Source organism: Carcharhinus amblyrhynchos, chromosome 10 (genome assembly GCF_965287045.1).
Source record: "Carcharhinus amblyrhynchos chromosome 10, sCarAmb.v2.hapA, whole genome shotgun sequence".
Lineage (NCBI taxonomy): Eukaryota > Metazoa > Chordata > Chondrichthyes > Carcharhiniformes > Carcharhinidae > Carcharhinus > Carcharhinus amblyrhynchos.
The window spans coordinates 103,881,283-104,025,461 of record NC_137333.1 but is presented as its reverse complement, the minus strand read 5'-3'; the positions used below and the strand labels follow the sequence as shown (position 1 = coordinate 104,025,461).

The 144,179-nt window shown below is 45.7% G+C and overlaps 2 protein-coding genes across 2 annotated transcripts; one reads left to right on the top strand and one right to left on the bottom strand.

Moving 5' to 3' along the window:
* Nucleotides 1–8,455: 8,455 nt before the first annotated feature.
* Nucleotides 8,456–48,805, bottom strand: mogat2 (monoacylglycerol O-acyltransferase 2). The gene is made up of 6 exons (XM_080197987.1): nucleotides 48,712–48,805; nucleotides 44,936–45,114; nucleotides 19,194–19,398; nucleotides 16,696–16,870; nucleotides 13,735–13,934; nucleotides 8,456–8,610 (listed from the first exon to the last, which is right to left on the bottom strand). The coding sequence occupies exons 1-6, from the start codon at nucleotides 48,803–48,805 to the stop codon at nucleotides 8,456–8,458; spliced, it is 1,008 nt and encodes a 335-aa protein (XP_080054113.1).
* Nucleotides 48,806–79,898: 31,093 nt separating this feature from the next.
* On the top strand, nucleotides 79,899–126,998 carry map6a (microtubule-associated protein 6a). Its single transcript, XM_080197986.1, has 4 exons — nucleotides 79,899–80,515; nucleotides 100,691–101,097; nucleotides 117,210–117,444; nucleotides 124,978–126,998. The coding sequence occupies exons 1-4, from the start codon at nucleotides 80,312–80,314 to the stop codon at nucleotides 125,176–125,178; spliced, it is 1,047 nt and encodes a 348-aa protein (XP_080054112.1). The 5' UTR covers nucleotides 79,899–80,311; the 3' UTR covers nucleotides 125,179–126,998.
* Nucleotides 126,999–144,179: the final 17,181 nt, after the last annotated feature.

Genomic DNA, 144,179 nt, shown 5'->3' with positions numbered 1-144,179 from the left:
GATCTTGGGCTGAGTGCGGCCAGAAAATCCCACCCTAAAGGGCAACTTTTTTTATTCATTTGTGGGACATGGGCGTCACTGGGGCCACAGTTAATTTTGCAAGAACTCACAAAGTGTTTAAATGAGAGTGGGATTCATCACATCAATTCACTCCTTATCAAACTGCCACTAATGGGCTAGCGGAATGCTTCATGCAGACAATGCAACATGTGTTGAAGGTAAGTAGGGAGCAATGTTCATTGTCTAAATGATTGAGTCAATTCCTGCTGACGTACAGAATTGCTGCACACTCAACAACCCAACTTTCTCCAGCATTGTTCTTGGTTGAACGTCAACTATGCACAGCGTTTGATTTGCTTAAATCACCCAGGCCAAGACAGATTATCGAGAAAAAAGCAGCAATTTCAGGTTATATGTTAAGAGAACGAGGTGAAAAGTTATGTCTTTCATCAGAGTCAAGAAGGTCTGGCAAGGAGTTATCCCACAAGTGAAAAGTGGATACTTGCCATCATCTTAGCTCAGACGTAGAATCCCCACAGTATAGAAGGAGGCCATTCAGCCCATCGAGTCTGTACCGACCACAATCCCACTCAGGCCCTTCTCCTCATAACCTTCATTTACCCTGCTAATCCCCCTGACACTAAGGGTCAATTATAGCATGGCCAATCAACCTAACCCACTCATCTTTGGACTATGGGAAGAAACCGGAGCACCCGGAGGAAACCCACGCAGATACAGGGACAAAGTGCAAATTTTACGCAGACAGAGTAAAGGCCAGAATTGAACCCAGGTCCTTGGCGCTGTGAGGCTAACCACAGTGCTAACCGCTGTGCTATCATGCCCCTCAGGACCAGTTTCCTATAACAGGACTGGTCTCCGATACCATACAAACATGAGACAGTGTAATATAAAGACAAATGGATCAACTTTTGCCAATAAGAACCAATCTGCCAGGGACTTGAGCAGGCTGGGAATGGAGGGATACAAACGAATGGTCTAGTTGGACCAATGAGTGGCACAGGCTTGGAGGGCCGAAGGGCCTGTTTCCTGTGCTGTACTGTTCTTTGTTCTTTGACCTTTGACTGAACCAATTGAGTTCACATCAAGCATGCGAAGGGAAGACCTGGACCTTCCTGAGAGCCTAACGCTACCCAAACCAATTGGGGAGGACACTGCCTCAGTTGAGAACGCTTCAACACAGCGTCTATCTCAGAACAGTACGCCAACTCCAGTAAGGACAATCACAGGTGACAACCAATCCAAGCCAAAGACATAAGGGGTTGCAGTAAACACCAAAAAGAAGATTCAAGTTCGCTGGCAACCTACAGAGAGTGACAACCTCAGAAATGTCCCATCTCTTACTGCTGTTTATTAAGTGTTAATTTTAATTGTTAATGTTATACTGTTATCGTTGTCAGGAACTTTTGATTTAAAGGTGGGAAGGCAAAGTCTTGGGTATTCATGTTGTTTCTAGTGTTTCCTCGCCTGCAGCTTTGCAGTGGAACAGGGGCATTTAAACGATGGAATGTGTGATGTCCCCGTTGACATCATTGGCCTTTTACATGTGTTAACGTCCTTCCAATAAAACTCTTTGTGTGTTTGAACCTTTGAGACCCAAAGCCTACTGTTTAACACCACCACAGTCCCAAGTTCAGACCTGGTTGCTGTCCAGTGACCCCTGCTGGTGACTGGGTGAGAGTCAGATTGTACTTGTTTGCACTCCAAGAGGGGAAAAAAGACTGAGTGGCTGTCGGTCCAACTGGGTAATGAGTCTTTTTGTGTTCCAATTGGCGTAGGAAGGCAGTGCGTCACAAGCATGGATGTGTTGGCTGACTAATGGCTGGAGTGTAGGGGACAAGTCATATGATGAAACGTCAAGGAACACACATCACTGCAGTTGGCGACCTTACTTAATAAGAACATAAGAAATAGGAGCAGGAGTAGGCCATCTACCCCTTCGAGCCTGCCCCGCCATTCAATAAGATCATGGCTTATCTGAAGTGGCTCAGTTCCACTTTCCCGCTTTCTCCCCATAACCCTTCATTCCCTTGTCTATCAAAAACCTATCTACCCGTGACTTAAATATATTTAGCGAGGTAGCCTCCACCACTTCAACAGGCAGAGAATTCCAGAGATTCACCACCCTTTGAGTGAAGAAGTTCCTCCTCAACTCCGATCTAAACTGCCCCCCTCCCCCCCCTTATCTTGAGGCTGTGCCCTCTAGTTCTGCTAAGCGGAAAGAATCTCTCTACCTCTACCCTATCTATCCCATTCATTATCTTGTAAGTCTCTATAAGATCCCCCCTCAGCCTTCTAAACTCTAACGAGTACAGGCCCAGTCTATTCAATCTCTCCTCATAAGCTTGTAACTTGTTAACTCTGTTCTCTCTTCACAGAGGCTGCCAGGCCAGCTGAGGTTTTCCAGCACTTTCTGTCTTGATCTCAAGCCTCCAGCACCTGCGGTATTTTGCTTTTATTATCTTGCTGTTTGTGGGAGGTTTATCTGTGCACACTGGCTGCTCTGTTTCTTCAGCTGTAGAAGGGTAGAATCACAGAATATAGAAGGATAGAATCACAGAATGAGTGCACCACAGAAGGAGGCTGTTCAGCCCATCGTGTCTGTGCCAGCTCTCAGCAAAAGCAACTCAATTGCTTGCACTCTCTGCCCTTTCCCGCAGCCCTATTAATCTTTTAGGTATACCTTCCTCTAGTGCACAGTGGCACAGTGGTTAGCACTGCTGCCTCACAGTACCAGGGACCCGGGTTCAATTCCAGCCTTGGGTCACTGCCTATGTAGAGTTGGAGAAACTTGGTTTGTTCTCACAAACAAGTTGGAAAAACTTGGTTTGTTCTCACTGGAATGACGGAGGTTGAGGGGCGATCTGATAGAAATCTACAAGAGTATGAGGGGTATGGATAGTCAGAAACCTTTTTCCCAGGGTGGAAGAGTCAATTACTAAGAGACATAGGTACAAGGTACAAAGGCAAGGTTTAAAGGAGATGTACGAGGCAAGTTTCTTCACAGAGGGTGGTGACTCTCGCTGGAACTGCTGGAACTCGCTGCTGGGGGAAGTAGTGGAAGCAGATACGATAGTGACTTTAAGGGGCAAGTTGACAAATACATGAATAGGATGGGAATAGAGGGATATGGTCCTCAGAAGGGTAGGGGGTTTTAGTTCAGTTGGGCTGCATGGTCGACGCAGGCTTGGAGGGCTGAAGGACCTGTTCCTGTGCTGTAATTTTCTTTGTTCTTTGGCGGCATGGTGGCTACAATGGTTAGCACTGCTGCCTCACAGCGTCAGGCTGGGTTTGCAAAATCTCGCTAACTGTCCTGGCTGGAGACAATATACACTTTTTTAACCTGTCTCCGCTCACATTGTCTGTACCTTTAAGGCTTGATTACCTGTAAAGACTCACATTCCAACATTATCTTGTAAATTGAGTTTGTGTCGTTATATGCCTTGTTTGTGAACCCAAATCCTCACCCACTTGATGAAGGAGCTTGAGACTCCGAAAGCTAGTGCTAGACTTTAACCTGGTGTTGTGAGACTTCTTACTGTGTTTACCCAGTCCAATGCCGGCATCTCCACATCATGGCTACTCAGCAATGCCCACATCTTGATTTGATTTGATATGGTGAAAAGTATTGTTTCTTGCACACTGAAAAGACAAAGCATACTGTTTATAGAACATAGAACATTACAGCGCAGTACAGGCCCTTCAGCCCTCGATGTTGCGCCGACCAGTGGAACCAATCTAATGACCCTCTAACCTAAACTATTCCAATGTTATCCATATGCCTATCCACTGAACATTTGAACGCCCTTAAAGTTGGCGAGTCCACAACTGCTGCAAGCAGGGCATTCCACGCCCTTACTACCCTCTGAGTAAAGAACCTACCTCTGACATCCGTCCTATAATTACCACCCCTTAATTTAAAGCTATGTCCCCTCGTGTTAGCCATCACCATCCGAGGAAAAAGGCCCTCACTATCCACCCTACCTAACCCTCTGATCATCTTGTATGCCTCAATTAGGTCACCCCTCAACCTTCTTCTTTCTAACGAAAATAACCTCAAGTCCCTCAGCCTTTCCTGATAAGACCTTCCCACCATACCAGGCAACATCCTGGTAAACCTCCCCTGCACCCTTTCCAATGCCTCCACATCCTTCTTATAATGCAGCGACCAGAACTGTACACAATACTCCAAGTGTGGCCACACCAGAGTTCTGTACAGTTGCAACATGATCTCACGGCTCCGAAATTCAATCCCTCTACCAATAAAAGCTAACACACCGTACGCCTCCTTAACAACCTTATCAACCTGGGTGCCAACTTTCAGGGATCTATGCACATGTACACCGAGATCGCTCTGCTCGTCGACACTACCAAGAGTCCTTCCATTAGCCCTATATTCTGTACTCCTGTTACTCTTACCAAAGTGAATCACCTCACACTTTTCCACATTAAACTTCATTTTCCACCTCTCAGCCTAGCTCTGCAGCTTATCTATGTCCTTATCTTATGCTATATCTATAGAGAAGGAAAGGAGAGTGTGCAGAATGTAATGTTACAGTCATAGCTAGTGTGTAGAGAAAGATCAACTTAATGCAAGGTAGGTCCATTCAAAAGTCTTACAGCAGCAGGGAAGAAGCTGTTCTTGAGTCGGTTGGTACGTGACCTCAGACTTTTGTATCTTTTTCCCAGTGGAAGAAGGTGGGAGAGAGAATGACTGGGGTGCAAGGGGTCCTTAATTATACTGGCTGCTTTTCTGAGGCAGCGGGAAGTGTAGACAGTGTCTACGGATGGGAGACTGGTTTGCGTGGTGGACTGGGCTTCATTCATGACCCTTTGTAATTTTTTGTGGTGGTGGACATGATCCCATGACCCTATTTTAATAAAAAAAAGGTTAATTACTGTAAATCACACCATACAAGATGACCCAAGTATCCCAGGGTAGAGAATGCTCAGAAGAGGTGAGATGGTGGGCTAGGAGGAAGTACACATGGAGCATAATGGGCTGAATGGCCAGTGTCTCTCATTTTAAATTCAATGTAACGTACCGTGTGGTGTAAATAGGAGGATTTTGACCCCCTCAGGCCTGATTAGACCCAATCATGCTCCGTGCCCAGACCTAGTTTGCCTGTACAGGTAAACAAAAAAGCACTAAAGCCTCTTATCCTTCCAGGGACCATATCCCTCTATTCCCATCCTATTCATGTATTTGTCAAGACAGGCAAACAACTCAGTTGCTAACCAGAAAATAATCATTTCCATCCCTTTTCCCTCCTGACCCCAGATTGGCAAAAAGAGATATTATTGTTAGGAAGCTGAATAGTTAGATAACTGTTTCAAATGAAGGTCATATCTCACACAGACATGCAAAAAAAAAGTCACAACAAATTACATGTGAAGAAACCAATTTTCTGAACAGTTCCAGTTGCATCATGAGCGAGTAACATTCTCCCCGCGGTCATTGAGAAGAAAGTTGTTTGGTACCCATAATCTCCTGATCCGTATTCATCCTCAACACAATGTCACTAGAACTACAGAATCATAGAACCCTACAGTGCAGAAAAAGGCCCTTTGGCCCATCAAGTCTGCACTAACCACATACCCATCCAGGCCCTACCCCCATACCCCTACACATTTACCCGCTAATCCCTCTAACCTATACATTTCAGGACACTGGGGCAATTTTTAGCACGGCCATACAACCTAACCTGCACATCTTTGGACTGTGGGAGGAAACCGGAGCAAACCCACACAGACATGAGGAGAATGTGCAAACTCCACACAGACAGTGACCTGAGCCGGGAATCGAACCCAGGACCCTGGAGCTGTGAAGCAGCAGTGCTAACCACTGTGCGACCGTGCCACCCTTTTTTTCACTAGGAGCAGGAGTAGGCCATTCAACCTTTCCTCCCTCTGATAAGTTCGTGGCTGAACTGACTATGCCCTCAACTCTGGTTTCCTACCTAGCCCCTATAACCTTTGACTCCTGTGTCAATTCCTTGGTGGTCTTTGCAGAAGCAGTTGTTGAACTGCAGCCATCCTATCCATCCCATGGTTCAATGGTTCACGCTAAAATAGGCAACAAAAATACAAAACTGTGGGTGCAGGAGATTGGAAATAAAAACAGAAGATGTTACCTATACCCAGCTAGAGAAACAAAGTTAACAGGCTTGGAGGATTGCATATGAAATGCTGTTGTTTAAGGAAGGGGCAACAGACAACCTAGGAAACTACAGACCTGTCAGCTTGACATTAATACTCAGAAAACTGATACAAAAACAGAAAATGCTGGGGAAACTCAACAGATCTGACAGCATCTGTGGAGGGAGAATAGAGCCAATGTTTCGGATCTGGGTGACCCTTCGCCGTGATGTGGAGATGCCGGCGTTGGACTGGGGTAAACACAGTAAGAGGTCTGACAACACCAGGTTTAAGTCCAACCGATTTATTTCTTCATCACCCAGCTCTGACAAAAGGTCACCCACACTGAAAATGCTGGCTCTATTCTCTCTCCACAGATGCTATGAGATGGAGATGCTGGTTTTGGACTGGGGTGGGGACAGTAAGAAGTCTCACAACACCAGGTTAAAGTCCAACAGGTTTATTTAGAATCAGTAACTCACCGGATGAAGGAGCAGCGCTCCGAAAGCTCGTGATTCCAAATAAACATGTTGGACTTTAACCTGGTGTTGTGAGACTTCTTACTAAACCCACAGATGCTGAGTTTTCCCAGCATTTCCTATTTTTGTTTAAATTCCAGCATCCGCAGTATCTTAAAGTTTTATTTATTCGTTACATTCACACTGCAATGAAGTTACATTGAAAATCCCCTAGCCACCACACTCTGGTGCTTGTTCGGGTACACCGAGGGAGAATTTAGCATGGCCAATGCACATCTTTCCGACTCTGGGAGCAAACCAGAATACCCGGAGGAAACCCATGTAGACTTGGGGAGAATGTGCAAACTCTACACAGACAGTGAACCAAGCCGGGAATTGAACCCAGATCCCTGGTACTGTGAGGCAGCAGTGCTAACCACTGGGCCACTATGCCTTTATCTCAGTGGGACTTTCAGAACAGGATACTGGATAGTAACCAAGAACAGGAACATTTTTCAAATGTTTGATCAATTATTTGCTGGCTGGAAGCTGGGTAACTGTGCTGTCAGACAAAATAGCAATCCTCAGAATTCAATATTTATTTACATGACTCCGCCAGTGTAATATCTTTGTAAGAACGCATTCTTGTGAGGAAAATGGAAAAGAACATACACTCCTTCAAAATTAAAATAACCTGTGTTTTGTTAGCATCTCTCAGAAGAAACACGTTTGCAGGGATGTACAGATCATTAGGTCAGGAAAGGCCTTGACTAGAACAGCATCGGACCCCACTTTGATTGACTCTTGTTGAAAGGACATGTAAGCCTTGGGAGAAGATGGACTGAAAGAGGATAGATTAGTTGGGGGGGAAAGGTTCCTATCTACACCATTGCACCCTGGAGGTAAAGGCAACCTCATTATGGGGACACCTCGCTTGTAAGATTTGCCTTGTGGATTTTTATTGTTCATGGAATGTGAGCATTGCTGGTCAGCACTTCTTGCCCATCCCTCGTTGCTTTGGAGAGGATGGTGATTGAGTAACCATGCTTGGCCATTTTAGAGGGGCCATTAAGAGTTGGTTTGGTTCTGGAGTCACGTACATACCAAGCATGGTAAGGATAGCAAAATCCCAGATGTGGACAAGGTCAGAGAATCCTGGCCTTGTTCTGTGTTCCCCAGAATGATTGGGATGTGATCTGGTCCGAGTGGTATTGTAGATCAGGAGAAGCTATTTTCTCTGGTGAAGGAATTCTGAAGAAATGGCACAACCTTAAAGATGTAAGAGCAGACGTAGGACATTCGGCCCATCAAGGCTGCTCCGCTATTCAATGAGATCATGACTGATCTGAAATGATAATCTTCAACTCCACTTTCCCACCTTAACCATTGACTCCTTTTCTGAAGTGGAGGGGTGTGCTCATTAACCCGGGGCTTAGATCTAAGCTCTACGAATCCAGGTATGAATGCAATGACTCAACAGAAAACAAAATGTCAGCAATGATGTCCCAGCTATGGGTAAAAAACCAAAATGGATGGCTTAAGTGTTTTTACAGCTACTGTGGTCAGCTGGTGCTGTGTGAACAAATCTCCCGCCATAATGGTGCTAAATAGGGTGACGCCATGTAGCGGAAGGTTCCCCCAGTCTCGCACAGAACTTTACTTTTATTCTGCTCGCTCGCTATCCAACTTGGACATCTTTGATCCTTTCCCTGGAATGTCGACAAGCGCACTGAGCAACTGGCTCAATCCAACACCGATTCAAAGTCAATCACTTCAAACAGATGGAATGGCGGAGAGAAAGAGAAAGAGAAAGAGTGCGGCAAGCAATCAAAAAGAAGGACTCAGATAAAAGTTAAGTGTTTGTCCTCGGGAATGTTGTATTTTCTCTTGTGCTCTTCAAAGAGTTTGGTGAGTTCCTCAATGTACTTCTGGTGAAATTCATTAATTTCCTCTAGTGACGGATTCTCTCTCTTCTCCAGGTCAATTGGTTTGCCAACTAGAATAGAAAGGGAAAGGGGTCTTTTACTTGTTATTTGTCTAACAAAGTAACACAGATATCTTTGTCTAATGCAGGCCTAAGAGTTATTGAATAATACAGTAAAGAAGGAGACCATTCGGCCCAACGTGCCTGCTCTGATTCCTTCGCAGAGATATTCGATTCCGACCATCTCTCACATCCCGTAATCTTTTCCCATAAACCTCGTAATTATTGCCTTCAAATCTGATTCATCTTTTGAAAGTTCCTATTGAATCTGTTTTAGATCTATTGCTCCTTCAGGCAGTAAATGCCAAATTACGAAATCTCATTACCCCTAAACAAACATTGCCTCACATGTCATTTGGTTCATTTGCTGGTTCTTCGATTCATTTTTTTAAATCAGTTTTACCATGGAATAGAATCCTGACAGTACAGAAGGAGGCCATTCAGCTCATTGAGTCTGTACCGGCCACAATCCCATCTAAGGCCTATTCCTGTAACCACACATTTTACTCTGCTAATCCCCATGGCACTAGGGTCAATTTTAGCACGGCCAATCCATCTAACCTGAACATCTTTGGACTGTGGGAGGAAACTGGAGCACTCAGAGGAAACCCACGCAGACACAAGGAGAATGTGCAGACTCCACACAGACAGTGACACGAGCCAGAATCGAACGTGGGTCCCTGGTGCTGTGAGGTAGCAATGCTAACACTGTGTCACCATACCAATCCTCCTTCCAGTGAAAACAATTTGTCCTCATTTACTCTATCAAATCAGTTCATTTATTTGGATACATCTAAGAAATATTCTCTTAATCTTCTGTGCTCGGAGGAGAATCATCACATCTTCTCTAACCACTCCACATCATTGAAGTCCTTCATTACTGGTATAATGCTGACACGGTGGCACAGTGGTTAGCATTGCTGCCTCATAGTGCCACGGACCCAGGTTCGATTCCGGGCTCAGGTGACATGGAGTCTGTGTGGAGTTTGCACATTCTTCCCATATCTGCATGGGTTTCCTCCCTGTGCTCCGGTTTCCCCCCACAGCCCAAAGATGTACGGATTAGATTGATTGGCCATGCTAAATTGCCACTTAGTATCAGGGGGACTAGCAGGATAAGTGGGGTTACGGGAACAGGACCTGGGTGGGACTGTGGTCAGTGCAGACTCAATGGGCCAAATGGCCTCCCTATGCATAGCAGGGATTTTATTCAGTCAGTTTAGCTCAGTTGGCTGGACAGCTGGTTTATAATGCAGAGCGATGCCAACAACTTGGGTTCAATTCCTGTTATTCATGAAGGGCCCACTTTTTCAACCTTGCCCCTCATCTGAGGTGTGGTGATCCTCAGGTTAACTCATCACCAGTCAGCAGCTACCCCCACCAAAAGGGGGGAGCAGCCTACGATCGTCTGGGACAATGGTGACTTTACCTTACCTAATTCTAGTAATAATGTTCTGCTGGAGCAATGAGGTCACCTGCCAGGCCAGGGCATCAAAATATAACATCTCATGACATTGAACTGTGGATTCAATGAATCTTTCCTAGTGTTGAGTTTCCAACTTTCAATGATGCTAGTTTGGAAGGAGTGGGACACAAGCCCTCCTCCCATGAGTAAGCAAAAACTTGGTGGGACAGCCCATTACATTGCTCTTGTGTGCCTCCTGTTGGCTGTTGTAGAAACAGCTTGTGTGATTAATCATTTCACACAACTCCCAGCACAGGACTTGCAGGTTGTAGAATATCAGTCAGACTCTGAGACCAACAAGTTGGGGTTCATGTTGAAACAGCAAGAAACTACAAAGGGTCGTGAATGTAGCCCAGTCCATCACACAAACCATCCTCCCATTCATTGACTCTGTCTACACTTCCCCTGCTTTGGAAAAGCAGCCAGCATAATCAAGCACCCTGCGCATCCTGGACATTCTCTCTTCCACCTTCTTCTGTCGAGAAAAAGATACAAAACTCTGAGGTCATGTACCAAATGACTCAAGAACAGCTTCTTCCCTGCTGCCACCATACTTTTGAATGGGCCTACTGTGCACTAAGTTGATCTTTCTCTACACCCTAGCTATGACTGTAGCTACATTCTGCACTCCCTCTGTTCCTTCCCTGGGTACGGTATGCTTTGTCTGTACAGTGCGCAAGAAACAATACTTTTCACTGTATACTAAAGACAATAATAAATCAAATCAAATCAAAACCTCAGTTGAAACAAACAGGCCATATTGCTGGTATAAGAACATAAGAACATAAGAACATAAGAAATAGGAGCAGGAGTAGGCCATCCAGCCCTTCGAGCCTGCCCCGCCATTCAATAAGATCATGGCTGATCTGTCGCGGCTCAGTTCCACCTTCCCACCCTCTCCCCATAACCCTTAATCCCCTCTCTCATCAAAAACCCATCAACCCGCATCTTAAAAATATTTAGCGAGGCAGCCTCCACCACTTCAACGGGCAGAGAATTCCAGAGATTCACCACCCTTTGAGTGAAGAAGTTCCTCCTCAACTCCGTTCTAAACTGCCCCCCCTTTATCTTGAGGCTGTGCCCCCTAGTCCTACTGTCTTTTTTGAGCGGGAAGAGCCTCTCCACCTCTATCCTATCCATCCCATTCATCATCTTATACGTCTCAATGAGATCTCCCCTCATTGTTCTAAACTCTAACGAGTACAAGCCTAGTTTATTCAGCCTCTCCTCATAGCTCAACCCCCTCAACTCCGGTATCAGCCTAGTAAACCTCCTCTGCACTCCCTCCAAGGCCAAAATATCTTTGCGCAGGTAGGGCGCCCAAAACTGCACACAGTACTCCAGCTGTGGCCTCACCAATGCCCTATACAGCTGCAGCAAGACCTCCCTACTTTTATATTCAATCCCCCTTGCTATGAAGGCCAGCATCCCATTCGCCTTCCTGACCACCTGCTGCACCTGCAAGCTGGGTTTTTGCGACTCATGCACAAGGACCCCGAGGTCCCTCTGCAACGTCGCCTGCTGCAGTTTTTCGCCCCGTAAGTAATAATCCTTCCTACCATTATTCCTACCAAAGTGGACCACCTCACACTTGCCAACATTAAATTCCATTTGCCATTTCCTGGCCCATTCGCCCAGCCTATCTAGATCCTTCTGCGGACTCTCCACACCCTCCGCACAATTTGCCTTTCCTCCAATCTTGGTGTCATCAGCAAATTTTGACACCATACACTCGGTTCCCTCCGCCAGATCATCTATATAAATGGTAAAAAGCTGAGGCCCCAGCACCGACCCCTGGGGCACTCCACTAGTCACCATCCGCCAATCCGAATAGCACCCGTTGACCCCCACTCTCTGCCTCCTATTTGACAACCAATCCTCTATCCACGCTAACACCCTACCCCCAACTCCATGTCCCTCGACCTTCTGCAATAACCTCTTGTGAGGTACTTTGTCAAACGCCTTCTGAAAATCTAGAAAGACCACATCCACCGGCTCTCCTCTATCCACTGCCCTGGACACATCCTCATAGAACTCCAGTAAATTTGTCAGACACGACTTCCCTTTAATGAAACCGTGCTGCGTCTGCTCTATCAAGCAATTCCCTTCAAGATGCCTTGCAATTTCCTCCTTAATGACAGATTCTAACATTTTACCTACAACAGACGTTAAACTAACCGGCCTATAATTCCCCGCCTTTTGCCTGGCACCCTTCTTAAACAACAGCGTAACATTAGCCGTTTTCCAATCATCCGGCACTTCCCCGGAATCCAGCGACGTCTGGAAAATAACCACCAAGGCATCCACTATCACCTCCGCCATTTCTTTCAGAACCCTCGGATGCATTCCATCCGGTCCTGGGGACTTGTCCACAATCAGCCCCTCCAGTCTGTCGAGCACCGCCTCTCTAGTAACAGTAATGTCATTAAGACCCTCCAGTCCTACCACCTTTCCATCGCGAACACCCGGCAAATTATTAAACCTTAAAGTATTTCAGTGGAGAGAGTTCTGGATTTCTACCTGGTTTTTTAGTACAGAAGTGCTTCTTGACATCACCCCGAAATGGTTCTAATTGGCCCTAATTTAACGATTATTACACCCTGGTTTGATCATCTCCACGGGAGGAAATAGGCTCTCTCTATCTAAATACTTTCTCAAATCCTTTAATCATTTTAAACACCTCAATTAGATCACCTCTCAATCTTCTTCATGTAAATGTGTACAAGCGTAGTCTGTACAAGCTGATCTCATAATTTCACCTACTTCTGGTAAAATTGCACTGCACCTATTTCAAAGATTATATGTTTCCTCAGAAGGAACACTTCATAAATGCAAAGTACACCAGAAATTACTCCGTCAAAGAAAGGATTTAAATAAAGAAACATCATTACTCCAAACTTGGGGCCTCGTTCTGGGCCATTCCAAGCTTCACTCAATTCTACACAGGTTCTAGTTTGTAGTGAATCAGCTGGTCAGCTGACTATTCCATCACTCTGTAATTGGTTCCATGGTTTACTGAGTCAGCTGACCCTCACATCCTGTTCCCATTGGTTACATTACATCCAATGCAAAGTTGTCACCGGTTACATCCTATATACCCTTCCGGAGGTGAGCTGAACACAGTTACTCCAGGTGAGTAACTGACCAGAACTATACACAACTGGAGCATAACTTCTACTGAGGAGGTATTGTGGCTTAGTGTGTAACATCCCTGAACCAGAAGCTCGGGTTTGAGTCCTACCACAGGATTTGATGACCAAGGAAGGTGCATCCATAACGCGGCTAAGGAGGCTGAGTGTCAACTTGCAAAATCCTTCCGAGTAGGGCTAACAGTAAGAGCAGGAGAGACTGCTGGTCAACTACGCTTGAGGTGGAGTGGGACCTCCTCAAACTGTAAACCCCTGGCGACAGACTGGTGATCTGTTCTGTGAATTAATAGCTATTGAAACAGTTTGTTTTAGTGGGATGACAATACCTGCTACTCTTTGTGTTTCGGCCTCTTGAGACATCTCATTAGCCTTTTTGCACCCATCACTAGTTATCAGTGATTCTCCATTCGTCTCCATTCTCCCATTTCTGCCCATTGATATGAATCTACTCCTTGAGAAACCTCTGCTTGAAGTTGCTGTGCACAATACAAGCGGAAGGTCAGGTACTGGCGTGCTACTTACCCACAGTGTGAATGGGCTTCCTGTAGGGGATGAGACCAAAGCTGTACTGGAAAACGCCACGGGCATGGAAAAGGGGGAGTGATATTCCCATCACCTTCTGCAAACGTTCCTGGACCGTCCTTAACAACGAACCCTGGGGATTCTTCACCTGATCAAACACTTCATTCTCACCAAAGGAAAACACGGGAACTAGGGGTGCCCTGAGAAAGAGGGAAGATAGAGGTTTTCAATTTTTACAAGGACATTTACATTTATTACTAATAATTCATCCATAAATAATATTAAAAGTCAATTGGGCAGGCACTTGATTTGACTTGATTTATTATTGTGTTGGGATACAGCGAAAAGTATTGTTTCTTGCATGCTATACAGACAAAACATACCATTCGTAGAGTACACAGGGGAGAAGGAAAGAAGAGGATGCAGTCACAGTCTGCTTAACAGCAATGTGATATTAATGCAAGTGGTTCCTGGTGGGGAAGTGGAGGGAGAAGAGCGATATTCCAGTCATCAGAACCTACCAAAAGCAGTGAAGTGGATTTGAGATGCCAAAGAGAAGGATCCTGTACTAGTTTGTTATGGCGTTGCTCATGGAGACCAGGGGAGATGACCAGAACTGGAGGGAGAAAGACCACCATGGAGAATCATGCCCTGGAGCTGAGCTCGATGAGGCTTGTGCCAACATATACCAACATATGAGGAGGCGATGGCCTAGTGGCATTATCACTAGGCTAGCAATCCAGGAACTCAGGTAATGTTCTGGGGACTCGGGTTCGAATCCCACCGTGGCAGATGGTGGAATTTGAATGCAATACAAAAACAGCTGGAATTAAGAACCTATTAGGTGGCACAGTGGTTAGCACTGGTGTCTCACAGCACCAGGGACCTGGGTTCGATTCCAGGTTTAGATCACTGTCTGAGTCTGCACATTCTCCCCATGCCTGCATGGGTTTCATCTGGATGCTCCAGTTTCCTTCCCCAGTCCAAAAGACATGCTGGCTAGGTGTATTGGCCATGCTAAATTCTCCCTCAGTGTACCCGAACAGGTGCTGGAGTGTGACGACTAGGGGATTTTCACAGTAACTTCATTGCAGAGTTAATGGAAACCTACTTTTGATACCCATAAACAAACTTTTTGCTGATAGCCATGAAACTATTGTCAATTTTCAGAAAAGCCCATCTGGCTCACTAATGTCCCTTTGGGGAAGGAAATCTGCTGTCCTTATCTGGTCTGGCTTACGTGTGACTCCAGAGCCACAGCAGTATAGTTGACTCCCAACTGCACTCCAAGGGCAACTAGGGATGGGCAATAAATGCTGGCCAGCCAGCGATGCCCATGACCCATGAATACATTTTTAAAAACCATTGGAGAAATGATCTTACTGAGACATCTGAGGGAGCTTGACAGGTTCGGCATTTAGAGGATGTTTCCCTTTGTGAGGGGAGTATAGAACATTAGTTCTAAACCCTAGATTAAGAATAAGGGGGTCTCCTATTTAAGACGGAGATGAGGAGGAAATTCTTCTCTCAAAGGGTAGTTGGTGTTTGGAATTCTCTCCCCCAGAGAGCAGTGGGGGCTGCAGGTCACTGAATATATTCAAGGCCGAGTAGAGAGAGTTTTTATCGACGGGGGATCGAGGTTTATGTGGAGGGGCAGTGGACAGACAGGAAAGTGGAATTGAGGCCATAATCAGGTTTTATTGAATGGTGAAGCAGGCTGGTGCCAATGCACCTAACCCGCACTCCTTTGAACCTGCGTCCCGGGCACTGTGAGGCAGTAGTGCTAACCACTATGCCACCGTGCCACCCTTTCCAGTACCTTCTCTGCAATTACCCTGCTAATCCCCCTGACACTAAGGGGGCAATTTAGCATAGTCAAGCAACCTAACCCGCACATCTTTGGACTGTGGGAGGAAACTGGAGGCACCCGGAGGAAACCCAAGAAGACATGGGGAGAATGTGCAAACTCCACACAGGCAGTGACGTCAGGCTGGAATTGAATTCAGGTCCCTGGCGCTATGAGGCAGCAGCGCTAACCGCTGTGCCACCCAAGGGGGCGGGGGAGTGAGGAAGAACAAAAGGGAAAGTTTGTGATAGGGCAGGAGAGAATAAATAAGAAAGGATTTCATGGCACGAAAGATGAGGTGCGAATAGCTGGATAGTCACCATATTTCACTTTGCATTCAGGCCTTGTTGTGCTCTTTGCAACTCACAGTCTCTGGACACGGAGCTAATGGTGCTGCCACTTGGGTTCTTTCTTATTCATTCGCGGGACAAAATTTCACAGTAACTTCACTGCAGTGTTAATGTAAGGCTTACTTGTGACTAATAAACAATAAATAAACTTTAACTTTTAACTTTGTTGCCCATCCCTGGTTGGCCCTGAACTTGAATGGCTCACTCAGCCATTTTAGAGGGCAGTGGGGAGTCAACCACATTGCAGAGGCTCTGGAACCACATGTAGGCCAGTCAGGGTAAGTGTGACGACTTCAGTCAGGCCAGTGAGGTTGGCCGTTTGGAGGGTGAACTCCCTGGGGTAGGGGCTCCTGGCAAGAAGTGAAAAGAGCCTCGAGCCTTATTGAATGGCGGGGCAGGCTCAAGGGGCTAGATGGCCTACTCCTGCTCCTATTTCTTATGTTCTAAAAGACTAAGGGGCCCATTGATGAGCCGATCAGGGAGTCTTGGCCTTGAATCGAGCTGGGACTGTCAGTTCCTCTGATACCCCTGGAGGTAGATTGCTGACTGCTCGCACTCTGCGTACTGCTGTTAGAATTTGTAAAGAAAGGGATTTTGGTGAAGGGATCTCTGCTTCCGCAGGCTTATTACAGTAAGGACGGCAGATTCCCTTCCCTAAAGGAGACATTAGGGAAGGAAATGATTGTAAGCTAATTAAAGCAGCTAATTAAGAGGTGGATCTTCATCAATGATTTGGTCCCAGCTGCAGTGGGACATATTGCTTACCCAAACTGGAGAGCAAGTTTGATGAATCCTTTTCTCTCCTTTAACAGCAGTGTTAATGCCCCTGGCCTGGCATCCAGAGCTTCAGGGGCCCCTCCAATGGCAATGACAGCAACATTACCGCCTTCTGCTTTGCTCAGGATATATTTTGCACTCTCCTTGGCTGATGGCACCAAGCCTGGAAGAGAGAAAACAGACAGTGCATCCCTTAGAGACTACAGACTGTGGGGAAGTAGAGAGATTTCACAAAGAACCTGCACTCATGTAATACCTTTCACCACCTCAAGACATCCCAAAGCCTTTTACAAACACTGAGGTACTTCTCGAAGTGTAGTCACTGTTTCAATGCAGGAAATCATATAATCACTACAGTACACAACGAGGCCATTTGGCCCATCGAGTCCGCACCAACTCTCTGGCAGAGCATCACTGTCCAGGCCCTACCCCATAACTCCAAGTATTTACCCCACTGATCCCCTAACCTACACATCTTGGGACACTAAAGGACAATTTTTAACTGTCTTAACTTGCAAACCTTTGGACTACAGCTGCCAACTTGTTCACAGCAAGATCCCAGAAGAGCAATGTGATAGCAATCGAATAATTTGAGCTGGTAGTGATGCGGGTTGGTGTATAAATATTGCACGGGGCACCAGAAAGGACTCTTCTGCTCCTCGTTGTGTGACATCACAAGACCTTTTTTATCTACTGAAAGGGTACTCAGGGCTTGGGTTTGCTTCTCATGTGCACGATTGCACCTCCGGCAGTGCAGTGCTCCATCAGTACTGCATTGGAGTGCCAGGCTCAATACTGAGCTCAGGTCTCTGGAGTGGGACTTCATCCGACTATGGGAGAGGAGAACTGAGCTCAGCAGGGGGTCAGCCAGAGGGGCAGAAAAATTAGCAGCACCCTCACTGTAGACAGGCTGTCTCTACATATACATGAAGTAGTCAGCGCAGACAAAGGGGATGTTTCACAATATCTATCAACAGGACACAGCTGAATGTCCTTGCTAACAGCACTGAAACTGTAATAAAGACATGATTAAATGACCATTGTCTGAACAGACCTTCCATCTGTCCACCACTAAAGATTATGACATTATCGATGGGACGCAAATAAACAGCTATTGTCTCGGGTCCACCTCTTTGTATCATATGTAAATAATTTACCGGTATGCATAACTAGAAACAATTATCTTTACTAAAAATTGTGCCCTATAAAAAAAGTTGATTGCACACAATTGAGCAGAGCAGGCTGAAGAAGTTTAGGAATTTTCCAGTTCTCCTCTCCTTATCAATAAAAAGGATCTCATGAACACTGTGTCTGAATATTCTTTTAGCTCCAATACTACAACCTTCCTTATCCACAGCAAGATCCACTCTCCCATCACCTCTACCCTCACTGAAATATACTGACTTCTGATCCAGCAAAACACCCATTTAAAATTCATATATTTGAATATCTCCATGCTCTTTCCCTATCTCTGTGAACCCTTGTGCACATCTTTAGAGTCCTGGACCAGAACTGCAAGGTATGTTATGAAGCCAGAGTAGACTATAACAACTTTTCTATTTTGGTATAAGTATGAGAAAGGAACAGTTCTTTACAGGAATGATTCCTCTGACAAATTAAGGGTCTTTTATAATAAAACAAACTTTATTCAATAACACCATTTAAATATAACTCTAAAAAATGAAGCAACTAAACTATTAACAGTTGAACAATATTTAAAAATGAAAAGGAAACAACTTTACTTTCTAATTTATGATAGTTTCAGATCCAAATAAGCAACATTCCTCTTACAGACATAAATGCCACTTTAAATATAGTTAGCAACTATAACTATATTTGCTATAATGAGTGTAGACTGTCTTAACTTCATCTAGGCTTCAGGTGCAAACTAAACTGTTTGTTTTGCAAAAGCCATTTTCTCTCTGCTACAGACCCAGGACTGCACATAAGCCACAGCATCACATGACCCTATCAATCATTCTAATCAGAAATCCCAAAAGATCTTAAGTGAACAAAAGTCTATTAGCTGCACTTAACATAAACACTCCATGCTAAAGTGAGTAATTATCCTGCTGTCCCAGCACCCAAGCAATTTTCTTGCTGTACTGAGCCCCTACCCCCTCCACCCATTCTCAGCGGCTGCTGAGTTAACGCTAGCAATGGTGGGATAAGGCCCTTAAAAAGGCATTGATTGGCCACTTATGTTCCTCAATCGATGGCAAGGCAGGAAGCGTATCCCAGGCATTTCACAATGGACTTACCTGGAGCAGAGGCAGGTAAGCAGTGGGGTCCCCACCCTCCCACAAGATACATTGCAACCCACCACCAAACTCACCATAGGAAAGGGCACAAGATTCTGCCCCCGAGCTGAATTCTGTTTGAGAATTGTTCCCTTGCTATAAATTGTTGATACATCAATAGTGCTACTTAAATGCAAGTTGTTCTTGTCAAAGCCATTTTATGTACATGGGCAGTGCATGACTTACCTCCACTCATGATATAGTCCCTAAAGAAGGGGACCCTGAACCAGAGAGGCAGCATCAGCATATGTGGCTTCAGGCCGGGGAACTTTTCCCTGAATCCCGTTACCTCTGTGCAGAAGTTTCCAAAGGCTCCCGCTACCAGTACTCCATGGGGGTGGAAACCAAAGATGTAATTCTTCTTTGGATCTAAGTCTGCAGTCTTGACGAGCTGTAAGACAAGGTCAGCATTGAAAACAAAAAGATCACATTCCAGTTATACAGGTGTCACTCTGTGAGATTCACCTGATGAAGGAGCAGCGCTCCAAAAGCTCATGATTCCAAATAAACCTGTTCGACTTTAATTGGCAGTTGTGAGGCTTCTTTCTCACAAGCCTGCACAATGTTATATTTTGACTTTACATGCAGTTCTTTTTTGTAAATTATTGAACATGCTTCAGCCATCCTTTCAAACGATGCATTTCAGAGCATAACCCAGTGAGTGATTTCTTTCTCCTCATTTTACTAATGCTTCTGCCATTTACCTTACTCCTTTATCCTCTCATTTTTATTTGTTCATGAGATGTGAGGATCACCAGCAAAGTCATCGTTGATTGACCATCCTTAGTTGCCACCACAGACATCTGAATTAGGAGCAGGAGTAGGCCACTCGGCCCCTCAAGTCTGTTCCACCATTCAATAGGACCATCACGGATGATCTTTTGGCAAAACTCCTCACGATTTTGAACATTTCTATCAAATTACCTCTTGGCTCTCTCCTCTTCAAGAAGAACATTCCCAAATCTCCAATCTTGCCATCTAACTGAAGTCACCTCACCTCTGATACCCATTAGAGTAAATCTTTGGCCCCTCTTCAAATCACACAGTACTCTGACTACTGTTCTTATAAAGGTTTATGAGAAGTGAAAATTCTTGTACATCTTGGGAAATCAGTTTGGATGCAATATTGATCAGATGTAAAGTACATCACCCATTGTGCCCAGTCCCAGGGAGGGAAAGGAATGAAATAGGGTGAATAAAAGGAAAGTTTGGTTCAGGGTGAAGGATAATAATGATCAAATGAGAGAAGGGATGACTATAGAGGCAAAAATTGTCACTCATTTTCAGGCAGGGGTATTATATGATCAAAATAAGAAATAGGAGGGGTAGGCCATTCAACCCATCATAGGATCACAGGAATGTTATGACACAGAAGGAGGCCATTCAGCCTATCTTTTTTTACATTAACTCTCCAGTTGGACAATGTCAGTCTCTTTGCCCTCCCCTGAATCTGCACATTTGTACGATTCATGTAATAATCCCTAAAATGCCAGGATTGAATCTGTCTCCGCCACACTCTCAGACAGTACATTTCAGATCCTAACGACTCACTGTGTGAATCTGTCTCCACCACACTCTCAGACAGTACATTCCAGATCCTAACCACTCACTGTGTGAATCTGTCTCCACCACACTCTCAGACAGTACATTCCAGATCCTAACCACTCACTGTGTGAATCTGTCTCCACCACACTCTCAGACAGTACATTCCAGATCCTAACCACTCACTGTGTGAATCTGTCTCCACCACACTCTCAGACAGTACATTCCAGATCCTAACCACTCACCATGTGAATCTGTCTCCACCACACTCTCAGACAGTACATTTCAGATCCTAACCACACACTGTGTGAATCTGTCTCCACCACACTCTCCAGACAGTACATTCCAGATCCTAACCACTCGCTGTGCGAATCTGTCTCCACCACGCTCACAGACAGTACATTCCAGATCCTAGCCACTCACTATGTGAATCTGTCTCTACTGTTCATAGAGTACATAGGGGAGAAGGAAAGGAGTATGCAGAATGTAGTGTTATAATCACAGCTAGGGTGTAGAGCAAGATCAACTTAATGCAAGGTAGTTCTGTTCAATAGTCTGACAGCAGCAGGTAAGAAGCTGTTCTTGAGTCGGTTGGTATGTTATCTTGGACTTTCGTATCTTTTTTCCCGACGGAAGAAGGTGGAAGAGAGAATGTCCAGGGTGTGTGGGGCTCTTGATTATGCTGGCTGCTTTTCCAAGGGAGTGGGAAGTGTAGACCAAGTCAGTGGATGGGCAGCTGGCTTGAGTGGTTGACTGGGCTTCGTTCACAATTCTTTGTAGTTCGTTATGATTTTGGTTAGAGCAGCAGCCATTCCAAGCTATGATACAACCAGAAATGATGTTGTCTTTGGACCGTAGGAGGAAATGGAGGAAACCCATGCAGACATGGGGAGAATGTGCCAACTCCACACAGACAGTTACCCAAGACTGGAATCAAACTGGGTCCCTGACACTGTGAGGAGGCTGTGCTAACCATTGAGCCATCATCTCCAACTAAGATGGAAGACCCCCAAACCCCCTCACATGTTTCAATAAAATCAACCCAGTTAGAACGTAACTGATGACAACTTTGTTTTGGATGTAATATGACCAATGAAGCAAGTTGTAATGGTCAGCCGACCCAATAAACCATGGGACCAATTACTGAATGATGTGATGGTCAGCTGACCAACTGACTCACTATAAGTAAGAACCTGTTGGGAATTGTGGAAAACATTGGAGTGGCCTAGGGTGAGGCCCCATGTTTGGAGTAATTAAGTTTCTTTATTAAACCTTAAGTTTTGTTGTATTTTTATTGTCTGCATTTGAAGCTTTCCTTCTGAAGAAACACTCCCAACAACTTCCAATGTGAGTCAGTTACAAAACCCAGGTGAATAGGTCAAATTGAATGCCAGAACAGGTTTAAGGGGCTGAATGGTCTCCTGTCATCATGTCAACTGGAGTACTGTGTGCAGTCGCAACTGGAGTACTGTGTGCAGTTTTGGTCGCCACATTTGTGAAAGGATATATTGGCCTTGGAGGGGGTGCAGAGAAGGTTCATTAGGATGATACCGGGGATGAGGGGGTTAGACTATGATGAGAGATTGCATAGACCAGGTCTGTACTTGTTGGAGTTTAGAAGGATGAGGAGGGATCTTATAGAGGCATATAAGATAATGAAGGGGATGGATAGGGTAGAGGTAGAGAGATTCTTCCCACTTAGAAAGGATAGCAGAACTAGAGGGCACAGCCTCAAAATAAGGGAGTTTAGATCAGAGTTGAGGGGGAACTTCTTCACTCAAAGGGTGGTGAATCTCTGGAATTCTCTGCCTATTGAAGTGGTGGAGGCTACCTCGCTAAATATATTTGTCATGGGTAGATAGGTTTCTGATAGACAAGGGAATTAAGGGTTATGGGGAGAAAGCGGGAAAGTGGAACTGATCCACTTCAGATCAGCCATGATCTTATTGAAAGGCGGGGCAGGCTCGAAGGGCTAGATGGCCTACTCCTGCTCCTATTTCTTATGTTCTTATGTTCTTAACGCTACTACAGAAGTGGGGATTTTCATCCTGGCCTGTGCCTCTGAATTCTCACCTCAATGGAAGATTTCCAAAAATGTTTTTGATCATGTCCATCCCACCCTGTGACAATTTCCAAAGATCCCTTTGCTTATATAAAGATAAATCTCACAACTGGGAAGTGATTTGACAAGGTGAAGGACAGTTCAAATAGCGACCTTGTACACCGAGTGCTCTGCCACTGTTTCAAAAAGCACCAATTAATTATTAGCAGAATAATTGTTCAATAAACAAATAAACACAGTTGTAACCCTGGGGGGAGGCACTGTGGATTGAGGGGGGATACAGAATGAGCATGATTTTGAATACGCATTTTTCATTCTTTAGTCTTGTCTTGTGCATCTTGCATTTAAATCGTGCTCCTGACGTAATTAATTACAGAAAGAATATTATTAAACTAGGAAGAGTGCAGAAAAGATTTCCTGGCACGCTACCGGAACTTGAGGGTTTGAGTTATAAGGAGAGGCTAGATAGACTGGGACTTTTATCCCTGGAGCATAGGAGACTTAGGGGTGATCTTATAGAGGTCTATAAAATAATGAGGGGCATAGATCAGATAGGTAGTCAACATCTTTTCCAAAAGGTAGGGGAGTCTAAAACTAGAGGGCATAGGTTTAAGGTGAGAGGGGAGAGATACAAAAGTGTCCAGAGGGGCAATTTTTTTCACACAGAGGGTGGTTAGTGTCTGGAGCTGCCTGAGGCAGTGATGGCGACGGATACAATTTTGTCTTTTAAAAAGCATTTCAAAAGTTACGTGGGTAAGATGGGTATAGAGGGATATGGGCCAAATGTGGACAATTGGAACTAGCTCAGTGGTTAAAAAAAGAGGGTGGCATGGACAAGTTGTGCCTTGTTTCAAGTTGTGACAAGTTTCCATGCTGTAAACCTCTGCGACTCTATGACTCTGACTCTGTAATCTAAAGCCTCTCATGAAGGGAGTCTAAGTGCTGGTACAGACGGACTCAAGTCAAAATATCAGTACTGGGGAAGGTGGAGGAGAGAGTGCTGAAGATCAAGAGAGCGACAACAATGTGGGAAGGGGCCTTAAGGAGAAGGTTCCAGAGCTGACGTATGCCAAACCAAGACTTCAATCACAAGACTCTAACCATACTCAGTGTACTCGAACAAGTGCCAGAGTGTGGCACCTGTTCAGATTTTCACAGTAACTTCATTGCAGTGTTAATGTAAGCCTACTTGCGGCACTAATAAATAAACTTTTTAGGTAAATTTTTTTAAGTGGTTGAGAAAAGGTCAGGTAGAGAAAAACAGAAAGTCATGGATAGGATTAGAGGGTGGGAGATATTCAATGACAAAGACATGTCACAGAACAAAAGACAAAGGGAGAGCTTGCTGGTGGTTGTAGTAAAGAAATAAAGGCTGGAATTTTGCCATGAGCGCCAAGGACCACATGGATGCAAATTTCCCACAAGATTGCTTTGACTCTCCAGTGCCCTTTCAATGGGGTAATAAACCAAGACCCCCATCTGCTCTCATATGCACTTAGCACAGTGTATGGCACTATTTTGAGTTCTGTTATTATTATTCTCATTATTAAGCAAAATCCAAGGCTTTGGTCCGCCTTGTTGTCCAACAAGGGGCATACACACGATGGGTCGTACAAGGGCTGCTCTTGGATGTTTCGAGAGTGGCCTAGTGCTTCACGTCGTTAGTAGACGCTTAAACTGGACCAGATGCTGGGCAACACCTCAGCTCAGTGACTATCACTGTTTGCTGTGCAGATACATGGATTTGGGCCGGTGTCTGTGGGAGTTTGCGCATTCTTCCCGTGCTTGCGTGGGTTTTCTCCGGGTGCTCCGGTTTCCTCCCACACCCCAAAGATGTGCTCTTAGGCTGACTGGTGTGACAAATTGTCCCTAAATTAGTCTCCCCTCAATGTGGAGTGCCATAAGCATAGACAAGGGTCATGGGTGGAGAGGGGACTCATAATGTTAAAATGGCAGCTCGTTGGGCCGAAGGGCCTGTTTCCCGTGCTGTGTTGTTCTTTGTTCTTTATTCCAGACCTTTCCCTGGAACCTCATTTAAAAAATTATCAACACATTAACAAGCTTCCCCGCTGTATCATCCCCCAGCCTGCCCCATCTCCCAAACCATTAGTGAGGATTACAATGGGTTTCCAGAATGAGAACCAGAAAGGAAACCAGCCAGAGGTGCACAAGTAAGTAGAGCCCCTGGGCGGGGGTGGGGGAGGCCCCATAGCAGGGGCCAGGAGGTCCCTCCTGGGAGGGGAGCGCTTGAGCTCCGTTGGGGGTGGTCCTCTATCCATGGTGGGGGCTTAGTCTCATGTATCTTGGTGTGGGGGGAATTTGTTGCTTTTTTTATTGGAGTTTGGGAAGGGTGCCCCGATCTCGGGATCCCGGACACTGCTGGCTTTTTCCTGCCCCGTCCCGCCCCATTTCGCCAGCATGGCGGCATGGGCCACACCTGCAGATTCATTTGTTCACAGAGTAAAAACAGCTGCTCAGTCGGTGAGCTGCACGTTGAGGCTTCTCGCCTCAGCTGGCACTCTGCGCCACAAAGGGAAAATGCCCACCCAGAGAGTTGGCTGAGAGTAAGCGACAATGGCAGGAAATGGCAAAATAATTTAAAACCAGCTCTGTCTGAAGGCAAAGGCAGGAAGTTTGGAGATTGCACATTCTCCTCGTGTCTGCGTGGGTTTCCTCTGGGTACTCCAGTTTCCTCCCACAGTCCAAAGATGTGTGGGTTGGGTTGATTGGCCATGCTAAAAAATTGTCCCTTAGTGTCCAAGGATGCGTAGCTTAGAGGGATTAGTGAGTAATATATGTAGGAATATGGGGGTAGGGCCTGGGTGGGATTGTGTTTGGTGCAGACTCGATGGACCGAAGGGCCTCTTTCTGCACTGTATGGGTTCTATGTTCTAAAATAAGACACAAATCGACACATGTCGAAACCTGTATCAAAATGGAGGAGAGAGTTCACGGTGAAAAGTTGTTGAACTCAGTGTTGTGACCTGAGGGAATGTAGCTCAATCCATCACTTAAACCAGCCTCCCATCCATTGACTCAGTCTACACTTCCTGCTGCCTCAGCAAAGCAGCCAGCATAATTAAGGACCCCACACACCCCAGACATTCTCTCTTCCAACTTCTTCCATTGGGAAAAACATACAAAAGTCTGAGCTCACATACCAACTAATTCAAGAACAGCTTCTTCCCTCTTGCCATTTTTTGAATGGACCTACTTTGCATCAAGTTGATCTTTCTCTACACCCTAGCTATGACTGTAACACTACATGCTGCACTCTCTCCTTTCCTTCTCGATGAATGGTATGCTTTGTCTGTATAGCGCACAAGAAACAATACTTTTCACTGTATGTTACTACATGTGACAATAATAAATCAAATGAGTGCTGCAATATGACAAATGGAAAGGTCAGTTGTGGCTCCTCCAGTTCACGTTGGGCTTCACTGGAATATTGCAGCAGGCCAAGGACAGAGCTGAGATCAGGAGAAAGAAAGTGGAGAGTTGGAATGGCAAGCGACAGGAGTCTCAGGAGTGATGCTTGCAGGCAGAGTGAAGGTATTTCGCAAAGTGGCACCCAGTTTGTGTTTGATCTCCCCATGTAGAGGAAATGGCATTGTGACCAGGGAACACAGTAAAGCAAACAAGTGAGTTGCTGCATCACCAGGAAGCAGTGTTCATTGAATCCCTACAGTGCAGAAGGAGACCATTCAGCCCATCGAGTCTGCACTGACCACAATCCCACCCAGGCCCTATGCCCATAACTCCAAACATTCATCCCGCTAGTCTCCCTGGCATTAAGGGTCATGCCTAATCCACCTAACCTATACAACTTTGAACTGTGGGAAGAAACCAGAGCACCTGGAGGAAACCCATGCAGTCACAGGGAGAATGTGCAGACTCCACATAGACAGTGACTCAAGCCGGGAACCGAACCTGTGATCCTGACACTATGAGTCAGCAACGCTAACTGCTGTGCCACCATGCCACCCTATTTGGAGCCTTGGATTTTGCTTAATAATGAGAATAATAATAACAGAACTCAAAATAGTGCCATACACTGTGCTAAGTGCATATGAGAGCAGATGGGGGTCTTGGTTTATTACCCCATTGAAAGGGCACTGGAGAGTCAACCTCGATCTGTCTCAGGAGTGAGATTTGAATGGAAAACCTCCTGATGTGCTACTTACTTAGCTACAGCTGTCAGTCTTTGTTTAACATATTAAGAACATATGAACATAAGAAATAGGAGCAGGAGTAGGCCATCTAGCCCTTCGAGCCTGCCCCGCCATTCAATAAGATCATGGCTGATCTGTCGTGGCTCAGTTCCACTTTCCCGCCCTCTCCCCATAACCCTTAATCCCCTCTCTTATCAAAAACCCATCAACCCGCGTCTTAAAAATATTTAGCGAGGCAGCCTCCACCACTTCAACGGGCAGAGAATTCCAGAGATTCACCACCCTTTGAGTGAAGAAGTTCCTCCTCAACTCCGTTCTAAACCGCCCCCCCCTTTATCTTGAGGCTGTGCCCCCTAGTCCTACTGTCTTTTTTGAGCAGGAAGAGTCTCTCCACCTCTATCCTATCCATCCCATTCATCATCTTATACGTCTCAATGAGATCTCCCCTCATTCTTCTAAACTCTGACGAGTACAATATTCAGTATATCTCATCTCAACTATTGTCAATTCTGCTCCCCGTGTGAACTAACTGAATCGTTTCAGATAATTGAAAGGTTAGATAAGGTACATAGAAGGAAACTATTTCCTCTGATGGTAAGATGTCCCACTACACCAGGTTAAAGTCCAACAGGTTTATTTGGAATCATGAGCTTTTGAGGCATTGCTCCATCATCAGATGTTGTGAGATTTCTTACCGCACCCATCCCAGTCCAACGCCTGCATCTCCTCATCATTTCCTCTAACAGTGGGGGTCATGTCCAGACAATGGGATAGACTATTAAAATTAAAGCCAGAACATTCAGGGTTGAAGCCAGGATGGCCCCCTAGTGTCAAGGGGAATTAGCAGGGTAAATATGTGAGGTTACGGGGTTAGGGCCTGGGAGGGATTGTGGTTGTTGCAGATTTGATGGGCCAAATAGCCTCCTTCTGCACTGTGGAGATTCTATGATTCACTCCCCTATATAAAATAATCAGCTGATGGAATGAGAGGAAGAGAGGCAGGGAGAGGGCTCGAGGGGAGCAGAAAGGACTTTAGCAAGGACTTTGACAAGGTACAGCATGGTAGGCTGTTGCATAAAGTTAAATCTCATGGGATCCAGGGTGAGGTATCTAAATGGATACAAAATTGGCTTCTTGACAGAAGCCAGAGAGTGGTTGTAGAGGGCTATTTTTCAAACTGGAGGCCTGTGACCAGCGGTGTGCCTCAGGGATCATTTATTTGTCATTTATATTAATGATTTGGATGCAAATATAGGGGACACGGTTAGTCAGTTTACAGATGACACCAAGATTGGTGGCATGATGGACAGTGAGGAAGCTTATCTCCAATTGAACATAAGAACATAAGAAATAGGAGCAGGAGTAGGCCATCCAGCCCTTCGAGCCTGCCCCGCCATTCAATAAGATCATGGTTGATCTGTCGTGGCTCAGTTCCACTTTCCCGCCCTCTCCCCATAACCCTTAATCCCCTCTCTTATCAAGAACCCATCAACCCGCTTCTTAAAAATATTTAGCGAGGCAGCCTCCACCACTTCAACAGGCAGAGAATTCCAGAGATTCACCACCCTTTGCAATGGGATCTTGATCTTTTGGGCCAGTGGGCTGACGAATGGCAGATGGCGTTTAATTTAGCAAGGTGATGCATTTTGGTAGATTGAACCAGAGCAGGACTTACTCAGTTAATGATAGGGCACTGGCGAGAGTTACAGAACAAGAGGTCTAGAAGTACATGTACATAGCTCCTTGAAAGTGGAGTCATAGGTGGACAGAGTGGTGAAGAAGGCATTCAGCATGCTTGGTTTCATCAGTCAGAACATTGAATATAGGATTTGGAACGTCTTGTTGAAGTTGTACAAGACATTGGTAGGGCCACACTTGGAATACAGTGTGCAATTCTGGTCACCCTACTGTAGAAAGTATATTATTAAACTAGAAAGAGTGCAGAAAAGATTTACTAGGATGCTACCAGGACTTGATGGATTGAGTTATAAGGAGAGGCTGAAATGACTGGGAACTTTTCCCTGGAGTGTAGGAGGCTAAGGGGTGACCTTATCATAGAATCCCTACAGTACAGAAAGAGGCCATTCGGCCCATCGAGTCTGCACTGACCACAATCCCACCTGGGCCCTATCTCCTTATCCCTACATATTTTACCCACTAATCCCTCTAACCTACTCAACTCAGGACACTAAGGGGCAATTTAAGCATGGCGAATCAATCTAACCCTCGCATCTTTGGGAGGAAACCAGAGCACCCAGATGAAACCCACACAAACACAAGGAGAACGTGCAACTCCACACAGACAGTGACCAAAACCAGGAATTGAACCCAGGTCCTTGGAGCTGTGAAGCAGCAGTGCTAATCACTGTGCTACCGTGCTGCCTGACCTTATAGAGGTCTATAAAATAATGAGGGGCATAGACAAAGTAGATAGTCAATATCTTTTCCCAAGGGTAGGGGAGTCTAAAACTAGAGGGCATAGGTTTAAGGTGAGAGGGGAGAGATACAAAAGTGTCCAGAGGGGCAATTTTTTCACACAGAGGATGGTGAGTGTCTGGAACAAGCTGCCAGAGGCAGTAGTAGAGGCAGGTACAATTTTATCTTTTAAAAAGCATTTAGATAGTTAGTGGGTACAGTGGGGATAAAGGGATATGGGCCAAATGCAGGCAATTGGGATTAGTTTAGGGGCTTTAAAAAAAAAGGGCAGCATGGACAAGTTGGGCCGAAGGGGCTGTTTCCACACTGCAAACTTCTATGACTCTAAGAGCCAAATGTCCCATTTTAAGTGTGAATGCTCAGCGGTTGAGATTAGCTTTCAGTTGGAATCCTCAAGATCAGGTACTAAAGGTTACAGAACTTCATAGCAAGTGGATGGTTTTAAAATACAGGTCAGTGAGGATCTAACTGAAAAGTGGAACAGGATCGAACAGCTGAATGGCCTCCACTGTCCAATTGCTCCGGAGAGGGAAATCCTGAAAGACCATTCTCCGCATCTCCCTGTGACACTACAGGGGAAAGTTCAAGGGAATCTGGTCGAACCCAACCCCATCAGGGCAGCGCGGTAACAACAGTGGTTAGCACTGCTGCTTCACAGCTCCAGGGACCTGGGTTTGATTCCTGGCTTGGGTCACCGTCTGTGTGGAGTTTGTACATTCTCCTTGTGTCTGCGTGGGTTTCCTCCAGGTGCTCTGGTTTCTTCCCACAGTCCAAAGGTGTGCGAGTTAGATTGATTGGCCATGCTAAAATTGCCCCTGAGATGCATAGGTTAGAAGAATTAGTGGATAAATATGTTTGGATATGGGAGTTAGGCCAAATGGCCTCTCTTTGCACTATAGGATTCCTATGATTGTCTTTTAGCTTTAGTTTTCCAAGGTAGTACTTTGGAGATTTAAAGAATTCGCCTCTAACCATCCCACCAGGAGATCCTGACCCATAGTAACCCTCCATATCTTCTGATCATTGTTTATTGGCATGTTGTGCCCATTTCAAGAATAACTCAGGGTTTTTGACTCGCAGCCTGGGGATGGGGCAGTGGATCCTGTCCGTTCACTAATCGGAAGAGTATTTAGATCTGAAATAAAAATGATTTATTCAGTGAAGGAGGAAGGCTCAGATGCAGCACTGACATCTGCATGGATGTATTCTCTGTAAATCCTGTATATCTTCAAGTGAAATGATGTTAGCATGTGTCTCATTGCTGTAAAGGTAATATTTACAGCTTAAGTATGACTGGGGAGACAGAGGTGCATTTGTAATGTCACAGACTAGTGATCCACAGCAATTTTCTGATTCTATGGGTTCAAATCCCACCAGGAATTTAAGTTCAGCTAATAAAACCTGGAATAGTTTGAGGTCAGTCACAAAAGTCTGAGGTCACGTACCAAATGGCTCAAGAACAGCTTCTTCCCTGCTGCCATTAGAATGCACCTACCTTGCATTAAATTGATCTTTCTTTAGACCCTAGCCATGACTGTGACAACACATTCTGCATCCTCACCTTTCCTTCTCTATGAACAGTATGCTTTGTCGCTATAGCGTGCAACAATACTTTTCACTGTATGCTAATACATGTGACAATGATAAATCAAATCATTACAAGGACAAGGGAGAGAATCTATGCACAGAGCCAAAGGAAATGGGTGAGGTATTAAGTGAGTACCTTGCGTCAGCATTTACCAAAGAGAAGGATGATGAGTCTGGGAAAGAATGTGTAGATAGTTTGAGTCATGTTGAAATCAAAAAGGAGGAGGTATTGGGGTTCTTGAGAAACATTAAGGTAGACAAGTCCCCAGGGCCTGATGGGATATACCCCAGAATACTAAGAGAGGCAAGGGAGGAAATTGCTGGGGCCTTGAGGGAAATTTTTGTATCTTCACTGGCTACAGGGAAGGTAGTAAAAAGTCTGACAACACCAGGTTTTAGTCCAACTGATTTATTTGATAATAGACTCACAAGCTTTCGGGGTTAGTCCCTTCGTCAGGTGAATGGAGAGTTCTGGCCTCAGACAGAGCGTATAAAGCACAGACAGTTTAGAGATTACTGATTAGAATGCGAATCCTTACACCTATCAGTAAGGATAAGTAATCAGTAAGGATTCGCATTCTAATCAGTAATCTCTAAACTGTCTGTGCTTTATATGCTCTGTCTGAGGCCAGAACTCTCCATTCACTTGACGAAGGGACTAACCCCGAAAGCTTGTGAGTCTATTATCAAATAAATCGGTTGGACTAAAACCTGGTGTTGTCAGACTTTTTACTGTGTTTACGCCAGTCCAACGCCGGCATACCCACATCATGACTACAGGGAAGGTCCCAGAGGATTGGAGAATAGCCAATGTTGTTCCTTTGTTTAAGAAGGGTAGCAAGAATAATCCAGGTAATTACAGGCTGGTGAGCCTTACATCAGTGGTAGGGAAATTATTAGAGAGGATTCTTTGAGACAGGATTTATTCCCACTTGGAAATAAGTGGACGTATCAGTGAGAGGCAACATGGTTTTGTGAAGGGGAGATCGTGTCTCACGAACATGATCGAGTTTTTTGATGAAGTGACGAAGATGATTGCTGAGGGTCGGGCAGTGGATGTTGTCTATGTGGCCTTCAGTAAGGCTTTTGACAAGGTCCCTCATGGCAGACTGGTGCAGAAGGTGAAGTAGCATGAGATCAGAGGTGAGCTGGCAAGATGGATCCAAAACTGGCTCGGTCAAAGAAGTCGTGATATAGACACCCAAAACACTGGCATCATGTTGAAAAACTCCAGCAGGTTCTCCCTCCATCTTCTGTTTGAGAGGATGGTGTACCAGCCAGTAAAATTTCCTGGAGGGAGGGCTTCCCACTACCCTGCCGTCCTTCCTGGGCTCTCTGCAATTTTAGGGATGAGGCTAATGTCAGCCTATCAGGCCACACCCCAACTGAGGTCCTGAAGGAGTCAATTATTGACCACATAAGTGCCCACTTCCAGCCCCGCCTCAATTCTGAAGCTGTGGGGAGGAGTTTGGAGCAGGTGGAAGGCTGCAGAACACCTTTGGTGGGCCTCAATGGAGTGTTTTCCCCTCAAGGACTTCCCTTTCACATGGGGCAGTCCCCTCCTACTCTCCCCCTTCCTCCTGCCCATAGGTCTGCCCCCTCATGACCCGTCCCGGCATCTCCATCAAGAGCCCTAGTTGCCTCTCCCCCACACTCCCAGCCCTGGGTCATCACTTCCATAAGAGCTGGGAAGTAGGCCATTCGCCCCATCGAGTCTGTTCTGGCATTCAATGAGATCATGACTGATCTGATACGACAATCTTCAACTCTATTTTCCCACCTTATCTCCATAACCCTTGACTCTCCGCTGTGAGACACCATTGCCCCCCACCCCCATCCCGGACTCTGGAAGTTAGAATCAGGGTCTGCTGGTAGTCCCAGTCCTGGCCACATCCACCACGGGCTCTCTGGGGAACTACAGCCCTGCCGGCCAATCAGATAGGCTGGAATTCCTCTGGGGCGGGACTACTCTCTCCAGCCAATTAACTGGCAGTGGGTTTGCTGAGGTCACCAGGGATGCATTTCACACTGAATCTTCGGAAACTCCTGCCCCAAGAGTGGTCCATGTTCCTGTACAAGATTAACAGGAATCCTCTGACTTTTAAACCCACACGTTACTAACCCAGCCCTCTGAATAGCTAAGACAAACCCCACGGATTTCTGCCTGTGCTTTTGTGGCTCAGAATCTCGGGCGTAGCTACTATTATTTATATCCATTACACAAGTAAGTGAGTTTGGAAACCCAGAAGCCAAAATCTGAGTTAATGATTGTCTCTTGTCCTTTATTATGATACACTCTCAACCCTGTGTTTACCAATGCCCCTCAATCCCACTGTGTCAGGAACAGTCCTGATCTCTTTGATTAAGGTGGAAAGTTACTCGTGTACCACGTGACTGTTAACCCTTTACAACACAAATATAGATCTCTCCAGGGTGAGGGGATTACATGGAGGAAAGAGGGAAGGGATTGTTAATTTAGTTTACTGCTTATCAAGTGAATTGAGTGAACTTTCTTCTCTTCCTTTCTCCAGTCCTGCTCCCGTTCTCTGCCTCCCCTCCTTCCTTCATTTCTTTCATCCACCATCCCTCGCTTTCTTCATAAAATCCTTATGTGCAGAAGGAGGCCCTTTGGCTCATTGAGGCTTCACCCACTCTCCACGGGTGCATTCTATCCAGGCCCGATCCCCGTAATCCCACACACTAATTCCTACTTATCTCCCTAACTAGCACATCTTTGGACTGTGGGAGGAAACCGGGGCACCCGGAGGGAACCCGCGCAGACATGGGGAGAATGTGCAGCCTCCACACAGACAGTCGCCTGAGGCCAGATTTGAACCCGGATCCCTGGGGCTTGTGAGTCAACAGTGCTAACCACTGTGCCACCATGCCATTTTGCTGTTTCTTTGAATCCTGCTTCTTCTGGTACGATAACGTAGATTTTCGCCTGTTTCCATAGCTAGTAAATCCTGGAACAGGTTACTAGTTTGTCAGCAGGTGGCTTATAGCTTGAGGGGCGCCACGCCACGTCAAGCGTGGCTGGCCAGAATTCTCTCCTAGTCTTACCACTATCCTTTGGCATGTTTGGAAGGGTTTTGCAGGTTGACAGACTCAAGCTGTATGGCCACATTATGAACACATTGAAATGAAATTGCAAATACTGAAATGTTGGCCAGAGTTCTCTGGCCATTCACATGGTCGGGATTCTCCAGTCTCATCGGCAGCGCCATGGAAATTGGAAATTCCCACTGATAGCGACGAGACCAGAGAATCCCACCGCTAGCAAACAACACACCACCTCCCACTCCTGGAAAACACATGGCTGGGAGGCAGGAGAGCCCCACTCATGATGTCTGGTCGGTAATGAATTCTGGATGTGAAGTGACCACAAGAAACTACAAAGGGTCATGAACGAAGCCCAGTCCATCATTCAAACCAGCCTCCCATCCATTGACTCTGTCTACACTTCCCGCTGCCTTGAGAAAGCAGCCAACATAATTAAGGACCCAACGCACCCCAGACATTCTCTCTTCCGTCTTCTTCCATCGGGAAAAGGATACAAAAGTCTGAGGACAAGTACCAACTGACTCAAAAACAGCTTCTTCCCTGCTGCCATCAGACTTTTGTTAGCACTACCATTAGACAGTGGTTAGCACTGCTGCTTCACAGCGCTAGGGACCCAAGTTCGATTCCCGGCTTGGGTCACTGTCTGTGTCGTGTTTGCACATTCTCCCCGTGTCTGTGGGGGTTTCCTCTGGGTGCTCAGGTTTCTTCCCATATTCTGAAAGACGTGCTGCTTAGGTGCATTGACCCAAACAGGTGCTGGACTGTGGCGACTAGGGGAATTTCACAGTAACTTCATTGCAGTGTTAATGTAAGCCGTACTTGTGACTAATACTAAAATTAGCTTTAACTTTACTCTTACTTTCTTTGAATGGACTTACCTCGCATCAAGTTGATCTTTCTCTACACCCTAGCTATGACTGTAACATTACATTGTGCATTCTCTCCTTTCCTTTTCTATGAATGGTATGCTTTGTCTGAACAGTGGGCAAGAGACAATACATTTTACTGTATACTAATACATGTGACAATAATAAATCAAGTTTGGCACATTGAGAAAGAGAAAGAAAAATCAATCAACAGCTTTGAAATGTGTTTAAGAAGGGTAGGTTGGGTGGAGAGAAGAATTCACAAAGCAATACAGAACGAGAATAAGCAAACTCTTAAATAATATCAAAAACAGACAGAGTTGTCTAATCAGAAGTGTTGGAATGCCAAAGCACCACTGGAAAAATTAATGGAGGAACAAGAAGCCAACAGCTAAGGAAGGAGCTAGACAAGATTAAAGACTAGTCTAACCAGAGCTCCAACAGCAAGATCATCCACTGTCATCAGGAACCATGGGCGTCCACATCACACAGCCTGACTCTCAGGAGACAATGAGCGGATTCTCCAACCTCACCCACAACTGGGATTCTCCAGTCCCGCTGCAGTGAACAGATATTTGTCAGAGCATTTGATTCTCCATTCTCATTGGCAAGTAGCAGTGGGACGGGAATGGCTGGAAAATTCTGTCCGATGGTTGCTCAGAGGACGTTCCTCTGTCAGGTGCGTTGGGCTCTTTTACTCTGGTAAAGGCACTCTACAAATGTAAGTTCTCAAGGAGAATGTAGCATGAAATTATAACTTCTTATCCTTTATGGAAAACACATTGATCTATTCATTAATTTCCCAAGGGAAAAGTAGGACAAATTTCTAATCTGTTGCGGTTGGAAATTGAAGTGAATGCATTTTAACTAAACGTTGCAATCATCTTGTTCATGGGGTGTTAGAACTAATCTCCTTCCCATCTGGATTTTCATATTCGCAAGTTTCACTCTGTGGGGTAGAACAGAGTTATGGCTCAAAATCAAACCTCATATTTTTGAGAACAAACCAGTTGAATACAGTGCAGGTAAGCGTGAATGTGTTAATGCAGATGTGTAGTTAAATGGTTGCTATTACATTATATTACATTGTTCATTATGCTTTATTCATCTTTGATGCCATCATTACAGTGAATCTTTAATGAGCGCAGTCAGGGGTTGGTAACACTGCATAATCAATGGTTCCTTTGTCACGTTGGATGGTTACATCAAGATACAAAGAATATTCTGTCAGGGCTGTGTACTCGATAATATAATTGGAATAATTACATATATTCTGCGGCACGGTGGCTCAGTGGTTAGCACTGTTGCCTCACAGCGCCAGAGACCCAGGTTCAATTCCCGGCTTGGGTTACTGTCTATGTGGAGTTTGCACATTCTCCCCGTGTCTGCATGGGCTTCCTCTGGGTGCTCCAGTTTCCTCCCACGGTCCAAAGATGTGCAGGTTAGGTGCATTGGCCATGCTAGATTCTCCCTCAGTGTACCCGAATAGGCGCTGGAGTGTGGCAACTAGGGGATTTTCACAGTAACTTCAATACAGTGTGAACGTAAGCCTACTTGTAACACTAATAAATAAACTTTATCTTAGTTTGAAGTGCTTTAGCAATATCTTCTTTATCCAGAGAATGGTGAAAATGTGGAACTGGTGACCACAGTTGAATTGGATCTACCTCGCACAAAGTTGATCTTTCTCGACACCCTAGCTATGACTGTAACGCTACATTCTGCACTCTCCCAACCTTCTAGATGAACAGTATGCTTTGTCTGTATAGCACGCAAGAAACAATACTTTTCACTGTATGTTAATACACGTGGCAATAATAAATCAAATCAAATTACAAGGCATTCTATTCCCATTGGCAGGAGGATCGAGAATGAGAGGGCACAGAGTTAAGGTAAGTGGCAAAAGAAGCAATGGCGACACGGGGAGAATCTGCTTCACACAGCGAATGATTCAGGCATCGAGGCCAGGAGCATCTGAAACCAACTCCGCAAGCCAGAGTCCTGACTGCCAAAACAAATCTTCTTCATCCAGCTCAAGAAAGAACAAAGGAAAGACTTCAGAGACGCCCTGAAGGCTCGCCACAAGAAATGCAACGTAGGCATCAACACCTGGGAGACCCTTGCTTAGAAGAGACCTACCTGGAGGAACCTCCTGACTGAAGGGTTACAATTTTTCAAGGACACCTGATATTAAGAGGGAGCCCAGAAAAGGAGCCTGAGAAAGGAATGGCAGTGATCTAGAGTCCAAGAACCGAATCCACCTCCCGGAAACATCTGCCAAGTGCACAGTCAATGATGCAGCTCTAAGATCAGGCACCAACAGAACCCATGACCAGTGACACAGAGTTTATTAGGTGGACAATCACACTCATTAGCCAGTGATCACGGAAGAAGAAGGAGATTAGTAGCTGGAATGCACTGTTTGAGAATGTGGGAGAGGCAGGTTCAATCTAGGCATTCAAAAGGGATTTCCACATCTATCTGTAAAGGAAGAATATGCAGGGTTAGGGGACAAAGGCTGGGGTAAATGACATTGTATATTTGGACAGCTGGCATGCACAGGATAGTCTGAAAGGCACTCTTAAATAATGCAACAGTTCTGTGATTATGTGATGAACCGAGTGACCTGCTCTATTTCTTATCATTCTCTTCTGAATCCTTAAATCCCTGAAAAAATCTAACAGTTTTTGCCTCTATTATAAACACTTCTTTCATTTGTTCATTCCAGTCTTTCGCCGGAAACAGACCTTTCCTTTTATTCTCTGCTTTTCATTCCTTTCCTGACCCTGGACTGAGGACAATGAGTAGTATACTCTACAACCAATCAATGATGCGTCCAGACTGTTTTCCCCAAGATGTACGAGAATATTTTGTTCAGCTAAACCTTTATAACAACTGTTTTATTACAAAGTGGTTAGGATCTGGAATGTATTGTCTGAGAGTGTGGTGGAGACAGATTTACACGGTGAGTGGTTAGGATCTGGAATGTACTGTCTGAGAGTGTGGTGGAGACAGATTCACACAGCGAGTGGTTAGGATCTGGAATGTACTGTCTGAGAGTGAGGTGGAGACAGATTCACACAGTGAATGGTTAGGATCTGGAATGTACTGTCTAAGAGTGTGGTGGAGACAGATTCACACAGCGAGTGGTTAGGATCTAGGATGTACTGTCTGAGAGTGTGGTGGAGACAGATTCACACAGCGAGTGGTTAGGATCTGGAATGTACTGTCTGAGAGTGTGGTGGAGACAAATTCACACAGTGAGTGGTTAAGATCTGGAATGTACTGTCTGAGAGTGTGGTGAGACAGATTCACACAGCGAGTGGTTAAGATCTGGAATATACTGTCTGAGAGTGTGGTGGAGACAGATTCACATAGTGAGTGGTTAGGATCTGGAATGTACTGTCTGAGAGTGTGGTGGAGAGGGATTCACACAGTGAGTGGTTAGGATCTGGTGTCTGAGAGTGTGGTGGAGAGGGATTCACACCGTGAATGGTTAGGATCTGGAATGTACTGTCTGAGAGTGTGGTGGAGACAGATTCACACAGCGAGTGGTTAAGATCTGGAATGTACTGTCTGAGAGTGTGGTGAAACAGATTCACACAGCGAGTGGCTAAGATCTGGAATATACTGTCTGAGAGTGTGGTGGAGACAGATTCACATAGTGAGTGGTTAGGATCTGGAATGTGCTGTCTGAGAGTGTGGTGGAGAGGGATTCACACAGCGAGTGGTTAGGATCTGGTATGTACAGAGGTAAGGGTTGTCCCTAAGCCAATGTGCATTTGTCTATAAAGGCCTGGGCAATCTTTATGACCTCTTGATCAGAATGCTGAGCAGCAAAGCAGGGCTAATCCAGTGCAGCCTAATTCCCAAACACTGAAAACTCTTCCTGATGTGCTGCGATGGCAATGTCTATATTTTTTGGACTTTCTCCAATGCTTTTTTTGGCTGCTTATATTGTGTAACTGAATGTACTTTTAGCATTGACACTCAGTAGGTTATATTCTGCTTTAAGTAGCTATGTACCCATGGTGTGAATCTGTTAGTGTTTAGTTTATACATCACCCATTGCTTTATTTTGTTTTGGATCCTTGATCTTTGTTGGTTTTGAGAGGGATGACTCAATGCTTTCCCATACAGATTCCACAGTAAATATATTTGAGAGGAGCAGAATAAACAGAAGCTGAGGGATGCAAGGTCATTTCAAGTATATTGATCTGAGAAAGAGGAAGTTAAAATTGCCCTTTTCTTTAAACCCTTTGTCCCCGGTCACTTTTTTTAAAATGAAGTTTATTTATTAGTCACAAGTAAGGCTTACATTAACACTGCAATGAAGTTACTGTGAAAATCCCCTGGTTACCACGCCTGTTCAGGTCAATGCACCCTAACCAGCATGTCTTCTAGAACGTGGGAGGAAACTGGAGCACCCGGAGGAAACCCACGCAGACATGGGGAGAATGTGCAAACTCCACACAGACAGTGACCCAAGCCAGGAATCGAAGCCGGGTGCCTGGCGCTGTGAAGCAGCAGTGCTAACCACTGTGCTACCGTGCCATCCCATGTTCCTGAATATTCTGCACAGAATCAGCTGCAGCTCAAAGTAGCCCTCTTGCGTGTTGCGTTAGAGGGGGGAGATGGCAGCACTGGGGTAATGTCACCAGACCAGTCATCCAGAGCCCTAGGCTAACGCTTTTGGAACCTGGGTTTAAATCCCATCATGGCAACTAGTGGGATTTAAATTCATAAAATCTGGATTATGACAAAGAACAAAGAACAGTGCAGCACAGGAACAGGCCCTTCGGCCCTCCAAGCCTGTACTGATCATGATGCCTGCCTAAACTATGCACTTACGGAATCGTATCCTTTCACTCCCATCCTATTCATATATTCGTCTCGATGCCTCTTAAATGCCACGGTTGTTCCTGTTCCCACCACCTCCACAGGCAGTGCGTTCCAGACATTCACCACCCACTGTGTAAAAAACTTGCCTCACACATCTCCTCGAAACTTTTCCCCACACACCTGAAACCTATGTTCCCTAATACTTGACTTTTCTATCCTAGCAAAGAGCATGACTCTGTCCAAGACCACAAGAAACTGCAAAGGGTCGTGAATGAAGTCCAGTCCATCACGCAAACCAGCCTCCCATCTATTGACTCTGTCTACACTTTCCGCTGTCTCGGAAAAGCAGCCAGCATAATTAAGGACCCCACGCACCCTTGACATTCCCTCTTTTACCTTCCTCCGTCCGGAAAAAGATACAAAAGTCTGAAATCACGTACCAACCGACTCAAGAACATCTTCCCTGCTGCCATCAGACTTTTGAATGGACTTACCTTCCATTAAGTTGACCTTTCTCTACACCCTAACTATGACTGTTCCGCACTGTCTCTTTCCCTTCTCTATGAATGGTATGGTTTGTCCGTATACTGCACAGGAAACAATACTTTTCACTATATATTAAGACATGTGACAATAATAAATCAAATCAAATCAAATCAGCACAGGTCAGGGATCACAGGGGTAACGGGGAAATGGAAAAGCTTTCTGAAAAGGAATTAAATGCAGAGGAGATGGGAGAATGGCACTAAGCAAACTGATCATTCTGAATGCCAGTGCAGACTTGATGGGCTGAATGGCCTCCTTCTGCTCTGTATCTATTCTGGGAATAATTCTGGAACTTGATGTGAGTTAAGATGTGGCCAAAATTTCCAATGACCTCAAGTTTATAGAAGATTGAATGGAGGAGAGCAGCCAGGAGTAGGTTGGAATAATTGAGTGTGGAGGTGAGGAAGGTAGGAATGAGGGTGTGACCTCCCAGGCGAATCTCTCCCTCCTCTTCAATAATTCAAGCAGGACCAGGGAGGAAAACCCCTGATCCCATTAACAACAGAACACTGACTGAGGATCCAGTTGCACTGAGTAAATATTACCAGCAGAGGCCAGGCTGCAACCACTTATGGCTTTGACAGTTCCCCAAGCTTTCAAAATTGCTCTTAACATTTCCCCTTTTCAACTTTTCTTTCAGTTGGACTGTTTAGAAAAAAATGTTTCTTCTGGTTGCTTTCTATTAAGATTCCTGTGCTGTTTAATGCTCTTCAGGGTCAGAGCAAATGGAATTTTAGTATTTATTGCGAAAGGAATAAAGTATAAAAGTAAGGAAGTGTTACTGCCACTGTACAAAACATTAGTGAGACTGCGCCTGGAGGATGGTGTACAGTTTTGGTCCCCTTACTTGAGCAGGAACGCAGTTGCATTGGAGGCAGTTGAAAGGAAGTTCACTAGATTGATTCCAGAGATGAGGGGTTTGTCGTATGAAGAGGGTTTGGGTAGTTTAGGTCCACACTCTCTGGAATTTAGAAGAATGAGAGTAGATCTAATTGAGGTATACAATATGCTAAAGGGGATGACGGGTAGATATGGGGAGGATGTTTCCTCTAGTGGGGCACCCTAGAACAAAAGGTCATCGTTTCAGGATGAGGGCAGACTTAAAACAGAGATGAGGAGAAACTACTTCTCTCAAAGAGTTGTGAGTCTGTGGAATTCACTACCCCAAAGTACGGTGGATGTTAGCACATTGAGTAAATTTAAGGAGGAGTTAGACAGATTTTTATTTAGTGACGGGTTGAAGGGATAACAGGCTGACAAGTGGAGTTGAGGCCAAGATGAGATCAGCCATGATCATATTGAATGGCGGAGCAGGCTCGAGGGGCCGAATGGTCACTCCTGCCCCTAGGTCTATGTTCTTATGAACCACAAGTCAAAGGTTCCTCGACTTACCTAGTGATCATATTACAGGATTAGTACAACAGTGGAGTTCTTGTGGTGCAGTGGGTAGTGTCCCTGCCTCTGATCCAGGTTCAAGTCCCATTCCAGGACTTGATGGCCATGGAAGGTGCGTTCATAATGTGACCAAATAGGTTGTGTCTCAACCTGTAAATCCTTCCAATATGCCAATGGCAAGCGGTAAGAACAGGAGAGGTTCCTGGTCAGCTGTTTGATGGAAAGGACATTGGAGCCTCCGCCATCATGTGAATATGTACGTCGTCACAACAACTCGAAGTCTTGGGGAGGGAGGGTGCGGGTACGCTAGTTAGATAGTGTGGATCAGATTGGTACTGACAGCTTGGGGAGGATTTGGGGCCTGTTGTGAATAGAACAGAAATTCAGATCAGATTGTAGTTTAAGGATGGGAGATTTCAGTTTTTAAACTTCTCTGATTAAAATCTAATGTCAGCTATTGTCGATGGACTTGTCACCCAGAGACCTATCTCCGGGGACATGGGTTCAAATCGTGCCATGGCAGCTGATAGTAATAATTCAGTTAATAAGTTTGGAGTAACGGTGAACATGAAACTACCATCAATTTTTGTAAAAAACCCATCATCTGGTTCACTAATGGCCCTTTAGGGAAGGAAATCTGCCATCCTTACCAGGTCTGGCCTACATGACACTCCAAACCCACGGCAATGTAATTGACTCTTAACTGACTCTGATATGGTTGACCAAGCCGCTCAGTTCAAGGGCAATTAGGAACAGGCAACAAATTTTTGTTTTCCCATTGATGCCCACATCCCATGAAAGAAAAATGTGGAAAATGGTGTTCCACAAGGAGTTGATGCCAGGACTATGGCGATCCATCATTTTACAAAAGCAATTTGAATATAAAGACAGCATCAAACTAATTTAACAGTGCCTGGATATCAATTTCCTGCTAGATCCTTCTAGAAATATAGGAATATAGAAACTAGAAGCAGGAGTAGGCCATTTGGCCCTTCGAGCCTGCTCCACCATTCATTTCATTCAAAAATACAAAAGTCTGAGGTCATGTACCAACCGACTCAAGAACAGCTTCTTCCCTGCTGCCATCAGATTTTTGAATGGACTTACCACATGTTAAGTTGATCTTTTTCTACACCCTAGCTATGACTGTAACACTACATTCTGCACCCTCTCCTTTCCTTCTCTATGTACAGTGTATTTTGTATAGCATGCAATACATGTGAAAATAATAAACCGAATCAAATCAAATTTTGATCATGGCTGATCATCGAATTCAATATCCTGATCCCACTTTCCCCCCATATCCCTTGATCCCTTTAGCCCTAAGAGGTGTATCTAATTTAGAAACATCTCTTTTCCAATGGGGCAGCACAGTGGTACAGTGGTTAGCACTGCTGCCCCTCAGCTTCAGGGACACAGGTTCGATTCCTGGCTTGCGCACTGCCTGTGTGGAGTCTCTCTGTGTCTGTGTGGATTTCCTTCGGGTGCTCTGGTTTCCACCCACAGTCCAAAGATGTGCAGGTTAGGTGGATTGGCCATGCTAAGTTGCCCCTTAGTGTTAGGGGGACTAGCTAGGATAAATGCATGGGGTTCTGGGTGGGATTATGATTGGTGCAGACTTGATAGACTGAATGGTCTTCTTCTGCACTGTATGATTGGGCACGGAATGCCCTGCCTGCAGCAGTAGTGGACTCGCCAACTTTAAGGGCATTCAAATGGTCATAGGCATATGGATTATATTGGAATAGTTTAGGTTAGAAGGTCATTAAATTAGTTCCACTGGTCGGCGCAACATCGAGGGCCGAAGGGCCTGTACTGCGCTGAAATGTTCTATGTTCTATCTCAGCCTTGCCCTTCTGAACTATCTAATTACTTTCATTCCCCTGATCATACCCCACCCAACCCTGCAAACTTTGCCTTTTCAGATATTTCCCCAATTCCCTTTTTGAAAGTTAGGATTGAATCTGGTTGCAATGCTCTTTGGGGCAGCCCATTTCAGATTACAGCAAGCTGCTGTCAGCTTTCTTCTTCACATCCCTCCCTCTGTATCTTTGATCAGCTATTTTAAAACTGTGTCTTCTGGTTATGCACGGTCCCACTCATGCCCATACCAGTGGAAACAATTTCTCCTCAAGTGCTCAACAGAAAACCTTCTTAATTTTCAACACCTCTATAAAATCTTGCTGAAAAGAGAGACATGTTGCCGAAACTTTTTATCTTTCACTCATCAGGACAAACACAAGAATACCAAAGTTCAAACAACCACCACAATTTATACTACAGGAGAAAATGCTGATTGGTTGGCAAGTCTGATTGGCTGAGGTGTTGCCATGGAGATAATATCGGGGAAGCTATGGGTTTCCCAAGCTCCTGGGTAATTCAAAAAAAGGCTCAAGGCTTGAACATATTCCTTTTTTGCAGAGAATCTGTCCTGAATGTGTATCTTCTAGCAAGCATCAATGAGCCATTTCACAAAAGCAAATGATTATCGATCTGATTACAACCTCTTTTCACTCTTCCCTTGACCTTTCTTTGCTCTCAGCAGAAGAGGCAATGGCCAAGTGGTACTTTTGCTAGATTATTAATCCAGAAACTCAGCTAATGTTTCAGAGACCCGGGTTCAAATCCCACCAAGGCAGCTGGTGGAATTTGAATTCAATTAAAAACATTTGGAATTAAGAAAAAACTGTTGATCATTGGCAAAACCCATCTTGTTCACCAATGTCCTTTAGGGAAGGAAATCTGTCGTCCGTACCTGATCTGGCCTACATGTGAGTCCAGAGCTACAACAATGTGGTTGACTCTCAACTGCCCTCGGGCAACTAGGGACGGGCAATAAGTGTTGGCCAACTACCAATAACCATGTCCCATGAACGAATAAAAAGAAGAATCCCAGCTCCTGCCTCACCTCTGGTACTATTCCAGCTAATCATTTCTGCACCCTGTCCAAAGCTTTCCCAAAGTGTGGCGTCCAGATTTTGACACAATCCTCCAGACGAAGCCCAACTGATTGATCAAGTTTCCATGTAACTTACCAGCGGGAGAGTACTGCTTGAATAACTAGGCACAGTAAGAAGTCTCACAACCAGGTTAAAGTCCAACAGGTTTATTTGGAATCACTAGCTTTCGAAACACTGCCCCTTCATTTCTAACCCTCCACTCACCTGATGAAGGGGCAGTGCTCCGAAAGCTCGTGATTCCAAATAAACCTGTTGGAATTTTACCTGGTTCTGAGACTTCTTACTGTGTTCACCCCAGACCAACGCTGGCATCTCCACATCATAAATAACTAGAAATTGTCTCTCAGGCATAAGAAACCAAACACAGAGAACAACTGCAAGTCTGCAAGGGTTGAGATTCAGTATTCCTCTTGTTTCCCCTGGAGTTGTGAGAGAGAGAGAGTATTTTGATACTCACATTAATGGGAAAGTAGTCGCGTAAGTAACACCACAATCTTAAACTCCGGAGGAAGCGAGAGCTGCGGCCCCCTCGGTATGGTGTGTTGCGGTCCCAGAACCACCATGTTGCGTACAGCACGGGCACGAACCACAAGTGTGTGAAGAGAAGGACGATGAAGAGAGCAATGCAGCATTGAGCTGTGGAATGAAGAAAGAAACTTGACAGGCACACATCTCTAAAACATGCCCTAAAGTTAATCCCACTTTGATTAAAGGAGTAAAGGCCCTGCAATTGTACAGGGCCTTGGTGAGACCACACCTGAGCATTGGGTTTTTCTCTCCTTATCTAAAGAAGGATATACTTTCCATAGAGAGAGGGCAATGAAGGTTCACCAGAATAATCCCTGCAATGGCAGGAAAGATTGAGGAAATTGGGTCTGTATTCCCTAGAGTTACAAAGAATGAGAGCTGACCTATTTTTATAGAGTTTGACAGGTCAATTGCAGTTTCCCCTGGATGGTAAGTCTAGAGCCAAGGGACAGAGCCTTGGAATGAGGGAAAGGCCATTTAAGATTGAGGTGAAGAGGAATTTTTTCACTCAGAGGTAAAAACTGTAAATGCTTATTTATTAGTGTCACAGGTAAGGCTTACATTAACACTGCAATGAAGTTACTGTGAAAATCCCCTAGTTGCCACACTCCAGTGCCTGTTCAAGTACACCGAGGGAAAATTTAGTACAGCCAATGTACCTAACCAGCACACCTTTCAAACTGTGATAGGAAACTGGAACACCCGAAGGAAACCCATGCAGATACAGGGAAAATGTGCAAACTCCATTCAGACAGTGACCCAAGCTGGGAATTCGAACATGGGTCCTTGGCACTGCGAGCAGTTGTGCTAACCACTGTGCCACCATGCTGCCCCAGGATGGTGAGCCTTTGGAATTCCCTACCTTAGAGAGCTGTGGAAACTCAACCATTAGCAACATGGTTGGCACGGTGGTTAGCATTGCTGCCTCACAGCACAAGGGATCCGGGTTCAGTTACAGCCTTGGGTCATTGTCTGTATGGAGTTTGCACATTCTCCCCGTGTTTGTGTTGGTTTCCTTTGGGTGCTCCGGTTTCCTCCCACAGTCCAAAGGTATGTAGATTAGGGTGATTGGCTATGCTAAATTGATCCTAGTGCCAGGGGGATTTGCAGGGTAAATACGTGGGGTTACGGGGATTGGGCTTGGGTGGGATTGTTGTCGGTGCAGACTCGATGGGCCAAATGACCTCCTTCTGCACTGTAGGGATTCTATGATTCATTGAGTATGTTCAAGATAAAGATTTCTAGATATTAAAGGTATGATTTCATTTGATTTATTATTGTCACATGCATTGGAATACAGAAAAGTATTGTTTCTTGTGCACTATCAGACAAAACATATTGTTCATAGAGTACATAGAGGAGAAGGAAAGGAGAGTATGTAGAATGTGGTATTACAGCCATAAGTAGAGTGTGGAGAAAGATCAATTTCATGCAAAGTAGGTCCATTCAAAAATCTGATGGAAGCAGGGAAGAAGCTGTTCTTGAGTCGGTTGGTGCATGACCTTAGACTTTATATCTTTTTCCCGATGGACGAAGTTGAAAGAGAGAATGTCTGGGGTGCGTGAGGTCCTTGATTATGTTGGCTGCTTTTCGGAGGCAGCGGAAAGTGTAGACAGAGTCAATGGATGGGAGGCTGTTTGCGTGATGGATTGGGCTACATTCAGAAGAGGAGAGTGCAGGAAAATGATGTTAAGGTGAAAGGTCAGCCATGGTCTCATTGAACAGTGGGAAGGTTTAAGGGGCTGAATGGCCTACTCCCTGACCTCTGTTTCTACATTGTGCCAATGTTTCCCAATGGGGGTAAAAACATACACGAAAATATCAAACAAGCAAACATCAGAAACTTGTTCCATGGCGCTGCCTACGGGAAGGTGTGTGAGAATATGTATATGCATGCCAGTATGTGTGTGTATGTATGCCTCTGTGTGTGTGTGTGTGTGTGTGTGTGTGTGTGTGTGTGTGTGTGTGTGTGTGTGTGTGTGTGTGTGTGTGTGTGTGTGTGTGTATGCCTGTGTGTGTATATATGCATTCCCTGTGTGTGTGTGTGTGTGTGTGTGTGTGTATGTATGCCTGTGTGTGTGTGTGTATGTGCCTGTGTGTGTATATATGCATGCTTGTGTGTGTGTGTGTATACCTGTGTGTGTGTGTGTCTGTGTGCGCATGCCTGTGTGTGTGTGTATGTATGCCTGTGTGTATATATGCATGCCTCCGTGTGTGTGTGTGTGTGTGTGTGTGTGTGTGTGTATGCCTCTGTGTGTGTGTGTGTATGTATGTATGCCTGTGTGTATATATGCATGCCTTTGTGTGTGTGTGTGTGTGTGTGTGTTTGCATGCCTGTGTGTGTGTGTATGTATGCCTGTGTGTGTGTGTATGTATGCCTGTGTGTATATATGCATGCCTGTGTGTGTATGCCTCTGTGTGTGTGTGTGTGTGTGTGTGTGTGTATGCCTGTGTGTGTATATATGCATTCCCTGTGTGTGTGTATGTATGCCTGTGTGTGTATATATGCATGCCTGTATGTGTGTGTGTGTATATGCCTGTGTGTGTATATATGCATGCTTGTGTGTGTGTGTGTATGCCTGTGTGTGTATATATGCATGCTTGTGTGTGTGTGTGTACACATGCCTGTGTGTGTATATATGCATGTGTGTGTGCATGTGTGCGTGCATGCATCTGTTTACATGCGTGCATGTGTGTATGCATTCCTCATGTCCACTTTCCTGCCCTTTCCCCATAATCTTGATTCCCTTAGTGATCCAAAATCTACTTATCACAGCCTTAACTATGCACAAGGACTTTGCTCCCACAGCTGTCTGTGGTAAGGAGTTCCAAAGATTCACAACCCGCTGACAGAAGAAATTGTTCCTTATCTCAGTCTTAAGTTGGTTCTTTTTTATTCTAAGATTATGCCCTCTGGTCCTACACTTTTGTCTCAGCTTTATTCTGTCAAGCCCCCTAAGAATCTTATATCTGTCAGTCAGATCACCCCTCATTCTTCTAAACTCCAGTAGGCAGAGTCCCAACCTGTTTAACCTTTCCTCATAAGACAATCCCTCCATTCCAGTAGTGAACCTTCTCTGAACTTCCTCCAATGAAATTTTGGATGAGATTCTCTGGCCTCTGTGTGTTTCCCGGCAGTGAATGGTGGGCTAGTGGTGGGATTCCCTGGTCCCGCTGCTGTCAATGGGATTTCCCATTGATGTCACCCCCAGCTACCGTGAAACCTGTGGACAGGGGTGCGGCTCTAGTGGGACCAGAGAATCCCACTGGTATGAATGGCCAGAGAATTCTGGGCAATGTCTTTCTTTAAATTGAGGGTCCAGAACTGCTCCCAGTGCTCCAGATGTGATTTGACCAATACCTTGTACAGTTGCAGCAAGCCCGGGGGAATTTGTCAATTGGGATTTTGTGAAGTAGTCAGTTGTATGGAAATGACTAAAGTGCTTTATAGCTGACATTTGGCAGATTAGGAGAGATGGGTTGACTTCGGCATGTTTGCAAACTTTACGAATATTATACTTAAGATTATGGGCACGTTTGGGTGTGGCCCTGGAGCAGGTTTTATGTTTTTTGAGTTGACACACGAGATTCAGAAGGTCACGAAAGAGCCTGAGCTAACAGACAGGAAGTTACATACACCGAGTGTGAAGCTGACCCCAGCCTTAAGGGGAGAGGCAAGACGAGGGTTGGAGAAGTTTGGCTTACCGAGAGCGAGGAAGGAAAAGACCCAGTGTAGAACAACTGCTGTCTGCAATCGGCGACGCAATGGTACCCGTAGCGGGGCAAAGCTGATGCTCATCCTGACAGCCCCCAGGAGTTTATTTCAGCGCACAGGAGCCTGGAAGGAAATCGGTAAGACTGAGTCAGAGACGGGTGCAAAGTCTTCTTGCAAGTAGTGCCCTTTAAACAAGGCTTGTTACATGTTGCAAAAGAGCACGGCAGATAGCATTTTTAACTGCTATGTGGAGGGGGAGGGGCAGAGCCAAAGGTTAACTGAGATTGTCTTGCCTCCAGAGGCCAAATGTCACTTGACAGTTGATGGAAAAGTAGACGATCATTCTGGTAGGTGCATCGAAAATAAATATTATTCATTTTTGGGATGTGGGTGTCCAGCATTTATTGCCCATCCCTACCACGCAAAAAGGCGCTGGTAAGCCATCTTCCCAAAGTGCTGCTGTCCATGTGGTGTGGGTACATCCACAGTGCTGTTAGGGAGGGAGTTCTAGGGTTTTTCACAGTGAAGGAACAGTGATACCTTGGATAGCCTTAGTGGCCCACAGAACCACCACCCCTCCATCAAGTTTGAGGACTGAGGATGCATACACTGCGTGACCCCATGCGCTAACATCCCAGGGATGCAGGGCAGTGGACAGGTGCCAATGCAATAACACTTGTTGGATCAGAGCTGCCTATTGAGCTCTGTAACCTTTGCCCGTTGCATTGGGGCCAAACCTGTGTTACTACTCTCTTATTTAGAAGTGCATGGAAGTCATGGAGGGTGGGGGTGGTTTGGGTTGCCCCAGTGTCTGACTGTGTTTTCAGGAGTAAGGAGGAGTGACATGCAAAATACAAGGAGTGAGACCCCATCATCTTCTCCCTGTCGCCCCACTTGTTCCCCATAATATGATACCTGGGTCAGAATTGAGCTTACTAACAGGTTAATTGACTAATACATTACATTGCTCACCTTGCCCTGGTGGAAAGGCTTGAGTGTTCCCTTGGGGGCAGTATGGTGGCACAGTGGTTAGCACTGCTGCCTCACAGCACTTGGAAGTCGGGTTTAGTTCCTGGCTTGGGCCACTGTCTGTGGAAGTCTGCACATTCTCCCCGTGTCTGCATGGGTTCCCTCTGGGTGCTTTGGTTTCCTCCGACAGTCCAAAATGTGCACTGGTTAGGATGCATTGGCCATGCTAAATTCTCCATCAGTGTACCTGAACAGGCGCCGGAGTGTGGCGACCAGGGAATGTTCACAGTAACTTCATTGCAGTGTTAATGGAAGTCTACTTGCGACACTAATAAATAAACTTAAAAAAAAACTTTAAGCTGATCCAGAGAGCAATGCCATTAAAAGCCTTAAGCTCCTCATAGGGTCACCCATGACGATAAGGTTGGAGGGGAGGAGCCAGACATATTCCAATCCAAAAAATCGTCATTGGTGGATCAGGCAGAAGATGCTGGTGTGGTGTCAGTAGCTGCGATGGTGGATGAAGCCTGCAGCAGTAAGGAGCTCCCCAGTCATTGAGGCCCCCTTGCCACTGGAACTGGACCTACCCTCGGTCAAGGACCATGTATCTGCTCATGTTCAATAGCATTCCCACGTTAAAAGATGTCTTGCACCAGGCACCTACTGTTGTAAAGCGAAAGCTGATCCCCTCCTTCTGAGAACTGACACTGAAACACCCCAAAGAGGAATACCTCACCCGGTAACCTGTAAGTGTGTGTGAAGTGATGCGACCTGCTCTTCAGCACCTCCTAGTCATTAAATACAAAATAAATCCCTGACACTCTCTCTAAGATCAACACATAACAATTTATTTGTCTAACAAATTTACTAGACTATTAACAAGCTAAATAAATCTCTTCTAACTATTAACCATTCACAAATAAAGTAAGACTCTAATGGAATGCTGTTCTAATAAATACAGTTCCCACTCATTAACAAAAAGAGCATTTAATCATTCTCTAAATTGCAACCGGGTTTTGCATCTTCTGGAATATTCTGGGCCTTCTCTATTGGTTCTTCTGTCTGAAACTTCTTTTTCCTTTGGTACCTTTACTCTCTAGATGGTGCTTTCTCTAAGACATAGATGAAGCTTTGAGAGCCAATGATTATCTCTCTCTCTTGACAGCTGATAGGTCTGGCACGTAGTAGTTGCTCTCCACCTTTTGTCCCATTGCCAACTTATTTTATACCCGTGATGACGCATCAATATTTCCCAATCTAATAAGATTGGTCCTAGGCTGTCAAAACCATCAGATGTAAATTTAATAATTTCTTAGTATCTAAGTGCCTGATTCAAATTGATTGGCTAAATTTGAAAGCCTATTGTCTTGATAAAAAAACTGCTGCTTGGCCTTTTGATACTAATGTTTTAGTTTGGGTTCTCTGTGTACTTGCATTTTTTTAACTCTCTAAGCACAAAAAAAGCACCACCTTTTAATGGGACCACACAATGCTTTCCCCAATAGCATTTTACAATTTTACCATTTTTACAAACACACCTCCCAGTCTATAGTCACTCTACCCAACTTTGCAACACTATCTAGAAGTCCTTCCTGGAGGAATCGCCTGATTGAAGGGACACAATTCTTCAAGAACACCTAACAGAAAGGGGAGGTCTGGAAGAAGAGCCTGAGAAAGGAATCCCCGCGATCTTGAGTCCAAGGACCAATTCCAGATCTGCTGACATTCCAGCTCCCACGTCCACCCAGGAGTTTTAGTCTTTTCCAGGGCTGGTGACAAACTAGAGAAAATTTATACCAGTCTGTTGCCTCCTTCATGGTTTGGCTTTATCAACTGCTAAAAAAGGATTACGTTTGGGAGTGGACCACCCATCAAGACCTGGCTTTTAAGAGAATAAAGTAACAGCTTTCATTGTCACCAAAAGAGAAAATGCTGGAAAATCTCAGCAGGTCTGGCAGCATCTGTAAGGAGAGAATAAAGCTGATGTTTCGAGTCCAGATGACCCTTTATCAAAGCATTCAAAAAATCAGCTCTTTTCTCTCCTTACAGATGCTGCCAGACCTGCTGAGATTTTCCAACATTTTCTCTTTTGGTTTCAGATTCCAGCGTCCACGGTAATTTCCTTTAACTTACTTTCATTGCCAGATGTCTTAGCACATTATGATCCTAGGAAAGAGTTAATGCTAACCTGCTTACGGCATTGGGGTGGTATTAGCACATAGATAGCCAAATAGAGAGGAACACCCAATAGCTGATGTCGCCAGGATCTTGGCTGTAGTAGAAAGAACAAGCGCCCAGACTGAAGAAGAAGGGCTGGCGGTAATATTTAGAGTAAAACAATTTCATCAATACCTTGAGAGGTGGAAATTTGTGAATGTTGCCAATTACAAGCTGCTATTGGGACCACAAAGAGAGGTCAAAGCAGTGCCACTGATACATTGGCCCCCAGTCAATGGTGGGCTTTATTATTGGCCACCTACGACTATCACTTGGAACACTGCTTGGGAGGCTGCATGGCAAATGAAGTTGCCTTGAGTCAGCTGCCTTTAGCAGACACCCCATCAATGGTACCACAAGTAGAAGAGGCCATAACGACCATGGGTTTTCTGGATACCCTCCCAGTGGCTGCACATGACATCTGTCTTTGAAAGCAAAAGGACCCAATCCTTCCAAAAGTTAAACAATTAGTTGTCTCCATCATGGTAGAAGAGAACAGCTCGTGATAGAAGACGGAATACTGCTATAGGGGGCACGAGTGGTAGTTCTGAGTCAGAGCCACCGTGCCACATTGGATGGACTACATCATAGACACCGAGGAGTATCCAAAATGAAGAATGCTGGTCAGGAGCTATGTTTGGTGACCCGGAATGGATGCTGACATGGTGGCGTATGTGGGTTGGTGCCAGGAAGGACAGAAGTTGGAACCACCAGCTCCCCGATGCCAGTGGGAATGGTCGGGTAGACCGTGGACTCAGCTGCGCGTGGATTACGCGGACCCAGTCAGGGGCTCGATGTTTCTAGTCATTGTGGTCACCCACTCCAAGTGGATGGACGTCCATGGGATGTATTCAGCGACCCCAACGATAACAGTAGAGAAACTTCGCACCTACCTTTTGACGCATGGGATCCCGGAGGTGCTGGTCTCTGACGATGGGCCAGCCTTTGCCAGCTAGAAGTCCACCAGGTTCATGAAGTTGAATGGGATTTGACATATCACAATAGCATCATACTGTCCATCATTGAATGGCCTCGCGGAGAGAGCAATCCAGACTTCAAAAACTGTGTGAATAAAACAGTTGGCAACCTCAATGGACACTGAGCTCTCCCATTGGTTATTTGATTAAAGGACAACCCTCTCCCCCAAGACCCCCCACCCCGGTATGGGAAAAGTACCCACAGAATTGCTCTTTGGCAGATAACCCTGCACCAGATTAAGTTTGATCTTTCCAAGCTTTGGTGGGAGGGGAGGGGGAGGGGGGTGGGTTGTGGAGTGGAGGTGGGGATGGGGGGGCAGGTGAAAAGACAGCTGGAAGCCCAATGCAGAGGCCACGACAAAAGGAGCTAAGAAAGACAGTTGGAGGCTGATGAAAATGTTTCAGCAAAGAATAACGACAAGTGCCCTGTGTGGTTACCAGAATCAGTTGACTCTAGGCCAGGGCCGATATCCTCCAAAATACGCTAGGATGAGACCATCCAGAAAAAACATCTGGGCCAGGTCCAGGCTTGAAATCACAGTTTGTCCAGGAGCCAACTATACTCAGGAGATTCCTCCCAGACCAGTCTCCTCTGGCTGTCTGTCACTCGTAATTAGAGCTTCGGAGTTCAAACTGGACACTGCCGTGGCAATCCTTTGCCTCCCGAGGAAGAGTGAACCAGAACTCTGGCATTAAGCGATAAGTGCCTGTTCCTTGCACCCAGCCCACATTGGACACTGCATTGGAGGAACTAGACCCAGTGCTGCTGAAACATCGCAAGAGACCTATGATGGATGAGGTTTCTTGGATTTAAGAGGGGGAGGGTATAATTACCTCAATGAGGCCCATGAGGTGGATCTCTTGGAGTATGAGCTCCCTGGTTGAGGTACTGATTGCCCGCCCAATTAGTGAGTCTCACTTGTGTATATGATGAGGGGTACCAGGGCTACTAACACTCAGGATTCTGACTTTGTACCAGAATCGCTCTCAGGAGTGGAGCCAAGTTTGTAAATAATGGTTATTTGGTGAAGGGACACCGGCCTCTGAGGGGTTATTTCACTCACCGCTGTCTTAAATGGGAGGCCTCTTATTTTTAAACAATGGATGGCATTTTCCAGCCCTTCCCACTGGTGGGATTTTCCGTTCCTGCTGAAGGTGCCTGCCCCACCCTCCCCCCACACCCACCCCGCAGCAGGTTCCCAGTGATGGGATGGGTAAACCATGCAAAATGCTGTAGACATCAGCAGGACTGGAAGATCCCGCTGGTAGCCAATGGCGAGCTGCTTCCGCTGACGGAAATCCCACCCCATGTCTCCAAGTTCCAGATTCCACCCCCCGGAACCATCCCCCTGGTCACCACCCAGCTGAGACCCCTCGGGATCTTATACATTTCAGTAAGATTCATCTCTCATTCTTTTCAGTTCAAATGGGTATAGGCCCAACCTGTTGATTGGTTGTAAAGTTTTTTGGGATGTCCTGAGGTTGTGGAATGTGTTTTTTTTTAGTTAGCTGCATTGTTTAGCTGAGCCATCAGAGGGAGCTATTTGCTTCATTTATAAATTGGGACCTTCTCCACAGATCGGATGATCTGATCTAATGAACGCTCCTCATGTTTATGCCCACCTCCAGAGCTTTACTATTTAATGATAAATTCACAGAATATCTACAGTGCAGAAGGAGGCCATTCAGCCCATCGAATCTGCACTGACAACAATGCCCCACCCAAACCCTATCCCTGTAACCCCAAGTATTTACCCCTAGCTAGTCCCTCTGACAGTAAGGGTCAACTTTGCATGACAATCAACCTAACCTGCACATCTTTGGAGCGTGAGAGGAAATCGGAGCACCTGGAGGAAACCCATGCAGACACAGGGAGAATGTACAAACTCCACACAGTGACCCAAACCAGGAATCGAACCCGGGTCCCTATCGCTGTGAGGCAGCAGTACTAACCACTGTGCCACCATGGGTTTAAAGTGTTTGGAACAGTCCCAACGTTGTGAAAGGTGTGTCCTTCATATAAATGCAAATCTTCCTATTCTTCTTTCGTATATTTTGCCAGTGACCTGGATTTTTGTTCTTTCAAAGGATGTGGGTGTCACTGGTGAGGCTGGCATTTGTTGCCCATCACTAATTGCCTCTTGAAAAGTTGGTGATGGGCCGCCTTCTTGAAATGCTACAGTCTATGTGGTGTAGGTACACTCACAGTGCTGTTAGGAAGGGGGTTCTGTGATCCAGTGCCAGTGAAGGAACGGCAGTATATTTTCTGGACAGGATCACTGCCATTTTTAATGGCCTCCTCTGGGTCTTATCATTGTCACCATTTGTGCATTCATTATTGTCTCTGTACCTCATCAAGCAGTGTTTGAGCAAGCAGCTCATTCATTGACCCACTGACCTCTCTGGCGTCTTTATTGATTCTCTCCCTCACTCACCACCCTCCACCACACACTCACTCACACACTCACTCACACTCACACTCACTCACAAACACTCACTGTCACACACGCACACACACACTCACTCACAAACACTCACTCTCACACACGCACACACACACTCACACACACACACGCACACACACACATACCCACAGACAAATGCATACACATGCAGACACAAACACATACATGCAGACACCCACACCCACACGCACTCACACACACACAAACACACACAGACACACACATGCACACACACACACACACACACCGCAACCCGACACGACTACCCTCCCAGTTCCTCGAGTGCTAAGGGGCAATTTATCATGGCCAATCAACCTAACCCACACTATCTCAGGGGAAGTTCGATCCCAGCTGTCCTGTGTAATGTTTATCACTCGGTGGAAAAAGAGAACACAGTTTGTTTAATTATTATCAGGTGGGAGCCTGTGTGCACCCAATGGCATCTTGACTGACAACAACAGCCTGCATTAATATAGAACCCTGAATGTTGGCAAATGTATCAAGATGCTTCAAGCAAAATTTGGGGCAACTCGGTGGCACAGTGGTTAGCACTGCTCCAGGGACGCTGGTTCAATTCTGGATTTGGATCACTTTCTGTATGCAGTTTGCACATTCTCCCCATGTTTGCATGGTTTTGCTCCAGGTGCTCCCATTTCCTCCCACAATCCAAAGATGTGTGCGGGTTAGGTTGATTGGGTGTGCTAAACTTCCCCTTAGTGTCAGGGGAATTGTAAAGTAAATATGTAGAGTTATGGAGATAGGGCCTGGGTGGATTGGTCGTCAGTGCAGACTCGATGGGCCAAATGGTCTCCTTCTGCACTGCAGGAATTCTTTCTATGTTTCAGCAGCTTAGTTCAAAAGGTTAGGTTTTAAGGAGCAATTTGAACCCTAAAAGAGGGGGGTGGGAGTAACCCACATGGCCCATTGATCTGCTCCACCATTTGATACAATCTTGGGCTTTAACTCTGCATTTCTGCCATTCTCTTATAATTCGCTGAGAAACCAAGGCCAGGATTATACAGCATCGCCCCGGCCTGGCTCCTGCTATTTACACTGACTTCAGCAACAATATCACCTCCTAAGCAGGAAGGATCACAAAATCCTGGTCCAAAAATCTGCCCACCCCAATCTTAAATGTCTTCAACAATGCAGCATCCGCAACTCTCAGGGGGCTGAAGAACTACAAAGGTTCGTAGAATCATAGATCAGCTAGATAGTCAATATCTTTTCCCAAATGAGGGGGTATCTAAGACTAGAGGTCATAGGTTTAAGGTGAGAGGGGAGAGATACGAAAGTGTCCAGAGGGGCAATTCTTTCACGCAGAGGGTGGTGAGTGTCTGGAACAAGTTGCCAGAGGCAGTAGTAGAGGTGGGTACAATTTTGTCTTTTAAAAAGCATTTAGACAATGACATGGGTAAGATGGGTATAAAGGGATATGGGCCCAATGCAAACAATTGGGGACCAGCTTAGTGGTTAAAAAGAAGTAGCGGCATGGACAAGTTGGGCTGAAGGGCCTGTTTCCATGCTATAAACGTCTATGACTCTTTGACATAGAATCGCTACTGTGCAGAAGGAGGCCATTTGGCCCATCAACTCTGCCCTGACTCTCTGACCAAGTATGTTACCCAAGCCCCTTTCCCTCATGCTATCCCTGTAACCTTACACATTTACTGTGGCTAATTCCTCTAACATAAGGGGACACTAAGTGGCAATTTAGCATGGCCAATCCACCTAATCTGCACATCGTTGGATTGTGGGAGGAAACCGGAGCACTCGGAGGAAACTTCACCATGTTTTGAATGAGGAAATTCCATCTCATTCCAGTCCTGAATGAAGAGGGAGAGGCAGAGAGGTTTAGGGAGTGAATTCCAGAGACTGGGACATGAGCAGCTGAAGGCACGGTCACCAATTATTACAACAATGGCTGTCTTTCCATTTCAAAAGTACAACACTGGCTGTAAGATGCAATGGGACAGCCTGATAGGCGCTACAGAAATACAACCCTTCAAAGGTTAGTGAGTGTGACACACCAGAAATATGATTAATTTTCTTTGCATACGCTGGCGTGGATATGTAGGATTTTTTTCCACTGCAGAAATATCACTTTTGCTTTAGTTTCTGAAGTTTGAGAGTTAGTTATGGCTTTACGATGGCACATGTCGCAACAGGAACACACAGTTTCACAATGATACTGCACCATTTTTGATTTGATTTTGATTTGATTTATTATTGTCACATATATTAACATAGCGTGAAGAGAATTGTCTCTTGCGCACTATACAGACAAAGCATACTGTTCATACAGAAGGAGAGGAGAGAGTAGTGTTAAACTCATAGCTAGGGTGTAGAGAAAGATCAATTTAATGCACGGTAGGTCCATTCAAAACTCTGACAGCAGCAGGGAAGAAGCTGTTCTTGAGTCAGCTGGTACGTGACCTCAGACTTTTTTAACTTCCTCCCGATGGAAGAAGGTGGAAGAGAGAATGTGCGGGGTATGTGGGGTCCTTGATTATGCTGGCTGCTTTTCCGAGGCAGCGGGAAGTGTAGACAGAGTCAAGTTTCACCATGGTGCTGTGTCATTTTTGGCATCTTATCCAAAGCAGGGAAGCATGAATTTGGATCCAGCCTCACAGTTTCTGAAGTGTTGCTCCGACATCAGCAGAAAGTGTTGTACGGGGTGGGGGAATCCTGTTCGACCCAGACAGCAAAACAAATACCCTTTTATAAAGCCACAAGGCAAACGCTAAGCGGCTGCGACAGATGCAGTTGAATAATTCAATACTCAGATGTCCGGGCTGGATTAGAAGCATGAGGTGTCAGCCCACAAAGCCTGAGGGACCGGGGAATGCTTGAAATATTGCGGAGAAGGCTGAGAGGAAGGATGATAAATGAATGGTGTGCGCTCCGTAAGAAAGGAAGGAATTACATTTGCATGCAAACTTCCGTGGTCAAATTAGCACCAGAAAGAAGCCATAACAACAGGAACTTGTATTTATTACAATGTTTGATGTAATAAAACATCCCAGGGCATCTCACAGGAATATTAAACAAAAGTATGACACCGAGCCACATGGCAGATATTGGGCAGAATTTATTGGTCCAAGGAGTACTTGGCTGGAAAACGCACAGCAGGTCATTCGAAATTCAATTGGCAGAAGGTGTTGGAAAACTCAATGGGCCATTGGCTGGCGGCAGGATCTTCCAGTCCTGCTACATGATCCCGCCTTCCCCCCACCCTCCCAGCCACAGGTTCCCTATTGATGACAGTGGGTCCTGAAGATTCCACTGCTGCCTCCCACTGCCTAGAAACACGCCCCGGAGGCGGGGGGGGGGGGGGTGGAGGCTGTAAAGCACGCCGATTATGTCAAATGACCAAAGGCTTGTCAAAGAGACCGGCTTGGAGAAGCTTCTAGCGAGGTGTCGAGTGGGAATTCCAGAACTTAGGCAGGAGAAGGCATGGCCACCAATGGTGGAGCCATCGAAACGGCAGATGAGACAGCCAGCATGTGATGTGAGGAGATTAGAAGAAGAAACACTTGCATTCACTTAGCGCCTTTCCTGAGCACTAATGTGTCACGGTGCTTACTGGCTGAGAAAGTGCTTGTTCGAAGTGTAGCCTTTGTTGCAAAGCAAGCTCTCACAAACAGCTACTTGTGTGATGTTAATTGAGTGATAAGTACTGCAGTGCACTCAGTAGTTGGTACACACTGCTGCCAACTGATCCATAACTGGCACGGTTAGTGTTTGAAAACTAAGAAATGGGGGTGAGGCTTTTATAAGATTTGAAAACCATACAGACGCTATGACAACGGATGAATGAACACCGCTCGACAATCACCAGGCAGGAGTGTTCCCTTCCAGTTGGGGAACACTTCAGCAGTCACGGGCATTCAGCCTCTGATCTTCGGGTAAGTGTTCTCCAAAGCAGCCTTCAAGACAAACAACAACACAGAATCGCTGAGCAGAAACTGATAGCAAAGTTCCGCACACATGAGGATGGCCTCAACTCAGATCTTGGTTTCATGTCACACTGTCTGTAACCCCCACAATATTGCCTGGGCTTGCAAGATCCTACTAACTCTTCCTGGCTTGAGACAATTCACACCTCTTTAACCTGTGATTATCCCTCTCTCCACTTGCACTGTTTGTAGGAACAAAGAGCAAAGAAAATTACAGCACAGGAACAGGCCCTTCAGCCCTCCAAGCCTGCACCAACCATGCAGCCCAGCTTAACTAAAACTACCTACCCTTCTGGGGACCACATCCCTCTATTCCCATCCTATTCATATATTTGTCAAGATGCCTCTTAAAACTCACTATTGTATTCGCTTCCACTACCTGCCCCGGCAGGATCCCACTACCCTCTGTGTAAAAAGCCTGCCTCGTACATCTCCTTTAAGCCTTGCCCCTCACACCTTAAACCTGTACCCTCTAGTGGGAAAAAGCTCCTGACTATCCACTCTGTCCGTGCCTCTCATAATCTTGTACACTTCTATAAGGTCGCCCCTGAACCTCTGTCGTTCCAGTGAGAACAAACCAAGTTTCTCCAACCTCTCCTCATAGCCAATGCCCTCCATGCCAGGCAACATATTTGTAAATCTTTTCTGTATACCCTCTCCAAAGCCTCCACATCCTTCTGGTAGTGTGGCGACCAGAATTGAACACTACTTTCCAAGTGCGGCCTCACTAAGGTTCTATAAAGCTGCAACACAACTTGCCACTTTTTAAACTCAATGCCCCAGCCAATGAAGGCAAGCATGCCGTATGCCTTCTTGACTACCTTCTCCATCTGCGTTGCCACTTTCAGTGACCTGTGTACCTGTACACCCAGATCTCTCTGCCTATCAATACCCTTAAGGGTTCTGCCATTTCCTATCTGTATTAGACCTTCCAAAATGTATTACCTCACATTTGTCCTGAGTCTCTGTATGGTGTACCTATAGAGACTTGATTACCTGTAAAGACTCACATTTCAACCATTCTTCACATTCCAATCTGTAATTTACTTACAATTGTGTCTTTAGCTCTATAGGCCATGTTTGTGAAACCTACTTCCAGTCACCTGATGAAAGAGCAGCGCTCCAAAAGCTCGTGATTCCAAGCAAACCTGTTGGACTTTAACCTGGTGTTGTGAGACTTCTTACTGTGCCCATCCCAATCCAACGCCCGCATCTCCACCTCGAGATTTAAAAAAGCCTTGATAATCCCATCGTACCAAACATTCTTAATTCTATTCAATCTCTTCTAAGTTCTTCATCATATTTCTTCCTCAGTGGATTCCTATATCATCAATTTTGTGGATTTTTGCCTTTCATGGAATTCTGGGGTTGGTGTTCTGATTTTTAAAAATTCTTTCATGGGTTTATGGGTATCGTTGGATAGGCCAGCATTTATTGTCCATTGAGAAGGCGGTGGTGAACTGCCCTCTTGAACTGCTGCAGTCCATGTGCTGTAGGTAGACTTACAATGCTGCTAGGAAGGGAGTTCCAGAATTTTGACCCAGCGACAGTGATGGAACGGTGATATATTTCCAGGTCAGGATGGTGAGTGTTTTGGAGGGGAAACCTCAGCTGATGGTGTTCCCAGGTATCTGCTGCCCATGTCCTTTACATAAGAACATAAGAACATAAGAAAGAGGAGCAGGAGTAGGCCAACTAGCCCTTCAAGCCTGCCCTGCCATTCAATAAGATCATGGCTGATCTGTCTTGGCTCAGCTCCACTTTCCTGCCCTCTCCCCATAACCCTTAATCCCCTCGCTTATCAAAAACCCGTCAACCCGCGTCTTAAAAATACTTAGCGAGGTAGCCTCCACCTCTTCAACGGGCAGAGAGTTCCAGAGATTCACCACCCTTTGAGTGAAGAAGTTCCTCCTCAACTCTGTTCTAAACCGCCCCCCCCTTTACCTTGAGGCTGTGCCCCCTAGTCCTACTATCCTTTCTGAGCGGGAAGAGTCTCTCCACCTCTATCCTATCCATCCCATTCATCATCTTATACGTCTCAATGAGATCTCCCCTCGTTCTTCTAAACTCTAACGAGTACAAGCCTAATTTATTCAGCCTCTCCTCATAGCTCAACCCCCTCAACTCCGGCGTCAGCCTAGTAAACCTCCTCTGCACTCCCTCCAAGGCCAAAATATCCTTGCAAGATGTTGCAGGTTTGGAAGGTGTTATCTAAGGAGCCTTGGCAAGTTGTTGTAATGCATCTTGTAGATGGTACACACTGCTGCCACTGTGCATTGATAGTGGAGAGAATGAATGTTTATCTTGGATGGATGTTAAGCTTCTTGAGTGTTGTTGGAGCCGTACCCATCCAGGCTAGTAGGGAGTTTTGCATCATACTCTTGATTTGTGCCTTGTAGTTGGTGGAAGGCTTTGGGGAAGTGAGAGGTGAGTTATTCACCATAGGATTCCTGGACTCTGACCTGCTCTTGTAGCCACGGTATTTATATGGCTGAGTCCAGTCCAGATTCTGGTCAATGGTAACCCTCAGGATGTTTATAGTGGGGGATTCAGCGATGATGCCATTGAATGTCAAGAGGTGATGGTTAACATCTCTCTTGCTGGTGATGTTCATTGCCTGGTACTCATGTGGCGTGATGTTACTTTAATGTAATGATTTAATGCATTATGTATTCATGCAACGGTATCCCACTGTGTAATTCCAGGGCCAATCCATTGTCATTTTCCCAGTCTCCCACTGGAGTTACAGCTAAGAGATTGTCAGAATGTGCAGGGCAACTGCAGAAACTTGGCGCCACCCTAGTTACGGCAAGTGTCTGCCATTTCCCAAGGGCTGGAGTTGCCAACTCCTCCAGGATTGCCCTGGAGTCTCCAGGCTCAACTTCATCACGCAGCTGGAACCCAAACCCGGAGAAGGCCCACTGAGTCACTAAATAAAAGTGGTCTTTTAAAAATATTTTCATTTGTTTAGTCATTAGGAAAATATTGCCTGTGGATAACAGACTTTCCGACAGGGTGGTGGAAGTGGAAGAAGGAAATTGAATGGACACTTAATGGGAATAATCTCGCATGGGAATTGAGGGGGGAAGTGGGAGTGACTGGTATTCCCCATAGGGAGCCAGCTGGGACTCGATGGCCACCTCCTGGGCCTTAAATAAATGACTCCAATCGAGTAATCATAGAATCCCGACAGTACAGGAGAGGGCCATTCGGCCCATCAAGTCTGTGCCAACCACAATCCGACCCAGGCCCTATTCCTGTAACCCTGCTACTACTATTACTAACCCTGTCACCTAGTGGAATATTCTCTGTAAACATATTTCTTCTCAAATATTACCCTTCTCTTCTCCCTGAGACTGGGGGCATTTTAGCATGGCCAATCAACCTAACCCGTATATCTTTGGACTGTGGGAGGAAACCGGAGCACCCGGAGGAAACCCACGCAGACACAGGGAGAATGTGCAAACTCCACACAGACAGTGACCGAGGCTGGAATCAAACCCAGGTCCCTGACAAAGAGCAAAGAACAATACAGCGCAGGAACAGGCCCTTCGGCCCTCCAAGCCTGTGCCACTCATGAGCCCAACTAGACCATTCATTTGTATCCCTCTATTCCCAGTCTGTTCATGTGGCTATCTAGATAAGTCATAAATGATCCCAACGTGTCCACCTCAACCACTTTGCTTGGCAGTGCATTCCAGGCCCCTGGCACCCTCTGTGTAAAATATGTCCCCCTGACATCTGTGTTGAACCTTGCCCCCCTCACCTTGAACTTGTGACCCCTTGTGTTCGTCACCTTCGACCTGGGAAAAAGCATCCTACAGTTCACCCTATCTATGTCCTTTATAATTTTATTAGAGAATGACTGTTTAAGTCAAACGGGACTGCTTTATCTTGGATGGGTGTCAAACTTCTTGAGCGTTGTTGGAGCCGCACCCATCCAGGCAAGTAGGGAGTTTCGCATCATACTCTTGACTTGTGCCTTGTAGTTGGTGGAAGGTTTTGGGGAAGTGGGAGGTGAATTATTCACCATAGGATTCCTGGACTCTGACCTGCTCTTGTAGCCACAGTATTTATTACGTCGTCCCTCATCCTCCATCTTTCCAAGGAGAACAATCCCAGTTTACCCAATCTCTCCTCATAGCTAAGACCCTCCATACCAGGCAACATCCTGACGCTGTGAGGCAGCAGTGCTATTCACTATGCCACTGTGTCGGCCAAGGTGGCACTGTGGTTAATGAAGAGCCTGTTAGTGTGGTTTTGAATGAAGTCAGTAAGCCTCAGAGGTTCAAGCAAAGACTTTTATTGTAAAGATGTCAGCGCTGCAGACTGCTGTGTTACACCACCCGCCTTCCCCCCGCAAACAGCCAATGACACCACGTGTCCCCTCCCTCAAAGTGCCCCAGTTCCGCAAGGCTGCTAATGACCAACTACTAGAAATACCATCAATACACAACACTGGCAAAGATGTACAGGTTAGGTGCATTGGCCATGCTAAATTGCCCCTTAATGCCCCGGGATGCGTAGGTTAGAGGGATTAGTGGGGTAAATATATGGGGTTACAGGGATAGGGCCTGGGTGGGATTGTTGTCGGTGCAGACTAGATGGGCTGAATGGCCTCCCTCTGCACTGTAGGGATTCTATGGTTTCTATGCTGACCTTCTGATTTCCTTAGGGAGGTGGTTCTCCATGAAGATGGACATGTCAATCAACCCAAGGTGGGGGTCTGAGGGCGGAATAATGAAACATCCAGGATTATGTTCAGTTGGAGTTAATAAGACTACCCTGAGGATCTGCTAATCTCCCAGCAGGGGAAGAGCAGATAAACTGTGTCTTCCCACCACCTCCCACCCAGTGCAGTTTCAGAGCGTGCAGTGTTGGATCTACATAGAATCACCATAGAATCTGTTCATTGCAGAAGGAGGCCATTTGGCCCATCAAGTCTACACTAACTCTCTGACAGAGCACCTTATGCACCATCTCCCCCCAGTCTCTCTAAACCTGCACATTTACCATGGTTTAACAGACGCACCTTTGGACATAAAGGGGCAATTTAGCATGGCTGATCTCCCTAAACTGGAAATCTATGGACACTATGGGCCAACTTAGCATGCCCAATCCACCTAACCTGCACATCTTTGGATTGTGGGAGGAAACTGGAGCCCCAGCGGAAACCCTTGCAGACAAGGGAAGAACGTACAGTCATCTGAGGCAAATTGAACCTGGGTCCCTGGCACAATGAGCCATTTGCGTTAACCACTGTGACACCGTGCTGCCTATAGAAATATAGCAAATCAACACACACAGGATAAGATGTCAACCATTTAGTAGTGAGATGGGGAGAAAGTTCTTCACCCTGAGGATTGCGACTTTTAGAATTCTCTACCTGAGAGAGCAATGGGCACTGTATTGTTGAGTATTTTCACCTTAGGGATGGAGAGATCAACAGGGATGAAATAGGCAAGAGCTTTGAGTTTTTAGGTGTCCAGATCACCAACAACCTGTCCCGGTCCCCCCCAGTGCCGACATTATTGTTAAGGAAGCCCATCAACGGCTCTACTTTCTCAGAAGATGAAAGAAATTTGGCATGTCAGCTACGACTCTCACCAACTTTTACAGATGTGCCATAGAAAGCATTCTTTCTGGATGTATCACAGCTTGGTGTGGCTCCTGCTCTGCCCAAGGCCGCAAGAAGCTACAAAGGGTCACAAACGAAGCGCAGTCCATCACTCAACTCAACCTCTCATCCATTGATTCTGTCTACACTTCCTGTTGCCTTGGGAAAGCAGTCAGCATACTTAAGGACCCCACACACCCCAGACATTCTCTCTTCCATCTTCTTCCATCGGAAAAAGGTACCAAAGCCTGAGGTCACATACCAACTGACTCAAGAACAACTTCTTCCCTGCTGCCGTCAGACTTTTGAATGGACCTACCTCGCATTAAGTTGATCTTTCTCTACACCTTAGCTATGACTGTAACACTACATTCTGCACTCTGTCCTTTCCTTCTCTATGAACGGTATGCTCTGTCTATATAGCACGCAAAAAACAATTCTTTTCAGTGTGTCTTAATACATGTGACAATAATAAATCAAATCAAATCAAATCAAAGAGACACTGCTGGGCATGGTGGGAATCTGGGATTTGGGGATAGAGTTGGAAGGTAGAGTTGAGATAGATCAGCCATGATTGTATTGAATGGGGGTGGGAGTGGGTGAGGTGGGGGGGGAGGTGATGTGGGGGCGGGGGGAATTGCAGTTTCGAGATGCCAAATAACTGACCTGCTTTTGTTTCTGATGAACTCATGGTGTTGCAATAACAAAAGGATAGGAAGGAATGTGAATGATATAAACAGAAGCAGCCACAGGCTCCTTGTCAGAGTGTTTTTATTTTGTAGGTTACGAGAGGAAGATTCAAGACGGATTGTTGTAACCCAAGGATCATTGCTTTCTTCACTTCTCTTTGCACAGTCTTGGGCCCCTATCAGAAAAAGCCCCCATTTCACATCAGATTTGACTGGAGCTCACAGCAACCAGGAGACTATTGTTTCCGTCTGAGAGATTTGTGAAGAAAAATCCAACTATACAAACAGCGCAGCTGGTCAGAGAAAGTGTTTGCTCACATCCATTGGTCTCCATTAGGGCAACATAGTGTCTTAGTGGTTAGCATTGCTGCCTCAAAAGTGCTAGGGACCCGGGTTCGATTCCTGGTTTTGGTGACTGTCTGTGTGGAGTCTACACGTTCTCCCTGTGTCTGCGTGGGTTTCCTCTCGCAGTCGGAAAGATGTGCTGGTTAGGAGTATTGACCATGCTAAATTCTCCCTCAGTGTACCCGAATAGGTGCCAGAGTTTGGAGACTAGGAGAATTTCACAGTAACTCCATTGCTGTGTTAATGCAAGCCTATTTGTGACACTAATAAATAAACTTTAAAACTTCCAGTCCGGCAATTCCTTTGTCTTCAAATTCTCATTCTCATGTTCAAAAATCTCTGTGACTTCACCCCTCCTCGTAGCTGTAAACTCCTCCAGTCCCACAACTCTGAGAGTCTGAGTTCTTTGTACTCGCCCAATTCTGACCCCTTGAAAATCCACAATTTTAATCGCTCCACCATTTGGACTGTGCTTTGTGCTAACTACATTTGGGAAATCTCTCCCTAAACTTCTCCTGCTTTTCACCTCACTCTCATCCCTGAACTTTGATCAAGCTTTGGTCGTATGTCAAAATATCTCCTTCTGTAACATGGCATCAGACTCTGTCTGATAGCAGAGACAGACGTACAGAGAGACATAGAGAGATGGATAGAAAGAATGAGAGAGGTAGAGGGAAAGACATAGAGAGAGAGAGGTGGACAGAGCAAGACAGAGACAGAAAATGCACAGAGACAGATAACAAGAGACAACAAACCTACATATACACACACACAAATACACAACTCAAACATTCGTACGCACAACATATATACACACACACACAAAAACACAACTCAAACATTCACACACACAACACATATACACACACACAAATACACAGCTCAAACATTCACACACACAACACATATACACACACACAAATACACAACTCAAACATTCAAACATAACCCATACACACACACACAACACTTCGTGAAAGTGGAGTCACAGCTGGACAGAGTGGTGAAGAAGGCATTCAGCATGCTTGGTTTCATTGGTCAGAACATTGAATACAGGAGCTGGGACATCCTGTTGAAGTTGTACAAGACATTGACGAGGCCATACTTGGAATACTGTGTACAGTTCTGGTCACCCTATTATAGAAAGGATATTATTAAACTAGAAAAAGTGCAAAAAAGATTTTCTGGGATGCTATTGGGACTTGGTGGTTTGAGTTATAAGGAGAGGCTGGATAGACTGGGACTTTTTTCTCCAGCGCGCAGATGGCTGAGGGGCGAGCTTATAGAGGTCTATAAAATAACAAGAGGTATAGATTAGCTAGATAGTCAATATCTTTTTCCAAAAATAGGGGAGTCTAAAACTAGAAGGCATAGGTTTAAAGTGAGGGGGGAGAGATGCAAAAGGGCCCAGAGGGGCAATTTTTTCACATATAGGGCAGCGGGTGTCTAGAACAAACTGCCAGAGGTAGTAGTAGAGGTGGGTACAATTTTGTCTTTTAAAAAGTATTTAGACAGTTACATGGGTAAGATGGATATAGAGTCATAGAGTCCCTACAGTACAGAAGGAGGCCATTCAGCCCATCAAGTCTGTACTGACCACAATCCCACCCAGTCCCTATTCCTGTAACCCCAAGCATTTATCCTGCTAATCCCCCTGACACTAAGGGTCAATTTATCATAGCCAATCAACCTAACCCACACATCTTTAGAGTGTGGGAGGAAACCAGAGCACTCGGAGGAAACCTGCACAGACATGGAGAGAAGGAGCACACTTCATACAGACAGTGACTGGAGCCTGGAATTGAACCTGGGACCCTGGTGCTGTGAGGCAGCAGTGCTAACCACTGTGCTGCCTCTAGGGGGATATGGGCAAAATGTGGGTAATTGGGACTTGCTTAGGGGTTTAAAAAAAAGGGCAGCATGGACAAGTTGGCGAAGGACCTGTTTCTATGCTGTAAACCTTTATGACTCTATGATTCTATGACATATACACACACAACACATATACACACATTACATATATACACACACAAATACACAATTCGCATATACACATACACAATACATATACACCCACAGAAATACACAATTCACACATTCACACACACAGAACATATATACAACACAAATACACAACAAACACATTCACACACAACACATATGCACACATACAAATACACAATTCAAACCTTCAAACACAGCACATATATACACACATATACACAACTCACGTTCACACACACAACACATATATACACACACATACGAAACTCACTCCTTCACACAACATATATACTCACACAAATACACAAATCATTCCTTCACACACAACACATATACAAGGCGCAAAGCAAAAAATACATACACAACACAAACACAAATGTACACACACTCATTCACTCACACACTCTCTCACACACACACACACACACACAAACACACTCATGCACACAATAACACATACAATGACACAAATGCGCACAAACACACAGTCATGCACACACTCACAAACAACCACAAACACAAACACACTCAAACACAGACACACTCAAATAGCCACATACTCAAACACCTGCACATTCAAACACCCACACACTCAAACAGACACACTCAAACACACACATGCAGGCAAACAAAGATACACGTGGGCACACGAGTGAGATAAAATAAGAAGCAGCTGCTTTGGGAAGCGGAAAACTACAGTCCCCTTTCTCCCCCTCCCCCACTCAGTCTGTACCAGATGGAAAACAAATAATTAACAGGGAATTTTTTTTTTGCGAGCTAATGGTTGCCACACGTTGCTAGGGGTGACAGTTGAGTGTGAGTGATGAGGGTAATTGGAATTCTCCTGGGTGCAGTCTGACTAAAACACAATGAGCTTTAAGAGCCCCTAAACCAGAGGACTGAGAATCCACTTAAGTAGGCTTTATGTTTGCTTGATATGTAGAGCGTAGTGTCTCCCTGTAGGGACACATCCCACTTACCTAGACCCAGGGGATTTAAAAGCTATTCAATATGAGGCATGGCATTGGAAAGACCCCTCTCCCCACCCGTAGGATGAACAAGGCATTGAATTTGATGCAGTTTAAAATCACTGACGGATGCTAAACCCCCTCCTGCACATCTCGGGTGGAATACAAAGAACAAAGAACAAAGAACAACCCAGCACGGGAAACAGGCCCTTCGGCCCAACGAGCCCGTGCCGCCGCATCACCCTACACCTATTTTACCCTGCATGTCTACGAATGGGACCCTACTCAGTCAGATTCAGGGAAGAAATAGTGTCAATTTGGTGGAAACCGATTAGCCTAAGAGCACAATATAGAATACATTTGTACAACCCTATGAGGTCCAGAAAGCTATCTGACCAATGTGTAATCATTGTAGCAATGCAGGAAATTCACTCATAGCAAACGTGCACAAACAGTAATGTAATAATGACTGGATAATGGCCAGAGACCATAGGGTTATAAGGCAGAGGGAGTGTAAAATAGCACAGACAGAATGCCTGCTGCGATGTTGCCCACCATGCCCTGGTTGGGATTTTATGTCGGGATGGGGGTGGCAAGACTGAAGGGGAAACCCAGCCTCGCCTCACCCAAGACCCTCAAGTTCACATCAGGGCCATTGACCACCCAGTCTCAATTGTTAGGCTGCTGGGCAGATGATAAATCATGGGAGCCGGTGTGGGAGATACCCAAAATTGAACAAGCTTTGCTCTTGGGTGGGATGTGGAGGAGCAGGAAGGTGGGGGTGGGGAGGAGGGGGATTGCTTCCAACCTGGGGGCAACTATAGGTGGGCAATAAATGCTGTTCTTCTTTTTCCCTCCTCATGAGTTCCCCCCTTCCCCCCAGCCTTAATTTAGTGAAATTAAATCTGGAATAAAAGTCAATATTGGTGACAATGAAACTACTGGATTGTTATAAAACTGCCTCCAGTTTACAGTTGCCTTTTGGGAAGGAAATCTGTGGTCCTTACCCACTCTGGCTTATTTGCAGCTCTGTACCCACAGCCACCCAGCTGACTCTTAACCATCCTCCAAAATGGTCAAGCAAGTCATTCAGTTGTACTCAAGTAATCAGCTCACTACCACCATCTCAAGGGCAATTAGGGATGGGAAATCAATGTTGGCTTAGGCAGCAATGGCTTTATCGTGTAAATGAATTGAGAATAATGTTTGGTTCATGTTGATTGAAGGAAAAAATTTAATTTACTAATTGCACCTTTGACCATGCAGCACTCCCTCAGTCATTTCATTTCTCACTCACAACAACACATTCTGGTCAGTGGTGTGCGTGTGCTGTCTGCAACCTTCTGCCGGTGGGCTTGACTTTCCACCAATGATTCAGGTCCAGGAAATCAACTCTTGTAGTCTTACAAAAGAATGCAGTGGCGTACATTCATATTCATCATATGCCAAAGATTTTGATCAAGAAAATCAGTGCACTGCCTCTTTAAGAGTAGCTGTATATATAGGGATCAATCTGCTTGAATAATTGATTACTGGAGTGATGTTTCATTCATGCAATATTCTTCCTCAAGACCAGTCATTTCCTCTAAACAAACATGATCTGAATTCATTGTGACTTACAGAGAATCTAAAAACGCTCAACTCACATACTCAATCTCACCTTAGTCTCTTTTCCTCGAAGATTTAAATCTTTAAATACCTCCTTTCCCAAAGGTTGAGCTGGAACAGGGCAAATCCATACAAAGAAGGAGAAAAGAAAACATTTGCACTTATATGGTATAAATACAAATCATTTTCTTTATCTATGAATCTATTTTTCTGGCCTCAGGAAATCACAAATGATTTACAACACAGGAAGCACTTTAGTTAAAACCTCACAGTTGTAATGTAGGTAACAGTCAACTAATCTGTGTACAGCAAGCTCCCACTTCCAACAATGTGATAATGACCAGGTAATCTTATGATGTTGATTTTTATCTATTCAATTGTGGGACATGGGCATCACTGGCTGACCAACATTTATTGCCAATACCTAGTTGGCCTTGAGAAGGTGTTGGTGAGCTCGCTTCTTGAAACACTGCAGTCCACCTGCTGTGGGCTGGACCCACAATGCCAAAGGTAGAGGGAGTGAATGTTTGTGGATGTGGTGCCAATCAAGTGGGCCATTTTGTCTTGGATGGTGTTAAGCTTCTTGAGTCCATCCAGGGAAGTGAAGACTATTCCATCACACTCCTGACTTGTAGATGGTGGTGGACAGGCAATTAATGCCTCCAAGTAATCTTATGGGAGCTTCCACATCCAATTCCAAAAACAGAGGTGGCCTTGGTTTAATATCTAATCCTCCAATGGTGCAACACTCCTTCAGTACTGCACAGGCATGTCAGCCCAGATGTTGTGCTCAGATTTGTAAAGTGGGATTGAAACCTGCAACCCTCTGACTCAAAGGTGAGACTGATCCACTGAGCCACTGTCAATGCTAAATGTTTGATTTGATTCCTGGCTGGCAATGACTTCGATCAGCTCAATGTTTGGGGTCGATGGACTTTCTGGCCCTTTATTGGGCTGAGGGAAATAAGCCCCCACTTTCTTCCTGATCATTGAAAAGAATGTGTGTGTTTGATTGATGCGTGAGAACCAGACTGGAATTAATTGTGATGCCCCACATACTCAAATAGCCTTCCAACACTCACTCGCTTGGCTTGTGCATAAAGTCCAGGCAACTTGGTTGAGGGGGGAGATGATATAATTGGAGGAGGGAAGAGGGTTCAAGGCTGACAAAAGAAAATTTAGAAAAATAACATTTTCCAGCTGCACAGCAAAAATATATTCAAGGAGTAACAAAAGATTCAACCAGTCATTGTGATTTAAACAATCAGTGAACTCCTCTGAAAAAAAACACATTAAAATTTTACACAATCCCAAGATGTATTATTATTTTTTAATACAATTTGTATCCCTGATTTCATCTCATCAGTGATTTTGCTGTGAGCCTTACACTGAAGAACTGATTTACTGTAAAATAATATTACATAAAAGCCCAACTCTAAAATGTAATTTGATGTGGATGTTTGATATAACGTTCTTGTGTAAGTAGAGGAGATGAATGAGATTAAAATAGATTTTTAAATGTGACAATACTGTGCCTTCAAGAAACATATTTGTGTCATGTTTCTAGTGCAAGATTTGTTTTAGCAGTCCCTTCCATTTATCGGTGCCACTTTGCCTATAGCCGGTATCCCTGTTGATACTGCAGCAGCATAACTGATAGCCAAGATGTGGAGTTAATTGAATGTTTCCAGGATAGTTTCTTAGAAAACCATATCCTGCAGCCAACCAGAGAGCAGGCCAAGCTAGATCTGGTATTGTGCAAAACAAACATACGTACATATGAAAATGCAAATTAGGAGCAGGAGTAGACCACTTGGCCCTTCAAGCCTGCTCCACCATTCGATTAGATCCTGGCTGATCTGATTGTAACCTCAACCCTACATTCCTGATAACCTTTCACCTCCTCGTTAATCAAGACTCAAGACTGAGATTGGATAAATTAATGATTTCATTGTGAAAGCCTCCCTAGTTAGCAGGAGCCATAATATGACTGAATTTTGCACTCAGGTGAGGGAGAGAGCAGAGGGTCCTAGACTATGTTTTTAAATTTAAATAAGGGTAGTTGTGAGGGCAGAGCTAGCTAAAGTGAATTGGCAAATTATGTTACAGGAGAGGTCAGTAGAGATTCAGTGGCAAACATCTAAGGGAATATTTTGGAATACACAGAATAGAAATATTCTAAAAATAAGAAGTCCACAGGATTGACATGTCAAGCATGGTTAATTAGAAAGGTTAAAGAATGTATCAAACTTAAAGAAGAACCATATAATTATGCGGATAAGTGGCATATCAGAGAATTGGTCGGAATGTAGGGAACATCAAATGATTACTAAAAGGATTACTAAGGAGGGAAAATTAGAGTATGAAAGAAAGTCAGCCCAACTTACAAAAACAGATAGTAAGAATTTCTATATATATATTTAAATAAGAAATGAGGTAACAAAGTGAATGTTGGCCCTATGGAAAATGAGTCTGGAGACTTGATAATGAAAAGCAAGGAGATGGTACATGAATTGAACAGGTATTTTGCATCACTTTTCATGACATCCTAGAACAGCAATAAATCAGGAACTGGAAGGGAGTGAACATAGAACATAGAACATAGAACATTACAGCGCGGAACAGGCCCTTCGGCCCACAATGTTGCGCCGACCAGTCTTATTTTTCTAAAAAAAAACATTGACCCACTAATCTAAACCAATCCCTTTTCGTCCATAAACCTATCCACCAATCTCTTAAACGCCCCCAAACTAGGCGCATTTACAACTGCAGCAGGCAGGGCATTCCAGTCCCTCACCACCCTCTGGGTAAAGAACCTGCCCCTGACATCCGTCCTATAACTACCCCCCCTTAATTTAAAGCCATGCCCCCTCGTGCTAGATTTCTCCATCCGAGGAAACAGGCTATCACCATCCACCCTATCTAAACCTCTAATCATCTTATATGTTTCTATAAGATCCCCTCTTAGCCGCCTTCTTTCCAGTGAAAACAACCCCAAATCCCTCAGTCTCTCCTCATAGGACCTCCCCTGCATACCAGGCAACATCCTGGTAAACCTCCTCTGCACCCTCTCCAAAGCCTCCACATCCTTCCTGTAATGTGGGGACCAGAACTGCACACAGTACTCCAAGTGCGGCCGCACCAGAGTTGTGTACAGTTGCAACATGACGCTGCGACTCCTAAATTCAATCCCCCTACCAATAAACGCCAAGACACCGTACGCCTTCTCAACAACCTTATCTACTTGATTCCCAACTTTCAGGGATCTATGTACACATACACCTAGATCCCTCTGCTCCTCCACTCTATTCAAAGTCCTCCCGTTAGCCCTATACTCAACACATCTGTTATTCCTACCGAAATGGATTACCTCACACTTCTCCGCATTAAACTCCATCCGCCACCTCAGGAAAAGTACGATCACCAGAAAAGTGGTATTAAGTAAATCATTGAAGCTGGAGCCTGGCAAGTGCCCAAGTCCAAAGTAATGACTCATGAGAAAATTGATGCATTGGTTTTAATTTTCTTAAACTCCCTAGATTCAGGGAAGGTGCCATTAGAATGGAAGATAGCAAATGTCTCTCTCCATTCAAAAATGGAAGGAGACAGAAACTACAGGCCAGTTAGCCTAACATCTATCATAGGGGAAATGTTAGAAACTATTATTAAAAAAGTTATAGCAAGGCACGCGAATAAATTTTGTGTAAGTGAAATCATGTTTAACCGATCTATTGGAGTTCTTTGAGGGTGTAACATGTATTGTGGATAAAGGGGAACCAGTGAATGTACTGTATTTAGATTTCCAGAAGGTATTTGATAAGGTGCCACATTAAAGGTTATTGCAGAAAATAAAACTAGAAATATCCTAAATCTATATCATTGTTTAGAGGGTATTGGCATGGATAGAAGATTGGCTGCCTAACAGGAAGCAGAGAATAGACATAATGGATATTTTTCAAGTTGGCAAGACGTGACGAGTGGTTTGCCACAGGGATCAGTGCTGGGACCTCAACTGTTTACAATTTACATCAATGAGTTGGATGAAAGGATGGATTGAACGGTTGTCAAATGATGACACAAATACTAGGTAGGAAAATAAGTTGCGAAGAGGATTTAAGGATTTAGGTTTAAGGCACGAGGGGTAAGGTTTAAAGATATATGAAGCAAGTTTTTTACACAGAGGGTGGTGCGTGCCTGGAACTCACTGCCGGGGGAGTTGGTGGAAGCAGATACGATAGTGACATTTAAGGGCCATCTTGACAAATACACAAACAGGATGGGAATAGAGGGATATGGTCCCTGGAGGGGTAAGGGGCTTTAGTTCAGTCGGGCAACATGGGCAGTGTAAGCTTGGAGGGCCGAAGGGCCTGTTCCTGTGCTGTATTGTTCTTTGTTCTTTGACTTAAGGAGGCTACAAAAACATTTAGATAGGTTAAGTGAGTGAGTAAAAATCTGGCAAATGGAGTATACTTTCGGAAAATATAAAATTGTCCATTTTGGCAGGAAGAATAAAAGAGAAGCCTATTGTCTAAATGGTGATTGCAAAGCTCAGAGGTGCAATGGAATCTAGGCTACAATTCTCCCAAAAAAGTTCTAAGCCTTGAATTTTTGGAGAAACTGGCACAAGTCACACCAGTTTTTTCAGTGCAGTTTCACACTCAAATCTCCCACACTCTTGTGCAATGTCGTGGTTGCAATCATTAAAAGCTCCAGCAGGGTGGGGGAGGGGGGTGGAGGCTTTCAAGCCGGAGGCTAACTGTTCTGGGCTTCTGTGCATGCGCAATGGCCCCTATCTGTCCGCCTACAGTTTGCTGGCCAGCTCAATCACTGGCCAGTCCAGGACCCCCACAGTTTAGCCCCTCCCAACACCTCCACAGCCTGATAGATGCCCCCACAAGCATTCCCGGGCCAGCCACAATCCCCGCTGTCCCCCGCACCACTCCTCCCCCATACCCCTGTCCCCATCCTGGAGTACCCTGATCTCCAGATCCCCATGCTCCAGCAGTCATTACCACTCCGCGCCCCCCCCCACCCCCAGCAGACCACCCCTTGCTAGGCAGAGCATTCCCAACACACCCCCAGCAGATCATACCCTCCCAGGCTACCACGATCGCTGGCCTCCCTCCAGCCCCAACCGATCACAGTGCAGAATGGCAGTGGGATCTCCCACCCTTGCTGATCGCCCCCTACACCCCACCCCAGCTGGCCCAGTCCCATAGGTCCCACCCCCTAGGCTCCATTTCCTTGGCAGTGCCTGATGTCTAATAGGCTGTGCCAAGGTGCCCCCTGGACAAAGGCACTTTGCCCCTTGGACAATCCCAGGCACACAGGCTGGCACTGCCATGGTGCCCATGTCCTGGGGCCACCAACCCCTTGTTGCCCAAGCCCCTCAGGGGCCCCAATTGCCCCCCTTCACTCCAGCAGGATCGTCCCACTAGTTCCCCAAAAGTGGGGAGCTAGTCTGAACCCTGCTGGAGTGAAACACTCCTGATGGGGTGGGAGATACTAGAGGGCTCAGAGAATTCAATCCTGGGGCTGCTAATCTCATTAAAACAAGGTTAAAAACATATGTAAATGACTTCCCTTTTGTTCCCGCCCGTTTACAGTGTGGCTCAGATGGCGCTGGATATCCAGCACTCGGAGATGCACGTGTGGTGGGAGCACATGTGCGAATCCCGTGAATCAGCTGACACGCAATTCTCCTGGCCTGCCAGGCTAATAAATTAGCGCAGCAGGATGGGAGAATTGCCCCCACCCCATCCCCCACCCTAATTACAAATGCTCCCGGCTTACAAGCAAAAAGTGAAACAGGAGAATCCATCAAAGAGAGCCGTGCAATGTTGGTGTGAGGAATCGAATAATCTCCTATGAGGCTGCTTAGAGTCAGTGGACTGGTCAGTATTTAAAAACTCTGTGACCAGCCTGAACGAGTACGCCACATAACAAGTGACTGACTTCATTAGTAAGTGTGCAGACAACTGTGTACCGAAGAAACAAATCCGTGTGTTCCCCAACTGTAAACGATGGATGCACATGGATATCCACAGTTTGCTGAAGTCCAGGTCTGAGGCATTCAATTCAGGCGACACTGAGAAAGCCAGATACGATCTAAGGAGACCCATCAAAGATGCCAAAAGGCAGTGCCAGACCAAGCTAGCGTCCCAGGCTGGCCAGACTGACCCCCGCTGACTATGACAATGTCTGCCAGACATAACTGGCTACAAGATGAAGGCATGTAAAATCACCGGCTCCAACGCACACCTCCCTGATGAACTCAATGCATTCTACACCTGTTTTGAGCAAGAGGTCAGTGAAAGCTTGCCCTCCACCCTGGAAGTCCTGGGTGAACTTTATTTGGGGTCACCGTTGCAGATGTCAGAGCAGCTTTCTAGAAGGTCAACCCATGGAAAGTGACTGGCCCAGATAGGGTATCAGGATGTGCACTCAGATCCTGCGTGGATCAGCTGGTGGGGGGCGCGGGGCAGTGTATTCACAGACATCTTCAATCTCTCTTTACAACAATCTGAGGTCCCTATCTGCTTTAAGAAGATGACCATCATCCTGGTACCTAAGAAAAACCAAGCAACATGCCTTAATGACTATGGGCCAGTGACTCTGACATCCATTATGAAGTCATGGACTGAGTGTGAAAATGGGCGGCGTGGGCTTGTAGGGCCGAATGGCCTGTTTCCTGTGCTGTGCTGTTCTTTGTTCTTTGCTCTTTAAGAACATAAGAACATAAGAAATAGGAGCAGGAGTAGGCCATCTAGCCCTTCGAGCCTGCCCCGCCATTCAATAAGATCATGGCTGATCTGTCGTGGCTCAGTTCCACCTTCCCGCCCTCTCCCCATAACCCTTAATCCCCTCTCTTATCAAAAACCCATCAACCCGCGTCTTAAAAATATTTAGCGAGGCAGCCTCCACCACTTCAACGGGCAGAGAATTCCAGAGATTCACCACCCTTTGAGTGAAGAAGTTCCTCCTCAACTCTGTTCTAAACCGCCCCCCTTTTATCTTGAGGCTGTGCCCCCTAGTCCTACTGTCTTTTTTGAGCGGGAAGAGTCTCTCCACCTCTATCCTATCCATCCCATTCATCATCTTATACGTCTCAATGAGATCTCCCCTCATTCTTCTAAACTCCAACGAGTACAAGCCCAGTTTATTCAGCCTCTCCTCATAGCTCAACCCCCTCAACTCCGGTATCAGCCTAGTAAACCTCCTCTGCACTCCCTCCAAGGCCAAAATATCTTTGCGCAGGTGCGGCGCCCAAAACTGCACACAGTACTCCAGCTGTGGCCTCACCAATGCCCTATATAGCTGCAGCAAGACCTCCCTACTTTTATATTCAATCCCCCTCGCTATGAAGGCCAGCATCCCATTCGCCTTCCTGACCACCTGCTGCACCTGCAAGCTGGGTTTTTGCGACTCATGCACAAGGACCCCGAGGTCCCTCTGCACCGTCGCCTGCTGCAGTTTTTCGCCACGTAAGTAATAGTCCTTCCTACCATTATTCCTACCAAAGTGGACCACCTCACACTTGCCAACATTAAATTCCATTTGCCATTTCCTGGCCCATTCGCCCAGCCTATCTAAATCCTTCTGCAGACTCTCCACACCCTCCGCACAATTTGCCGTTCCCCCAATCTTGGTGTCATCAGCAAATTTCGACACCCTACACTCGGTTCCCTCCTCCAGATCATCTATATAAATGGTAAAAAGCTGAGGCCCCAGCACCGATCCCTGGGGCACTCCACTAGTCACCATCCACCAATCCGAATAGCATCCTCATAGAACTCCAGTAAATTTGTCAGACACGACTTCCCTTTAATGAAACCATGCTGCGTCCGCTCTATCAAGCAATTTGAAGTACTTTGAAAAGTTAGTCATGACACGAATCAGTTCCAGCCCCTGGACTACCTGGATCCACTACAGTTTGCCTACCGCTGCAACAGGTCCACAGCAGACGCCATCTCCCTTGTCCTGCACTCAACCCTGGAACACTTAGGTAACAAGGACACCTAAGTCAGACTCCCATTTATTGACAACAGCTCAGCCTTCAACACTATTATTCCCACGAAACTCATCTTCAAACCCCAAGGCCTGGACCTCGGTCGGCATCTCCTTCTGCAATTGGATCCTGAACTTCCTAACTTACCCGATCAGCCATGATCTTATTAAATGGCAGAGCAGTCTCAAGGGGCTGAAGGGTCTCCTCCAACTTTCTGTTTGTATGTAAACTCACCAGGAAAAGAAAGGGCATGTTTATTTCAGTGTAAATCACTGATGTGATGATTAGTCATAGTTACTGCCAAGTACACTCTGGCAATGGAAATTAACTTCTACTGGTGTCACGTTCCATTCGTTTGGATTTTAATTATTATTGACATTTTTAAAAATAATAACTTACATAAATTGTATTTCTTTACTTTTTCTTTTGGTCCCTTTTTTCTATCTCTCTCATTGTCCAATATTTATTTCCCTCTTTTTTGTACATGTTTTGATGTTGAAATAAGTATTCCAACTTATAGTTCCTAGTTTAGACTCAGGGCCCGATTTTACCATCATGTTGCACCCGTTTTTGGGTGCAAAAGCGGCCAGGGCGCTGAGTTCAGTTCCTGGCTTGAGTCACTGTCTGTGCACAGTCTGCATTTTCTCACCATCTCTGCATGGATTTCCCCCGGGTGCTCCAGTTTCCTCCCACAATCTGAAAGATGTGCTGGTTAGGTTCATTGGCCATGCTAAATTATCCCTTAGTGCACCCAAACAGGTGCCAGAGTGTGATGACTAGGGGATTTTCACAGTAACTTCATTGCAGTAGTGTATATAAATCTACTTGTGACACTAATAAACAAAAATATAAATCATAACTTGAAAAGGAAAATTTTGCAACGCTATAGGGAAGAAATCTGTGTGAGCGGAATTGATGGGATAACACTTTTAAAGAGCCAGCAGAGGCTCCAGGGGCCGAGTGGTTTTGTTCTATGTGTATGGTTCTGTGATTCCATAAAATACCAGTGGTAAAAAAATATGCTGGAAGTGCACAGAAGGTGTGAGTGAATAAAAACTAGGCTTTCAATGCTGTATCTCTATCCTATTAACAATAAAGGTTGCCAGCTGCTTTCAGACGCTGACTGTATGTTTCCAGCAGCTTGTTCTATGTAAATCCAATTATTCTTCCTGTTAAAGGAGGAGGCTTCATGTTATTAAGAGATTCTGTGCTGTTGTGATGACTTGACGGCAATCTGGACAACAAACAGTTAAAGGGCTTGTCTCTCTCTCTCTCTCTCTCTTCCTCCCCTCCCTCCCCCCTCCCTCCATCTCTGCAGCCACACAGCTTGTGCTGGCGGCGGGGAGGGAAAAGGTTTTCTTTGGCTCCAATTCCCCGTCGAACAGCTTGAGATCGAGGATGTTAGAAGCAGAGAGGGTGGGGTCCTTGCGAGTGGACATGTCTTTTTCTACCTCTGTGAGCGAAAGTGCCCAGTCCATCCTTTGAGCGATTTCCTCTCGGCATCAGAGCAGTGCTGTAGATGGAAAACGATTCACGGCAAAGAGATTAAGCAAAATCAATAATAGATTGTCTATATAACAATTGCAGGACGTTGGGGCGGAGGTGTTTTTGGTGGGTTTCAGCAGATCAGCTCAGCTGGAGAGCGAGAGGGAGGGTTTCAGAACCTTGGAGAGCGAAAGGGAGGGTTTCAGCACCTTGGAGAGCGAAAGGGAGGGTTTCAGCACCGTGGACAGGGAACAGGGAGTTTCAGCACCTTGGACAGAGATGGCTTGGCCGTGCATCAGCCGGGCGTGCTGCATCGCTCGCTTCTGGAACCAGCTGGACAAGGCTGACATTGCTGTGCCTCTGGTTTTCACCAAATATTCCGAGGTCACCGATGGGGCGACTCCCCACCACCAATTCCGAGCCCCAGGCATCGACGCGCAACCTTCTGGGGGCGACCAAGATTCTGTTGCCAAGACTACCGAGGTACTATTTCTAAATGATCTTTCTTTCAAAAAGAAATTTATATATTAAAAATGCAACCTTTAATGGTGAGACCGTGTGGTTATACTCTGAGCTGCAGTGCCATCTCTGCCCGGACTCTTGCAGGGTTAAAGTCAGCATTAGATTTTACACGGGGATTAATCCCTGACTCAGATTGTGGGCCCCAGCACTCTGTGTAACCCTTGGCAACACAATGTAAAGTCCCTGAGAATACCCTTGGTGTGCCCCCCAGTCTCAAGGCACATTGTCTCCAAGCAGCAGATGTGGTTCCCACTACTCTCCACACCTCCTTCCCTCCCTCCCTTATTGTCGCGTCCTTTCAAGTACTTCCTTGCTGCTTACTCCAGCCTGGCGTTGTTCACATTCTGGATGTGCGACCCAGTGACCCCCTTCCCTCATTAAAATGGGCTTTTTAATATTCATTAAATGGAGACTGCACAGCCAGTGGAGGAGGGTCACCGGATCGAAACAGAAATAAAAACTGGGCAAATGTAAACATGAATAATATATGAAGATAGATAGATAGATAGATATTTAGATATCCAATCAAACAAACAGGCTAACAGACTAACAGATAAATAGATGAACAGATAGTTAAACAGACAGATAGATAGATAAAAATAATTCTAAACATTTTATCCGTCTTTTTCAACTACATATATATCAATAAATTAATCTGATGTAAATTAGTTTCAAAGTAAGTTTCAAAGTGAAGCTTGACTAAAATCCTCTTCCAAACTTGATTTACACACCGAATCATCTTCATTGAATTTCAATGGGAATGCAGTATGATGCTGCCCAGTGTAAAGATTCTGATTCTGTAGTCTGGGTTTTCTTCCAAAATTGTTTTTCAAGAAGCCAGTGACTTTGCAGAGTATCCGCCTCAATATGAGAGAGAGAAAGACAGAAAAAAACACACATAGGCACACACATAGACACGTAGACAGAATCCAGTACACACCCTGTTACTGTTCCAACATTGCTGAATGCCCCCTCCCCCACTCACACCAAGCACACTAGCAGGGCTGGGAAGACTTTATTGTCTGAAGCCCATGGACACTTCATTTTATTTCAGATCAAGATCCTGCATCCCTTGTTTGACCAAGACCCTCTCAAACTGCGTCATGCCACCTGATGTGCAACGCCTCAATGCAGAGACATTACAGAGCCGGATAACACAGGGAAGCTGTCAGCTGCACTGCAGTGAAGACAAGCATCTTTTCAGTGAGATTATCACTCCAATACCTGGTTTATTATTCATACAATCCTAATGGGATCATTTGATCTTTGTCATTCTCCCTCATTAGGACTGGGTGATTATCTATTGAAGCAGCAAGTATTATGATTTTAAAAAACAACTTTCTTTAAGCATTATCATTTAGATTGCAGTCGGAGTTGGCAATGTCCAACCTGTATCCCTTTACAGCAGAAAAAAAGTACATTGTATAATTTTGTTCCAAATCAATAATTGTCAGCTGTGGTGGGTGAGTGCCTCTTTCACCTCTGAGTCAGCAGGTCTGAGTCCCATTCCAACATCTTGAGCATAAAAATCTAAGCTGTTGTTTCAGTGCAGTACAGAGGGAGGGCTGCACTGTTGGAGATGCTGTCTTTCAGATGAGACGTGAAACTGAAGCTTTGCCTGTCCTCTCAGTTGGACTTAAAAGGTCTGGTGACATTACTTTGAAGGAGAGAAGGGAAGTTCTGCCAGTAACCTGACCAATACTTCGCCTCATCCACTTCACTAAAACAAGTGACCTGATCATTATCACATTGCTGTTTGTAGAAGGTTGCAGTGCACAAATCACCTAGAAACATGTTAATGCTCCTTTGCCACACCTTCCAAACCTATAACTTCTAGCAAATAGCGGCAGCATGGTGGCACGGTGGTTAGCACTGTGGCCTCACAGCTCTGGGACCTGCGTTCAATCGCAGCCTTGGGTGACTGTATGGAGTTTGCACATTCTCCCACTGCCTGTGTGGCTTTCCTCCGGGTGCTCCAGTTTCCTCCCACAGTCCAAGGATCTGTAGGTTTGGTGGATTGGCCATAGTAAGTTGCCCCTTTGTGCCCAAAGATGTGTAGGTTAGGTGGATTAGCCATAGGAACATAGAAGATAGGAGCAGGAGGAAGCCGTTTGGCCCTTTGAGCCTGCTCTGCCATTCATTACTATCATGGCTGATCATCCAACTCAATAGCCTAATCCTGCTTTCTCCCCATAACCTTTGATCCCATTCACCCCAAGTACTATATCCAGCCACCTCTTGAGTACATTCAGTGTTTTGGCATCAACTACTTCCTCTGGTAATGAATTCCACGCTTTGGGTGAAGAAATGTCTCCTCACTTCTGTCCTAAATGGTCAATCCTGAATCCTCAGACTGTGACCCCTGGTTCTGGACTGCCCACCATTGGGCATATCGTCCCTGCATCGACCCTGTCAAGTCCTGTTAGAATTTTATAAGTCCGTATGAGATTACTGTCATTCATCTGAACTCCAGTGAAAACAATCCTAACCTAATCAATCTCTCTTCATACATCAGTCCCACTATCCCTGGAATCAGCCTGGAAAATCTTTGTTGCACTCCCTCGAGAGCAAGAACATCCTTCCTCGGAAAAGGAGACCAAAATTGCACACAATACTCTAGATACGGCCTCACCACGGCCCTGTATAACTGCAACAACACATCCCTGCTCCTGTAAAGAATAAAAAAAAATTACAGCACAGGAACAGGCACTTCAGCCCTCTAAGCCTGCACCTGACTGAACTAAAACCCCTTCCGGGGACCATATCCCTCTATTCCCATCCTAGGCAAGTATTTGCCAGATGCCCCTTAAAAGTCACTATCGTATCTGCTTCCACTACCTCCCCCAGCAGTGAGTTCCAGGCACTCACCGCCCTCTGTGTAAAATACTTGCCTTGTACATCTCCTTTAAACCTTGCCACTCGTACCTTAAACCTATGCCCCCTTGTAACTGACTTTTCCAACCTGGGAAATAGCTTCTGACTATCCATTCTGTCCATATTCCTCATAATATTGTAGGCTTCTATCAGTTCACCCCTCAACCTCTATCGTACCAATGAGAACAAACCAAGTTTCTCCAACCTCTCCTCATAGCTAATGCCCTCCATACCAGGCAACATCCTGGTAAATCTTTTCTGTACCCTCTCCAAAGCCTCCACATCTTTCTGGTAGTGTGGTGACCAGAGTTGAACACTATATTCCAAGTGCGGCCTAATTAAGATCTTATAAAGCTGCAACATGACTAGCCAATTTTTAAACTCAATGTCCCAGCCAATGAAGGTAAGCATGCCATATGCCTTCTTGACTACCTTCTCCACCTGCATTGCTACTTTCAGTGACCTGTGTACCTGTACACCCAGATGCCTCTGCCTATCGATAGTCTTCGGGGTTCTGCCAATTACTGTATATTTCCTACCTGTATTAGACCTTCCAAAATGCATTTGTCCAGATTAAACTCCAGCTGCCATCTCTCCACCCAAGTGTCCAACCAATCTATATCCTGCTGTATCCTCTGATGTTCGTCATCACTATCCACAAATCCACCAACCTTTGTGTCATCCACAAACTTACGAATCAATCCAGTTACATTTTCTTCCAAATCATTTATATATATTACAAACAGCGAAGGTCCCAGCACTGATTCCTGAGGAACACCACTTGTCGCAGCCCTCCATTCAGAAATACAATCTTCCACTGCTACCCTCTGTCTTCTATGACTGAGCCAGCTCACCACTGATCCCATGCGACATCACCTTCCGCACCAGTCTGCCATGAGGGATTTTGTCAAAAGGCCTTACTGAAGTCCATGTAGGCAACATCCACTGTCCTACCATCATCAATCATCTTCAGCACTTCCTCGAAAAACTTGATCAAGTTTGTGAGACATGATCTCCCCTGCACAAAACCATGTTGCCTCTTGCTAATACGTCCACTTATTTCCAAGTGGGAGTAAATCCTGTCTTGAAGAATCCTCTCCAATAATTTCCCTACCTTAGAAATTATTAGGTCACTGGCCTGTAATTACCTGGATTATTCTTGCTACCCTTCTTAAATAAAGGAATAACACTGGCTATTCTCCAATCCTCTGGGACCCTCCCTGTATGTGGAGGCGCTGGCTTACTGGGGTAAGCACAGTAAGAAGTCTCACAACACCAGGTTAAAGTCCAACAGGTTTATTTGCCAGCATGAGCTTCCGGAGGCGTCTCAAGCTCACGACACATGACAACACAAAATCGCTGAGCAGAAACTGACAGCCAAGTTCCGCACACTTGAGGACAGCCTCAACCGGGATCTTGGGTTCATGTTACACTATCCGTAACCCCCACTACTTGCCTGGGCTTGCAAAATCTCACTAATTGTCCTGGCTGGAGACAATACACACCTCTTTAACCTGTGCTTAACCCACTCTCCACTCATGTTGTGTGTGCCGTTAAGACGTGATTACCTGTAAAGACTCACGTTCCAACCATTATCTTGTAAATTGAACTTGTGTCTTTATATGCCCTGTTTGTGAACACAAGTCCTCACTCACCTGATGAAGGAGTCTGAGACTCTGAAAGCTAGTGCTTCCAAATAAACCGGTTGGACTTTGACCTGGTGTTGTGAGACTTCTTACTGTACCTTCCCTGTAGCCAGTGAGGATACAAAGATTTCCCTCAAGGCCCCAGCAAATTCCTCCCTTGCCTCGCTCTGTATTTTGGGGTATTTCCCAACAGGCTCTGGGGACTTGTCTGCCTTAATGTTTCACAAGAACCCCAATACCCCCTCCTTTTTGATCTCAACATGACTCAAACTATCTACACACCCTTTCCCAGCGTCCTCATCCACCAAGTCCTGTACTTGAACCTCTCTCAGTGAAGGCCAACATACCATTTGCTTTCTTTACCACCTGCCACACCTGCATGCTTACCTTCAGTGACTGGTGCACAAGGACAACCGGGTCCCGCTGCACACTCTCCTCTCCCAATTTGCAGCCATTCAGGTTAGTAATTGTATGGTTTTTATGGGGACAGGGTAAGAGAGAAGGCTTGGATAAGACGTCCTGTCAGAGAGTTGGTGCAGACTCGATGGGTTGAATGGCCTCCTTCTGCATTGTAGGGATTCTATGAAAAGGACAAGAGCAGCAGATACATAGGAACACCATCACCTAAAATTTCCCCTCCAAGTCATTCACCATTCTGACTTGGAAATATATTGCTGTTCTTTCACTGTCACTGGGACAAAACCCTGGAACTCCCTCCCCAACAGCATTGTGGGTGTACCTATAGCTTAAGGTCTGCAGAAGGCTGCTCGCCACCTAGGGATGAGCACAAAATGCTGGACTAGCCAGCAACAGCCCACAACTCATGAATATTTTTTATTTCATTTCTATATTACAACATTTCAAAGTGGCCGTAATGTGATGTCTAATTTCCTGAAATTGTAAGAGGCACCTTAGGTGGAATGTTCCCATCCCTCCCACCATGGGAACTGTAGCAGACGGAACATGGACTATGCAAAGGTCCATTGACCTCGGTGGGATTTTCTGACCTTGGGGCGAGCGTGGATGGAAAATCTCGCTCCAAATCTTTTTTCTAATCAGCTGGGGTTGTGTTTTGTAAAGGAGGTGAGCAGGCAGAGGCCCAGGTTGGTGCATTATTGATCTGGTATTATTTGGGGAGACAATTTCAAGTGATGAATGTGAGGTGGATTTCTCGAAAAGAAATATACATTCCTGAAAAAGAAATTGAAAGATTTGCATTTATATAGCATCTTTTATAACCACAGGATGTGCTTTGGAGCCAATGAAACAGATCTGAAGTGTTATTGTTGTACTGTAGGAAAGGCAGCAGCCAATTTGCGCACAGCAAGCTTCCACGAATAGCACTGTATTTTTAGTGATGTTGAGTGAAGGGTAGATACCTATGAGGACATCGGGGGAACTTCCTTGCTCCTCTTTGATATAGTGCCATGAAATCTTTTACAGGCCTCCTGAGGGAGTAAGTGAGGTTTAATCCAAAATAGAACACCCCTTATTCCACCAATATCAGCTGAGATCTCTGTGCTCAGGTTCTGGGGTAGCACTTGAATCCACAGCCTTCTGAATCAGAAACAAGGGTGCGACCCCAACCGAGTTGTGTCTGGCACCCCTACTGGGGGCGGAGTCCAAATGACTTGGATTGTTTTTCTAAAGCATGCGCGATACACAGATGTGGACATAGGGAATTTTATCCCTATGATTCAACTATTCCATTCTGAACAGACGGGGAGGGAGCGGCAATTTCAAACCTGGCCTCAGGACCAATCCAGAACTGTCATTATATTCTAAAACAATGCTGAACCTTACTGAGCTCTGTTGCCTCCTGGACCTATCCAATGCCTTTTTTTGGAGCTTGCACATTCTCACCATGTCTGTTCCTCCTAGTGTCCTAGTTTCCTCCCACAGTCCGAAAGACATGTTGGTTAGATGATTGGCCATACTAAATTGCCCCTTAGTGTCTAAAGATATATATATAGATTAGGTGGATTAGCAATGTAAATGTGTGGGGTTAGGGGGATAGGGCTGGAGAGAGGGCCTGGGTAAGATACTCCGTCAGAGAGTTGGTGCAGATTCGATAGGCTGAATGGTCTCTCCTGCACTCCAGGGATTCTATGATTCTATGAAGGCACAGGCCCAGCTGACGGAGCCAACTCACTATCCTCTCTGCAGTGACACTCTGCTGTTTAACCCAGCTTATAATGAGAAATGTCAACATTCTGTTTCATTACTGCCCTCAAAGACTGCCGAGATTGAAGGGGGTGAGTTCCTCACCCACACTTCAGATAGTGGGGTAGGAAAGCCCAGTATCTGAAAAATCCCACCCCATGTACTGTTCACTCTTCTTTATTGTTGACCTCCTGTGCAGTCTTTGTCATGGGCTACCACAGCACCATCCTCTCTTGCCTCTTCACTGCTGTCCAGCTGACTGGAATTTGTCTCACTTGGTTTTGCTCTTAACTTATCCACTTATAGCCACACCAGTGGCTCATCTTTGTATCTGCACCTTTATCTTTGGAGTCCCCCGCAAGGATATATCATTGATCCACAGAAATGTGACAACACGGAAGGAGGATATTCAGCCCATCTTGTCGATGCCAGCCAGAAGACATCCAGTGCCCTTTCTAACCGCATCTTCCTGCACCTGCCCATAGCCCTGCAATTTACAGCACTTAAAGTGCAGATCCGGGTACTTTTTAAAAGAGTTTAGGGTTTCTGCCTCCACCGCCAACTTGGACAGCGAATTCCAGACACCCACCACCCTCTGCATAAAAAAAGTTCTTCCTACACCTTTCGTTCCCTGGTTCTAAAATTCACTGCCAAGGGAAACATTTTTAATCCTGCCCACTCCATCTCTTCTGCTCATAACATTTTGCATCTCAATCAAGTCACCCCTCAGTCTTCTTTGTTCCATGGAAAATAACCCACCCAGTGGCATGGTGGCACAGTGGTTAACGCTGCTGCCTCACAGCGCCAGGGACCCGAGTTGGATTCCCAGGCTTGGGTCACTGTCTGTGCGGAGTCTGGACATTTCCCCCATGTCTGCCTGCGTTTTCCTTGGGTGCTCCAGTTTCTGCCCACACTCCAAAGATGTGCAGGTTGGATTGATTGGCCGTGCTAAATCAGTCCTTCGTGTCAGAGGAATTAACAAGGTAAATAGCTGGGGTTATGGATAGGGCCTGGGTGGGATTGAATCATAGAATCATGGAAAAACTACAGCACAAACAAGCCCTTCGGCCCACAAGTTGCGCCGATCTTATCACTACCTACTAGGCTTACCTGTAACCCTCAATCCCATGTACTCATCCAGAAGTCTCTTAAGAGACCCTACCGAATTTGCCTCCACCACCACCGATGGCAGCCGATTCCACTCACCCACCACCTTCTGAGTGAAAAACTTACCTCTGACATCTCCTCTGTACCTACTCCCCAGCACCTTAAACCTGTGTCCTCTCGTGGCAGCCATTTCAGCCCTGGAGAAAAGCCTCCGAGAATCCACCTGATCAATACCTCTCATCATCTTATACACCTCTATCAGGTCCCCTCTCATCCTTCATCTCTCCAGGGAGAAGAGACCGAGCTCCCTCAACCTATCCTCATGAGGCATGCCACTCAATCCAGGCAACATCCTTGTAAACCCTTTCAATGGCTTCCGCTTCCTTCCTGTAATGAGGTGACCAGAACTGAGCACAGTGTTGTTGTTGTTGTTGGTGCAGGCTCGATGGACTGAATGGCCTCCTGTGCTCTGTAGAGATTCTATGATGATTTTATCCGACCTCTCATCATAGCTACATTTTTCTAGACCTGGCAATATTCTTGCATCACTGGACCCCCCCACCCCCCACCCCCAGGATGTTGGGGGGGAGGGGTGCATTGGGGGTTCATATCACACTGAGGTATCAGGCCAGCTTCCGCAGGTATGCTAATGACTCAGAGCTTTACTTCTCTGCCTATCCTCTCAAGCCATTCATCATCATTGGGTCAGATATCTGACCCGAGGTAAACCTGATCTCCTCCAGTTTAATGTCAGGTTAGAGAGATAAACATTGGCAAGAACACAAGGGAGAATTCCCCTGTTCTTTTCCAAATATCGTCATGGGACCATTGACTTCCACCTGAGGTGGCAGATCAGACCTCAGCTGTATCTGAAAGGACAGCATCTTTGAAAGTTTATTTATTAGAGTCACAAGTAGGCTTACATTAACTCTGCAATGAAGTCACTGTGAAATCCCCTAGTCAACACACTCCGGCACCTTTTTGGCTACACTGAGGGAGAATTTAGCATGGCCAATGCACCTAACCAATGGTTAGCACTGCTGACTCACTGCGCCAGGGACCCGGGATCAATTCTCAGCTTGGGTCACTGTCTATGCAGAGTCTGCACATTCATAGAACATAGAACATAGAACCCTACAGTGCAGAGACAGGCCCTTCAGCCCATCGAGTCTGCACCGACTACAATCCCACCCAGGCCCTATCCCCTTATCCCTACACATTTACCCACTAATCCCTCTAACCTACACATCCCAGGACACTAAGGGACAATCTTAGCATGGCCAATCAACCTAGCCCGCACATCTTTGGACTGTGGGAGGAAACCGGAGTACCCGAAGGAAACCCACACAGACACGAGGAGAATGTGCAAACTCCACACAGGCAGTGAACCCAGGCCCCTGGAGCTGTGAAGCAGCAGTGCTAACCACTGTGCTACCGTGCCGCCCCGTGTCTGCATGAGTTTCCTCTGGGTTTTCCGGTTTCCTCCCACAGTCTGAAAGATTAGGTTAGGTGCATTGGCCATGCTAAATTGTCCCTTAGTGTACCCAAACAGGCGCCAGAGTGTGGGATTTTCATAGTAACTTCATTGCATTGTTAATGTCAACCTACTTGTGACAATAATTAAAAAAAACTTAAAACTTAGCAAATCTTTCAGACTGTGGGAGGAAACCGGAGCACTCAGAGGAAACTCATGCAGGCACAGGGAGAACGTGTAGACTCTGCACAGACAGTGACCCAAGCTGGAAATCGAACCCTGGTATTGTGAGGCAGCAGTGCTAACCACTTGACACAGAGACACTGGGCCACTCTATCTTGAATAAAACAACAATTATGCAGTGAGTGCCAGCCTATAGGTGTGCTCAGGCCTCTGAATTGGAACTGTACCCATCACCCATGGATTAGAAAGCTGTACTGAGCAATGGTTGGGAGCTTCACGCTGTCAGATGACATTACTTTGTCTTTTGTTTCAGTGATGGTGTTAGGTTGTTCATTTTCAGCTGACAAAGTGTTGCGGTGAAGGCTCTAAGCTTCCGTAAAGTCAAATGACATTCAGTTCACCTTCTTGTCCACCAACCTCACTGCACTAGGTGCCAATTCCTGCAGGGCAAGTTGGTGTTAGGCTGTGGAGATTTAAGAACATAAGAACATAAGAAATAGGAGCAGGAGTAGGCCATCTAGCCCTTCGAGCCTGCCCCGCCATTCAATAAGATCATGGCTGATCTGTCGTGGCTCAGTTCCACCTTCCCGCCCTCTCCCCATAACCCTTAATCCCCTCTCTTATCAAAAACCCATCAACCCGCGTCTTAAAAATACTTAGCGAGGCAGCCTCCACCACTTCAACGGGCAGAGAATTCCAGAGATTCACCACCCTTTGAGTGAAGAAGTTCCTCCTCAACTCCGTTCTAAACCGCCCCCCCTTTATCTTGAGGCTGTGCCCCCTAGTCCTACTGTCTTTTTTGAGCGGGAAGAGTCTCTCCACCTCTATCCTATCCATCCCATTCATCATCTTATACGTCTCAATGAGATCTCCCCTCATTCTTCTAAACTCTAATGAGTACAAGCCTAGTTTATTCAGCCTCTCTTCATAGCTCAACCCCCTTAACTCCGGTATCAGCCTAGTAAACCTCCTCTGCACTCCCTCCAAAGCCAAAATATCTTTGCGCAGGTGCGGCGCCCAAAACTGCACACAGTACTCCAGCTGCGACCTCACCAATGCCCTATACAGCTGCAGCAAGACCTCCCTACTTTTATATTCAATCCCCCTCGCTGTGAAGGCCAGCATCCCATTCACCTTCCTGACCACCTGCTGCACCTGCAAGCTGGGTTTTTGCGACTCATGCACAAGGACCCCGAGGTCCCTCTGCACCGCCGCCTGCTGCAGTTTTTCGCCCCGTAAGTAATAGTCCTTCCTACCACTATTCCTACCAAAGTGGCTTACTGCCTGGATACCTTCATATTGGAAATAGGAACATTGGACTTGGGAGCAGGAGTAGATCATTTGGCCCTTTGAGCCTGCTCCACCAGTCAGTAATGGCTGATTATGGCAGTCAATAATGGCTGATCTGGTTGTGGACTCACCCCCACTTTCCTGTCCATGCTCCCCCCCTCCTTCCCACCCTTTGATCCTTGACAGCATGGTGGCACAGTGGTTAGAACTATTCCCTCACAGCACCAGGGACCTGGGTTTGATTCACGGCTTGGGGCATTGTCTCTGTGGAGTTTGCACATTCTACGTGTATCTGCGTGGATTTCCTCTGGGTGCTCTGGTTTCCCCCACTGTCCAAAGATACGTGGGTTAGGTGGATTAGCCATGCTAAAATTGCCCCTTAGCATCGGGGGATCAGCTAGGGTGAATGTATGGAGTTATGGGGATAGGCCCTGTATTGAATTGGAGTCAGTGCAAACTCAATGGGCTGAATGGCCACCTTCTGCACTGTAGGATTCTATGATTCTATGACTCCCTGGACTAGGAGATGGATGGTGCAGACTCGGTGAGCTGAATGGCCTTCTCCCGAATTGAAGAGATTCTATTCTATTAGAAATTGAGGGTAGCGATGGAAATTTAGGTCCTGTGAAAGAATAGGCTTTGATTAGCTGAATAAACGTTTCTTACTCTGGGCTTTCCTGTACTAAATTTGTGATTTAGAAGGTTCAGTATTACCAAATATGCTCTGACAAAGGGCCATCCAGACTCAAAACGTTGGCTCTATTCTCTCTTCACAGACGCTGTCAGACCTGCTGAGATTTTTCTGCATTTTCTGTAATTGTTTCAGATCCCAGCTTCTACAGTATTTTGCATTTAACTAAAAACAGGTTATCTGGTCATTATCACATTGCTGTATATGAGATACTGCTGTGTGCAAATTGCCTTCTGTGTTTCCCACATTACAGGAATGACGAAACTTTTTAAAGCATTTCATTTATTGCAAAGTGCTTGGGACACTCTGAAGTTATGATTTTGATTTGATTTATTATGGTCACATGTACTGGGATGCAGTGAAAAGTATTACTTTTTTGTGCGTATACAGACAAAGCATAGGGTTTATAGAGTACCTAGGGGAGGAGGAAAGGAGACGGGGCAGAATATAGTGCAACACTCATAGCTAGGATGTAGAGAAAGATCAAATTAGTGCAAAGTCAGTCTATTCAAAAGTCTGACAGCAGCAGAGAAGATACTGTTTTTGAGTTGGTTGATACGTTACCTCAGACTTTTGTTTCTTTTTCCCAACGGAAGAAGGTGGAAGACAGAATGTCCAGGTTGCATGGGGTCATTAATTATGTTGGCTGCTTTGCCGAGGCAGCGGAAAGTGTAGACAGAGTCAATGGATGGGAGGCTGGTTTGCGTGATGGATTGGGCTACATTCATGATCTTTTGCAGTTTCTTGTGGTCTTGGACAGAGCAGGAGCAAAAGTGGAAGAAAGTATGTCCAGGTGCCTGGGGCCCTAAGGCATTATATGTAAGGGTGCTGAGTAGAGACACACACAAAAGCTTCAGACACATAAAAACGTAAAAACTAGAAGCAAGAGTAGACCATTCGAACATGCTCCACCATTCATTATGATCATGGCTGATCATCTGACTCAGTAACCTGTTCAGATGTTCTCCCCATATCCTCTGATATCCTTAGAGTTATATCTAACTGTTTCCTCAGAACAATGCTTTGACCTCAACAGCTTTTTCTAGTAGAGAATTCCACAGGTTCATCACTCTCTGGATGAAGAAATTTCTCCTCACTTCATTCCTAAATGGTTTACCCCTTATCCCTAGACTACGACCCCTGGTATTGGCCTCCCCTGTCATTAGGAACATTCTTTCTGTATCTACCCTGTCCAGTCCTGTTAGGATTTTATGGATTTCAATGCGCCCCTTCCTTATTCAAAGAATAAAGAAGAGTACAACACAGGACCAGGCCATGATGCCCTAAGAAAACTAAAAATAAACCTTTTGCCCGTTCTCGGTCCCTATCCCTCTATTCTTTTCCTATTCATGAACCCATCCAGATATCTCTTAAATTTTGCTAATGTGCCTGCTTCCACCACCTCCTTTTGCAAAACATTCCAGGCACCCACCACTCTCTGCGTGAAAAACTTTCCCCACACGTCTCCTTTAAAATTTCCCCCTCTCACCTTGAACCTGTGCCCCCTTGACACTTCCACCTTAGAAAAATTCTCTGACTATCCACCCTGTCTATGCCTCTCATAATTTTGTCAACATCTATCAGGTCTACCTCAGCCTCCATCTTTCCAGTGAAAACAATCCTAGTTTATTCAACCTCATAGCCAACACCTTTGAGGTCAGGCAACATCCTGGTGAACCTTTACACTTTCTCCAAAACTTCCACATCTTTGTGGTAGTGTGGTAACCAGAACTGCACGCAATACTCCAAATACGGTCTAACCAAGGTTTTATATTTCTGCAACATGATTTCCCAACTCTTGTATTCAATGCCCTGACTGATGAAGACAAGCTTGCCGTATGCCTTCTTAATCACCTTGGCCACCTGTATTGCCGTTTTTAGGGAACTGTGAACCTGCATGCCCACATTCCTCTGTATAGTAATATTCCTAAGGGTTTTGCCATTTACAATTCATACCTAAATTTGATCCTCCAAAATGTATCACTTCACATTTGTCTCGATTAAACTCCGTCTGCCATTTCTGTGCCCAAGCCTCCATCTATCTATATCCTGTTGTATCTTCTGACAATCCCTGGAACAATCAGCAATTCCACCAATCTTCATGTCATCCACAAACTTCCTGATCAGACTACCCACATTTTCCTCCAGAACATTTATACAAACTACAAACATCAGAGGTCCTAGCACTGATCCCTGCGGAACACCACTAGCTACAGATTTCCATTCTGAAAAACACCCTTCCAGCACTACTCTCTGTCTTCTATAACCAAGCCTGTTATGTATCCATCTAGCCAGCCCACCCCAAATTCGATGTGATCTTAGTTTCTGTATCAGCCTCCTATGTGGGACCTTATCAAACACCTTACTAAAGTCCATATAAACTACATCCAGAGCCTTTCCCTCATCAATTATCTTTGTTACCTCTTCACAAAACTCAATCAAGTTGGTGAGACATGACCTTCCCCGTACAAAACCATGCTGCCTGTCACTAATTAGTCCATTTTCTTCCAAATGTGCATATATTCTGTCCCTCAGTATCTTTTCCAAAGGTTTCTCCACCACTGACGTCAGCTTCACCGGCCTAGAATTTCCTGGATTATCCCTACTTCCTTCCTTAAACAAGGGACCAACATTGGCTGTTCTCCAGTCCTCTAGAACCTCACCTGTGGTCAAAAAGGATGAAGATATCTGTTAAGACCTTAGCTATTTCTTCCCTTGCCTCCCACAGTAACCTGGGATAGATCCCATCCGGCCCTGGGGACTTGTCTACCTTCATGCAATTTAGGATACTCAACATATCCTCCTTCGATATATTGACATTCTCTGGAGCATTCATACACTAATCCCTGACCTCAACATCCATCATGTCTTCTCATGTCACACTTATCTACATTATACTGCATCAGCTATACATCTGCTATCCAAATCACACTAAAACATCTCTGCATCCTCCTCACAGGCTCACCCTCCCACCCAACTTTTTTCCATTTGTATATTTGAAGATTTAATTCCCTCATCTAAATGATTAATAGATATTGTGAATAGCTGGAGTCCCAGCAGTACTCCATTAGTCACTTGGAAAAAGACCTGTTTACTCCTATTCGTTACTTCCCATCTGCCAACCAGTTTTCAATCCATCTCAATACACTACCCCCAATCCCATGCACTTTAATTTTACATGTTAATGTGGGGCTTTGTTGAAAGCCTTCTGAAAGTCCAAATAAACTACATCCACTGGGCCCCCATCATCAACTCTATTAGTTACATCCTCGAAGAATTGCTACAGATTTGTCAAGCATGATTGCCCCTTTATAAATCCATGCTGACTCTTCTCTGATCCTGCCGCTGTTTTCCAAGTGCTCTGCTATCAAATTGTTCATAATGGTCTTTCGCATTTTCCCCACTATCGATGCCAGACTAACGGGTCTATAGTTCTCAGTTTTCTCTCTACCTCCCTTTCTAAATAGTGCGGTTACATTAGCTACCCTCAAATCTGTAAGAACCTTTCCAAAATCCATAAAATATTGGAAGGTAACCACCAATGCATCCATTATTTCCAGGGCCTCTTCCTTAAATACATTGGGATGTAAATTATTAGGCCCTGGTGAATTTTTGATCAATTTCCCCAATATCATTTCCCTACTAATGCTGACTTCCATCAGTTCCTCTGTCTCACTAAACCCCAACATTTCTGGTATCTTATTTGTGTCCTCCTCTGTGAAGACAGAACCAAAGTAAATAAAAAAGAATCTCGACTGAAAATTTAACAAGCAGCCAAGCATTGAAAATGAACAGGGCAAAGCACAGAATTTTCTTCTAAATTCTTCGAGCTTAATGGGGAAGGAGTGAAAGGGCACAGCTCCAGACGGAATAAAAAATGAACTAAAACTTGAAAGGGGAGAGATATGATTAAATCTGGTCTAACAATGTTAAAACTAGTCTTAAGGGCGGCTATTTGCTGAGGACTACCAAAGGAATAAAGAGTAGAAATACCTGCGAGATGTGATTGGAATGAGCAAGAATGGCCATCCCAACTTCCCAATGTTTTTAGTCCAATTCCATCCAATAAAATCATACAGAGAGGCCCTACATCCCTATGAATCTGCATCAATATGTGAGAAACACCTGACCACCCACCTAATCCCCTAGTCCTGAATGTTATGGCGTACCAAGTGCTCATCCAGGTACTTTTTAAAGGATGTGGGGCATCCCGCCTCCACCACCCTCTCAGGCAGCGCATTCCAGATCATCACCACCCTCTGGTTAAAAAGATTTTTCCTCCCCGAAATCCCCTGCCCTTCCCCTTGAACCTATGTCCCCTCTTGACTGACCCTTCAATGAAGGGGAACAGCTGCTCCCTGTCCACTCTGCACATGTCCCTCAGAATCTTGTACACAAAGGCTGAGGGGGAGGAGGAATTCTTTTGGGGGTTATTGAATCTCCTCACGCATCCCTACAGAAGATTGGAAATGGAAGTAATTGATAAATTTAATCTTCAATCTTGATTTGCTGAGCTCTACAATTCTGTTTCATGTATTGCATTTCATCCATAATCTGATTTCCAGTGACATGTATCGAAAACTCCACCGTGCAGACATGAAATAATTAACTTACAGGTTTCTCCGAAACAATTGCCAAGGATTACAGGAAGGATGGCAGTTAATTCTTATCAAATATCTTATCTGTTTTCTCCCTTGCCAGCACTGAACCGTATTAGTACAGTTTACCAAGAACTTGACTTTCGATATCCACCCTGTCCAGAACTCTATGATCTTTTGGCAGGCTTAAAACAAATACAATTGAAGCTAAATGAAGAAAGAAATATATTCTATCCATCTGGATAACCTGTTTGTGATGGAGAGGGATCAATTTGGAGATATGAGTAGAAAACTGCAGATAAAGTATTTTAGTAAAACATGGGTGCACGGTGGCACAGTGGTTAGCACTGCTGCCTCACAACTCCAGGGACTCTGGTTTGATTGCCAGCTTGGGTCACTGACTGTTTGGAGTTTGCACATTCTCCCCGTGTCTGCCTGGGTTTTCTCTGGGTGCCCCAGTTTCCCCTTCATACTCCAAAGCTGTGCTGGTTAGGTGCAGCGGCCATGCCAAATTGCCCCTCAGTGTCCCGGGATGTGTAGGTTAGAGGAATTAACGGGGTTAATATGTGGGGTTACAAGGATAGGGCCTAAATGGGATTGTTGGTGGTGCCAACTCGATGGGCCAAAAGGCCTCCTAGTGCACTGTAGGGATTCTATGATTCTATTCTATAATTTCTTGCCTTAACCTCACTTCCAACATTCATTATCTAACATGTAAATCAGTCAAAATCCCTCAATTAGATTCCAGCTTCTAACCCACTCTGTGAATTGGTCACTTGCTGAACCCTTAAATTATATTCCAGTCTGGTACTCAGTGTTTGGTTTAATCTGGGACTAGTTCAGTTTAGCAAACCGGGTCAGCATGGTTGAGTAGGCCGATTGGCCTGTTTCAGCGCTGTATATCTCTATCACTCTATCTATGTTTCCATAGAATCTTACAGAGCTGAACCTTGGAATTATTTGTCAGTTGAAAGTACATAGTACAGGGCTAGGCCATTCAGCCCCTTGGATATCAGATGATGATTATCTTAACTCCATTTCTCTGCTTTGATCCTATGAGCCCAGATCCCTTACCTAAGAAAAGCTTATCAATCTCTGTGTTGACTTGTTTACAGTCTCAGTAGCTTCTAAGGGGACTTAGTTCCAAATTTCTACAACTCTTTGTGTGATAAAGTACTTCCTGGCATCACCTGGCATCATGGTGTCGCTGTAGTTATATACCCACTTGTTCTGGATTCACTCCCCACTAGAGGCAAAGATTTCTCTCTACCTATCCTATTAACTCTTTCAATCATTTTAAACACTACAAATAGTTGCTTGGTAGTGCAGCACTCGAATGTGGCTGGAAAAGAAATATTGTCAAAGTTTTTGGTTTTGCACTCATCAGCACAGTCGCATGAATACCAATGTCAGGGACAACAACAACGTTATACTCTATGAGAAAAGAGTGCTGATTGGCTGGCAAGTGTACTTTGATTGGTAGAGGCATTGCAATGCACTAGTTTGTGGTGACCAACAGTTAACTGCCAAGCATTGTTTGAAAATTTACACCAGGCAGCTTGGCTCTGATTGATTAAGGCATTGTCCTAAGGAATGAACCAGCAAATGGCTGTCACTTATTTTGTTTAGCTGAAATAGGTGCAATATGTTCTTTCTGTCAGTAAAGAACAGGGCCTGGGTCTTGATAGATGTAGCTTCCGGTACACATTCTGCCTATCACATAAAAGAACAATGTGGTATATGAGTTTCAGTGTCGCCATGATGTTCAGTATGTAGGTCGTATATGCCAAGGGCTAACAGATCATATCAAACACCATGTCCCTGCCACTGTTTGCAAAGTACAGGAGGTACCCAACCAGCCTGTGCTTGCAAAACTCAAAACAATGTCCAACATTAGATGTAACTCTGCAATAGGACATTTGCTAAATAATCCTAAATTATGCTACACTGAAACCCAATTTAAGATTGTCACTCAGGCTTGCTGTGTAACTCATTTGTGTGTACTGTCAATGCCTACCCCAATCAGAGTCCACTTGCCAACCAATCAGCATTCCCTTCTCAAACAGTATAAGGGCACTGTTTCTCCTGACATCGGTACCTGTACGATCGTCCTGATGAGTGTAAGATGAAAAACTTTGACAAACTGTCTTTTTTCAACAATAAAATTTAAGTTTTATTTATTAGTGTCATAAGTAGGCTTACATTAACATTGCAATGAAGTTACTGCGAAAATACTTAAACACTTCCATTGAATCATATTTTATAGTTGAGGTAAAGCAATCAGGGCTTTGGCGACTCAATTAATATCACTGGAATAGCAACACAGGCCCAGTCTAATACCTGGAATATTGTGTGCAGTTTTCGTTGCCTTATCTGCAGTAGGATAGAGTCATACAATCCCTACCAGTGCAGAAGGAGTCCATTCAGCCCATAACCTACAGTGACAATACTCCCATCCAGGTCCTATCCCTGTAACCCCACATATTTACCCTGTTAACCCCCCGATACTAAGAGTAATTAAGCATGGCCAATCAACCTGACCCGCACATCTTTGGACTGTGGGAGGAAACCGGAGCACCCGGAGGAAACCCATGCAGACACGAGGAGAACATGCAAACTCCACACAGGTCACCCAAAGGCCAGAATTGAACCTGGGTCCCCAGCGCTGTGAGGCAGCAATGCTAACCACTGTGCCACCATGCTGCCCATGTTCTTGGTTAAGAGGAAGTGCAAAGAAGGTTTACCAGGCTGATTCCTGGGATGATGGGACTAATGTATGAGGAGAGATTGACTCTGTTAGGATTGTATTCTCTGGACTGTAGAAGTCTGAGGTGGGGCGGGGGGGGGGGGGTGGGGGGCGGTGAGATCTCATAAAACCTATAAAATGTTAACAGGACCAGACAGGATAGATGCAGGAAGGATGTTCCTGATTCAGTGGTCATAATTATCTATTTCAACAACATTTTCCCTTGCTCTATCCATATCCCTTGAGATCAGTCAATTGATGGGATGTCCAGGACCAGTGGTCATAACCTAAGGATATGGGGTAAACCTTTTAGGACTGAGATGAGTAGAAATTGCTTCACCCAGAGAGTGTTGAACCTATGGAATTCATTACCACAGAAAGCAGCTGAGGCTAAAATATTGTTTGTTTTCAAGGAGTTATATATAACACTTGGGGCTAATAGGATCAAAAGAAATGGGGGGAAGGTGGGATCAGGATATTGAGTTGGATGATCAGTCATGATCATAATGAATGGTGGAGCAGGCTCAAAGGGCCAAATGGCCAAATCCTGCTTCTATTTTCTATGTTTTCATGTCTGGGCACATGGGTTCAAGCCCATGCAAACTCGTGAAACTTAAATTTAATTAATAAATCTGGAATTGAAAGCCTGTCTCGGTAGGTGACCATGAGGCTATCATCGATTGTTGTAAAAACCCATCTGCTTCTCCTTTAGGGAAGGAAATCTGCTCTCCTTACCCAGTCTGGCCTACATGTGACACGGTAGCACAGTGGTTAGCACTGCTGCTTCATAGCTCCAGAGGCCTGGGTTTGATTCCTAGCTTGGGTCACTGTCTGTGTGGAGTTTGCACATTCTCTTCGTGTCTACGTGGGTTTCCTCTGGGTGCTCCGGTTTCCCCCCACAGTCCAAAGGTGTGCGGGTTAAGTTGATTGGCCATGCTAAAAATTGCCCCTTAGAGTCCTGAAACGTGCAGGTTAGAAGGATTAGTGGGTAAATGTGTAGGGATATGGGGTGGGATTGTGGTCAGTACAGACTCAATGGGCCAAATGGCCTCTTTCTGCACTGTGAGGTTTCTATGATTCTATGATATATCCACAGCAATGTAGTTGACTCTTAACTGCCCTTCAAAATGACCCATTCAGTTCAAGGGGTGGGCAACAATTGCTGGCCTCGCAAGTGATGTCCACATCGCATGAAAGGATAAAGAAATTTTTAAAATTGCCCATTTACTTGAACCCTTTCAGCCTTACTAGCAATGCGGTAAACCAAAAGAACTATAGAAATGCGAGGTTGTTGTTGTATTAATGATGCCTTACACATGAGATAATCCATGTCACAATATCTTTTTAAATTCTGCGGCACTCAGGCATCTGAAGCAGCGACTGAAGCTGCGTCGGCAGCAGTAAGCACCAAGCCAGGGTCACGGCGGGAGTCAGTCATGAGGCAGGACTATCGCCCGTGGAAGGTGCGTCCGGAGCCCAGCTGTAAACCCAAGCAGGAGTACACACCGGCGGACACGCCCTTTGAGAAAGAGACACAGTACAAGAAGGATTTCAAGGCCTGGCCCATCCCCAAGAGGAGTGACCACCATCCCTGGATACCCAAGGGGGACAGGGGCAGCCAGACACCGGTGCCCAGCAGAGAGGAGCCATCGGGTTCAGCGGCGACGCCAGTGGCACTGCCGGTGGCGGGTCCCGATCTGGCAAAGGGCAAAGTGGCGGATGCGCTGAACAGGCAGATCAAAGAGGAGAGAGGGACCAGCACCTCTTACAGGTAACAGAACAAGCCACGGTGAGATTCCCTTCAATAACCTTACATTGAGAAGCCTTTAATAAATCACCAGCTAGATCTCAGCTGGAGAACTCTGTCCAGCTCTGTGCCACCACACTTTGGGAAGGACCTCAAGGCCTTCAAACATAGGGTCATAGCAACAAGAGGAGGCCATTCAGCCCCTTGAGTCTGTTCGCTACTCTGTTAGACAATGGCCAATCCCAACACCATGCATCTGCCTTCAATTAAATAATGAGGACACATTTGATAACCTTGATTTCTATTCCTTGAGTAGGTTGTGGGGTCTTCTAATTGAAGTGTTTATGGCAAAGATATCAGTAGGTTAGATTCGGAGAGGTATTCCTTTGATTGAACAGCTCAGAATAAGAGTAAATAACCTTCACATTAGAGCAAGACCTTTCTCTCTAGAGCAGAGAAGGGTTAAAGGGAAATCTAGCAGAGGATGAAGTGTTTGTTTTTGGACAGGAAGGTGTTAATACATATCGCATTAATCTCTCCTCTTACCACTCACGTGTAAACAGGAAATTATTTTGCTTCCTTTTTAATAAGCAGTAGAGTATTTTCCAACCCCTTTCGGTTTTCCCTCTGATTCGATTCCTACTAATAACCGGAGGCACATTGATTAGCACTGCTGCCTTACAACACCAGGGATCTGGGATCTGGCCCATCTTCTCAATCCAACGCCTGTGAGTTCAGAGACCGAACCACCATATCCCAGGCTGACTGCAGCACTGGGGGAGTGCTGCATTGTCAGTGGTGTTAAGCGAGGTTCTTCAGCCTCTCAGCCATCTCCCGCTGTTTGGAAACACATGGCTGAGAGGCCAAAGAACTTCGCCCATCACCTCTGACAACGCAGCACTCCCCCAGTGCTACAGTGAGCCTGGAATATTGTGGTCCGGCCTCTGAATATCACAACCATTGGATTGAGAAACGAGAGAGGTATCCAGTCTGCTGCAGCTGATATTTTTAGCAGCCAGACACATATTTCTTACGCAAGGCCCAGCTGGTTGACACGAGCACACACAATCAGTCTCTCTCAAGCCAATACAAGCAGCACAAAATGTCATTTGCAAATGACCATCTGTCACCAAGGCCTCGATTATCCCTTTGTGTTTACCATTCAGACTGATAGCTCAGTAATGAAAGAGGGAACGGGGGCCACTTTTCAAACATCCATCAAGCCAACACTGAGAACCATAGAAGGAGGCCATTTGACCCTTCATATGTATGCTAGCTCTTTGGAAGAGCAATCCAGTTAGCTCCACTCCCCCTCTCTTTTCCCCTAACTGCACAGATGTTTCCCCCTTTTAGCTGAGGATCTGTCTCCTGTAACAGCTGGACCTAATTCTGACGAACAGCACGCAAGCTCGACCTGGTTTCCTGATCGATACTCATTCCATAACAAACACCACTAAAACAAATGGGTTAGAATTTCCTAGCCATCCATGCGGGCAGGATTCTCCAGTCCCGCTGCAGTGGCTGAGCACCAAATTCTCTGTCCTCACTTGCAGCAATGGTGGGTCGTGAAAGTTCCAGCCAGGTTCCGGTATTTTACACATTACTGCCCCTGAGACCTTTCTCTGCGCAGACTTGCTTCTTTACACCGATTGTACATTACTTTAGTAGTGATTGGGGATAGTGGGGTGAAGGGTGTTGACACTGTCCTTTGTCACAATGACAAAGTGCACAGAAGGGTGTGTTGTCTGCCTGGTGCTCGGGTACAGGATGTCGCAGCTGGGCTGCAGAGGAATCTGGAGTGGGAGGGTGAGAATCCGGTCGTTGTGGTACATGTGGGTGCCGGCGACGTAGGCAAAGTGCGGACTGAGGATCTGGGGAGGGAGTATGAGAAGCTGGGAATGGAATTAAAAAGTAGAACCGACAAGGTGGTCGTCTCTGGGCTACTGCCTGAACTGAGTGCAGACGGGCGTAGGGTTGACAGGATAAAGGAAGTGAATGGGTGGCTCAGGGATTGGTGTGGGAGGAATGGGTTCGAATTTATGGGGCATTGGCACCAGTATTGGGGTAGGTGGGACCTGTTCGGGCACGATGGGATTGGTCTGAACCGTGCTGGGACCAGAGTGTTGGCGAATCGAGTAAAGAGGACTGTAGACAGGGCTTTAAACTAATTAGGGGGGGGGGAGGGTGCGAGGGTAGGTGACGCTACGAGGTCTAAAGTTAAGGATAGGGTACAGGTAAGGGAAGAGGCCGAGGATGTCCCAATTGGTGGCGTTACGGCAAATAGGGTCCAGGTGAAGGCTGGGATGAAAGCGCTTTATCTGAATACACGAAGCATTCGGAATAAAGTGGATGAGCTGGTGGCGCAGATCGACACAAATGGATACGATCTGGTGGCCATTACAGAGACGTGGCTGCAAGGTGACAGGGACTGGGAGATGAATGTACAGGGCTATCAAGTGTTTAGGAAGGATAGGCAGGAGGAAAGAGGGGGTGGCGTAGCTCTGCTGATTAATAGTATCAAGGTGGTAGCAAGGGATGATATCGGAGCCAAAGAGCAGAAAGTGGAATCGTTGTGGGTGGAGATTAGGAACAGCAAAGGGAGGAAGACGCTGGTGGGTGTCGTCTATAGGCCCCCAAATAATGATCTGGAGGTGGGGCGGGCTGTTAACGCGCAAATAAGTGCGGCGTGCAGGAATGGGACGGCCGTAATTATGGGGGATTTCAATCTGCATATTGATTGGTCGACCCATGTTGGACGAGGTGGGCTCGAGGAGGAGTTCTTGGAATGCTGCCGGGATAATTTCCTTGAACAGTGTGTGTTGGAGCCGACGAGGGAGCGAGCTATCTTGGATCTGGTGCTATGTAATGAGGCGGGTAGAATTAGGGACCTTGCGGTGAAGGATCCTCTTGGAGAGAGTGATCATTGCATGGTGGAGTTTCTGTTGCAGATGGAGGAGGAGAAAGTGGGTTCCCGGACACGCGTCCTTTGTTTGAATAGAGGGGAGTATGGTAGGATGAGAGAAGAATTGGCGAATGTGGACTGGGGGAGTGCGTTGGAAGGTAGGTCTGCTGAGGAGCAGTGGAGGATCTTTAAGGAGATCTTTCTTGGTGCTCAGCAGAAATTTATTCCGATGGTCAAAAAGGACAGTAGGAGGAGAGGTAATAAGCCGTGGATAACGAAGGAGGTGAAGGAAAGTGTTAAATTAAAAGCGGAGGAATTTAGAGTAGCTAAGAGCAGTGGGCGAGAAGAGGATTGGGAAAGGTTTAAATGTCAACAAAGATTGACAAAGAAGTTGATAAAGGAGGGTAGGAGAAGCTATGAAGCTGGGCTAGCACTTAATATAAAAAAGGATAGCAAGAGTTTTTATAAATATATAAAAAGGAAGAGGCTGGCTAGGGTGAACGTTGGTCCTTTAGAGGATGAGAAAGGGGAGCTAGTGGTAGGGGATGGGGATATGGCTAAGGTCTTGAATAACTTTTTTGTTTCTGTCTTCACGGAGGAGGACTTGAATAATTTGCCGGGTGTTAGCGATGGAAAGGTGGTAGGACTGGAGGGTCTTAATGACATTACTGTTACTAGAGAGGTGGTGCTCGACAGACTGGAGGGGCTGATTGTGGACAAGTCCCCAGGACCGGATGGAATGCATCCAAGGGTTCTGAAAGAAATGGCGGAGGTTATAGTGGATGCCTTGGTGGTTATTTTCCAGACGTTGCTGGATTCTGGGGAAGTGCCGGAAGATTGGAAAACGGCTAATGTTACGCCGTTGTTTAAGAAGGGTGCCAGGCAAAAGGCGGGGAATTATAGGCCGGTTAGTTTAATGTCTGTGGTAGGTAAAATGTTAGAATCCGTCATTAAGGAGGAAATTGCGAGGCATCTTGAAGGGAATTGCTTGATAGGGCAGACGCAACACGGTTTCATTAAAGGGAAGTCATGTCTGACAAATTTACTGGAGTTCTATGAGGATGTGTCTAGGGCAGTGGATAGAGGAGAGCCGGTGGATGTGGTCTTTCTGGATTTTCAGAAGGCGTTTGACAAGGTACCTCACAAGAGGTTATTGCAGAAGGTCAGGGGACATGGAGTTGGGGATAGGGTGTTAGCGTGGATAGAGGATTGGTTGTCAAATAGGAGGCAGAGAGTGGGGGTCAATGGGTGCTATTCGGATTGGCGGTTGGTGACTAGTGGGGTGCCCCAGGGGTCGGTGCTGGGGCCTCAGCTATTTACCATTTATATAGATGATCTGGAGGAGGGAACCGAGTGCAGGGTGTCGAAATTTGCTGATGACACCAAGATTGGGGGAAAGGCAAATTTTGCGGAGGGTGTGGAGAGTCTGCAGAAGGATCTAGATAGGCTGGGCGAATGGGCCAGGAAATGGCAAATGGAATTTAATGTTGGCAAGTGTGAGGTGGTCCACTTTGGTAGGAAGAATGGTAGGAAGGACTATTACTTACGTGGCGAAAAACTGCAGCAGGCGACGGTGCAGAGGGACCTCGGGGTCCTTGTGCATGAGTCGCAAAAACCCAGCTTGCAGGTGCAGCAGGTGGTCAGGAAGGCGAATGGGATGCTGGCCTTCATAGCGAGGGGGATTGAATATAAAAGTAGGGAGGTCTTGCTGCAGCTGTATAGGGCATTGGTGAGGCCGCAGCTGGAGTACTGTGTGCAGTTTTGGGCGCCGCACCTGCGCAAGGATATTTTGGCCCTGGAGGGAGTGCAGAGGAGGTTTACTAGGCTGATACCGGAGTTGAGGGGATTGAGCTATGAGGAGAGGCTGAATAAACTAGGCTTGTACTCGTTCGAGTTTAGAAGAATGAGGGGAGATCTCATTGAGACGTATAAGATGATGAATGGGATGGATAGGATAGAGGTGGAGAGACTCTTCCCGCTCAAAAAAGACAGTAGGACTAGGGGGCACAGCCTCAAGATAAAGGGGAGGCGGTTTAGAACGGAGTTGAGGAGGAACTTCTTCACTCAAAGGGTGGTGAATCTCTGGAATTCTCTGCCCGTTGAAGTGGTGGAGGCTGCCTCGCTAAATATTTTTAAGAAGCGGGTTGATGGGTTCTTGATAAGAGAGGGGATTAAGGGTTATGGAGAGAGGGCGGGAAAGTGGAACTGAGCCACGACAGATCAGCCATGATCTTATTGAATGGCGGGGCAGGCTCGAAGGGCTAGATGGCCTACTCCTGCTCCTATTTCTTATGTTCTTATGTCCTATGAGGTTACCCTCCTCCATAACATGGGCAAGATCATTTTAATGGCCTGCCCATTGGCAAACTTGTTCTTTGTGACAAGTATATTAAGTGTGTCACATTGCTTTCAATAATAAGACTAAAGTTTATGGATTAATCACAAGTAAGGCTTACATTAACACTGTAATGAAGTTAACTGTGAAATTCCCCTAGTCGCCATACTCTGGCGCCTGTTCGGGTCAATGCATCTAACCAACAAATCTTTCAGAGTGTGAGTGGAAACTAGGGAATCTAGAGGAAACCCACACAGACAACTTGCAATCTCCACAGTGGGCCAAGCCAGGAATCAAACCCGGGTCCCTGGTACTGTGAAGCAGCTGTGCTAACCACTATACTACAGTAAGATCCTGGTTTAGCTGCAAAGTTATCCTTGTCATTTTGATTGCTTATGTTGACAATGTTTCTAGTTTGATTGGACCATACCACAGACTGCAATGGGTGGCACAGTGCAACAGTGGTTAGCACTGCTACCTCACAGCGCCAGGGACTCAGGTTCGATTCCTGGCCTGAGTCACTGTCTGTGCAGAGTCTGCACATTCTCCCCATGTCTGCGTGGGTTTCCTCCAGGTGCTCCAGTTTCTTCTCACAGTCCGAAGATGTGCTGGTTAGGTGCATTGACCATGCTAAATTCTCCCTCAGTGTACCCGAACAGGCACTGGAGTGTGGCAATGAGGGGATTCTCACATTAACTTAATTGCAGTGTTAATGCAAGCCTGCTTGTGACACCAGTAAATTTTTTTTAAAAACTTTGTTTGGCCAATCTTACCAATCCATCAGAAAGGGCTATCCTTCTTCATCTCACTCTATTACCACATTCCGCTATTCCTTTCCTTCTCAGGTTCCTATCTAGCTCTCCTTTATGTGTATCCACACTATTCATTCCAACTATTCCCTATGGTAAATTTCACACTCTCACCACTGTCTGGGTAAAAATATTTCCCCTAAATTCTTATCGAATTTATTGATGACTCTCTGGAATTCATGGGGTCCCTGGTTTTGACCACCACCTAATGAGGCGGCATGGTGGCACAGTGGGTTAACACTGCTGCCTCACAGCGTCAGTGCCCAAGTTCAATTTCAGGCTTGGGTCACTGTCTGTGCGGAGGTTGCATGTTCTTCCCGTGTCTGCGTGGGTTTCCTCCGGGTTCCTCCCACAGCCTGAAAAACGTGCTGGTTAGGTGCATTGGCCGTGCTAAATTCTCCCTCAGTGTACTCGAACAGATGCCAGAGTGCGGTGACTAGGGGATTTCCACAGTAACTTCATTGCAGTATTTAAGCCAAATGTGACACAAATAGACAAAATTAAAATGTTAATTAATAAGATCCCAAGCTGTTGAATCCAAAGCCATTTATTCCTTCCCATTTTCACGGGATGTGGGTGTCACTGGCTAGGCCAGTATTTGTTGCCAATTCCCAATCGTCCCTTGAGAAGATGGTGATGAGCTGCCTTCTTTAACCGCTGCAGTCCATGTGATGTAGGTACACCCACAGTGCTAATGTGGAGCGAGTTCCAGGATTTTGACCCAACAACAACGAAGGAACGGTAATATATTTCCAAGCCAGGATGATGAGTGGCTTGGAAGGGAACTTGCAAGTGGTGGTGTTTCCATGTATCTGCTGCCTCTTTTCCTTCAAGGTGGTATTGGTTGCGGACTTGGAAGGTGCTTTCAATGGAGCCTTGGTGAATTGCTGCAGTGCATCTTGTAGATGGCACACACATCTGCTACCATGTGAGAGTAGCAGAGGGAGTGAATGTTTAAGCTGGTGGACGGGGTGCCAATTGGGGCAGCACGAAGGCACAGTGGTTAGCACTGCTGCTTCAGAGCTCCAGGGTCCTGGGTTCGATTCCCGGCTCGGGTCACTGTCTGTGTGGAGTTTGCACATTCTCCTCATGTCTGCGTGGGTTTCCTCTGGGTACTCCGGTTTCCTCCCACAGTCCAAAGATGTGTGGGTTAGGTTGATTGGCCATGCTAAGAAATTGCCCTTTAGTGTCCAGGGATGCGTAGGTTAGAGGGATTTGTGGGTATAATATGTAGGGATATGGGGATAGGGCCTGGGTGGGATTGTGTTTGGTGCAGATTGGAAGGGCCTCTTTCTGCACTGTAGGGTTCTATGAACATAAGAACATAAGAAATAGGAGCAAGAGTAGGCCAACTAGCCCTTCGAGCCTGCCCCGCCATTCAATAAGATCATGGCTGATCTGTCGTGGCTCAGTTCCACATTCCCGCCCTCTCTCTAAACGTGTTGCTTTGTCCTGGATGGTATCGAGCTTCTTGAGCTGCACTCATCCAGTGGGGAGCATTCCATCTCACTTCTGACTTGTGCCTTATACATGGTGAACAGGCTCTGGGGAGTCGGGAGGTGAGTTACTTACAGCAGAATTCCCAGCTACTGATAGAGCCACAGTTTTTATTTTGCTAGTTCAGTTCAGTTTCTGGTCAATGGTAACATCTAGAATATTGATAATCAGGGAAGTGATAGCCTAGTGGTATTATCGCTCGACTATTAATCCAGAAACTCAGCTGACCAGGGTTCAAATCCCACCATGGCAGATGATAGGATTTAATTTCAAAAAAAAAATCTGGAATTAAGAATCCACCGATGAGCATGAAACCTTTGTCGATTGTCGGAAAAACCCATCTGGTTCACTAATGTCCTTTAGGGAAGGAAATCTGCTGTCCTTACCTGGTTTGGCCTACATGTGAGTCCAAAGTCACAGCAATGTGGTTGACTCTCAGCTACCCCCTGAAATGGCAAGCCATTCAGTTCAAGGGCAACTAGGGATGGGCAATAAATTCTGGCCAGCTAGCAATGCCCATGTCCCACGAATGAGTAAAAAAGAGGGATTGAGTAATATCATGGGGAGATGGCTGCATTCCCCCTTCCTGAGGATAGTAATTGCCTGGCACTAGTGTGGCATGAATGTTACTTATCACAGACAATGACCCAAGCCAGGAATCAAACCCAGGTCTCTTGCGCTGTGAGGCAGCAATGCTAACCACTCTGGGTGGGGGAGCGGTTTGGTCAAGTGGAAATGACAGCTCAGTGACTATCACTGTTTGCTGCGCAGATACATGGACCTGGGTCGGATCTCCGACTTGGGTCGGTGTCTGTGGGAGTTTGCACATTCTCCCCGTGCTTGCGTGGGTTTTCTCCGGGTGCTCCGGTTTCCTCCCACACCCCAAAAACGTGCTTTTAGGCTGATTGGTGTTAACAAATTGTCCCCCAAATTAGACCTCCCTTAATCTGGCGCACATATAATTCTCTAATTGCACGCCTTTATTGTAGAGTCCAAGAGGCGTAGACAAAAGTTGTAGGAAGAAGAAGGATTGAAATGAGGCACTCACTGAATGTTAAAATGGGTGGAGCGGGCTTGTAGGGCCAAAGGGCCTGTTTCCTGTGCTATGTTGTTCTTTATTCTTTGTTCTTTGACTAGCTGAATTGGCTCAAGGCTGAATGGCCTGCGCCTGCTCAGACTAGAGGATAGATTTGATTAAAAAAAGGAATTCACACTACTAACAGTTCCGAGTGGGGAAATGTTGCGACGTAACAGATGCTTGTTGCGGCTCTGTGCCTGAATCCAATCAGGGATTTGGTGAAAGAGATGCAGCTGTGAAATAGGCGGTTCATACAACCTGCTCATTATCCAATCAGACCCCATGGGTTTAATTAGTGGTCTTGTTCAGTCAGCCCAGAAACTTGTTGTTATTTTGCCTCCTGCGTGTAATTAGAGAGTCCTTGATTCTCCAATCAGATGTCTGGGTGGACATACAGGGGAGGGGATGTGTGCCTCCCAGGTCTTACGTCAAAGGTCAACTAGCACTGGGTACTGGTGCCAACATGCACAAGACAAGCATTTAGAGAGAAAGAAAAATGCTGCGAATGGTAGTCTGTCAGTACCTTACACCTAACTATGGGAGTGGTGGCACAGTGGTTAGCACTGCTGTGTTACAGTGCCAGGGACTGGGGTTCGATTCCCGGCTCGGGGTCACTGTCTGGGCAGAGTCTGCATGTTCTCCTCACGTCTGCGTTAGTTTCCTCTGGGTGCTTCACTTTCCTCCCACAGTCCGAAAGACAAAATTTCTTTTATTAATTAGTCACAAGTAGGCTTACATTAACATTGCAATGAAGTTACTGTGAAAATCCCCGAGTTGCCACACTCGGGCACCTGACCGGTACTCTGAGGCAGAATTTAACATGGCCAATGCATCTAACCAGCACGTCTTTCAGACTGTGGGAGGAAACGGAAGGAAACCCAAGCAGACACGAGGAGAACATGCAAACTCCACACAGACAGTGACCCAAGCCACAAATCAAACCTGGGTCCCTGGCGCTGTGGGGCAACAGTGCCAACCATTGTGCCACCAAGCCGCGCTTGTGCTGCTTAGGTGCATTGGCCGTACTAAATTCTCCCTCAGTGTACCCGAACAGGTGCCGGAGTGTGGTGAGTAGGGAATTTTCATAGCAACTTCATCGCAGTGTTAATGTCAGCCCACTTGTGACAACAATAAATAAACTTTAAGACTTTAACTCAGCCGGAGTTGGAGGGTATCCTACTGGAGGTTCTCTCTTTGTATTCTTTCCAGGGATGAGGCTGTCATTGGCAAAGGGCAGTAGTCATTGCCAGTCTCGGAGCTGAGAGAACAGCAAGGCACATACCCGAGCGCAGTGTCGAGTCAATTATCCTGATGCATCAGGGCCTGACTCAGTCAGTAACACTGGAGCCAGTAGGTTGTAACTCCACTGGAGCTTTGAGTGCCGGTGCTGCGGGAGTGTTGCAATGCAGGATTTGCCTCCTTTCAAATGAGATGTTAAACTGAGGCCCTGGCTGCTCTCACAGGTAAATGTCAAAGATTTCCCCAGCCACTAGTTTGTAAAAGAGCAGGAGATATTTTACCCTGATACCCTGGCAAATATTTGTCCTTGAAACAACATCATAAAGCAAAACAGAAAAAAAGTGCATTTATTAGTCAGAATACATTAACACTGCAATGAAGTTACTATGAAAATCGCCTAGTTGCCACACTCTGATGTTTGTTTAGGTACACTGAGGGAGAATTTAGCATGGTCAATGTACCCTAACCAGCACACCTTTCAGACTGTGGGAGGAAACTGGAGCATACAGAGGAAACCCATGCAGACATGGGCAGAATGTGCCGATGCCGCACAGACAGTGACCCAAGCCAGGAATTGAACCTGGGTCCCTGGCACTGTGAGGCAGCAGTGCTAACCACGGTGCCACCGTGCTGTCCCCTTTCCCCCTCCCTGCTGATCATTATCATCGTCATGCAGTTTGTGGGATCTTGCTGTGTACAAATTGGCCGGTGCACTTCCTACATTAAAGCAATGACCTCACTTCAGAATATACCTGATCTGCTAAAGAACGCTCTGGTTCTTTCTGTGGCACTATATAAATGCAGGTTTTACTTTGGGTGTGGGGCTGGATCTCTTGTCCCTTTCACAGGAAGTAGGCCTTGCTGGCTGGGCCAACATTTGTTGTCCATCCCTAGTTGCCCCTAGTGGCGAACTGGCTCTTTGAATTGTGGCTGCCCCTGTGGGTGTAGGTGCACCCACCATGCAGTTAGAGAGTGACTCATAGAACTTTGACCCAGCGACATGGCTGTTCCATCTAATCTTTTTGATTTGACTTGATTTGGTTTATTGTCGTCACATATGTTGGGATATAGTGAAAAGTATTGTTTCTTGTGTGCTATACAGACAATGCATACCATTCATAGAAAAGGAAAGGAGAGAATGCAAAATGTAGTGTTACAGTCATAGCTAGGGTTTCTTTCTTTTTTTCATTCTTTCATGGAACATGGGCATTGCTGGCTAGGCCAGCATTTATTGCCCATCCCTAGTTGCCCTGGAGGGCAGTTGAGAGTCAACCACATTGCTGTGGCCCTGGAGTCACATGTAGGCCAGACCGGGTAAGGATGGCAGATTTCCTTCCCTAAAGGACATTAGTGAACCAGATGGGTTTTTCTGACAATCAACATGGTCATCAGTAGATTCTGAATTCCAGATATCTTTTTTATTGAATTCAAATTCCACCACCTGCGGTGATGGGATTCGAAACCAGGTTCCCAGCTGAGCTTCTGGATTAATGCTCCAGCAATTCTAGAAAGTTGGTCTTTCCCTATACCAGTAGTGATAATACCACTTGGCATGGTATTATTGCTAGTGGTGTAGGGAAAGACCTACTTAATGCGAGGTAGGTCCATTCAAAAGTCCGATGGCAGCGGGGAAGAAGCTGTTCTTGAATCGGTTGGTACGTGATCTCAGACTTTTGTATTTTTTTCCAAACAGAAGAAGGTGGAAGACAAAATGTCCGGGGTGGATGGGGTCCTTAATTATGCTGGCTGCTTTGCTGAGGCAGCAAGGAGTGTAGACAGTGTTAATGGGTGGGAGGCTGGTTTGCGTGATGGATTGGGCTTCGTTCACGACCCTTTGTAATTCCTTGCGGTCTTGGGCAGACCAGCAGTCATACTAAGCTGTGATATAACCAAAAAGAATGCTTTCTATGGTGCAACTGTTTCAATCAAGTTGCCTCTTACTCTTCTAAACTCCAGAGGTTAGAATCCTAGCCTATCCAAGCTTTTCTCATAAGACAACCCACCCAATCCATGTATTAGTCTGGTTAACCTTCTCCGAACTGCTTTGAATGCATTTACATCTTTTCTTAAATAAGGTGACCCAAGGTGACTTCAGATGTGGTCTCACTTGTGCCACTGTGCTGCCCTGTGCCATCATGCCACCCATGTGGTATAGGTAAACCTACAGTGCTGTGAGGGCAGCAGTCCCAGGATTTTGACCCAGTCTTAGTGAAGGAACGGTGATATATTTCCAAGTCAGAATGGTGTGTGGTTTGAGTGGACCCTGTGGGGGGCATTTTTCGCATGCATCTGCTGCCTTTATCCTTCTAGATGTTAGTGGCTTTGGGTTTGGAAGGTGGTGTCAAAGGAGCCTTGGTGAGTTGCAGTATGTTGTAGATGGTACACACTGCTGTGTCAGTGGTGAAGAAGGGAGTGAATGTTTACGGTGGCTCTTGGTGAACCAATCAAGCGGGCTACTTTGTTCTGGATGGTGTTGAGCTTCTTGAGTGTTGTTGGAGCTGCACCCATCCAGGCAATGGAGAATATTCCATCATAGTTCTGTTGAAGGGTCATTCAGACTCAAAACGTTGGCTCTATTCTCTCCCCACAGATGCTATCTGATGTTTTTCTTCAGATTCCAGCATTTGCTGTATTTTGCTTTTATCTCAGTTTCTGGTCAATGGTAGCCAGCCAGGATGTTGATAGTGGGCGATTCAGTCATGGTAATGCTATTGACTGTCAAGGGGCAATGGTTAGCTTCCTTTGATGGCCTTGCCTGGTACTTGTGTTAATTGCCACATGCCATATTGTCTGAGTCTTGCTGCATTTGAACATGAACTGTTTCAGTACCTGGGGAGTGGTGAATTTGCTGAACATTATGTGATCATTAATGATCCCCACTTCTGATGGTGGGAATGTCACTGATGAAGCAGTTGAAGGTAGTTAAGCTTTGGATACAACCTTGCGGAGCTCCTGCAGTGATCTCTGTCTATGATGGACTTGATACACAGCAATATGCTAACTGAGTAACCACATAGAATACTTGAGTGAGACAGCACTGAAGGAGGCCATTAGACTAGTGCCAATCTTTGGCAAGACCATTCAATTAATCCCACACCACATTCTTTCATCCTGGATCTTTGAATAACAGCCCTTCAAATATTCTGGTTAAAATTGCATGACTACACAGCTCTGCAACAAATGGATTGATGTAGCAGAAAGTCAGAACTGCACAAAGAATGACCTTCAGGATCTGGTCTGGTTGAACAGATTTGACTGACCCTCTGGTTCATTCACAAGTGCAGCAGTAGAGTGGCACAGTGGTCAGCACTGCTGCCTCACAGTGCCAAGAATTTGGGTTCAGCATTGGGTGACTGTGTGGAGCCTGCATGTTCTCCCTGTGTCTGCGTGGGTCTCACTGCAAAGATGTGCAGGTTAGGCGACTGGCCAAGGTGAATGAATGGAGTTACGGGGAAAGGCTGGAGGAGATGGCCTGGTTACGACGCACTTTGGAAGGTCAGTGCAAACTCGAAAGGCCAAATGATCTCCTTCTATATTGTAGGGATTCTCTGATGGCTGATTGGTGAAATTCTATTTTTAGTACATAAAATTTTCCCAGATTATTACAGCTTGGCCACCCTGTATTGTTCATTTCAGTGAATTGGACGTTAACTGTAACGTTTCCATATCCTTGCAAAAACTGGAGAACAGAGCAGCTTGAGAAATACATTTCAGTTCTTTCTCACCTCAGTGAGTGGAAGCTGTTTGTTACAAAGACGCAAGTGGTTCATGAAAGTCCTCTTGAAAAGGAAACCTGTCATCCTTACGTGATGTGACCACGTTCAGAGTTAGATCAGAGTTGAGGAGGAACTTCTTCACTCAAAGAGTGGTGAAGCTCTGGAATTCTCTGCCCATTGAAGTGGTGGAGGCTACCTCGCTGAATATATTTAAGTCACGGGTAGATAGATTTCTGATAGACAAGGGAATTAAGGGTTATGGGGAGAAAGCGGGAAAGTGGAACTGATCCACTTCAGATCAGCCATGATCTTATTGAATGGCGGGACAGGCTCGAAGGGCTAGATGGCCTACTCCTGCTCCTATTTCTTACGTTCTTATGACCAAGTTAGGTGCATTGGCCGTGTTAAACTCTTCCTCAGTGCACCCGAACAGGCACTGGAGTGTGATGATTAGGGAAGTCTCACAGTAACTTCATTGCAGTGTAATGCCATAGAGCAATAGAGATATACAGCATGGCAATAGGCCCTTCAGCCCAACTGGTGTATGCCACCCTTCTTTTTAATCAATACGCTTATCCCAATTGCCCCCATTTGGCCCATATCCCTCGATCCCCATCTTACCCATGTAACTGTCTGAATGCTTTTTAAAAGACGAAATTGTACCCACCTCTACTACTACCTCTGGCAGCTTGTTCCAGACACTCACCACCCTCTGTGTGAAAACATTGCCCCTTTGGACTTTTTTGTATCTCTCCTATCTCACCTTAAACCTATGCCCTCTTGTTTGAGAACCTCCTACCTTTGGGAAAAGATGTTGGCTACCTAACTGATTATGCCCCTCATTACTTTATAGACCTCTATAAGATGGCTCTTAATGCCCATGCTCTGGGGAAAACAGTCCTAGTCTATCCAGCCTCCCCTTATAACTCCAAACCATCAAGTCCCAGTAGCATCATAAGTAAATCTTTTCTGCACTCTTTCTATTTAATATTATCCTTTCTATAATAGGGGTGACCAGAACTGTACACAGCGACCAGAGCTATACACAGGATTCCAAGTTTGGCCTTACCAACATAAGCCTACTTGTGACACTAATAAATAAACTTTAAATTCAACATAGCATCTTGAATAAAAAATGTCATCTTTTGTGACACAATGTAATCTGATATAGAATTCATAAGGAGGACTCTTTAGAGGAATCCTTATCTGAGGAAGGATGTCCTTGCTATAGAGGAAGCACAGTAAAGGTTTACCAGGCTGATTCCTGGGATGGCAGGTCTGTAACATGAGGAGAGAATAAGTCGGTAAGGATTATATTCACTGGAGTTTGGAAGGGTAACGGGGAGGTGGGTGGGGGTGTCTCATAGAAAGCTATAAAATTGTAACAGGATTAGACAGGCTAGGTTCAGACAGAATGTTCCCAATGGTGGGGGAGTCCAGACTGGGATCATAGTTTGAGGATAAGGGATAAACCTTTTAGAACTGAGACGAGGAGAAATTTCTTCACCCAGAGGGTAGTGATTACATGGAATTCACTATCACAGAAAGTAGCTGAGGCCAAAACATGTCCCAATTTCAAGAAGAAATTAAATTTAGTTCTTTTGGCTAAAGGAATCAAGTGAAATGGGGAAAAGGAGTGGGGATCAGGACATTGATTTTGGTGATCAACCATGATCAAAATGAATGGCGGAGCAAGCTTGAAGGGCTGAATGGCCTTCTTTTGCTTCTGGTTTTTATGTTTCTGTGTATGTTTTACGAGCTTGATCAGGCTGGTGATGAGAAAATGCTCCCCCTGGTTGGATAATATAGAATATGGAGTCACAATAGGCCACTTAGGAGATGATAAGAAGTTCCTTCACTCAAAGGGTCGTGAGTTAGTGGAGTTCTTTATCCATGAGATCCATGGATGCTCAGGCATTGAATATATTCAAGAAAAGACCAATAGATTTTTGGGCACTAAGTGATTAAGGGACATTGGGTTGGCACAGGAAGGTAGAGCTGAGATGAAGAATGAGCCATGATCTTGTTGAAGGACGGTGCAGGATTAGATGGGCTGAATGGCTTCCTCCAGCTCCTGTTTCTCAATGCTGATATCAGTCCCTTACTTTGAACTGAATACTTTCAATTCAGATGACTGCGGCACAGTGGCACAGAGGTTAGCACTGCTGTTTCACAGCTCTAGGGACCTGGGTTCAATTCCCGGCTTGGATCACCATCTGTGCGGAATCTGCACGTTCTACCCATGTCTGCATGGGTTTCCTCCGGGTGCTCCAGTTTCCTCTCACAGTCAGCAAGACGTGTAGGTTAGGCCATGCTAAATTCTCCCTCAATATACCCAAACAGGCACTGTAGTGCGGTGACTCGAGAGTTCTCACAGTAAATAAGCTTTGACAAAGAGTCATCTGGACTCAAAACATCAGCTCTTTTCTCTCCTTACAGATGCTGCCAGACCTGCTGAGATTTTCTCTTTTGATTTTCACAGTAATTCTGTCACAGAGTGAATGTAAGCCTACGTGAGACTAATAAGTAAGCTTTAACTTTTAATTGTCTGTTGCCATAGGAACGAGTTCAGGCCCTGGACAGCCGATGTCAAACCGATTAAGATTGTTAAAGCAAAGCAGCTGTACCACCCACCAGAGACTAAAGTCGCTCATGAAACCAGTTACAACACCACCTTCAGGGGGCAGTTCAGCAAGCGGGCAGAAATCATCAGACCAGGGACAGCAGACACCAAGGTCCCTGAGCGCAGGAAAATGCGCAGCCTCTACAGTGAAGCCTATAAGGAACCTGCCAAGGTAAGACCGAGATCCCATCACCTCTCCACGCTCTTCCAAGATTATTACCAGCAGAAAGGGAGATGGTGCTCTTGTGGTAATGTTGCTATCTTATTAATCCAGAGGCTAATGCTCTGGGGATACGGGTTCAAATCCCACCAAAGCAGCTGATGAACATAAGAACATAAGAAATAGGAGCAGGAGTAGGCCATCTAGCCCTTCAAGCCTGCCCCGCCATTCAACAAGATCACGGCTGATCTGAAGTGGATCAGTTCCACTTTCCCGCTTTCTCCCCATAACCCTTAATCCCCTTGTCTATCAGAAACCTATCTACCCGTGACTTAAATATATTTAGCGAGGTAGCCTCCACCACTTCAACGGGCAGAGAATTCCAGAGATTCGCCACTTCCAATTCAATTAATAAAATCCGGAATTGAAAGCTAGGCTGGAATTTTACCACCACGGGAATCGGGGCAGGCGAGGATCAGACAATGGGAAGGCCCATTGTCCTTGGGCAGGATTTTAGGGTTTCGGGATGGAGCGAGGCCATTAAAATCCTGCTCTATGTCTCAGCAATGGTTACCATGAAATTATCACTGATTGTTGTAAAAATTCTTCTGGTCCACCAGTGTTCTTGAGGGGAAAAAAAACCTATTATTCTTACCCAGTCTGGCCTACATGTGACTCCAGACCTACAGCAATGCGATTGACTCTTAACTTGTCCTCTGTAATGGCTGAGTGAGCCACTGAGAAACTAGGGATGGGCAACATGTGGCTTGGCAGTGGCACCTACGCCCCATGGAAGAATAAATGAAAAAAAATGATGAAAGTATTTAATCTGACAAAGGGTCATCTCGACTCGAAACGTTGGCTCTATTCTCTCCCCCCACAGATGATGTCAGACTGAGATTTTCCAGCATTTTCTGTTTTTGATTGAAGTATTTGATGGGAGTAGTCCAGGGGAAGCAAGAATAACTTTAAGTTAGGAGCTGGGTGAGTCAGGGAGCCTGCTTGCTTCACACAAAGGATAGCAGAGATTCAGAAATCTCTCCCTCAGGAATCTGCTAAAGGTGAGGGTTTGGTCAAGTGGGAATGACCAGCTGAACAGGCTGATGGGCTGAATGGCCCACACCTGCTGTTCTCACTGGAGGACAGATTTAATTCAAAAACAAAATTTAATGCTCTTAACTGTCCGAGCAGGGAAATGTTGCAACGTAGCAGATGCTTATTGCAGCTCTGTGCCTGAATCCAGTCAAGGGTTGGGTGAGTGCATAGACTCCACAGAGATGCAGCTGTGAAATAGGTGGTTCCTGCAACCTGGTGGGATGAGGGGAGTGCAAAACCAGGCAGCTCAATCTGGCAATTCAAACCTGGTCATTCACATGTGGGCGGCACGGTGGCACGGTGGTTAGCACTGCTGCCTCACAGTGCCAGGGCCCTGGGTTCGATTCCTGGCTTGGGTCACTGTCTGTGTGGAGTTTGCACATTCTCCCCATGTCAGCGTGGGTTTCCTCCAGGTGCTCTTGTTTCCTCCCACACTCTGGAAGAACATTGGCCGTGCTAAATTCTCCCTCAGTGTACATGAGAACATAAGAAATAGGGGCAGGAGTAGGCCATCTAGCCCCTCGAGCCTGCCCCGCCATTCAATAAGATCATGGCTGATCTGATAGTGGTTCAGTTCCACTTACCCAAACAGGCACTGGAGTGTGGCGTCCACGGAATTTTCACAGTGACTTCATTACAGTGTTAATGTGAGCCTACTTGTGACAATAATGCTTGAACTTAGACATTGTGCATCTAACTGATTAACTTCAATTGCTTGTTACTGTAATTATTACGCATGTGGTATTTCACTTACACTTGCTAAGACAGTGATGAGCAGCCTACGTGGGTGAATGGGCTGCATGAGTGGCCCTCCTCCATCTCAGTGGGCTGCAAGATTGGAATTGGGCTTGTTCACTAACCATGACCCCATGAATAAGATTAAATATATTTAATACACGCTGAATATTTTATAACCAGTTATAGAAAATGCTCATTTCTCTATTAATAGAACTGTCATTGAATTCAAAAGGTTAAAAACAAAAGGAATATTAGCACATTAACTATGAGAGCTGTGCTCTCCCTCTTTCTTTATTCATTTATGGGACATGGGCATCGCTGGCTGGCCAGCATTTATTACCCATCCCTTGTTGCCTGAGGGCAGTTGAGAGTCTGCTGTGGCTCTCGAGTCACATGTAGGCCAGACTGGGTAAGGACAGCAGATTTCCTTCCCTAAAGGACATTACTGAACTAGATGGGTTTTTTCAACAATCGGCAATGGTTTCATGGTCAACAGTAGATTCTTAATTCTAGATTTTTATTGAATTCATATTCCACCATCTGCCGTTGTGAGATTCGAACCCAGGTCCCCAGAGCATTAGCTGAGTTTCTGGATTAACAGCTTTGTAATAATACCACCAGACCATCGCCTCCAATGTCGTGAGCAATCAGCACACACCTCTCTTTGCTTGCCCATGCTTTACATGTGAATCACTTCAGTCACATCGGAAGGAAGAAAATACTATGTGGATGAAAATCAGTCACATGTAGCAAACCCTGCATACAGGCAATGATCAACACAATATCTCATGGGCCTCACTCAGAACCTGGATGGCCGTATGTGCGCCCAGGCCATAGGTTGTCCACCGCGGTGGTAGAAGCTACATAAATGCTGGAATTTTCCAATCTCTGTCATCTTGTTACCACTGCCAGCAAGAATGGAAAATTTGGTGTTTGGCCAAAGCTCCAATCACTGCAGCCAGACCAGAGAATTGCAGTTGCAGGTGAGGTTGGAGAATTCTCGCCATATTCTTCTGCATGGAGCAGCCCTCTGCCGGCAAAAGGAACATGTCCAGGCATTGCGTCTTATTTGAATTAAACAATAACGTGGGGAACAATAGTCCCCTGCTGCATTCTCCATGACAGTACCTCAACCAATCAGGGTCAACATACCAACCAATTAGCACCTTTTTCTCATGTTCCCAATCATGTAATAATTGTTTGCTCCCTTTGATATTCAACATTCTTGCATCTGTCCTGATGAGTGTAAGATGGAAAACTTTGACAGGGTGTCTCTTTTTCAGTAATACTTTTTAAAGTGCTGAAATCAGCTTCTTTAAGCTTTTACTCAGCCCTCCCATTCCCTCTAATCAGCTGTTTCCTTTTGCCTCTTCAGAGCATCTTGGCATCTTTCGTCCACTTTGAAAAGGTGCCATTTAAGTGCAAATTATTGTATTGCAACACACACACACACACACACACACACAAATAGACACACACGTATTCACACACACGTATTCACACACACACACACACACAGACTCACACACATACACACACACAAATAGAGACATACGTATTGACACACACACGCATGTACACACACAGACACACACATATTGACACACACACACATACACACACAAATAGACACATGTATTGACACGCATGCGCACACACACACAAACACCCACACACATGCACACACACATGCACAAACACACACACATGCACACACACGCACACACACATATTGACACACACACTTACACACACAGATACACACACACAAACACATAGACATACACACATCGACTCACATATATATATTGACACACACATACACATATAGACACACACGTTCACATACACACACAGACATACACTGAAACGCACACATGAAAACATATTGACACACATGCTCACATGAAATCAGTCACACATACTTCTGCTCTCTCACATACACATACCTATTCTTTCATACACACTCACACACACACACTCACTCACAGACACACATATGCACATACACACACAAACACAGCCTCATTGTCAAGCGCGCAGGAACACGGGCATATTCTCCTACACACACTCATGCTGTCACTCAGATACACTCTCTCAGTCATGCGCACACACACACACACACAAACACACACACACACACACTCTCACACACACACAAACACACACAAACACACATTCTCATTCGTGCAGGAATTTCTCTCACACACCACTGACACAGAAACATTGAAAATAGGAGCAGGAGTAAGCTATTCAGCTATTTAAGCTTGCTCTGCCAATGTGATTATGGCGGATCCTCTATCTCACCATCATACCCCTGCTCCCTCCCCATACCTATCGACACCTTTAGAATATAGAAACCTATCTATTGCCTTTTTAAGCATATTCAGTGACTTGACCCCCACAGCTTACAGTGGAAGGGAATTCCACAAATTTACCATCCTCTAAGGGAAGAGATTTCTCCTCACCTCAGTCCTAAACGGCCTTCCCCATATCCTGAGACTGTGACCCCTTGCTCCAGACCCTCCTCCCGTCCTCCCAGTCAGAGGAAACAACATCCCTACATTCAGCCTCTCCAGCCCTGTTAGAATTTCAGATGTTTCAATTAGATCCCCTCTTATTCTTCTAAATTCCAGAAGTTAAATTATAAACCGAGCTCTTTGAGAGAATTCTTCTCCTTAGAGGAGAAAATGCTAAAGGGAGATTTCAGAAATGTGTTAAATTCTGAAGGGTTTTGATTGGAACAAACTGCTGCAATGGCTGAAGGGTTGATAACTACAGCTCATTGAAAAAAGATAATTAGTGAAAGAACCAGTGGTCAGATGGAAATAAATTATTTTGCTTAAAATTGCTAAGATACCAGGACCAGATGAAATTCATCCAAGGATACTGAGGGAGGTGAGAATGGAAATTTCAGAAACACAGGTGATAATCTACTAGTCTTTCTTAGACATAGGGAACTGGAGAATTATGAGTATCATACACTTATGCAGAAAGTGGTGCAAGGGACTTCTAAATACTACAGTTCAGGACAAAATCAATAGTCACTTAAGACAAGTGCAGAATTACTAAGGAAAGCTAGCATGGATTCATTGAGGGAAAATCATATTTAGCTAGCTTGCTGGAGATTTTTGAGTTGGTAACAGAAGGTTGATAAAGGCAATGCTGTTGATGTGGTGTATCTGGATTTTTACAAGGCTTTTGTTATAGTGGCCCACAACAGACTTGTGAATAAAATTCTAGTTCATGGAATAAAAGACAAAGTTAGCACTTGAACAAGAAATTGGTGGAGTGACAGGGAGCGGAGCAGTGATAAATGGTGGTTTTTCAAATTGGAGGAGTAGTTAACAGGTAGTTAAAAGGAAGTGGATTGGAATTTTAGACCATACGATTATAAGACATAGTAGCAGAATTAGGCCACTCAGCCCAGCGAATATGTTCTGCCATTCAATCATGGCTGATATTTTTCTCATCCCCATTCTCCTGCCTTTTCCCCATAACCCCTGATCCCCTTATTAATCAAGAACCTATCTATCTCTGTCTTAAAGACACTCAATGACCTGGCCTCCACAGTCTTCTGTGACAAAGGGTTCTACAGTTTCACCACTCTCTGGCTGAAGAAATTCCTTCTCATTTCTGTTTTAAAGGATCATCCGTTTAGCCTGGTTCTAGTTTTCCCTACTAGTGGAAATATCCTCTCCACATCTTGAGTGAGATGTGCCCCTGATGCACAGAGGGCATCCACAAATAACATTCCCCATGACCACTCCCCCACCCCATCCTGCCTCCTCTTCTTTCTCACTGTTTTTCATTCAAGACCCACCCACCCATTCCCACCCACCCACCCTCTCCTACCCACCTGCCCACTTCCACCCACTAACCCTCTGCCACCCATCAGCCCACACCCACCCACCCATCCACTCTCACCCACCTACACTCTCCCACCCACTGGCCCACTCTCACCCACTGGCCCACTCTCACCCACTTAACCCATGCCAACTCGATTATGGTTTGGGCAAGGTATTATCTGGTCAATAGGCTTACCAAGGAGCCAAATTGATTTTTATTCAGTTAAACATGGTGGGCACGCTGCTAATTCCTGCCCTCATGCACATAGAATATTACAGGGGACAGCTTGTGTTAGCCAACCAACGTATTTGGAACCGCCCCCCCCACCCAAAAATAGTGAAGATGGGGACTGGGGAAGGAGGGGGAGGTTTCTATAGATTCCAACCCAGTGACTTCAAAAAATTTGAAAAAGAAATGATATTTTTAACGTAATTACTTTAAAAGTTTCAAAAACATAGAAGGATAAATAGCATGGATTTACACAAGGGAAATCATACTTGACGAATCTATTAGAATTATTTGAGGATGTAACTAGTCGAGGTGACCGAGGAGAACCAGTGGATGTGGTTTATTTAGACCTTCAGAAGACTTTCGACAAGATCCCACAGAACAGGCTGTTATGTAAAGTTAAAGCACCTGGGATTGGAGGTAATGTCTTGAGATGGATAGGAAGCTGGTTAGCAGATAGGGAGCAAAGAGTTGGCATAAAAGGTCTTTTTCTGATTGGCAGTTAGTGGCTAGTGAGATTCTGCAGGGATCTGTGCTAGGACCCCAGCTATTCACATTATATATTAATGAGTTGGAAGAGGGAACTGAATGTATTATCTCCAAATCTGCAGACGATACAAAGTTGGGTGGGAGGGTGAGCTGTGAGGAGGATGCAGAGATGCTTCAGCGTGATTTGGACAGGCTGAGTGTGTGGGCATGTGCATGACAGATGCAGGATAATGTGGATAAATATGAGGTTATCCACTTTGGTAGCAATACTAGGAAGGCAGATTATTACTTGAATGGGTGTAAATTGAGAGACGTGGATACTCAATGAGATCTTAGTGTCCTCGTGCATCAGTCGCTGAACGTAAGCACACAGATATAGCAGGCACTAAAGAAGGCAAATGGTATCTTGGCCTCCATAGCAAAAGAATTTGAATATAGGGATAGGGGTGTTTTGCTGCAATTTTATAGGGTGTTGGTGAGGCCACACCCGGAGTATTGTGTGCAGTTTTGGTGTCCTTATCTGGGGATGGGTATCCTTGCTATAGAGGGAGCACAGCGAAGGTTTACCAGGCTAATATGAGGGATGGCAGATCTGTCATATGAGGAGAGACAAAGTTGATTAGGATTGTATTCACTGGAGTTTAGAAGAGTGAAAGGGGATCTTATACAAACTTATAAAATTCTAACAGCGTTAGATAGGGTAAGTTCAGAAAGAATGTTACCGATGGTGGGGGAGTCCAGAACTAGGTGTCATAGTTTAAGGATAAGGGGTAAACATTTTAGAACTGAGGTGAGGAGAAATTTCTTCACCCAGAGGGTGGTGAAGGTGTGGAATTCACTCCCACAGGAAGTAGTTGAGGCCAAAACATTTCTGATTTCAAAAAGAGATTAGATATAGCTTGGAGCTAAAGTGATCAAGGGATCAGGATATTGAATTTGATGATTAGCCAGTTTCTAGTTTCTATATTTTTCAGTAACTTAAAGGAAATGTATGCTGGGTACATCCAATGAGACCCATTGGATGTACCCTTCAAAGGGCCAGTAGGTGCAGCATGGGCAGAATGGTCTCCTTCTGTGCTGCATTACTGCCGTTTCAGTTGTGTGTGACATGGATGAGTAAATAGATCTTTGTCTTCTTCCCTCCAGCCAGAGAAGACAAGCGTCCAGAGCACCAAACCAAAAAAACCATCAAGCCATAAAGCGCCCAAAAAGGTCAAAGAGAAGCAAATCACATCTGGACGGGCCGTGAAGAAAAAGATGGCAGACAACGCTCCTGCCCCCAAACCAGAGGAAGGAGCAAAGAGTCAGCAGGAGATGAACAACAAACTAGCCGAGGCTAAAGAGTAACGTCACTGCAAATTCTGACACTGGGCCACTGGAAACCAAAATCAGATTCTTCCTCATCAGTCAAGGACACCCTCTAAGTCCTGCAGGGTCTGAGAGCCATTCTTTAGTCAGTTCAGCAGCCCCTCCAAAACTCAGGGGGAGTTTGTTCATCGCAATAGTCCCTTCACCTGCTTAATGTGTATAGGATATAGGAACCCTCATTTCATCCAATCATCAGACACAGCTTACACTGAATCCTGTATCGGCACATCTGCACCCACATTATCAGTGATGACTACCATCCGTGTCACAGCAGCAATAATTGGCTCATGGTCAAAATTACAGTCGAAAAACAAATTTCCAATCTGTGGCTTATCTATCTATCGATCTCTTATCATGAGTCCAGCTTTAAACCACCTGAACCCATGTTCTTACAACCATCTGAAACGATCATTCAGATTCCATGCATAAACATCTCAATTGGAACCCCCCCCCAGTAGCTGTTATTATCCATATTCACGCTCCTCCCTTAGATACCAGCCTGTATGTCAGTCCTGGTTTTCATTATTCTCTAAGTTTCCAGTTCTGCATACTAAAGCTTAGCTGCCTTACAGCTGAGACCAGGAGATCTGATTTGCCAGAGGTATTGGAATTCGATACAGGTCTCATGCAACATTCCACCCTTACCACCGCTCTCCCCACCCCTCACTGCCCAGCCCCAATACCCTTCACCCCACTGCTCTAGCCTAAGGGTTCACTTGTGCGCCTGGTCACTGAATGAGGGAGAGGAACCAACACAAGATAGGTCACAACCTCATCAAGTTTCTTTTCAGTCTCTGCCTTCGTTGCCCAACTTTTATTCTTTACTGCACAACTTTGGATTAACTTTCACTGCCAGCTCCAGAAACCAGGCCGGGGGATTGTAGGGATGAGCTGGAGGCCAGGGACAGGGTGAAATTCTATTTGAAAATCTGCCCCTTTTGTGACCCCATGGCCAGTTTAGAAATAGATCTGAGCGGTGAGGATCCCACTATCGTTGGTGAGGATCCCGCTATAGTTAGTGGGGCCTGCTGAGGCTGACTGGGGAGAGTAACTTTGTTTAGGATAAGTCCTGGTTGTAGCTCTCAAAGACCTAACTGAGCATTGACTCGAGTCCATGCACAATTCCCAGTTTATACCTTTCTCTTAGATTGTTTTAGATACACACATGCAGACGCACATACACAAGACACGCGCACACACGCACACACACACACACACACACACACAAACACACTCATGTGCATACACTCACACACACATACTCATGTACACACGCATACACTCTCATGTGCATACTCACATACATGCACTTATGTGCATATACTCACGTGTATATACACACACACTCACGTGCACGTGCCCACACACACACACCTACACATATGCACACTCCTTTAATACACACATGACAAAAATACCTGCACACGTGAACATATGTGTACACCAATGTGAGTGTGTATGCATATGTTCACATCTATACTTTTATCGTATGCATCTCTACTTCAGTAACATTTCCTGTAACCACAGCAATGAAAGAATGTGCTGTACATTCTTCCTGATGGTTTCTCAGTCTGATGGGAAGTTTCTTTTTGGTGCCACGTGGCCCAGACCTTGTTATAAACACACCGATAGTTTTCCGTTGATTGTGCTGGGGAACACCACACTTTGGTGCTATTTCATTCATGTTGTGGCAATGGGAATGATCAATTAATGTCAGTGTAAAACTCCCAATTGTGATGTGCTTTGTGACCTTTGCTTGCAGTTATTTAACAATAAAAGCAAATTGTGAACACTTTCAATGTGTTCTCTCTTGCTCTCTTTTTGTGTCTCAGTCTGTTTTGCTTTCTCTTTCTATTGTTTATCTGTTTCTTTTTCTCTGGGTTTCTCTGTCTGTCTCTCACTCTGACTCCCTCAGTCCATCTCTCTCACTTTCTCTATCTCTGCCTCGCTTTCTTTGCTTATCACTCTGTCTTTTTCAGTGCCTGTTTGTCTGTTTCCCTGACATAAAAGCAAAGTACTGCAGAAGCTGGGGGCAGAACTCCCCCAAAAAATTCTAAGTGTCAAATCCGTGTGAAAATTGAAGCAATTCATGCTGTTTTTATCAGTGGGAGCTCAGAGAAGAATCTCCCACATTCTGTGCACTGCAGAGGCCCCAGTGTGAATGTCATTAAATTTCAGGGGGTAGGGCCTATTCCCACTGGAGAGGCTGAAACCGGCACGCTGAGGGGCCATTGCGCACGTGCCGATCTGTCAGCGCCGAGGTCGGCACATGCGCAGTGGCCCTGCACTGATGGCCTCCTGATTGCTGGTCAGCCCCACCATCCCCACAATGCTGGCTCTCTGCCCAATCACTGCGCCCCCCCCCCCCCCATCCATTCCCAGACTCTGCCCCCACCCCGGCCTGCTGCAATCTCCAACAATCTCCCCTCCGATCATCCCCCAACAGTAACGAATCCCCCTCGCATTCCCAACTCCTCCCCCAAAGTGCCTACCCCACCAAACAAGCTTACCTCACCCCCCCCCACCCCAGGCTGACTGCCCCACAGCCCATCCAATCACTGGCCTCCCTGCTTCCCCCATCAATCCCTATGCAGAGTGGCAACAGGAGCCTCCACACCCACCGATAGTCCCCAAGGCTCTGCTCCCGTCTGGCCCCACCCCTATCATGCCCCACCTCTAGTCTCGACACCCATATGCCCCACCTCCTTGGCACTGCCTCATGCCTAACTGGCAGTGCTAAGATGCTGCCTCTTTGGCCCTTGGGCAGTGCCAGGGGCACAGGCTGGCACTGCCAGGGTGCCAATGCTCAGGGGCATCCCCTCTCGGCATCTTACCGCCTGGGGGGTCCTGATTGCTCCCCTTCACTCCAGTGGGGTGGGGCCAAAAGTGGGGAGCAACTGTAAGTCTCACTGGAGTGAAACACTCTGGCGGAGGGGAGAGACTAGCGGGTCCGGAGATGTCAGTCCTGGGCCCAATAATAGTATTTAAATTATTTTACCGTGACCATGTAAACGGTATTTGCCCCTCCCTGCTGATTATCGGTGTGAAACAGATGCCGCTGGAAATCCGGCACTGGGTGACACAAGTAGGGTGTGAACGCTCGCGCAAACCCCATGAATCAGCCAATGAGACAATCTCTCGGCCCATTGCACTAACAATTTAGCGGAGCAGGATGGGTGAATTGCAGCCTGGAATTCCGAGGATCTTCAAAGAAGAGTCGTATTTGACTTGTCTCTGTTACTCTCGCCACAGATGCCACCTGTCCTGCTGAGTTTTACCAGCACGCTTTGTCTTTGTTTTTATGTTTCTCTGTCTATCCACATGTTCTCTCTTTTTCTCTCTCTGCATCCTTCTCTGTCTCTTTCTCCCTACATTTCTCTCTCTCTCTATATATATATCTTTCTATCTGCATTTCATTTATTCTGTCACCCTCTCTCTTCCCAGCGTACTACAAGTATTGGATAAGCTTTAGAATGCATTGCACAAACCTAACAATCCTCAGCTTGTTTTGTGTTGCGGTACAGGGATTCTGGTTAGGGACAGGTGGCAAGTGAGGTCAATGCTTTCAGGTTTGAGAGGGAGCAAAGCAGCTGGAGATGTTGGCCTTGATCACTGTTCAGAGACCCCGTTAGTGCGTGAGGACAGGTGTAAACTGAGTTGTGACATTGCTCAACTAATCTGAATAAAAACACATCAAATCATAGAATCCCTACAGTGCAGAAGAGACCATTCAGCCCATCGAGTATGCACTGACTACCCAGGCCCTCTACCCTACCCTAACCCTGTAACTCCAAACATTGACATGGCTGATCCATCTAACTTTTTTGATTTGACTTGATTTCATTTATTAGTGTCACATGTATTAACATACAGTGAAAAGTATTGTTTCTTGCACGCTATACAGACAAAGCATATCGTCAACAGAGAAGGAAAGGAGAGGGTGCAGAATGTAGTGTCACAGGCATAACTAACGTGTAGAGAAAGAACAGCTTAATGCGAGGTAGGTCCATTCAAAAGTCTAATGGCAGTAGGCAATCTGGACATCTTAGGACACTGAGGAGCAATTTTAGCATGGCCAATCCCCCTGATCCACACATCTTTGGATTGTGGGAGGAAACCGGAGCACCCAGAGGAAACACATGCAGACATGGGGAGAACGTACAGACTCCACACAGACAGTGACCCCGAGCCAGGAATCAAACTCAGGTCCCTGGGGCTGTGAGGCAGCAGTGCTAACCACTGTGCTATCGTGCCAGCCTGAAGGTTCATAATTCCGGTCAATTAACAAGTAGCTGTCTTCACTTTATGTTTGATTCCAGACACTTAAAATTACAGACATATATTTTTTCAAGTGTACCATTTGTTGAAATAGATTCCACACAGATTACAACCCCCCCAAGATCTCTGTGCCTGTCTGATGACGCCCCTTTGCACCTTGCCAATTTAAACCGCTCCATTATTGTGGATGTGGTGTATCTGGATTTCCAGAAGGCATTTGACAAGGTGCCACAGCAAAGACTGATACATAAGATAAAGGTGCACAGTGATACGGGTTAGCATGGATAGAGGATTGCTTAACTAACAGAAAGCAAAGGGTAAGGGTAAGTGGGTGTTTTACTGGTTGGCGATTAGTGATTAGTGGTGTGCTACAGGGATCAGTGTTGGCACCACAATTGTTCACGTTTTACATAGATGATTTGGAGTTGGGGACAACTGTAGTGTGTCAAAATTCGCAGATGACACTAAGATGAGTGGAAGAACAAAGTGTGCAGAGAATGTTGAAAGTCTGTAAAAGGATGTAGATAATCTAAGTGAGTGGGCGATGGAGTACAATGTTGGTAAATGTGAGGTCATCTATTTTGGTAGGAATGAGAGCAAAATGGACTATTATTTAAATGGTAAAAAATTGCAGCATGCTGCTGTGCAGAGGGACCTGGGTGTGCTTGTGCATGAATCTCAAGGAGTTGGTCTGCAGGTGCAGCAGGTAATTAAGGTACTTTGTTTTGCGGACCAATAAATTAGACAAAATCAAATTAACTGAGGGACAACTTAAAAGGGGCAGCTCCCCAAAAGGAGGGGGAACAGCCCGAAAGAAAAGACAAAGCACAGAGGAAACTTAAAACATCAAATTAAAATGTGATTATCGGGGTCTATAATACAACACAGCCCCTGCGGTGCCCAGCGGGCACGGAAGGCAAGCAGGTAATTGAAGTAATTGTAGCAATTGGGTCTGAACCTTCCCAGCCCATGAACAAGTTCTTCACTGAGGTAATGGGTCAGTAATTGGAGGCAACCAGATTGCCCACCCTTCCCTTGAAAATCAGAGCGTGTTCTGAGGCCCCTGGATCTGGAGATCTCATCCAGATGAACACAATGTTCCTGCATTCGCCCCTGTTAAACTGTTGGGGATTGTTGGTAAGTATTTGGAAATGCGAATCATGGTTTTCCCAGCCTAAAATAAGGAGGTTTTTACAGTGGAATGAGACATAATGGAACAGGGATTTGATGCACCACAAGCCAGCCATTCAGGCCACTGAGCTAATTGACAACTATCTTTCAGGGATTACTCCTCCCTGTTTCAACAACAACTGGCACTTATGTAGCACATGTGATGAAATATCCTGAGGGGCTGTGCAGGGGCACAGAAAAACAAACATACATCGACACTGACGAGCCACATAATGTTTCAGAGTGGGTGAAAGAGATAGGGTTTAAGGGGATGCCTTAAAGGAGGACAGAGAGCGATAGAGAGGCTCAGAGGTTTGAGGAGGGAATTCCAGAGTTTAGGGCACCAGTGGTGAGTCGAAGGAAGTGTGGGAACGGGAAAGGCGGCCAAATTGGAGGGTTGTGGGGCTGGAGGAGATTGCGGAGGTAGGGAGGACCCAGATCATGGTGGGATTGGAGTGCAATAATTAAAACTAAAGCAGGCGGGAGAGGTTTAGAGAGGCTTCGGGAATAGACAGCTTGGATTATGCATGGGACATACACAGTAAATACGATTTGAAGAGGTTCTCTTTCACGAGAGATAGGGGATCAGTAATCGCTGTGCAAATTAAGCCGTATGGATTTACAAGGCAATTCAACAGCCCTTTTGGATCATTCAGTGGGCCACAAAATACTGATGCTTGATCGAGTGGAGTTGTCACAGAGATGAGAAGCAACCAACCGGAGCTGTATTGGGCTGATCAATACTGTGCTGTTATTCCAGGAAGCGAGAGGGAGCAATTAGCAGCAGCATCGGATGGTAAAAGCATCAACGAGGGGGCCCAGTGGAGTGCAAGTGTGACTCTGTTTATGACAGATGCGATGTTAACCCAACGGCGGGGGGTGTGCAGCAAGTCAACCAAAAATTGCTTATCATCTGGGCATTTCGACCCCTATCCAACTCTAAAGAGATAAGAAGCGCAGGTTTTGAATTGATAGTCACCACCCCAAGACATCCAAAAGTGTTACACGGCCAATTACGTACTTCTGTAGCGCAGTGGCTGTTGTAATGTAGTGGGGGAAGTGGAGAGAGAGAGAGTTAAGGCAGAGTCAAACAGATCAATACAGACTCACAAAGAATTGGAGGGGAGGATTGCAGAGATAGAGACAGAGAGAGAGGCTGCGAAAGAGGGAGAATGTAAAGTATCACTGTAACATGAATCACCATAATGTGGAGCAGAGCTCCTGAGTTGACTGATCTGGAAGCAGTGCTGTTCCTGTGATGGGGAGGTGCGGAGGTAGTCCATCCACAGACATGCACTCAATTTCATTGGTTATTTGTTCTGTTGCTGGGCAGTATCTGCAGAATGAGAAAGATTCCGGTCTAAAGGAACAATTTTGGCATTATCTCAGAGAGCGATGAGATGGGGAGGATGCGGACACGTACTGGAATTTAGTGTCAGTCCACAAATACTATCTGAAGCAAGTCTTGGCATTATGCAACATTCACAGTGCCTCGTAGACACCATAAAACACTTTGCGTGCATTGAATTACTTTGAAGTGTATTGATTTGTAATTTGTATTGTGCGCATGGCAAGATCCCACAGACAGTAATGAGGTGAATAGCCAGTTGGAGAGTCTCGGTAGAGGGAGTGTAGTTGGCCAGGACACCAATCTATCTCCTCCACCACCCCCCCACCCCTCCCACTCCTCCCACTCCTCATGGGCTATTGGGGTGTCAGTGTACTATGCCAGCTGAGAAAAACAGGTGTTGCCAACAAAAGACAAAGTTTTGCAACTGTCTGAGAAAATGCGATGAGTTGACTCCCTAAGACTCTGGTTTTACAAGGTTTTTAGAGTGTGGGAGAGAGTGCTTTTATATCACAGAAGTTGAAATCGTAGAAACCTGATTGTGTGCAGAAAGAAGCCATTTGGCCCACCGGATCCGCACCAACCACAATCCCACACAGCCCTACCGCCCTTTCCCTACATACTTACTTGTGAATCCCTCTAACCTACGCATCTCAGGACACTAAGGGGCAATTTTAGCACAGTCAATCAACCTAACCCGCATATCTTTGGACTGTGGGAGGAAACTGGAGCACCTGGAGGAGACCCACACAGACACAAGGAGAATGTGCAAACTCCACACAGTCAGTGACCCGAGCCAGGAATCGAACCCAGGTCCCTGGAGCTGTGAAGCAGCAGTGCTAACCACCGTGCTACTGTGCCGCCCGGTACAGTACTGTGCCATACAGCACCGATCCCGATAGCTTGCTATCTTCTTTCTTATTCATTCATAGGATGTGGGTATCACTGGCTAGGCCAGCATTTATTGCCCATTCCTAATTGCCCTCGAGAAGATGGTGGTGAGCCGCCTTCTTGAACCAGTGCAACCCATGTGGTGTAGGTACTCCCACAGTGCTGTTAGGGAGGGAGTTCCAGGATTTTGGCCCAGCAGCAGTGAGGAAACGACGATATATTTCCAAGTCAGGATGATGAGTGTCTTGGAGGGGAATTTCAAGGTCATGATGTTCCCATGTGTCTGCTGTACCTGTCCTTCTCGGTGGCAGAAGTCATGAATTTGGAGGATCTTGTCAAAAAAGCCTTGGTGAATTGCTGCAGTGCATCTTGCAGATCGTACACACTGCTGTTACTGAGCATCAGTGATAGAGGGAGTGAATGTCTAAGGTGGTGGGTGGGTATGAATCAAGTGGGCTGCTTTGTCCTGGGTGGTGCCAAGCTTCTTGAGTTTTGTTGGAGCTGCACCCATTCCAGGCGAGTATTCCATCACACTCCTGACTTGTGCAATTGTAATTCTCCTGGTTTTTCCACGAAGGGTATTTCAAAGCAACTCACCATTAGACAATCCTGGATCCAGTGGAAGCAAAACCCACTCGACGCCCCTGATATTTTATTCATGCGGCTGTCTCCATCGATCACTTCCCATTATCCAACACATTGCCTTTTAGTTCAGTCAGGCTTGGCTTCAAGCTAGGCCCTGAGGGAGGCTGTGAGGGCAAGGTGGGATCGTCAAGCTGTGATAGCACATCACAGGCGGCACGCAAACAAAGGAAAAGAATAAGATATACATTGATATAGCAGCCCGGCAGTCCCTCAGTACATTACAAGGAGTTAGGGTGAAGAGAGCCAGTTGCTGTAGTCAGGGTGCAATACAACAACAAAGCTTAACCTAAGCAACTGGAATGTGTTGAGAGGTGAACGTTGGCTGGGACACTGGGGCGATCTCTGTATCTGACCCCGTGCTGTACCTGTCCTGGGAGTGTTTGATGGGGGACAGTGTAGAGGGAGCTTTACTCTGTATCCAACATTGTGCTGTTGTCCTGGAATTCCCTCCCTAAACCTTTCTATCTTATCCCTTGCACCAGGGCAGGTACAACACGGGGCTGTTAAAAAGTTAAGGAGCAAGCGCCTGAAAAGAATACAGCGGGGAGAGTGAATGCATTAATGTTATCAGGATGAGCAATGATGAGGTGGCGGGTGGACTGTGCAGTGCGTGGGGGCAGCTCTGTGTGATAAATCTGGGTCAGTCAGGGTAAGACTGTTGCAAGCTCCTCTAGAGAGTTGTTGGCTGCGCAGGAGGCAAGGGAGAGGTGCTCAGGGCTTAAGGTGCTAGGACTCATTTATATTCACTCTGCTTTGTTGGTGTGTGATTACACAAGGGAGAGGCACTTTACAACCTTCCAGTCTCAGCATTGAATTCAACAACTTCAGATGGTTTGCTCCATCCCACCTCGACCCCCCCTTTGTTTTCATTCTATTTTATTTAATTTTTACTGTTCTCTACCTTTTATTTCTATATTGTCTTTCTTCATTTTTCTTTCCCCCCCCCTTTCCCCTACTTTATCCTCCTTCCCTTACCTTTTCTCCCCCTTTTCTAAATTTTACCTTTGTCCCATCCATTTTCCCCCTCCTCCAACATCTTCCTCTGTCACAGCTTACCCTCTCATTTCAGCTTCTCTGCCATTTGGCCCTCTATTCTCTCTGTGGACAGCCATTGGCAGTCTTTTATAAGAACATAAGAAATAGGAGCAGGAGTAGGCCATCTAGCCCTTCGAGCCTGCCCCGCCATTCAATAAGATCATGGCTGATCTGTTGTGGCTCAGTTCCACTTTCCCGCCCTCTCCCCATAACCCTTAATCCCCTCTCTTATCAAGAACCCATCAACCCGCTTCTTAAAAATATTTAGCGAGGCAGCCTCCACCACTTCAACGGGCAGAGAATTCCAGAGATTCACCACCCTTTGAGTGAAGAAGTTCCTCCTCAACTCCGTTCTAAACCGCCTCCCCTTTATCTTGAGGCTGTGCCCCCTAGTCCTACTGTCTTTTTTGAGCGGGAAGAGTCTCTCCACCTCTATCCTATCCATCCCATTCATCATCTTATACGTCTCAATGAGATCTCCCCTCATTCTTCTAAACTCTAACGAGTACAAGCCTAGTTTATTCAGCCTCTCCTCATAGCTCAATCCCCTCAACTCTGGTATCAGCCTAGTAAACCTCCTCTGCACTCCCTCCAGGGCCAAAATATCCTTGCGCAGGTGCGGCGCCCAAAACTGCACACAGTACTCCAGCTGCGGCCTCACCAATGCCCTATACAGCTGCAGCAAGACCTCCCTACTTTTATATTCAATCCCCCTCGCTATGAAGGCCAGCATCCCATTCGCCTTCCTGACCACCTGCTGCACCTGCAAGCTGGGTTTTTGCGACTCATGCACAAGGACCCCGAGGTCCCTCTGCACCGTCGCCTGCTGCAGTTTTTCGCCACGTAAGTAATAGTCCTTCCTACCATTCTTCCTACCAAAGTGGACCACCTCACACTTGCCAACATTAAATTCCATTTGCCATTTCCTGGCCCATTCGCCCAGCCTATCTAGATCCTTCTGCAGACTCTCCACACCCTCCGCACAATTTGCCTTTCCCCCAATCTTGGTGTCATCAGCAAATTTCGACACCCTGCACTCGGTTCCCTCCTCCAGATCATCTATATAAATGGTAAATAGCTGAGGCCCCAGCACCGACCCCTGGGGCACCCCACTAGTCACCAACCGCCACTGGTTTCTGTGGCTATGACTCATCTTTCATTTCTCTCTCAATTTTGATGCCTTTTATCTTTGACAAAGGGTCACCTGGACTCGAAACATCAGCTCTTCTCTTTCCTTATAGATGCTTCCTTATAGATTCTTCACTCAAAGGGTGGTGAATCTCTGGAATTCTCTGCCCATTGAAGTGATGGAGGCTACCTCGCTAAATATATTTAAGTCACGGGTAGATAGGTTTTTGCCAGACAAGGGAATTAAGGGTTACGGGGAGAAAGCAGGAAAGTGGAACTGATCCACTTCAAATCAACCATGATCTTATTGAATGGCGGGGCAGGCTCGAAGGGCTAGATGGCCTACTCCTGCTCCTATTTCTTATGTTCTCATGCTGCCAGACCTGCTGAGATTTTCCAGCATTTTCCCTTTTGTTAAGAGGAAAATCAAGCCAGCTGTTTGGCAGTTTTGGAAAGACATGCCCGGGGCCCATGGAGCTGCGTTTTAAGAGTAGCCACCGTCTTACTGCCTAATACACACACAGGACTGTGGTCAGCGTCAATGACCTTTAGACTCGACTCAAAAACCGAACACTGTTGGGTTTATTGGTAATCAGATCCAAGAGTCAATACCAGCAGCTTCTCCGTGAGCAGTTTGTGATTTTCACTGAAACAGGGACACTTGCAGGCTGCAATCTACAAAAGAGCAGCAAAAATCCTGCAACCGTTATGATTCATGGCAATTATTAGTGAACTTGATTACAGTGAATAACAGCTTTAGTGTTTACAGGAAGAACAGCACCGCTTGTGTAAATTATAAAGAATAGCAGCCCTTGTGTGTATTATAGAGAATAGCAGCCCCTGTGTATATTGTAGTGAATAGGAGCCCCTGTGTATATTATAGAGAATAGCAGCCCCTGTGCATGTATAGAGATTAGCGGTCTCTGTACATATTATAGAGAATATCAGTCCCTGTGGATATTATAGAGAATAGCAGCCCTTGTGTACATTATGGAGAATAGCAGAACTTCTATATTTTATAGAGAATAGCAGTCCTTGTGGATATTATAAAGAATAGCAGCCCCTGTGTATATTATAGACAATAGCCCCTGTTGAGTAAATCACAGCGAATAGCAGTCTCTGTGTATATCATAGAAAATATTCTCTATATATTACAGAGAATAGCAGCCCCTGTGCATTTTATAGAGAATAGCAGCCCCTATATATATTACAGAGAATAGCAGTCCCTGTGTATATTATGGAGAATAGCAGTCCCTGATATATTATAGAGAATAGTAAGGAGTCTCACAACATCAGGTTAAAGTCCAACCAGTTTATTTGATAGTAAACCCACAAGCTTTCGGGGTTTGCCCCTTCATCAGGTGAGTGGGGAGTTCTGGCCTCAGACAGAGCATATAACAGCACAGACAGTTCAGATTACTGATTAGAATGCGAGTCTTTACAGATAACCTGCTATTCAAGTCTTAAAGATGCAGACAATGTGAGTGGACAGAGTATTAGGCATAGGTTAAAGAGATGTGTATTGTCTCCAGACAGGACAGTAATCCCTGTGTACATTATAGAGAATGGTAGTCCCTGTTTATATTACAGAGAATAGCAGCCCCTATGTATAATATAGAGCATTGCAACCCCTGTATTATGGAGAAAAGCAGTCCTTATGTAAATTATAGAGAGTAGCAGTCCCTGTTTATATTATAGAGAATAGCAATCTCTGTGTATATTATAGAAAATAGCAGCTCTTGCGTATATTAGCGAGCACTGCAACCCCTGAATTATGGAGAATAGCAGTCCCTGTTTATATTATAGAGAATAGCAACCTCTATGTATGTAAGATAGAATTGCAGCTCCTCTATACATAAGACAGTTTTTATTTTATATATCTGAAGAGCAAGTTAAGATAAGCGCATAGGGGTATTTTAACAGGATCGGAGTGAATAATTGATAGGCCTCATTAACTAACCCTGCCACCCATCTTGTGTCTGTGTAATGTGGGTGTTAAAATTGTGTCCATAGATACAGGAACAAATGGAAAAAATAGAGGCTAAGTGTAACCTCTGAGATAATAAATCTTCTGTCCATTGTACACACTGTCAAATTGTAATGCAAAGGTGGAGTGATAGACAGAGGTGGACAGAGAGAAAGTCAGAGGTATCAGCAAGATGTAAGAAAGATGGAGAAATAGGGAGAGAGTGATGGAAGATATCAAAAAGATAAAGAAAACTAGAGAAAGGGATGGAGAGAGAGAGAAATATCAAATAGGGAGTAGAGAACGAGATAAAGAGAAAGAAAGAGAGATGGACAGACAGATATCAGGTGCAGAAATAGAGGTAGAGAGACAGTGTTAGAGACAGATAGCAGAGATAGAGAGATATTAGAGAGATAGTGAACAATAGAGGTATCAGAGAGATGGAAAGAGAAATAGAGAGAGAGAGAGAGAAGCAGGGTGATAGACAGGTATCAGAGAGGCAGACAGAGAGATAGACTGTGATATAGAGACTTCGAGGTAGAGAAAGACCGAGAGTTATCAGAGAGGTAGAGAAAGATGGCGAGATAGATATCAGAGAGGGAGAGATAGACAGAGAAACAAAGAGATAGAAAGAGAGAGAATCGGAGAACCAGCGAGATACAGGCATGGGCAAAAAAATGCAACTGAAAATGTACGGCGTAAACTGATTATTTGATGTTCTGACTGCTTAGCAACAACATTACAGTAGGGGATGAAAGAATTTTCAGGATGACAGGCAGACAGAGAAAGTGAGAGGGAGGGAGGCTGACGGAGAGTGAGAGGGAGGCACGGTGGCACAGTGGTTAGAATTGCTGCCTCACAGCACCAGGGACCCGAGTTCAATTCCCGGTTTGGGTCACTGTCTATGTGGAGTTTGCACACTCTCCCCCATGTCTGCGTGGGTTTCCTCCGGGTGCTCCGGTTTCCTCCCCGGTCCAAAAATGTGCAGTTTAGGGAGATTTTCTGTGCTAAATTGCCAGTTAGTGTCAAGGGGATTAGCAGGGTAAATGTGTGGGGTTATGGGGAGAAGGGCTGGGAGGGACTGTGGTCATGCAGACTCAATAGGCCGAATGGCCTTTTTCTGCACTATAGGGATTCTATGACAGAGACTGACAGAGGGAGAGGGAGGCTGACAGAAGGAGAGAGAGAGACTGATAGAGAGAATGAGACTGACAGAGTGAGAGGGATATGGAGAGAGTAAAACAAAAAGAAAGAGGGAAGGATAGAGAGACAGAGCAGGGAGAAAGAGAGGTAGAGAAACTGATGAAAGAATGCAAGAATGACAAAGACACAACAGACAAAGACAGAGGGAGAAAGACAATGGGACAGAGCTAGAGGGAGAGAGAGAGAGAGAACGATAAAGACAAACAATGCGACAGAAAGATAAAAGCATAGAGACAGACCGAAAGAGAGAGAGAGAGCGAAAGAGAAAGAAATACAAAGAGACAGAGAGAGATAAAGACTGGGAAAAACATAGTGAGGCAAACAGAAATAAAGAAAAGTAAGAGAGAGATGAAGTTCTGTCATTTTCCATTCTGTTGTGTTTCTTGTTTTTTGCTGAGTTTGTGATTTACCAGACTGAAAGCAGGTTCCATTCCGCCAGGACAGTCGTGTGTAGCAGGGACTAACCCCTCCACCCCGGGCTGGGCTGGAGCGCTGAGATACTCATGTTATTTACACTGGGGCTGTACAATCGACGACAGCCAAAGTGCCGCACGTCTGTTGCCACGGAAACGGGGGCCCCCATGTTTTGAGGCGAGGATCTGCACCAGAATCTAATTGATGGGCTGGGAGTGTGGACGGGGACAGCTGGTATATTGCTCTGTAAATCCCGGGGGGGGCAGGCAGCGGGGAGCGGGGTCAGGCCTAGGAAGGGGCTCACATATAATTAACGTGCTTCTGTCTCCCGTGTCTCAGCTGGCAACGGGGAAGAAGCGCAAAGGTTATTGTCAGGTCTGAACGCAGACTGAATGTTGATTAAAGGGGTATTCCTCAGGCAGTTTGTGAGATGAAGACGTGTGGCACAGTGGGTCGGATTATTGACGGTTCCCCACTGCAGGGCATGAGGGAGCCTGTAAAATGTGACAGGTGGCAATCCCACCACCCTCCTGCTCACCCCCACACCCAGTCCCTATTAAGAAGCAGGCACCCAAAGTGGCAGCCCTTGCTGGCATTGTAAAATAAATAACCAAGGGGTTTGTTACCAAGACAGTTAACCTGAATATTGTGTTGTCCACACCCAGAATATGGTGGCAGGAATGAGAAGGTCATATTTTGTCAGCTTTGTGAAAAGGGGAAGAAAAGATCCCCTTGGTGAGATGCCCTAAGTATAGGATGTTATACCCCTCACCCCAAGCCCTATTTGGGGTGGCACGGTGGCACAATGGGTGAGCACTGCTGCCTCACAGCTCCAGGGACTTGGGTTCAATTCCGGCCTCAGGTCACTGCCTGTGCGTTGTTTACACGTTCTTATAGAGGACGTACAAGATAATGAAGGGGCTGGATGGGGTAGAGGTGGAGAGATTCTTCCCGCTTAGAAAGGATAGCAGGACTAGAGGGCACAGCCTCAAAATAAGGGCAGGGCAGTTTAGAATGGAGTTGAGGAGGAACTTCTTCACTCAAAGGGTGGTGAATCTCTGGAATTCTCTGCCCATTGAAGTGGTGGAGGCTACCTTGCTGAATATATTTAAGTCGCGGGTAAATAGGTTTCTGATAGACAGGGGAATTAAGGGTTATGGGGAGAAAATGGGAAAGTGGAACTGATTCACTTCAGATCAGCCATGATCTTATTGAATGGTGGGGCAGGCTCGAAGGGCTAGATGGCCAACTCCTGCTCCTATTTCTTATGTTTATGTTCTCCCCATGTCTACGTGGGTTTCCTCTGGGTGCTCCAGTTTCCTCCCACAGTCCAAAGACGTGCAGGTTAGGTTGATTGGCTATGCTAAATTGCCCCTTAGTGTCAGGGCTTGTTACCCTATGTGGGATTACGGGGATAGGGCTCTGTTGGGTTGAATGGCCTTTTTCTGCATTGTAGGGATTCTATGATTTCATTTCTTCACACATGGTTTTCATTTCAGTGTCCTGATTCGCCATTCTGTCAGAACTCTCTGGCCAATCAGAGATTCCACTGAGAAGGCCAGTGTGGGAGAGCCGGCAGGCCAGGGTGGAGGTCTGAGCAGGGGTCGGCGGGAGGCATAGCAGAGTGGGGCAGTAAGTAAGAGCAATCTGGAGGCATGAACACCAGTGGGAGGCTTGAGAAAGTCTTAGCAGGAGCCATAAGTATTGTAATTAAGGGATATAAGCATGACATCACTAGAAAGAAATATAACGTAATCCAGTCTTAGTTTCACTTTTGCTCTCAGCAGAGCATATACACATAGCTCTGATGTCGTCATGCCTTATACCCACATATAAATGTCCCCTTAGTACTAGTCTTAGTAAATGAACCCATGAAGCATTTGCCAAATCCCTTAGGAGTGATTGGTGCCTTGTTGTCCTGCGTAGTAAATTAGACCAAGGAGAAAAATCCCAGCTTCTCCAGTCTCTCCCCTAGGTTCCTCATTCCTGGTATCATTTTAGTAAATCATTTTTTACTAACTCTTCAAGGCTTTGACATCCTTCTTAAAAAGTGTGTCCTGAGGATCAACTACAATATAGTTTTTGTAAAAATATTCTTTATTCATGAAGCATAGAATCATAAAATCTGAAAGTGCAGAAGGAGGCCATTTGGCCCATTAAGTCTGCACTGACACAATCCCACCCAAGCCCTATTCCCATAACCTCACATTTTACCCTGACACTAGAGTCAATGTATCATGACCAATCAACCTAACCTGCACATCTTTGGACTGTGGGAGGAAACTGGAGCACCTGGAGAAAACCCACGCAGGCACGGAGAGAATGTGCAGATTCCACACAGGCCGCAATTCAGCCTGGGTCCCTGGCACTTGAGGCAGCAGTGCTAACCACTGTGCCACCACGCTGCCCCAAGGAAATAGTCAAGGACTCGCCTGGGATTTGAACACGGAATCTCTCATATCTCCACCAGTTGAAACACCCTAAGCAAGAATCATACCCCTCGACCAAAGAGCCTACACAAGAACCTGAACAATGTTACAAAACATTTTAAGGTGGCCATCTCAGAAAGTGCAATAGTATTCACATTTTCTACATAATGTTTCACTCTGAGGAAGAATGGTAGGAAGGACTATTACTTACGTGGCGAAAAACTGCAGCAGGCGACGGTGCAGAGGGACCTCGGGGTCCTTGTGCATGAATCGCAAAAACCCAGCTTGCAGGTGCAGCAGGTGGTCAGGAAGGCGAATGGGATGCTGGCCTTCATAGCGAGGGGGATTGAATATAAAAGTAGGGAGGTCTTGCTGCAGCTGTATAGGGCATTGGTGAGGCCGCAGCTGGAGTACTGTGTGCAGTTTTGGGCGCCGCACCTGCGCAAGGATATTTTGGCCCTGGAGGGAGTGCAGAGGAGGTTTACTAGGCTGATACCGGAGTTGAGGGGATTGAGCTATGAGGAGAGGCTGAATAAACTAGGCTTGTACTCGTTAGAGTTTAGAAGAATGAGGGGAGATCTCATTGAGACGTATAAGATGATGAATGGGATGGATAGGATAGAGGTGGAGAGACTCTTCCCGCTCAAAAAAGACAGTAGGACTAGGGGGCACAGCCTCAAGATAAAGGGGAGGCGGTTTGGAACGGAGTTGAGGAGGAACTTCTTCACTCAAAGGGTGGTGAATCTCTGGAATTCTCTGCCCGTTGAAGTGGTGGAGGCTGCCTCGCTAAATATTTTTAAGAAGCGGGTTGATGGGTTTTTGATAAGAGAAGGGATTAAGGGTTATGGGGAGAGGGCGGGAAAGTGGAACTGAGCCACGACAGATCAGCCATGATCTTATTGAATGGCGGGGCAGGCTCGAAGGGCTAGATGGCCTACTCCTGCTCCTATTTCTTATGTTCTTATGTTCTTATGTACTTCGAAACAATTGCGATAGGTGTAATATTTATCGTATCAAATGCATTTTGATAGCATGGTGGCACAGTGGTTGCCACTGCTGCTCCATAGCGCCACAGACCCAGGTTCGATTCTGGCCTTGGGCGACTGTGTGGAGTTTGCATGTTGTCCCCATGTCTATGTGGGACTGCTCTTGAAAGTCCAAAAGATGTGCTGGTTAGGTGAATTGGCTGTGATAAATTGCTCCTTAGTGTCCCAAGATGTGTACGTTGGGTGGATTAACCGGGTAAATGCATGGGGATGAGGCGGAGGGGATGGGATTGAGGGAGATGCTCTTTGGAGAGAGTCGGTACAGACTTGATGGGCTGAGTGGCCTCTTCCTGCACTGTAGTGAGTCATACAGCCCAAGGGTATGTATATAATTTCCAGCCTCTTGGTGTACACTGCCTGTGTAATGTTTTGAGCCTACCTTCTTTGGTTGTGCAGTTAGGTTTCTGTTAGTGAGATTGGGCAAATCAGCACTTGATACAGGCAATGAATGGGTTAAAGATCAGCAGGATTGGACTGCCTGGGGCCACAGCTGAGTACAATTCTATTTAACTTCTCCCAGATGGCTAATAGGGCCTAATGCCAGTCAATCAACACAATTCAACAGATTGTCCAGGCTCTGGCAGATAAAAACAACTCCTTCACATCTCATTCAATCACCTGAGCCACCATCTGCTATTGGAGGTGTCTCTGGGGTAGGAGGATTTACTCAAGTAAGGCTGTTCTCCAGTAATGATTACCAGGATAGGGGCTCCGAACTCTGGCTAGGAAGAAAGAAGGGATTGAGGCCCTCGGGCGCTGCCTTCCCTAACAATGGAGCCTTCTGGGTACACATCAGTGGATTGTCATAGAATCCCTACAGTGCAGAGGAGGCCATTTGGCCCATCAAATCTGCACCAACCACAGGCCCTATCGCCATAGCCCCATGCATTTACCCTAGCTAGTCTCCCTGACACTAAGGGGCAACTTAGCACAGCCAATCCACCTAACCCACACATCTTTGGATTGTGGGAGGAAACCCATGCAGGCACAGGGAGAATGTGCAAACTGCACACAGGCAGTGACCCAAGCCGGGAATTGAACCCAGGCCCCTGGTGCTCTGAGGCAGCAGTGCTAACCACTGTGCCACAATGCCACCCAGTTGTGTCCAGGGGTCACACGCAAGAGGTGACGGAAACACAGTGCGGATGAGAAAGGAACTTGGTGTCTCTTGTAAGCTCAAGGTCAGTTTGATATTGATGCTTTTTACCTCGGGTTCTGGGATGACGGTGTCTGAGAACTTACTGTCTAACACAGATGTATCCAGCTCCTGTATTGGAGTGGAGTTAAAGATCTAATTCTGAGCTGGTCTTTGGATGTGACTCCAGGATAAGGAAGCTGGATTTAATAGTGGAACACAATGATAGAAAGGAGAACTTGCTTGCTCAAAGAGACTTTCATTTCTCAAAGCACTTTGCTGACAAGACACT

Bases quoted from the DNA above. Each gene is read 5' to 3' on its own strand.
- map6a (XM_080197986.1), top strand. From the start codon at position 80,312: ATGGCTTGGCCGTGCATCAGCCGGGCGTGCTGCATCGCTCGCTTCTGG. The intron at 80,516-100,690 runs GTACTATTTCTA...TGCGGCACTCAG, and splicing joins CTGTTGCCAAGACTACCGAG to GCATCTGAAGCAGCGACTGA. The intron at 101,098-117,209 runs GTAACAGAACAA...CTGTTGCCATAG, and splicing joins GGGACCAGCACCTCTTACAG to GAACGAGTTCAGGCCCTGGA.
- mogat2 (XM_080197987.1), bottom strand. From the start codon at position 48,805: ATGAGCATCAGCTTTGCCCCGCTACGGGTACCATTGCGTCGCCGATTG. The intron at 45,115-48,711 runs GTAAGCCAAACT...TTCATTCCACAG, and splicing joins CTTTTCCTTCCTCGCTCTCG to CTCAATGCTGCATTGCTCTC. The intron at 16,871-19,193 runs GTAAGTCATGCA...TCTCTCTTCCAG, and splicing joins GGACTATATCATGAGTGGAG to GCTTGGTGCCATCAGCCAAG.